The 123735-nt window shown below is 42.8% G+C and overlaps 3 protein-coding genes, 1 long non-coding RNA gene and 1 pseudogene across 8 annotated transcripts in view; all 5 read right to left on the reverse strand.

The window, feature by feature from the left end:
• LOC148003367 (uncharacterized) overlaps positions 1 to 25 on the reverse strand; it is a 5414-nt gene extending 5389 nt beyond the window's left edge. Inside the window, exon 1 of the long non-coding RNA XR_015629927.1 lies at positions 1 to 25. This exon is cut by the window's left edge and continues 218 nt beyond it. This is a non-coding gene — a long non-coding RNA (uncharacterized LOC148003367).
• Positions 26 to 7053: 7028 nt separating this feature from the next.
• LOC148003368 (disks large homolog 5-like) lies at positions 7054 to 28355 on the reverse strand. 5 transcript variants are annotated; one of them, XM_087568487.1, is made up of 7 exons: positions 28001 to 28176; positions 18560 to 18828; positions 17035 to 17169; positions 14296 to 14455; positions 12838 to 12969; positions 11986 to 12169; positions 7054 to 7839 (listed from the first exon to the last, which is right to left on the reverse strand). In XM_087568487.1, exons 5-7 carry the CDS (start codon positions 12927 to 12929, stop codon positions 7834 to 7836), a joined length of 282 nt encoding a protein of 93 aa, XP_087424613.1. In that variant the 5' UTR covers positions 12930 to 12969; positions 14296 to 14455; positions 17035 to 17169; positions 18560 to 18828; positions 28001 to 28176; the 3' UTR covers positions 7054 to 7833. The 5 variants fall into 5 exon arrangements, with proteins under 5 accessions (XP_087424613.1, XP_087424611.1, XP_087424612.1 ...); XM_087568485.1 differs by lacking the exon at positions 17035 to 17169 and having other exon boundaries at positions 28001 to 28191; XM_087568486.1 differs by lacking the exons at positions 17035 to 17169; positions 18560 to 18828 and having other exon boundaries at positions 28001 to 28355.
• A 14205-nt stretch (positions 28356 to 42560) lies between these two features.
• On the reverse strand, positions 42561 to 50815 carry LOC148003369 (disks large homolog 5-like). The gene is made up of 5 exons (XM_087569129.1): positions 50686 to 50815; positions 49798 to 49957; positions 48335 to 48466; positions 47495 to 47678; positions 42561 to 43362 (listed from the first exon to the last, which is right to left on the reverse strand). The coding sequence occupies exons 1-5, from the start codon at positions 50813 to 50815 to the stop codon at positions 43357 to 43359; spliced, it is 612 nt and encodes a 203-aa protein (XP_087425255.1). The 3' UTR covers positions 42561 to 43356.
• A 7433-nt stretch (positions 50816 to 58248) lies between these two features.
• LOC148003370 (reticulocalbin-1 pseudogene) lies at positions 58249 to 59219 on the reverse strand (annotated as a pseudogene).
• An 8369-nt stretch (positions 59220 to 67588) lies between these two features.
• Positions 67589 to 104838, reverse strand: LOC134480481 (uncharacterized). The gene is made up of 8 exons (XM_087568482.1): positions 104387 to 104838; positions 94570 to 94838; positions 90323 to 90482; positions 88858 to 88989; positions 88007 to 88190; positions 75754 to 76124; positions 71024 to 71161; positions 67589 to 69096 (listed from the first exon to the last, which is right to left on the reverse strand). Exons 2-6 carry the CDS (start codon positions 94658 to 94660, stop codon positions 75864 to 75866), a joined length of 828 nt encoding a protein of 275 aa, XP_087424608.1. The 5' UTR covers positions 94661 to 94838; positions 104387 to 104838; the 3' UTR covers positions 67589 to 69096; positions 71024 to 71161; positions 75754 to 75863.
• Positions 104839 to 123735: the final 18897 nt, after the last annotated feature.

The following is a 123735-nucleotide window of genomic DNA, read 5'->3' on the forward strand; positions in this document are numbered from 1 at the left end:
ACCCTAGCGCGGCGCATCCACACCTGATTGGTTGCTTACCCATGATCTCATTAGGCACGCCCCGGAGTGGGCAAAGACCTGGCACGAAGGCACTCTTGCACATGCGCACACAGTTAACTTCCTGAAAGGAAGTCGATTGGCGGGGAGGAGGCCAGTGCCATCTTGTAATGGTGAAACTATCTCGGCCTTCCACGTGGGGCACAGTGGAAGCCAGTGCCATCTTGTGGTGGCGAATGTTATTGCGGCCCTCTACACTGACTCTGTGAAACGATGCCAACTAACCTCACATATGTTAGGGTGAAAATCATGTATGACTTTTCTGGGAAAGAAATCTGCCTTTTCCTACCATCTGGAGTTATACAACATCACTATGTCAAGCTCAGAATAGAGGGGTGGAGATTGTGGAGGCCATAGAAGTTGAGGATCTTTTCTGATTAAGGCACATATTTTTTCCTATGTAATTATTACTTTGCTCTTTCACTAATGATGGTTGACTTCATTCCTGGCTTGAAGTAAACTGGATTCCAAGGTTTTGGATTAGGGAAGCCCCTATTTTTGAGATGACAGGCCCAGCAAGGGATCCCACTGCATACAGGTTCCTATTCCCAAGGAAGTTGTTGCTGCAGAATCACAGCATGGGGGCAGCAGCACAGGACATCTCCCAGCTTTCTCTCCTGCAACTGCTGCAACTGTAATAAGGCTGTTTGTTTGTTTGTTTGTTTGCTTTTTATTGGAAATACCTACAAAGCTGAGCAGAGTCAATACATGCCTTTAATTTCAGGACCCACAAGGTATTTTTTTTTTTGCTTTTGTTTTTGTTTTATTTCGTTTGATTATCTGTAATTGTTTTTAGGATTCTTATTGTTTTCTTTGGTAATTCCCTCTAGCTCTTCACTCTGTACCTAGAATGTGAAGCCCATGCCCTGCATGGGCCTATTATTCATGTTAAGCATTTTATTCTTACCACCAACACCACAGATGATCACATTATTTACTTTCAAATCAGGAAAACAGGTAGAAAGAAGAGAGCTATGTTGTTTGGTCTCAGGTAACCAGCCAATCAGGAGTGTAGGATGGCTTCCCAATGTTTTGGATTAGGTAAGCTTCTGTTATTGAGATGAAAGGCCTCTGCTGAAGCCTCCAGTTGAGTAACAGAGAGCCTGGAAAGACTGAAAGAGTGGTTGTGCCCTGAAGGTGAAGGCTGGCCCTTCAGTGCGTCTGCAGCCTGAGGCAGAGTTCTATTGGGAACAGAAGAGCACTTGGCCAGAGATCATAGGGGACTGCATTTTGGTTGAGCCCTGACACCTGGATGAGCAGAGGCCTCCACAGTCCTGATAAAGGGAAACAGATCCACATAGATGTGAGGGAACAGTGGATCTTTGAACTGCATGTTATCTACTTCATATATCTTGCTGTGAACATAGTATATGTAAATGACAAGGGCATCCTACTTTATCACATCTAGTCTCTCTAGATTTTCAAATGTGTGCAAGTTTAAACACAGTAGAGTTAGTTCAGCAATACATTGTGTCCCATTTTGTTAAAGACTTTATTTTATTTCTATTTATATATTTTTTTCTTTTTCACTTTACATCTTGCTCACTGACTACTGATACCTAATTACTCTCTCCCACAATCCTTCTCCAATTCTCCTGGCACAGTCTTCTCTGACTGTATGTGGGCCAACTGTTTCAGTACCTCCCTTCTTTTAACAAAGCCTTTCCTGGGGGCATTGGTGAGGATGCTGGTTTTGAATGCCTTGGACTTGGCTTCTTCATGCTCCAATTTGCTGGCTTTGGGAAATTTGTGAAGAACTGTCTGTGAACTTGGTACTTCCTCCAGATGGTACACAAGAAGCAATGGTTGTTAATATTTCTGAGAGTATATTTCAATCAAACCTATCCTACTAATATCCTAACAATGACAAAGGTAATGGGAGGCTACACATCTATTCCCTTAGTTTTCAGTTCTTCTCAGAGCAGCAGTGTAGAAGCCCACAAAGCTGGCAAAGTGAAGTGAGGTCACGCAGGGGTCCTAAGAGCACAGTCCTACTATCTTAGAGTAACTCCTAGGGATTTACCATATCCATACACCCATAGCTCCATATGCACTGGACCCCAGGGAAGTGCTCAACATTCATATCTTTTGTCACTCAGTTTGCCACAAATGTTAGAAATCTGAAAAGTTCAGGAAACTTGAAGGTGTGAATAAGTCCCAGTGACTGGAGTAGGCTCAAACAGTCTGTGACAACAAAGAACTGATTGAGCATCCAAGAAACAAGACGCTCACCAGGATCATAGTTTTATCCCAGTAAGAAAATTTTAATATTAAGGCTTCAGGTGAAAAGATAAATTAGGAGGTCTAGGCCAAATAGTTTATCCTCTGGCCCCAAGGTTGCAGCCATTCTTTCAGACTTTCCTGGCCCTTTGTCACAGGATCAGAGTTCTCAACAGGAAGCAGGGTTATCTGGAAGGCGCATAATACATATCCACAGATTACTCTTTAGGTACAATCTGATAGGCAATTTCAAGGCTTAACGTGATTCTCTCTGTCACTCTCTCTCTCTGTCTCTCTCTCTCTCACTCTGAATCTCTCTCTGTCTCTCTCACTCTGTCTCTCTGTCTCTGTCTCTGTCTCTCTCTCTCTCTCTCACACACACACATACACACATACACACAGTTTGTGGCTACAGTCACTTTGCATTCTTTTGTGCACTCTGCCTTTTTTATTGCAGTTTTCTTTTCTCAAACTCCCACTCTCATGCACACGTCTGTTCATTACCCTTTCATTCTCACACACACTCTTCAAACACACCTCACATTCTCTCTCCACTCATTCTTCACATGCTCTTCTCATGCTCTCTCATTCGCTCTCACATTTGTTCTTACATTAGCTCTGTCATGTACTCTCTCATTCACTCCCTGATGCTCTCTCTCATTTACTCTTCACATGTTCTGTAGACTTTCTCTTGCCCCACTCCTTTATTCATGATGCAAAAGCGTGTAGAAAAATGACATTTTATAATCATTGCCAAATCAAATGCAAAGAATGACTACATCCCACCAAGAACTAAGAATTACAACTGTTCCCCAAAGTTTCAGGCTTGCCCTATACCGAGGCCTGTGGCCAATATAATAATAATAATTGTAAACGTATCATTATTTGAACTTTAACTCTTTACTTTTATACTTCAGAGTCCAAACCTCCCAGATCAGCTAATTGCATTTTCCTGTGACACTCTAATGATAAATGACATAGGCAAAACTGCCAGGCAGTGGCCAGAAAGAATCAAGGTAACCCTTAGCACACTAATTTCACTAGCGTTCTGCTCCTTGCACACAATGACTCTCGTAAGGGTTCCAGTAGTTAGACTTAGTTTACTAGTATATTATTTTATATATTCTATACTTCCTTAACCAGTCTATAATATTATGTAAAACTTACTTCCTAACTTCAATAACTTTTTCCTTTCTTAGGGTCCCAATGTTGGCTCTAATTCATTTTCAATTATTTTCTTCAAGCTGTCTTTGCAAGTCAAACCCTAATCTTGAACTACAATTCTGCAGTTATTACATTTTTTCCAAGATGAGAATACACAGTATCCACCTGGGCCACTAGGGCTGTGCTGTGCTGTGCCCCTATGCATCAATTTCCAATTGTCTAAGAATCATAACATCAAGGAACATCTAGTTTCACAGAATTCACCAGAGCAGAAGGAGAAAGAAGTAGAAAAGTCAGATATAATACAATAATTGTGCACACCAAGGCCAACTGATAGGCAGTCCCACACAAATGAAATCTATACAGCCGTTGTCCAGGGCTAAGGTTTGGAGAAATGGAAACAACCAGTTTTTACAAAGAGCTACTGCGGGCTACTGAGATGTCTCCATTGTATGTTGTCCCCAGCATTAGCCAGAACTCAGACAACAAAGGGAGGTGAAAAGGATACAGATTGGAGAGGAAGAAGTCAAAATATCACTGTTGCGTTGCAGAGGATAGGGTAGTATACATGGGACACCCCAAAAGTTACAACAGAGAACTCCTAAGCATGATAAACAACTTCAGCAGAGTGGCTGGGTATAAAATTAACTCAAACAAATCAGTAGCCTTCCTCTACACAAAAGATAAACAAGCTGAGAAAGAAATTAGGGAAATGACACCTTTCATAATAGTCCCAAATCATATAAAAATACCTCAGTGTGACTTTTATCAAACAAGTGAAAGATCTGTGTGACAAGAACTTTATGATATGAAGAAAGAAATTGAAGAAGATCTCAGAAAATGGAAAGATCTCCCATGTTCATGGCTTGGCAGTATGAAGATAGTAAAAATGGCCATTTTCCCAAAGTGACCTACAGTTGCAATGCAATCTCCATCAAAATTCGATTCCAATTCTTCATAGGGTTAGACAGAACAATTTGCAAATTCATTTGGAATAACAAGTAACGAAGGATAGTTAAAACTATCCTTAACAATAAAAGGACTTCCCTGGGAATCACCATCCCTGAACTCAAGCAGTTTACAGAGCATTAGTGATAAAACTGTATGGTATTGGTATAGAGACAGGAAGATAGACCAGTGGAATAGAACTGCAGACCCAGAAATGAACCAGCACACCTATGGTCCCTTGATTTTTGACAAAGGAGACAAAAGCATCCAGTGGAAAAAGGATAGCATTTTAAGCAAAGGGTGCTGGTTCAAATGGAGGTCAGCATATGGAGGAGTACAAATCATCCCCTTCTTATTGCCCTGTATAAAGCTTAAGTCCGGGTGGATCAAGGACCTCTACATCAAACCAGATCACTCAAACTAATAGAAGCAAAAGCAGGGAAGAATCTTGAACACATGGATACTGGAAAAAATTTCCTGAACAAAACACGAATGGCTTATGCTCTAAGATCAAGAATAGACAAATGGGACCTCATAAAGCTACAAAGCTTCTGTAAGACAAAGGACACTGTGGTTAGGACAAAACAGCAACCAACAGATTGGGAAAAGACCTTTACTAATCCTACAACTGATAGAGGGCTAATATCCAAAATATACAAGAACTCATGAAGTTGGACTGCAGGGAGACTAATAACCCTATTAAAAATTGCAGTTCAGAGCTAAACAAAGAATTCATAGCTGAGGAATATGGAGTGGCTGAGAAGCACAAAAAGAAATGTTCAACATCTTTAGTTATGTGGGAAATGCAAATCAAAACAACCCTGAGATTCCACCTCACACCAGTCTGAATGGCTAAGACCAAACACTCAGGCTATAGAAGATGCTTGCACGGATGTGAGAAAGAGGAACACTCCTCCATTGTTGGTGAGATTGCAGACTGGTACAACCATTCTGTATATCAGTCTGGAGGTTCCTCAGAAAATTAGACATTTCACTAGCTGAGGACCCAGCTGTTCCTCTCTTGCACATATACCCAAAAGATGCTCCAACATACAACAGGGCACATGCTCCACCATGTTCATAGCAGCCTTATTTATAATAGTCATAAAATGAAAAGATCCCAGATGCCCTTCAACAGAGGAATGGAAATAGAAAGTGTGGTACATCTGCACAATGGAGTACTACAGAGATATCAAAAACAATGACTTCATGAAATTCATAGGCAAAGAGAACGAACTAAAACATATCATCCTGAGTGAGTTAACCCAATGACAGAAACACACACATGGTATGCACTCATTGATAAGTGGATATTAGCCCAAATGCTCAAATTCTCCAAGATTCACAGACCAAACGAAATTCAGGAAGGATGACCAAAATGCTGATTCTTCAATCCTTCCTTTAAAGGAGAAGAAGAATCCCTATTGAAGGGATAGGGATGCAAAGTTTAAAACAGAGCCTACAGGAATGGCCATTCAGAGTCTACCCCACTTGTGGCCTGTACATATACAGCCTTCAAACTAGATAAGGTGGATGAAGCTAAGACGTGCAGGCTGATAGGAACTGGATATAGATGTCTCCTGAGAGGCACAGCCAGATCATGTCAAATACAGCGGTGAATGCTAGCAGCAAACCATTGAACTGAGAACCGGACCTCAGTTGGAGGAATTACAGAAAGATTGAAAGAGCTGAAGGGACTTGCAACCCCATAAGGACAACCATGCCTGCCAAGCAGAGATCCCAGAGACTAAACCACTACCCAATCACTATACAGGGACTGTGCCATGGCCTCATCTGCATGTGTATCAGAGGATGGTCTTCTTGGGCACAAATGGAATGAACAGCCCTTGGTCCTCCCTAGGCTGGGAAAGTGGATGGCTGGTGAAGGGAATACTTTTATAGCAGAGGTGGAGGGCGATGGTATTCAGACTTATTTCTGGAAAACAAGGAAGGAATAACATTTGAATTCGAATTGAAAAATATCCAACTAAAAATCAACAACAACAAAATGGTATTTTGAGCTTTGAATCAAAATAAGCCACAGTCAGGAAACAGAGAATTGTATGCCTATGGTTTTCTTCAAATATGCTCAGGGCCCAGGTAGGTTCTGGGTCCAGGCTGGACCAAGCAGGTTCCTGCCACTGACTGCTCTTTTATTCCTGTTTCCAGAGGCACCATGCAGATTAATATTGGGCCAGAGATGTGGGCAGTGCTGGTCAGAAGTGGCTTTGTTTCCTGTGGTCTCAGGATTGTCTGCATTCCTGGGTGTTCATCATTTTCTGCCCCGGGATTTGGGTGCAGGATTCCCGATGGCTTTAAACTCCCTTATACCATGTTTATATGTCCTGGGAGGTGTTACAGAAAAATTAATGTTTATCCTATTAATTTGGTCAAAACTGTCATCGACAGAGTATAATTTAGAGGTAACTATATATTTGACAGCAAGCATACACAGTGGGTAATATATGCATGATGAAGTTGAAATTCAGAGTTGGAAACACAGTGAACAGTGACTGTATGACTGCCTTTGAAACTCAGTCTGACTGGGAAGTGATTTGATGCCCAGTCCCCATGAGAATGCAGAGATCCATCCCTCCCTGATACCTGTGGGACTTCAGATGTTGACACTAATAATCAATAAAGAAGGTTCTTAAGAGTGAAGAGTTTGAGATTACTCCTTTATTGACCAGAATACATCCAATTTACTTGATAGTAACCAGATGCATGTAGTCAATATATACAGTCTATATCCTTATCAAAATAGAAAAGGAAATGAAAAAAACAACAACAGATAAATAACAAATCTTCAAATGAATAGAAGGAAAACCAAATAACCAAAACAATTAAAAATTAACCAAACTTTAAATAGAGGAATTGCACTAAGCATTTTTGCTGCTCCTTTTGCAGAATAGACTTATAGCCTGTGGCTTGCCTTGGAGAAATAGTAGACAAGCAGTTAGTGATGGTAATAATCCTTTCAAGAGAGTGGAAGTAGGACTGTTTTGTTGGAGTGGGGGTATTAAGGAAAAAGCCTACCAATACTGAGCATAAATGATATTACAGACTTTGTCACAAAGACTTTCCAATATTGTGAACTGATCTCCATGAAACTCTTCTGGATGACCCATCAGGACAAGTACAAATTTACACGTGCACAGTCTTTCTGGATGACCAGCAGCTCTTGATTGATGTGCATCAGCACTTCTCTGAGTCCCTCAAAAAGTGCACCCTTGCTGGAGAGAGGCAAGGTGAAAATACAGCGTATTCAATCCAAAGAAATCAAACTAAAGGAGGAAAATGCAGTCCACAATTGCTATGGACACTACAGATGAGACGCAATAGTGGTGTATTTGCTGTGCACACTTAGTTCTCCTCCTGTAGCTCTTCTCTCCAAGGGAGTTCTTGTCCTGGACTGTGTCATGTTCGAGTTTCTGCTGGAGAATTTCAGACCTAGTAGAGCAAGGGAAAAAAGGTTTAGTGAGTGGTTGTCAATTCAGCTCTCCCTCTTACATCAGCTCTATTCAGTTGGACAATCCAGCATGACCTGTCAGCTGAGGTCAGTCCCTGCATCCCCAAGTGTCATAGAGTACCTGGGCTTGGATTTATATCTCAACTTTCAAACTGCTAGAATTTGAACTGTGGACTATGCACTGTACTGGGATTAAGAGAAAAATGAGCATTTTTTCCCACTGGTCCAGGTATATGACATTGAATAATAACATTTTAGCTATGTCTGAATCTGAGTTCAAGAGAGGTATGAGCAACCTAGAATACCATGTGGATTCTTTCTGGAGAACATGCCCAGAATTGAGGTGAAACTTCTGATTATGTTAGCACTGAAGGAACCCGTCTAGTTTCCATTTGTAACCACTGTATCTGCAAATACACAGAGAAGCCATCTCACTTCAAATTCATGCTCACCGCACAGATCCTGTAATCACTGAGAATGTGCTCCATGCAAATCTTCCCAGCGTACACACGGACATTAAAGGTGATTGTGATGTAGAAACAGAACAGCACCCCTGTAAGTCTATGGCTAGTGTAAGGCAATTTGTGAGAGGACAGAAGAGAAAATGTCCTCAGATCTTTCCGGAGAGATCACAGGAAGAAAGGAGTAGAACATAGCAAGAAATCCAGAGGATCATATATATATTGTTTCATGGGCAAAATTCACATGAACTGTACCAGAACAATACTCTGAGTAGCTCTTTAACTGCCTGAAGCTGAAATCCAGGTGGGGTGGTCATCCACCCAAAAAGGGTATTTATATAGGGAAGGATATTCAAATGGCTTCTTCCAGCCTGTGTTCCTACCTGAACATTAATGCTTAATGTAAAGATTCCCCAGGATTCGCTGGAGGCATAAAAACAAATGTTGAGTGGGATATGTACATAGTGGCCAGAGCCTATAGACAGCTCAGTCAGTGATGTGCTGTCCTCCCGTAAACCGTCATAGACTCAGGGTTCTTCCCCATTAACAATCTGGCTTAGCAAGTCCCAAAGGCTGTGTAGAGCTGTCTTGTTGCTCAGTAAAGGATCATATGTTGGTGGTGGACTAGACTCATGTTCTTGTTCACTCTTTCAGACTTTCCCCAAAGTGTGCAACTTCTTCTAAACGGAGCTGTCTTTACCATAGCCTGAGTGACTTCATGCCCAAAGCTAGAATCATAGGAAATCTCCATAACCAGGATCCAAATCAACAAATTTTCTCCCCGTAATGTGATTGTTCCACAGATAATTTGATAAGTAAGTAAAAGCTTGCATGGATTATCTCACACTGAATCAGAATCTATGGAAGGGCTCCATCGTATGGTACACTTTTACTCCTTGGCTGATGGACGTCTGGATAGATTCTCCTTCAAGGTTACTCTGGGACCACTAGAACATTGATGCTTCCTAATTGCAATGGCAATACCTACTCCTTGTTGTGGAATCACTGGGTTAACTAAAACTTCTGTTCCACTTTCTGAACATGGCTTCTCATAGGGCTACCTGTTCTTACACTGTCAGACCCATTTGAAGCTCATCATTTCTCCTAACCCACTGAGGCTGAAATTAACTGAGAGAAAATGATGTTGATTGACAGCACTTGCAGAATGCTACACAGAGAACATAGAGGAGCGCTTTGGATTAACTGTGCACCTAAAGGGATTTCCTGAAACTGCCCTATTCTTGCACCACAGCATAGCTATGGGACTTTTTCTGGATGACGATACAATTCCAAGCAACTCAAATTCTCAATGAATAAAATCCAAGCCAAACATCTAGGGGAAGTTGTAGTGTGCCAAGGTAGCTCGGAAGAAATGGTAGCAAGCAATGTGGAAAGCAACCTTGGAGAAGACACAGTGAGTGACATAACCTTCCAGTGGGCTTTCACAATTCACAAAGAACAGAGAAGCAGAATAAACTCATGGATTTTTCTAGAGAAGCCTTGCCCTTGCCTCCCAGTACTCCATTCCTTTGATGTGCTCCAAAGGATTTCAATGCAGATCAGTAGTTTTGCCCCTAATCACTTGAAAATCTAACTTTACAGGTGTTTTTGTGTCCTCTTTTTGGGGGTTGCATTTCTAAAGGATTGTATTGTCCTGCTTCTACACCATAACAAAAAGGGACCTGCAAGCTCTAGGCCTGTACCATTTGTTACCCCTGTGAAACACGACTCACTTGAACATATTTCCACTCCTCCCCCAGACTTCACAAGATAATTTTGTTCTGAAATTTTTGGAAACAGAATAAATTAGTAATTTAAGTGTCCTTTTGCTGTACAGAGCTAGATGGAGATGCTAAATGACTGGGCAGCTCTATTTCATGTTTCATGGATGTAAAGTGAACACTTAGAGTACTTTTCTCATGAAACTTGGAAATAGAGGGAAACACACGTTCACTAATGCAAACACACACACACACACACACACATATACCCACACACCACACACACACACACACACACAAACACACACACACACACACACAGACATACACAGATACTCACTTGCACGCACAAATGAAAACTTTGATCTTGTGCAGCACATTTCCTGTTGAGTGAGGAATTACTGGGAACAATGCTGTGTACAAGTCTCTTAGACTCAAGCAGGCTGTGCTGCCCTGGCCTGTACTCATTTCCACTTCAGGAAACCTTTCTATGCAGATACTTACTGGTCCGACAAGTAAGTTACATGTTCTGCACAGATAGCCTAAACAACACAACATCAAATCCCCAAGAGAGATTTCTAGGAAAAGACTCCATCAAGCGCTATGCTGACTCATCATAGGCCCCTCACTAAAACTACCCTGTTTCCTTCATAGAAGACTTTGGAAGCATCAGAGAAGACAGTAACTAATGGTCAGTTCCCAGGAACTTTTCATCACATTAGAGTTCATGTGATATTAAAACAACCTCAATGTCAGTCAGAAAAAGGCTAAATAAATAACATACAGTGAATTTTCTGGAATGCAGCACTGTGTACAATATTGAGAGGGAATCTATCCTGTGAGAATGCAGTGCCCATGATATAGTCAGCAAAGAAATGTCAGCAGAGGGATGCACTCTAGGATTCCATGCAAGATCATGGTGAAGCCAATAAGACAATCCAGAAACTTCCCGGGCGATAACTCTGTTCAGGTAAAGTGAAGAAATCTAATCCTTATTTTTAAAATAGCTGAATGGTTTAAGAATGTGTGGAGACAAATAAGAGAGGGGGCTCCACTTGGAACTGGACGAATGATGCAAAGACTGCTGGCCAGCACAAAACAGGAAGCTTCATGTTTGTTGAGAGACCTAGGCTTAAAGGACTAAGTTAGATAATGACTGGACAAAACTGCATGTCATGAACTGGCCTCCCCGCATGCTCCCTAAGATGCAGGTCAGCACAGCAATGCACCTTTCTTGATAATTGGGGGTATATACTGATAACTTTGTTCTTGAAGTCTCAAATCTCTCATGGCAACCCTCAGCCTTTGAGAAACCTTTTCCACATCCTTGCTCTTCTAACCAGCTTCAGGTTGTAAGGCCCAGTTATGAACTCTGCAGGAGCACTCAAATAAGACAGGACTGACATGCTGATACACAGGCTCTGTAGTTACCCAAGATCTATGAAGCATGAAGTCACCATCTTCATATACAGGGACATGAGGGGAGGAAGAACAAAAGCCACCACAAATGACAATGAGACCCATTTCTTTGGCATTTCCACCAGGCTCTCCTCCTTGAAAACTACTTACTTCCTGAGTCTCACACGAACCCTGTAAAAAAAATGAGCTCCAGGCTTTTGCTTCATCCCTCAAAGCCCTGTTCTAGTCTAAAGAGGGGTTCCCACATACCACCCTCCATACATAATGGCATGTAGTGCTGTGCTGTGTGATCAACCTATCTCCCTTAATGAAGTGCAGATTCTCAAAGAGCAGGAGCATTTGCTTTCCAAACATGCAGTTTCTTGAAAAGGGGCTATCTCAACAGAGGGCCTTGTAAACCATCACATGAATGAACACTTGGATGAGACCTAGGTCAGGACATGGATCAGTCAATAGACAGTTACATTGGTTTGTCTATGTTTATGGTAAGACCTGAGGACAACCTGACCCTGAGGCCTAACCCTACCTGCTGTTGCGTGGCACTGGGGTCACAGATGTTCATTCCGGCCTCTTCCCAGAGCCTCTTTGTCTCCACAGAGGATGCTGGCAGTTCAGTCTGCTCCACCAGCAGTTCTCTCTTCTCATTCAGCAAAATCTGTATATTGTTCTTCAATTGAGCTTGTTCACGAAGGAGCTGGGAGTGCCTGATGCTGAACCACAAACAAAATATGGTAAATCCCAGCCAGCTTCTATTTGCCTGTCACTCCTGCAAGTCCAATCATCCCTTCAAGGGTCCTCATCCTCAGAAATCCCCAGAATAGAGCCACACTATAAAAGTTAGCACCAATTAGAGGAGGTCAAATCCAGAGGGCACATTCCACAAGAATCAAAGTACTTCTGAAAATCCTGACACTAAGACGGTTTATATAAATCAAGGAAGAAGAGATGGTCCATAAGGGAGCTCGTATGTCCATGGTATGGTGAAACCATCTTCACGTTGTGGGAAAAGCCCCTCTGAGGGCTAGTTGAAGACCCAATAGCTATACAATCTTGCCATGTGTTTCTCATGGATCACAGATCTTTAAATCTCCTGTCAGAGTCCTAGAGATTCAGAGTTGATTGATATTCCCATCATGGTGCAAACCTTTTCTATCTAGAGGATCTTTAACGGGGAAAATAACAATTGGAGGGTCTTCTACACCCTTCACATGTACAACAACTGAGTCCAAGAGCTACAAATCTAAGACCCTTGCCAGGAGGCAGCCTTCTTGTTAAGAGTCAGACACTACAGAACCAGAGCCCTGACCTTTGTTAAAGTCATACAGGACAGAAGCATTCCCTGCCTAGTGCTGGGTTCTCTTCTCTGTCAGCGACTCACCGGTAGGAACTGTTCACTTGTATGAGCTCCTTGTACCTCTCCATGGCATCACTTATTGAGTTGGTCATCATTTGCATAGCCATCATTCTCATCTCATGTTCAGATTGAAGGACTGGCAATTCGACATGCAGCCTGGGTTAGGCCAAAGGAACAAATAATGTTTTGAACTCACGATTTCAGAATTAGGTGAAATGTAAATAAAAATATATAATAAAAAATTTCAAATTCAAGGAATGGTGGAAGGGAAGAAAATGGCAAAGTCAAAAACCAGACCAAAACCCAACAGTGAGACTCAATCCACAGAAAATATTTCTATGTAAATAAGCAAACATTTGTTTTGAAATAAGGACTCCTTGGAATCCTGAGAGATATGGTTCTGCAAAGACTCACTATATAGGAGGGGGCAGAGCCTGAGAGCTGCCTGTTTGGGAATAACAACTGTCAAGACCACAGTGACCATTTCTAGGTCACAATAAACAATCCCTGGATAGTTAAAAAAATGAAAAACTAAAGATCAAAGCAGGTGAAACAAATTAGGTAAAATCAGACTGTTCTCTCTATTACTTAAACTCAGTATGTACCACATACTTGCTCCTTCAAAGTATTTGTACTGGTTAAGTTTATTATCCTGGGCACAGGACAACAGAGTCACGGTACCAATTGGAGGGACCTGCCCTTCCAGAGCTGGCAAGGTTAGCATGATGGAATTGACTAGTTAAGGAAGAAGATTCCTCCAGTCTGTGCCACAGCTTTGGGCCCAAGAGAAAGCTGTGATGACATTTCTCTTGTTTTGATAGCAGGTATACTCAATCCTTGGTTTCTATCATTACATGAATTCCCAGAGGGCATAACTAAGTTTGACAGGGAAGAGGATTTATAGCACCTCCTCCCCTCGGGAGAGTCCTGTGTGCCACCAAGGTATACAGAAGGAGCAAAGTGCTGTGTTGATCAGTGTGGGCCTCCACGTACTCATCACTATCATGACCTGCAAACTGTTGATCAAACAAATCCTCAGACCCCATCAAAGGTCCCAGACCTCCTGACCCTGAGTAAAACACCACATATACTTCCACATACATACATACCAACCCATATCCAAACACATTTAGAATGCCAACTACATGCATAGAGGTGCCATAGAATCAGTGTATAATGAACAAAATCAGAGGAAAGAGTGATGACGTGCAGGCATTTCATTCACACACACAGTTGCAGCAAGTGTGACAAGGTCCTTCTAGCTGTTGACAGAACCAATGCTAATCCAAGAGGCTCAGGGTCAAGTACAAAAGTGGTTGACCCTAAACACACAGCACCTAGCTCATCTCACAAGCAAATGCCTGCCAAATCTCCTTAAAATCCAGGATGAGAGGTGAAACTTTCTCGTGCTATGAGTAAATCTTGAGGTAGTAGAGAGAGAGAGAGCAAGACAGTGAACAGGTTACTGGGCATAATGACTACCTGTGGTCCCACTCATCATAGATATAAAGATCCAGGATTTGATAAAGTTCATCCCTCTCGAATTGACACTTCTGGATTTCAAATTTGAGTTCCTCCAGTTCCTTTAGACACTCCTCTTGCTGACTGATGACATTTTGGGATGATGCCTTCCTACCAAATCCTGTGGACAGATAAACCCAAGTGAATTTGCATATTTGAACCAATGGGCAGAATAGATCATTCTGAATCCGAAAAGGAGGTTGAGGAAGGGGAAATTGTAGAGACTGGGTGAATCCCTGAAAGAGCAGAAAAGCTTTCTTAAATGTTGATTCTTAAGCTATGTCCCTCTTCCCAACCTCTAATGCCATACACGTGCCACACTCACTATTACACAATCACCGGAACTGAAAGTTATAATCTGACTGAGACATAAACATCTGCGACATTGTTATCTCATATCAGATGTGGTGCAGATAATCCTGGAGTTCATAATGAGTTCATAATGCTTAGCACCATCAAGCTCTAAGCAAGTGTGGTCCAGCCCAAAGTGTCTGAGAACTCAATTCATGACTAGGGGTGCATCCTTCTTTGTTCTCGCCATCAGAGACTTATGTAACCTACAGTAATCTAGAGGATGAAGTGCTTCAACTCCCAACCATGGATGGTCACATTGTTAATCTCACAGTGCCTCCTCCTGCCATTCATTGACACTCACAGTTAAAAAGCTTCAAGAAAAGACACTGAAGTCTTACCACTTTATGGCTTTCTCTCAAATTAAAGATCAGGAACTCCTGACTCTTGGTTTGCCTTTGAAAAATCCCAAGGCTCCTGCTTGTAAGGCCTAGTCTTAGAAGGCACATCTCAAACCTACCTCCTTGAGGATGTTCCCCAACTCTGCCCACGACTCACCAAGCCTTCCCAAGAATGATTTCCTCCTTCCTGTTTCACTAGAGAGGGGTTGAGCTTCCCTCTGACCTGGTGCGGTCTCTCCTTGATCAACACTTTCCTTATGAAATAGCCTGAGCAGCTGGCGAAACATGCCTGCTTGTGAACCCAAAGGGAACTGAAGTAATATCCCAAAGGCAGTTGGTGTCACCACAACACTGGTGACATCACAGAAGATTCTAAGGATCTCTTAGATACAATAGAGTGTCCAGTGAACGGCTTACTGGTGATGTCACTGGAAAATTCTATGGCCTACCTATTAACCAGCTCTCCCCACACTGATGAATTTATGTGGGGACCCTTTCTTCCAGTCTCCCATGTGTCACTGGGAATACCATTTGGCAACCTCTATTTCAAAGCTAGATATGTCTCTCTGCTTCATTAGAAGTCAACAATGCTTTTGCTGGGAAGGGTTGCTTACAACCCTGAATTGGAGAACAGATTTTCTTTAGCACCCAAAACTCTAGGGACCAAGGAGGAGGGAGATTTTTCTTAAAAGTAAATCTACTTCTCGAGACAATGCCTGTGACACACATTTCGATTCCTAAGCTTTTCCCTTTTTCTGGAGGCCAATATATTTCTTCTATACCTCTGAGTGTATAAAACCTGGAAATATTTGCTTACTGTGCAGTCCTTGAAAGCCGACATTGTTTCCATTTACATATCCATGTATTTCACAAAATCAATGGTCTATAATCCTATTTTTTTGCAATAAAAACTCCTTTTAATTGGGAACATAGTGATCAACTACAGTGCATATATAAAATAATAAATTTCTGTCCGTTTTATATATTATGTAGGACATCCTCCCTTTCTCAAATATAACAAGACAATTAAATTGGACATCAGTGAGCAAATGTCAACTTGGACCTTGTGTTACTACATTGTAACTATATAGCCTTCACTTCTCCAATATCATTCTTCGTGAATAGACAAGTCTAGGTATGAGAATATTGGGGACTGCACCATGATCTTTTACTTGTAGCAAACATAAGAATCAGGAGGATGGGAAGGGAGTGGAATGGCCTGAGTTCAGGTTGAACCTCAATTTTAATAGGTCCATACGTTCAGGAGGGAGTCTATTTGGCATTGTGATATATGGATTCTGTCTTCTTATCATAGGTGTTATAATAATTCAACATGAATGTGTGCTATAATGCCAGCCCACCTCAGAGATGTAAGAGTGAAAATCATGTCTGACCTTTCTGGGAAGAACTCTGCCTTTTACTACCATCTGGAGTTATACAACATCACTATACAAAGCTCAGAAGAGAGGGGTGCAGATATGTGGGCCTTAGAAGTTGAGGATCTTTTCTTCTGATTAAGCCACTTGTTTTTCCTATGTAATTTTTCCCTTGCTCTTTTACTAATGGTGGCTGACTTCTTTCCTGGCCTGAGGTAAACTGGAGTCCAATCTTTTGGATTACCGAATATTCTATTTTTGAGATGACAGTCCCACCAAGGGTCCTACTGCATACAGAAGGTATGAATAATTCTCAGGGGCTGGAGTAAGTTAAAAACGTCTGTGACAACAAAGAACTGATTAAGAAAACAAGAGCCCAGCTGCTCATCAAGATCACAGTTGTATGATAGTAAGAAAATGTGAATAGGGCATCGGGTGAAAAGATAAATTAATTAGGAGGTCATAGGCCTAGAAGGGGTAGCCTTTGCTCTCAGTGGAGCTGCCATTCTTTCTGCCATTCCTCGCCCTCTGCCACAGGACCAGAGACTTCCCCATACAACTGGCTGGCCTTGCCAAAGACCTGGCAGGGCTTCTCCCTGTAGAATAGGACAGTAGAGTCCTTGAGGACTCACCAAGAGGTCTCCTCCACACAGGTTCCTTGTTGTCAAAGGGAAATGTTCCTGCAGAATCCTGCCATGGCAGCAGGAATTTCAACCTGGCTGCTCTTGGTCCAGCTCACTGGGTGCAGGCCTGAGGCCCAGGGGTATCTGGGGAAAGAAGCAGCACACACTACCTCACAGCTCTCTCTTTGTTGGATGCAACTGCTAGGACTGTGATAGGATTTTTGTTTCTTGTGTGTTTATTAGAAATACCTACAAAGCTGATTAAAGTTGTAACATGCCTTCATACCCAGAGTGCAGAATGTTTTTAAATCGTTGTTGTTCCTGTTTTATGTTTGGATTTTGTTCTTTAATCACCTCAGGAAATTTCCCTGTGCTTAGAATGTTAAGCACATGCTCAGGAGGGATCGATTATTCAAGTTAGGCAAAGCTTTTGTTCTCACCATCACTCCACAGATGATGCCATTACTTACTTTCAAATAAGAAAACAGTTATAGAGAAGTAAATTAACCTGTAAGCTATCACCGAAGAAACACATCATGATTGTGGAATGGCACCCCAGTATTTTGTATTTCCTAAGTTATTTTTATTTTAAACATTTTTATTGGATTTTTTTGGGGTACATTTCATTTTTTTTAAATCCTTAAAGGTATCTTTTATTCCGCTCCTCCCATTTACAAGGTGGAATTTCACCTGTGATTGTTAGTCCAGATAGTTTAGTCAATGGCTTAGATATCACCCTGGCCTAATTTCCTTGGCATAAGCTGAGTTAGAAGCAGACTCAAAGGTTCAGGACCAACAAATAATGAATTCCACTACATCTGGATCCCTAGCCTCACAGCCAGGAAGGGACTGGATTTCCATTCACTATTTAAAAAAAAGATGCAGTTCATTAACATGTAAAAAATTTCTCAAGTATATTAAAGTGTTTACATGGTCATACAGTTTTTCAAATACCTGGCATTCATCTTTTTCCAAATCCTAAAATTTCTTTCTTATTCACATTTTCTTTTTTTGATTATTTCTTAGTATTATTATCATTTTTTAAAATTTTATTTTTTTTAATAGATATATACTTTTTATTCAAACCTTATTCCCTTTCCCAGCTTTTGGTCCATAAGCCCCCCTGCCGTGCCCTCTCCCATATGTATGGTCCCCCAATCCACGCCACTTAGAAACCCCTTCCTGGATATTCCACTGCACTGAGGGTCCAACCTTGTTAAGAACAAGGGCTTCCCCTTCCACAGGTGCCCCAACAAGGCTAGTCTCTCCTACATATGCAGTTGGACCCCTGGGTCAGTCCATGTATAGTCTTTTGCTAGTGGTTTATTTGGTTGGCATTGCTGTTCATATGGGGTTGCAAGCCCTTCAGCTCTTGGAATCCTTCCTCTAATTCCCATAAAGGGCGTCCTGTTCTCAGTTCAGTAGTTTACTGCTAGCTCTGACCTCTTTATTTGACATGCCCTGGATGTGTCTCTTAGGGGAGATGTATATCCAGTCCCTTTCAGTAAGCACTTTTTAGCTTCATCAATCTTACCTAGTTTTGGTGGTTGTATATATATGGGCCACATGTGTGGCAGACTCTGAATGGCTGTTCCTTCAGTCTCTGCTTTAGATTTGGCCTCCATATCCCCTCCTATGGATATTTTTGTTCCCCATTTTAAGAACGAATGTGAGCATCTGCACTTTGGTCATCCTTCTTCTTGAGTTTCCTGAGATCTGTAGATTGCATCTTGGGTAATTCGAGGTTTTGGTCAATATCCACTTATCAATGAGTGCATATCGTCAATGAGGGGTGCTGAGTATCTGGAAGAGAATGAGGGAGAAGAGATGTGAAGAAGGACGCCAAGACAAGAGTCTGATCAAGGCGACAATTTTATTTTTCCCCAAGGCTGAATTTGTACCATAAAAAGGGTAACAGAGAGAGGAGAGAAGTAAGAAACATTTACCCACGCCAAGGACACAATATTCATGTGGTCAGGGAATTGGCTGATGTTGACAGGTTGTCAGAAAGGTCACAGGTTTGTCATATCTATTAGTCAGCAGGATGTTGGTTTTTCAGAAAGGTTACAGGTCATGACATTGGGTATCTTAACGTCACACGTTATCATATGATTATTCATCTTGACCACCACATTTGTATTAGTCTTCTGCAGCTGGCTGGGGATTTTCCATGAACCCCATCATACTTACTTCTAACCATAATAATAACATCAATAATGGAGGGCTTCAAGGCCATCGCTCCCAACAGCATACCAAGTGTGTTTTTCTGTGATTGGATTACCTCACTGTGGATGATATTTTCTAGTTCTTTCCATTTGCCTATGAATTGAACGTAGCATTGTTTTTGATAGCTGAGTGGTACTCCATTGTGTAGATGTACCACATTTTTCGAATCCATTCCTCTGTTGAAGGGCATCTGGGTTCATTCCAGCTTCTGGCTATTATGAATAAGGCTGCTATGAACTTAGTGCAGCATGTGTGTTGTTGTATGAGGGAGTATCTTTTGGGTATATGCCCAGGACAGGTATAGCTGTGTGCTCAGGTAGTGCAATGTCCAATTTTCTGAGGAACCTTCAGACTGATTTCCAGAGTGCTTGTACCAGTTTGCCATCCCAGCAACAATGGACGAGTGTTCCTCTTTCTCCACATCCTCACCAGCATTTGTTGTCACCTGAGTTTTTGATCTTAGACATCCTGACTGGTGTGAGGTGGATTCTTAGGGTTGTTTTGATTTGCATTTCCCTGATGACTAAGGATGTTGAGCATTTCTTTAGGTGCTTTTCAGCTGTTCGATATTCCTCAGCTGAGAATGTTTTCTTTACCTCTGAACCCCATTTATTAACAGGGGTGTTTGGCTCTCTGTACTCTAACTTCTTGTGTTTTGTGTACACTTTGGATATTACCAACCATCAGATGCAGAATTGGTAAGGATTCTTTCCCAATCTGTTGGTTGCCTTTTTGTCCTAATGACACTGTCCTTTGCCTTACAGAAGCTTTTCAGTTTTATGCGGTCCCCCCATTTGTCGATTTTTGATCTTAAAGCATAAGCCATTGGTATTTTGTTCAGGAAATTTTCCTTAGTGCTCTTGTCTTCGAGACTCTTTCCTACTTTTTTTTCTATTAATTTTAGTGTATCTGGTTTGATGTGGAGGCCCTTGATCCCCTTGGACTTAAGCTTTGTCCAGGGCAATAAGAATGGGTCAACTTGCATTCTTCTACATGCTGACCTCCAGTTGATCCAGCACCATTTGTTAAAAATGCTATGTTTCTACCATTGGATGTTTTAACTCCTTTGTCAAAGATCAAATGACCATAGGTGTGTGGGTTCATTTCTGTGTCTTCAATTATGTTCCACTGATCTGCCTCTCTGTATGCCAATACCATACAAACTATTGCTCTGTAATACTGCTTGAGGTAAGAGATGGTGATTCCCCCAGAAGTTCTTTTATTGTTGAGTATAGTTTTTGCTATCCTGGGTTTCATGGTATACCGAATGATGGCAAATTGCACTTTCTACCTTTATAAAGAATTGAGTAGGAATATTGATGGTGATGTCATTGAATCTGTAGATTGCTTTTGGCAAAAAGGCCATTTTTTTGTACCATATTCATCCTGCCAATCTATGAGCATGAGAGATCTTTCCATCTTCTGAGATCTTCTTCAGTTTCTTCAGAGATTTGAAGTTCTTGTCGTACAGATTTTTTTACTGGCTTGGTTCAAGTAACAGCAAGTTATATTATAGTATTTGGGAGTATTGTGAAGGGTGTCATTTCCTTAATTTCTTTCTCAGCCTTTTTACCCTTTGAGTAGAGGAAGGCTACTGAATTGTTTGAGTTAGTTTTATGCTTGGACAGTTTGCTGAAGTTGTTGATCAGGTTAAGTAGTTCTCTGGTGGAATTTTGGTGTTGCTTAAGCATACTATCATATCATCTTCAAATATTAGTGTTTTGACTTCATCCCTTCTAATTTTTATCCCTTTGACCTACTTTCATTGTTTGATTGCTATGGCTAGGACTTTAAGTACCATATTGAAAAAGTAGGGAAAGAGTGGGCAGCCTTGTCTAGTCTCTGATTTTAGTGGGATTCCTTCAATTTTCTCAGTTTAGTTTGATATTAGCTCCTGGTTGGATATATTTTGCATTTTCCTATATTTAGATATGGGCCTTGAATTCCTGATCTTAACAGGACTTTATTAGTGAAAGGGTATTGAATTTTGTCAAATGATTTCTCAGCATCTAAGGAAATGATCATGTGTGTCTTTTTTCCTTTGAGTTTGTTTATATGGTTATTTCGTTGATGGATTTCTGTATATTAAACCATCCCTGCATCCTTGCCATGAGGCCTACTTGATCATGATGGATGACTGTTTGGATGTGTTCTTGGACTCAGTTTGCAAGAATTTTATTGAGCATTTTTGCATCAATATTCATAAAGCAAATAGGTCTGAATTACTCTATCTTTGTTGTATCTTTGTGTGGTTTAGGTATAAGAGTAATTGTGGATTCGTAGAAGGAATTTGGTAGTGCTCTGTCTGTTTCTATTTTGCGGAATAGTTTGGGCAGTATTGGTATGAAGTCTTCTATGAAGGTCTGATAGAATTCTGCAATAAATCCATCTGGTTCTGGGCTCTTTTTGGATGGGAGATGTTTAATAACAGTTTCTATTTCTTTATGAGTTATGGGGTTGTTTAGATGGTTTATTTGTTCCTGATTTAACTGTGGTACCTGGTATCTGTATAGAAAATTGTCCATTTCCTTCACATTTTACAGTTTTGTTGAATATGTTTTTGTAGTAGGATCTGATGATCTTCTTAATTTCTTCAGATTTTATTGTTATGTCTCACTTTTATTTCTGATTTTATTAATTTGGATACACTCTCTGTGACCGCTGGTTAGTATGGCAAAGTGTTTATTTATCTTGTTGATTTTCTCAAAGAACCAACTCCAGGGTTACTGATTCTTTTGATACTTGGTTTTGTATCTTCTTGTTTGATTTCAGCCCTGAGTTTGATTATTTCCTGCCTTCTACTCCTCTAGGGTTTATTTAATTTTTTTCTAGAGCTTTTAGGTGTGCTGTCAAGCTGCTGACATATGCTCTCTCTTGTTTCTTTTTGCAGGCACTCAGAGCTATGAGTTTTCCTCTTAGCGCTGCTTTTATTGTGTCCTATAAGTTTGGGTATGTTGTATCTTCATTTTCATTAAATTCGAAGAAATCTTTAATTTCTTTCTTATGTCTCCAAAGACCAAGTTTTCATTGACTTCAACTTCCATGTATATGTGGGCTTTCTGTCTTATTTGTTGTTATTGATCAGCAGCCTTAGTCCGTGGTTTTTTTAAAGGATGCATGGGATTATTTCTATCTTCCTATACCTGTTGAGGCTTGTTTTGTGACCGATTATATGGTCAATTTTGGAGAAGGTACCATGAGATGCTGAGAAGAAGGTATATCCTTTTGTTTTAGGGTGTAATGATCTATAAATATATGTTAAATCCATTTGGTTCATAACTTCTGTTAGTCTTTCTATGTCTATGCTTAATTTCTATTTCCCTGATCTGTCCATTGATGAAAGTGGGGTGTTTAAATCTCCTACTATTATTGTTTGGTGCAATGTATGATTTTTTTGAGCTTTAGAAAGGTTTCTCATTGTTTAGGGACACAACTGCTATATACTTGACAAATATAGCAATAACCCAGAACATCTGCAGGAAGCCTGTGACCGTTGGCCACATGAATATGAGTGTCTTTCAAAATTCATCACGATTTTGGTAAGATCTTTCGCGTAATTGGTGGCTTGGCTTCCCACAAACATGGTCCAGTTGTCTAGAATCTCCTCCTTGGTTAGCACTCATCCTTGTTTTTGTCTTACTCATACACAAGATGCCAGGCCTCAGCCTTCACATGGTCATAGTCCTGAGGGAGGATCCAGTGGAGAATCACATGCTAGTCCAACTTCCCATCCTTGTTCAGATCTGGGAAATCACTGAACTGCTCCCCAGACAAAATCCAGTCTGTCTCAGGGCAATTGTCCTCGTGAGGAAAAGATGTCCACAATGTACTCATCCTGGTCCACAAACCCATCCCCGTTCTTGTCGATATCCTTCAGGGTTTCCAGAACTACAATCTCCTTCATATGTTCTAAATGCTCTTAGTGTAGAAAAGCAATGAACCCGTCCTGAGTAGCTGTCAGGTCACCGTCAAGGCCTTAAACCTCCTCTCATCTCATGGAGGCAACTTTTTAAAGTTGTGATGATCAGAGCCATCTTGGAAATCAGCAAGGTTAACCAGGTAGTAGCCATAGGTGGCCTGCTTGTATTCTTCCCAGGAGATCTTTTCGTTTATGTCCTGTCATAATCCTTCCAGAGTTTAGCCACATTATGGTAGATGTATCTTTTCTGTACATGTTTGATCCAAACTTTCAGGTCCTCAGTAGTAACAGGGCCGCCTCCATCACTGTCAATTGGATCAACAATTTTCCCCAGCCTCTCCTGCTCTCGTCCAGGCTTAGCTATCAAAGGTCTTGGAGTCCTCCTTGCCCAGGAAGACCTCATGATCGTACAGGAAGCTGTGCTTGTCTTTTGGTGGCCATTCGCCCAGCTCTGAATCGGGACAAACCATGTGCTCCTTGCTCATCATGCTTTTGGCCCTGAACGCCAGGACCAGTGCCAGCAGCAGCCCATGGAGAGTCCCAGGCTGACACCATGCACCACAGTCATGATCAAAGGGAGGCAGCAGGGAAGTAGGGGCTCAGAGCACCTTAGCAGCTGTCCATCCCCAGAGAGGGCTTTTGTTACATTTCAAATGTTAACCGTTTTCCTGTTTTCCCATCTACAAAACCCCTTATAAAACCACCTCGTCCTTCTACTATGAGGGTGTTACCACACCCACCCCACTACCCAGGCCTACCTGCCTCCCTGTTCTGGTTTCCCCTACACTGGGGCATCAAGCCTTGACAAGACCAAGGGCTTCTCCTCCCATTTGTGCCCAAGAAGGCCATCCTCTTCTACATATGCAGCTGTAGCCATGGGTTTGTCCATGTGTACTCTTTGGATGGTGGTTTCAGCCCTGGGAGCTATGGGTGTTTCTTACTGTTTTTCTTATGGGGCTGTAAACCCCTTCAGCTCCCTCAATCCTTTCTCTTACTCCCCCATTGGGGACCCTGATCTCAGCTAAATGGTTGGCTGCAAGTATCTGCCTCTGTATTTGTCATGCTCTTTACCCTACTCTTTTGAGCAGATCACCACAGAACAATGAAGATGTATTGTCTTGGCATGATGATGTACAGACAAATAGATGATGTCTTAATTCCTATAATTCTTATAATTCTATAAGAATTCCTAAAATGAGATTAGTAATTTTAAGCTCCTTTATAATGAGAATGCTATTAAGTTTTCTCTGGTAATCAAAATTGCATTGAGAACTCTTCCTTCTTAAAGTGTCATGAGTGAATTGCTTCTGCAATACCAAGCAGGCATCTACAAATTAGAGCCCATCCTAAGAGGGTATAAACCAATTAACCAAAGTTCATAAAAAGAGAACTAATGATTTACTATAGGTGCAAGGACTGAACATAAATAATTGACTGGATTTGCCTATAGGTAATTTCACTTATTCTTTTCTCATAAAAATTACAGCTTTTAACTCTCCATGAATGTGCAGAGCTAGTGACAGATGGTGACTGTTTATCCTGATGATTACTCTTCATGGATATGCATGTAAACATTCTCTGTCTTAAACTGATTATCCAACTTATGATTTGAATTCCTGTGCAAACTTGTGGTGAACTTTTCACCATGTGATGCTGTGTTCAGAAAGATATACAAATGCTGAGGACAAAGAGAGAGAAAGCTTTTTAGACAGAACTGAACTGAAGAGAACAGAACTCAAGAAGAACTTAGAAGTAAAGCATAGCGTTGAGAGTAAGGCATTGAGAGTAAGGAAATTATTGTGACATAAGAGCAAGAGGAAAGGAGATAAGAAGAAGAGAGCAAGGAGAACCTTTAAAGCCAAACTTTATGGAGGCAAACTTTTGTAGAAATTTTAGGAAAACGGAAGAACTTAGAAATAAAGGTTAAAATCACTGCTCTTCAGCCTTCAGCGAGGCTCACTGAGTAGCCTGTGCTCTTCAGTCAGGCTCACTGGCTAGCCTCTGCTCTTCAGCCTGGCTCACTGGGTAGCCTCTGCTCTACAGTCAGGCTCACTGTCTAGCCTGTGCTCTTCAGTCAGGCTCACTGGCTAGCCTCTGCTCTTCAGTCAGGCTCACTGGCTAGCCTCTGCTCTTCGGCTGGGCTCACTGGCCTATGGGGCCCTAGCACATACATCACTTAACCATCTGCTCATGACTGCCTGACCACACTGACCACCTGACCGCCCTGACTTCTTAAAGTCGTCTTCTAAAAGAGCACAAGAAACCAAAGAGAAACACCACAGTAAACTATTCCAATGGGCTTTGCTTAACCTTAAGTACTTTCATTATTTCTTTAAAAGAATGAAATATAATTTCGGCTATTCATATAGCCAAGAGAGCTGTGCAGTAGTCATCGCTTTATGGAATTTGGTGCTAAATCAAAAGATTCCTTAATTCTATTACGATGTTATCTGTATGCTGTACGATGTACGTTTAGAAAACACAACACTAAATTCCTAAAATATAGATGTTTTAAGACATCAGCTCATGGAGAAACATAACTGCTTACCTATCTAGACTGGCCTTTTTTGCTATACTGCAGGTACAATCAATTTTCCACACTACTTCCATGATTTTCAAGAATGATTAAGACAAAAATAAGTTGAACATAATGGCCAGAAAGGGGATTCTGTCAAGTTGTCTTATGTGGGACAAGATACCAAGCTGTAACTGGTCAACCTAAAACCACCTGTTCCCAAAACTAGCAGAACTTACAGAAAATACATACTTTCTTATCATTCCTCCTCCCCGATGGTCAGAGATTTATTGAGCACCTACTACAATCCTAGCCCTGTGTATCTAAGGGTGTAATGGTGAATAAAAAACTTAATAAAAAGCCTCATTAAGGAATAAAGAAAAGTGAAACATAACTTTGAAACTCAGAATTCAATATAAACAAAACCACCATTTCTTTAACTGGTGATTTCTGAAAACTTTATCATTTTTTCCATGGCCTTCTACAGTAATGATACTCAGTCTTGATTTGGTAAATCACAAAAAGCAAGTCACACTTCTTTCTTGGCTCCCACTACTGTCAAAGGGAACAACACTGTCACTGTCCATTGTGCTTCCCTATCAATCCTGCTATGGATGGTAATGAATTCCAGTCTTTTCAATGTGAAAACAGGCCACCACTTGAGGGTAAAGGTTATTAAAATTACCCAAACCGGTATATTCTCTAAAATTTTCACATAGCATTTTACTGATATCACAATGTAAATTCACCACAAATATTTAACCAATGAAAATATTGAATAGCTCTGCAAATAGGAGCGATAATCATATATACTTGAAAACAACTATCATGGAAACAAACGATGTAATAGGAGAAAAGTTACATCACTTAAAGGTACAGAAGCAGCAAAAAAGACACTACATTTCTTGGTTTGAATGTTAGGTGATACACTTGATCTCTAAAGACAGGCAATGTACTTGATTTTTAAGCCCTTCAACTGTGCCCTGTCCACACAGAAACTGCAGTAGATGACAATCTTTGTAAGATTTATTTATTTATATGTGAGACCATGCACCTGTCTTCAGACACACCAGAAGAGGGCATCAGTACTCCTTACAGATGGTTGTGAGCCACCATGTGGTTGCTGGCATTTGAACTCAGGACCTCTGGAAGAACACTTGGTGCTCTTACCCACTGAGCCATCTCTCCAGCCCTCACAATGGCCTCTTACACAGCATCACAGTGGTCTATTTCACTAGATGGCTCCAGGGTGATAACAGAGAAACTTTCACAGTTCCTGAGCACTTCTGAGTTCAAACACCACCAGTGCCCACTCTGTGCTGTTGGCACATTCTGACCTTCTCCTAAGGGTTGTCAGCCACAAAAGGGACGGGTTAGCCCCAGACAGCATTCACTGCCCAATCCTAAAAACCCCCTCGATTCTGAAAAAGCCACATTCCATGCTTGCTCCATATTTGAGGAAGCCAAATGGTTGATCTGGCTCAAGGCTCTACTTTTCTTAGCTCATCAACTTTCTTTTTCCACTTCTTGTCACAAGAAGTATGTTTTTATGCTACAACTACACTGCAGTGTGTGAAGGAAACCACCATAAACTCTGGGTGTCACCTCTTGAAATTTAAAATTCATGGCTTTCTAATCAGCACCATGGAAAATAAACAAAAACAAGCAAAACCATTCCAAAGGAACTTGCTGATCTGGAGGCCTGCTCATAGCAGGTAGGAAAGAATTAAATTATGCAGAACTGTAATCTCTCAGAGCTTTGGAGGCTAAAAAAGAGGAAATTTCTGTTTATGTTCCCTTTTCCCGAGTAATTGAAGGAGGGTATTTCAAATCTTCCAAATACAATCTCTTGCAAGGGGCAACCAATTACAAAGTAGATCAGAAGAAATCTATTAAATAATCATTCATTGCCTGAGGTTTTAAGGAAATATTTTCCTATGATCCCTGTCCTTTAACATACAATGGAAACATTACAGGGAGTGTGCCACAGGGCTAAGCTGCCTCTGAAAAGCCTATCCTGCCCTGGCAGGTACAGGTCATTTAATTCTAATTCAATCTGGAGAGAGGTGACAGCCCCAAGTTGCTCTGGGGATGTCAGAGCACAGCTCTCATGCACACTCCAGAGCACCTCTCCATTCTTTCCCAATGCCATAGGCTTTCCAATCCCTGCTTCAGCTCTCCATACATCCCTGAACCCTCCCTTCCCCTACCCAATGGGCTCACTTTGCATTGCCTCCTTCTGCCACTGCTTTCCCAGGGCGGGGGAGGGGGGGGCCCAGAAGGAGCCTAAGGAGGGACGCGGGTCTCCTACCTACCTTGATGATGCTGCTCTTAAGGTGCAGCCCGCCCTGCTTGCTCCTTGCTGTCCCTGGGGAGCAGACCGGAGGTCGGACTAAGGGTCCACGCACAGGTCCCCTGGCAGGGCTGGCCTGGGCTTCATCCCTGGACACTGCAAGGCTGCAGTCTCCGTTGGAAACCCCGCCGCTGTCTTAGCGCGCCCTCCCGTGGCCGAGGTGACCCCCAACGCCGTTACCGCCCCCTTCTCTGTCAGCTTCTTCTGATTTTTCTTTTCATTTTTTTCTTTTCTCTTTTTGTTCGCGACGTGGCGCCTGCGAAGAGCTCGTCTCCAGGAAGGAGGACATCGTGCAGGCAGAATCACCTCTGGGCCCTGCCGGGGTCGGAGAGGGAGAGAGAGGAGTCAGCTTGGGCGGCGGCGCCCTGGCTGCCGGCACCCGCGGAAGGAAAACTCGCCCAGGCACACGCGCTGCTGCGGGCGCGAAATATAACGCGCGCCCGGTCCCCTCAGGCCCCGCGCTCACCCACGAGCTCCGCGTGCCCTGAGGCCCGGCTCGGGCGCGGTCGAGCTGCGGGGTGGGAAGGACACGTGTGCCCACTCCGAGGCGCAGACAACACCGGGAGGCAGGACACGGGGAGGCGTGTGGTTTGGAGCTCCGGGCTCCGCTCAGGCCCGTCAGTCCCCTCTCAGGGCCCGCGGAGGCCCGGGCGGCTTCTTCGGGCCTCCAGGCCCACCGTGACCAACCTGAGGCCATCACAGCCAGAGCTTCCTGGTGCCCCAGGCTGGAGGCTTGGGCATGGTGATTGTGGTTGCCACTCTCCTAGGCCGGCTCAGCAGGGCACAAGCCACCACCTGCTGTCCTCACCTGAAGGCATCCTGATGGGGCTGAGAGCCCACATCCAGCAGGCAAGCCTCAGGGCACAGGGCCATGGTCTTGGGTCTGCACCTTGTTGCCAGCCCCTCACACATATGGCAGCATCACACATATGGCTCCTTCTACCAACCGCCACTAATCACCATTTGGACATTCCATTACAGTGTTGTCAAGAAGAAAGATGCAAACAAACACGAAAAGAATGAAATTTAAAATCTTTTTTATCAGGTTGGAGAGATGGCTTGGTGGTTAAGAGCGCTGCTTCTCCATTGCTCCCAAGTTCAATTCCCAGCAACCACATGGTGACCCACAACTATCTGTAGTGGGATCCAATGCCCTCTTCTGTCTGAAGCTCTCTTCTGACATTCAGGCACACTCGCAGAGTGCTCATGTACATAAATAAATAAATCTTTAAAAATAAAACCTTCTAATCAGTTAATGTATCTACATCTAGAAGCTAGAAAAGGGTCACAGCAATATTAAAAATAACTCAGAAATAGTAAAGGGATGTATGAGAGTCACAAAATTCACTGGGCAAGATGGTGTATACCTGCAATCCCAACACTCACAAGGCTGAGGTAGGTGGATTGCCTTGAGTTCAAGGCTAGACTAAAGTGTGAGTCCTTGTACTAGAAAACAGAACAATTGGGGAGGGGATGGAGAGAGAGACAGAGAGACAGAAGAGACAGAGAGACAGAGAGACAGAGAGGGAGACAGAGACAGAGATAGAGAGAGAGAGAGAGAGAGAGAGAGAGAGAGCTTGATGTCACTTCCTGCACTGATGACAAGCTACTGAAGAATGTGAATGTCTCCTATCAAGCACAGAGAGTGCTAATGACAGAATGGGTTTCTTATTAAGATATCATAAACTATAGATGGAAAAGTAAAGGAATGTATAATAAATAAAAGAGAAATCAGACATCGGAAACCTAAATTTAGAAGACTGTATATGTTTAAGTCACAGGGGAGGGAATGGGACGATGTGGGGGAGAGAATAATCAGAATAAATTATATATGTGTATGAATATGGAAACTAAGAGCAACCAATGAAAAGAGAAAAGCAGGTTTATTTTACGATGAAATTGAGTTCCCATATGACACTATGTAACATTTTGTAAATTGATTATATGAATTATCAGCAATAAAAATCAATTGTTATTAAAGATGTGGTTGTGTTCATATTATTTAGAAATGTTTTAAATTCTTTTTATTTATTTGCTTATTTATTGATTGATTTTTTTTAAGATAGGGTTTTCCTATATAGACCAGGTCGATCTCACAAAACAGATCCACCTGCTTATGCCTTCAAAGTGTTAGGATCAAAAGTGTATACTCACACATGAAAGTTACATTCTTAAAGTGATAAAAAAGAAAGTACAGTTATCAACATGGTACAATTATTGAACAGTGATCAAGTGAATGGAAATATCAGAAACACATTTAAGGCATTAGGTCACTGTTGTTAAAAGGATCTTAAGCAGCATATATAATTCAAATCATCCAGGAGACACATTTCGAAAAAAAAAAACAAGAAACTGGGTAAACATGATTTAAATTTTTTAATCTATTAAAAATTTTAAAGTGCATTCGATATGAAAGTGTAAGTGATATACTTCACATTTTTGCTTATATACCATCTTCAATTTTATGTGCATTCTGCAAATATTGTCCATGTTTATTCAGGCTCTTAATATTTCCCCATGACTGATAACATTCACAGATATCATATTGAGCAAAATGTATATGTTGAGGTATAATAGAATTTTATTCTACACAGTATAGCATAGAAATATGTATATATAACTTCCCATGTATGTGTGTATATACATATGTAAATGGCTCAAGAAAATGAGTATCACTTTATCATTGTAGTATTATTTTCATCAAAATCCTGAGAACATTGAAATGGCATCAAATACTGACCAGATTGGCAAAAAACAAAAAAAACCAAAAAACAAAAAGAAAAAAAAACTCCAAAAAATAAAACTCTTATAAAGAATCTAACGATACTAGGAAAAGATGCAAAAATATTAAAGTCTCAATGAAAAAAAAAAGCCCAGATGAAATACTGTATATTTTCTCAACTCTAGGATAATGTATTTTTGTACAACTATCAATAAAATGCCTGAATTTTGAAGAATTCAAAAGTAGTGCAGTATAATTATGCAGTGGTCAATACTGTTGCATACCATTTTACATAACTGCATACACTCTCGTTCTTTTGTTCCGTGGTCTAGCAACGAACTCCGGTAGATTTATGGGGAACTCGGGTAGATTTATGGGGAACCATTGCACTGTAGACTTAAACTGGATTAATTTGGGGATGAGTAAGTCACATTTTGTTAAAGTTGCTTTAAAAATAAACCGTTGGATATTAGTATGGCAAGTAATTCTCCCTGAAGGAAAAACCAGACACCAAGAACCTAGACCACTTCTGTCCAGGAGAAATTTCTAGATGATAGAAATATTCTATATCTGCTGTGTTTCTGGCTATGGATTCTGGCTGGCTGTTTGCCTCCTGGTTTGCCTGCTGTGACTAAAGAGGCAGATTTTAGTTCTAAGTTTAGTTCATCTAAAATAGCCATGTGTGACCAGTGGGTGCCATTTGGACAGTGTAGCCACAGAAAACTGAAGCAGTGTAACCAAAGACTCACCTAGGAGTCAGTTGACCTCCTAGAAGGTGACTTGGGAAAACGTTGGCAATGATAGCCTCTTGGGGAGCTCACCTTCACCAAAAACAAACTGTGAATCCTTACTCTTCTGAAATAGTCATAATGCAACTGGTCTCACACCCACCCCAACCCTCACCAAAGACACTTGAGAGGGAGCTGAACCCACTGTGTGCTTTAGATTTCAGTGTAGAAAGCACTTCCTTCGAAGTGGAGCAGACTGAGATTGCCAAGTCCTTTGCCTGGCTCCAGGGACTTGGGCCTGACCAGGGGTGAGGAGGAAATGAAGAATGACATTGGACACACTTACATGGGGAAGGCTGTGTCCATGAGCTGGAGAAAATGCAGCATCCCAGAAGCTCAGCATGTTTATTATATAGAGTTGGCCAGGAAGCAGGGCTGTTGCTCCAGGCAGCAAGGAGGTGGGCATTACATGCAGATAAACAAGGAGGGGAGGACTATGCATATGTAACTGACAAGGGGCAGATTTAGCTAATCTCAGTAGGAGCAGTCTCTGCAGCTGGCAGTCTTCAGGCTGTAAATATCCAGATGGGGCCAGGGGGAAAGGTAGAGTAGACTTTATCTGCACACACTATCAACACCATCCTGAGAAGGCTTTGTCATGTCTCTGAGCCTCAAGGGGTATGGGGGCCTTTGCCTTTTCCCCATGGATAAATGGCTTTGGGTCCATGGCATGGTCATATCATTTTTACAACACACATCCTCTTAGGGCTGCAGTTCCTCAGGACTTCCTCTGCTCCCACAGTGAGATCTCAAAAGAAAAACAGAAACCAAACAAAGAAAAAATGTGCTCAGTGAACTGGTTAATTCCCTAAACTATACAGATCCAGTGTCCTAAGTCTAGGAATTCCTCAAAAGCTACAGAAAATCCTGTGGACCTAAAATAAGCAAGAAAAAAAAAGAAAAAAGGAAAAAAAAACAAAACAAAGACCCTTGTCCCCTCCACAAAAAATGAATGGGAGAAAAAATTATTAAAGGTTTTCATAGAAAATTGTTTAAGAAAAACACACGGGAATTGTACTTAATAGAATTAGTATGCTGAGACGTGAGGCCCACTCAAAGCATGCAGCATTTGGAAGTCTCAGACAACTTAACAGAAGAGGACTCCTAATTATTCTTTGTGAACACTCTCCACATACTACTCACAGCTTAATACTAAACTTCATAATTGAGTTGGGGATAGTATTCACCATAGCAGATAAGTGAAGCATTTGTGCACACAGACACACACACACACACACACACACACACACACACACAACCATGCACACAAAACACACACACTCACACACACACTCACACATACACTCACACAGATACACACAGACACACACACATGCACACAAAACACACACACACATTCACACACATACACACAGACATACACACATGCACACAAAATACACACTCACACACACACTCACACATACACACACACTCACACATACACACCCACAAAACACACACAAAACACAAACAAAACACACACACTCAGGAGCACACACAAGAGAAATGCATATTCTATGAAGTTTCTTGGCACATTTTTATTTATAAGCCTCAATGCTTTAGTTTTCTTGGTTTTGCAAAAAGTGGGGGGAAAAGTCAGGCTTCACTATCCCCCCTTTGAAATGACAGATATCTGTGTGTTAAACATACTGTGATGGCTGTCCAGGCTGCCTCGGCCTATTTGACACCATCCAGGTCACCTTGGTCAGAACAGTGGTTGCTCTTCTTATTGGTAACTGGTTTGCATCACAAGAGTTTTCCACATCCTTACCAATATTAGAAGTTTGGTGACACAAGCAGCTTGACAAACAGTAAAATTATTGTTGTTTTGCCTTTCTGGAGGACATTAAAATTTACATGGTTTGCATATGGCTTTTTTTCTTAGCATTTAGTCCTGCTTTAGCACTGTTCAAATGTGGCCATGCAGCCAGCATCCCTTTGCTTCAGGCTCTCAGCACCCCATTCCCGTCACTGATCTGATGCATACTTGGTCCCAGAGATGGACAGCAGAGGGACTTGACACACAGCGTCCACTCTGCTCCACTGCTTTGCTGTTTATAAATTCTTTACAATGGCTATTTCTTGATTTATTATTACTACGACCATGACTTGTCTTGATATTTTGAGATAGGATCTTATTACGCAGCCCAGGCTGGCCTTGATTTCCCAATTCTCTGGCCTTAGTCTTCCACCATTCCCTGATTCTCAATTTGTTATTAGATGTAGTTGTATGGCCCCATTTCCAAATTAAATGTTCTTCTGGCTTTATTACTTTGCCCTTTCCACAGACTTTTATTAATTATGCAAAGTAGATGGTGCTTAATGTTTAAATACTAGATATATTAACTCGTCAGTCCCCAAGACAACTCTGTGAATTAACACTCCTTATCGTCCTCACTGTGCAGATAAGGGAATTGAGTCACACAAAGATAAAATAACTTCTCCACAGTTGAACATCCAATGGGTGTGAGAGCCAAGCTTTGAGTCCAACTACAAAGTAGATCGGCCTATAATGTGTCTGCTGCTGCTGTATATTCAAATGCTAAATTCTGTATCCTAAGGTCTGGTTGCTCCAAAACAAGGAGATCCTCATGTATACCAGATTTTCTTTCTTTCTTTCTTTCTTTCTTTCTTTCTTTCTTTCTTTCTTTCTTTCTTTTTTTGCCTCCTAAGTTATCCCTGATTGGTTAATAAAATCCCTACAACATGCGCTGGGCAGAAGAGAAGGGACAGAGTAAAGTTTCCCTGGGCCTGGGGGCTCAGGCAGGGTCCACGAGGAGAGGGAAAGGACATGGAGGAGAAGGAAGGAGACACCACCCCATAGGGTAGGTGGATCATGAGTGTATTGCCATGAGGGCCAGCCTGTCAGAACAGGCGTGGCCCAGGCAGAGCATGGCAAGCTATACCTCAGGGTTATTGACAGGGAAGCAGAAAAAATAGCACGGAGCGTTGATGTCTGCCCAGTTCTAGTACTTTAAAGCTTATTATAAATCTAAAAGTTTTGTGTCTTTTATTTGGGAACTAAATGATCTATGGTTGGGTAGGAACCCCCTTATAATATTTACTGTAGCAATGGCCACTCAATTATTGTGGTATTTTAAATATAACACACATTGAATTTTACAATTCAGATGCAAGGCTTTTTATGTTTCCAATGTGACTGTACACCTGAGGTCATGTGTAGGTATAGAGACATAACATGGCAGAAATACCTAGTACATTTTAAGGTCACCACACCGACCAAATGAAAGCCACAGGCTATACAGACTATGATGGATGAGGAGAAGGCTTAGTGCTCTCTGGAGTCCCCTTCCCTAGTCTTGGGACAAGACTACCAGTAAGCCAAGACCATATTCCTCTTTCATTTCTCAAGGAGCCAGGGGTAGACCCAGATATATGATTTATTGCCTGCAGGGTTTTTTTTTTCTGCAAGCGCTGCCCTGTTTGAGGACTTGTCAAGGGTAAGCACTGTCAGAGGAAGGCCAGCATATGAATTCTGTATAACTCTGCTCTGACACCATGTAGCACAATCCTATCAAGTACTGGAAGCCTTGCTGGAAAGATTAATCACCCTCTAGGATCAAAAGCAAGCAACCCGAGGGCCACATGGCTGTAAATCAAGTCTGAAACCATAGCCCATTATGGAAGTTCATCCTTGGATCTTATGTCAAACAGCGTTAGCATTCAAAAGAAACACAAAATTGAAATGGCAAGGTGACGGGTAATGACCCCATAGCAAGGATATCTAAGTCATGTGGAAAGATCCCAGTGCAAAGACATCTAGCAAAGCTACTGAAAGAGTGTACCCCAAAACGGGGAGCCCCGTCTCTCGCTCCGATCGCGGGCTGGGGTGCCCCCAGGAATCACGAGTAGCCATTCTTGATGTAACAGCAAGAGGTAGCTTTTATTAAGGAGATTCCGGGTCTTAGCGGCATCCAGGGTCGACACATATCTCACACAGGAGACAGAGGAATCGACCCCGAGCCTCCAAACTCGGGGGTTTATATAGGGGAGGTTAGGGGCATTCGCGCAGTTACACATGATTGGTCAATTCAAATGGTGCACAGTTACTTTCGGCGCGAAATTACATCAGCAAGGAGTACGTGCTCTCTAGCAGCTCGGCAGGCAGGTAGGGTGGCTCATCTCACTCAGGGGGGTGAAGGAAGGGGAGGGGGTGGCTACTGATGGTCAATGTCCTTGGGGCTGACAGCTGGTTTGGCAAGTCCTATCTCTGGCTCTCCCTCAGGCACATCCGACCCTGAACATCCGGACTCTGACAATGAGTAACCTTTTTAAAACTCTAGTTCTACATTCCCTTCTCCTTTTTTGTTAATAGTTCTAATCTTAGAACTTCATGGAGAACTCAGCTTCATCTAGCATAACAGCTTGGTAATGTTGTCTTAACATGAGGATTCTAATCTGGACACTATCTAAGCCTATACACCAATGTCATGACTAGCTTTTAGAACTTCTAAGCTTATACAGACTGTGATCCCTGAGGCACGGTCCCAAGAAGTATTAAGAGTACTAACATATGCAATGTTACATCATTTGTAATGGAAATCAAGCCTATCCCACACCTATCTTGATAGAACCCAGGACAAACATGACTGAATTTCCCTCTAGGTCCCAGCTCTCAGCCCCAACAGCTAGTACACGACTGGTGAGGGCTGAGAATTGACAGCTGTCAGGGTGGTCAGCAGCACCAGGTATGGTCCTTTTCAGCGAAGCTCGAGTGTCTGGGCTCAGTGTAGCTGCAGTCTCTGACCTGGAACTGATGGGATGTCTCAGGGGTCTCCAGGGCATAGGGTGCTGTCAGCTGTGAGCAGATTTCTTTCTGTATCACCTGTAGGTCTTTTAGCCTTGCACACAAATCATTATTACTATGGCACTATGACGTGTTGGTTCAGTAACATCATCTAATACAGTCAGGGGGGCTGAGGCCCCATATAAGATCTCAAAGGGGGTAAGGCTGAATCTGGAAGGGGTATTTCTTGCTCTGAAGAGAGCAAGAGGGACGGAGTGTCACCCAGTCTGCGCCAGTCTCCATGGTTAATTTAATTTGGTCAGGGTCTCTTTTAGAGTTTTATTTATTTACTCTACCTGTCCTGAACTTTGAGGTCTGTAGATACAATGTAATTTCCAATCGACCTCTAAATACTTGGCCACACCCTGGCATACCTTGGCAATGAAAATAGGGCTGTTGTCTGACCAGATTACCTTGGGTACTCCAGACTGGGGGAAGATTTCTTCCAGTATCTTCTTGATGACTATCGAGGCCGTCTCTTGCAGTTGTTGGCTTCACCAGGGCATCCAAGAGATGGTAAAGGCATCTGAAGTGCTGATGTGCTGGGGGGTAGAAGTTCAGCCATCCCAGATGACATCGTGTTGTCCACCATTGCAGCACCCACTTGTCTCTGACCTTCATTCATGAAGAGAACTGTTCTCGTTTGTGGACAAGGTCCTCGGCTTTCAGCAGGGGTCAATCAGCCAGTTGCAGAGGTCTTTCCTCCACCCATGGGCTTCTGTCAGTGCTTGACACTCGTGCTGTGGTGGCTCTAGGTCTGGATTGGGCAGCAAGGTGACCAGATTGTCCCCAACCGGTTAAGAACCTAGTCCAAGGCAGCTGACCAGTGGTCCCATCTTTTGGGACACTCTATTTAAAGGCAAAACATCAGCCACTCTATCACAGTTTAAGTCCTGGATTGGGTGATAATTGCCAGTGCCCGGCTGGCAGGAACGGTGTGTTCCAAGCAGAACAGCGCTAAGCCACACACCTCCCAGCATCAGGTACTGGTGCACTGAGACAGGTCTTAAGCTCCACATTCACAGTCTGTAGATATGCATACACATGGCCTCACCCAGCGATTTCAGCCCACGCAAGCCAATATGGAGAGCAATTTTCTCATGAGCAAGGGATAGGGGCAGTCAGGGATGACCATGAATTAGTGGGTGGGTTACCCGGCCCACGCCAAGGTCCACTGTTCTTCGGGCAGTCCATAAGTATTGTTTGTTGCCAGTAGCCCCTTGCACTCAAGGTCTTTGGATATTGGCCCACTGGGGGGCATAGGAGCACAGAGCACTGGGTCCCTGTCCAGCACTCTAGGACCAAGAAGCTCTCCAGTGGCCCCTCTTGTTCTTTCTTGGGCAGTCCCTGCCCCAGTGTCCTTTTTGTTTGCATTAGGCACACTGATCTTTAGCCAGGAATTCTCTTCTGTTGCCAGGTACTATCTTCCTAGGTTCCCTAACTACTGTGGCCAGTATATGTTCCTCTCTCATCTTTTATCTCTCTTTAGCTCTCTAACTTCTTCTTCTTTTTGTCTCTTTTCTTCCCTAGCTGCCTGCTCTTTTTATCCTCTTTCTTTCTTTCTTTTTTTCAATCTCTCTGTCTGCACCTTCTTCTACAGCTATTTTTCTCTGCAACTTACAATAACTCTCTCAGTGACTTAGCTTAACCCTTCAAGTTTCTGTAACTTTCTCTACATATCCTTTCCTTATCTTAGCCAGATTGGTGGGGCATTTTCCAGCCCCTCAGAGACCCACCCTTGGAGCCTGGCGGCAGACCTGGAGCACTCCCTACCTTCAGGCGTCTGAAGAGAGCAGGCAGAAGTGAGGGCCTTCTATCCGTGTCTGGAACATTTTTTCTGGCCTCTAGTAGGATCCTGTCTTTCCTCAGTGGTAAAGAAAACCTGTAACAGTTACTAACAAGCATGAAGAGGGCAAACAGCATTTAGTCACACAGCTAAACCAGGAGGCCTTCTTGGACAAAAAGCCATTGTACAAATAAGCACAAGCTTTGTCTATGAAACGGAAAGGTGAGCAGAGAGGCAGCAGATCTGTTATCGACTATCTCTTTAGACTTAGATTTTTCCCTCAAGGAGTATAACCAAAGGATGGAGAGATGGTTAGAACCTGGGTGCTAGATGCCAGGTGGCTGACAAAAGAATCGTAACCAATTCACCTGGGGCTATCAGGACCTCAGTAGCAGCCCTTTACCAAACTGTCTCACTGGGTTTAAAGGCCCATGGAAAAGAAAACATTAATCTTGACCTTGGCCACCGCCTGATAAGGCAGGCTCCCTTAAAGAACTTCTCTAAATGAGCGCTCTCCTACTGTGAGCAAATGTCAGAAATTCCTTTCTTGTTCTTGTTTTCCTTATAGTCCTCTCCCACCTCGCTCTCAGCCTTTTCAGATAGTTCCTCCTGTAGCATTTCTAACACAGCCTGTCTCTCTCTCTCTCTCTCTCTCTCTCTCTCTCTCTCTCTCTCTCTCTCTCTCTTTTTTGATAGCCTGTTGACAGCATTTCTTTTAGGCAGCTACGCACTAAATGTCAAAACGGCTGAAACTCTGCCTTTAAGATTCCTTACTCCCAAGCAAAATTTAAATCTTTCTGTAGCTTATCTAGGCTGGCTGTGAACACAAGCACAGATAAAACACTGTTTTAAAAATTAACTTTGGCTATCAACCAACACACCGCCACTAGAGCAGGGTCCATAAGATTAAGTTTCTTACTCACTAAGCATTAAGGGGACCAAGTAAAACTCTTCGACGAACAAAGCAAAACATGATTTCAAACACAGTCGTCGGTCCAAGATTTTAAACACAGTCAGATCTTTTTGACTGTCAGTTGCCGGGTCCTCCCTGCAAAATTCAGCTCGTGGAACGTTCTCATGCGTCCCAGAACCTGCGCGATTGGGGCGTCCCCCTGTGCGCTTTCTAAAAAGGAAAAAGAAAGAAAAAGACTATTCGGAGTAGGAATCCTTCATCTACTCACAGGCGCCTATTCGGTGTTGGGAACCTTCTTCCACCCGTGCACAGGGCAGGAATCCTCCTTCTGCCCAGACAGTGCACACTCAAGGTAGCTTTCTACTGGGTGGGAATCCTTCTTCCACCCGTGCACAGGGCAGGAATCCTCCTTCTGCCCAGACAGTGCACTCTCAAGGTAGCTTTCTACGGGGTGGGAATCCTTCTTCCACCCGTGCACAGGGCAGGAATCCTTCTTCTGCCCAGACAGTGCACCAAGACCTTAAACCGGTACTGAAAAACAGACTACAAGACTTAATTCACACACACTCACACACAGCGGCCGCTCTCTAGCACTCACACTAACGTACCTCCAAGTGGCATTCGGGTTTCGGGGGGGGGGGTCACGCTCAGATCCCGGACGAGCCCCAAATGAAAGAGCGTACCCCAAATCGGGGAGCCCCGTCTCTCGGTCCGATCGCGGGCTGGGGTGCCCCCAGGAATCACGAGTAGCCATTCTTGATGTAACAGCAAGAGGTAGCTTTATTAAACGAGATCCCGAGTCTTAGCGGGATCCAGGTCGACACGTATCTCACACAGGAGACAGAGGAATCGACCCCGAGCCTCCAAACTCGGGGGTTTGTATAGGGGAGGTTAGGGGCATTCGTGCGGTTACACATGATTGGTCAATTCAAATGGTGCACAGTTACTTTCGGCGTGGAATTACATCAGCAAGGAGTACGTGCTCTCTAGCAGCTCGGCAGGCAGGTAGGGTGGCTCATCTCACTCAGGGGGGTGAAGGAAGGGGAGGGGGTGGCTATAGATGGTCAATGTCCTTGGGGCTGATAGCTGGTTTGGCAAGTCCTATCTCTGGCTCTCCCTCAGGCACATCCGGCCCTGAATATCCAAACTCTGACAATGAGTAACCTTTTTAAAACTCTAGTTCTACAATACATGTCCATGAAGCTTTCACCAAGAATCCCCATTCTGTGTTCTAAAATACTATATATATATATACACACACACACACAGTGAATCCTCATTTATGGTCAGCTATGGGGATTGATTCTCTGGGAACCTGACTTTGAGATAGAGATAGATGTATAAATGTGTTTGACAAGTGCTCTTGGGGACCATGGCTGTGACAAAGAGGAGAGAAGAAGATAGGGTGGAGAGCACTCTGGCTCTAATGCAGTCACAAGGGTATGCAGGCAGCCCTGTGTGGGGCTCAGGAGCTGGCCTGACCCTGAAGTCTTAGCCTGCACTGGAACAAGCAGGAAGCCCGGCATTAAAGTCCCCATTGGCTAAGGACGAGGTTCCTGGTCAGAAACTAGTTACCACATTGTAACCACATAGCCATCCCTTCTCCAATATCATTCTTCCGGAATTTCCAAGTCCAATCATGAGGATATTTGGGGCTACACTCTGATCTTTTTCTCAGAGCAAACATAAAAATCAGGTGGATGGGCAGGGAGTGGAATGGCCTAAGGTTAAGCTAAACCTCAATTTTAATGGGTCCATAAGTTCAGGAGGGAGTCCATTTTATCATTGTCATCTGTGGCTTCTGTGTCCTTATCCCGGGTGTGCTGACTCTGTGATACGATGCCACCTCAACTCACATATGTCAGGGTGAAAATCATGTATGACTTTTCTGGGAAGAACTCTGCCTTTTCCTACCATGCTCCACCATGTTCATAGCAGCCTTATTTATAATAGTCAGAAAATGAAAAGATCCCAGATGCCCTTCAACAGAGGAATGGAAACAGAAAGTGTGGTACATCTACACAATGGAGTACTACAGAGATATCAAAAACAATGACTTCATGAAATTCATAGGCAAAGAGAATGAACTAAAACATATCATCCTGAATGAGTTAACCCAATCACAGAAACAAACACATGGTATGCACTCATTGATAAGTGGATATTAGCCCAAATGCTCAAATTCTCCAAGATTCAAAGACCAAATGAAATTCAGGAAGGATGACCAAAATGCTGATTCTTCACTCCTTCCTTTAAAGGAGAAGAAGAATCCCTATTGAAGGGATAGGGATGCAAACTTTAAAACAGAGCCTAGAGGAATGTCCATTCAGAGTCTACCCCACATGTGGCCTATACATATACAGCCTTCAAACTAGATAAGGTGGATGAAGCTAAGAATTGCAGGCTGATAGGAACTGGATATAGATGTCTCCTGAGAGGCACAGCCAGGTCATGTCAAATACAGTGGCAAATGCTAGCAGCAAACCACTGAACTGAGAACTGGACCTCATTTGGAGGAATTACAGAAAGATTGAAAGAGCTGAAGGGACTTGCAACCCCATAAGAACAACCATGGCTGCCAAGCAGAGTTCCCAGAGACTAAACCAGTACCCAACCACTATACAGGGACTGTGCCATGGCTCGATCTGCATGTGTATCAGAGGATGGTCTTCTTGGGCACAAATGGAATGAGCAGCCCTTGGTCCTGCCTAGGCTGGGAAAGTGGATGGCTGGTGAAGGGAATACTTTTATAGCAGAGGTGGAGGGCGATGGTATTCAGACTTGTTTCTGGAAAACAAGGAAGGAATAACATTTGAATTCGAAATGAAAAATAACCAACTAAAAATCAACAACAACAAAATGGTATTTTGAGCTTCGAATCAAAAAAAGCCACAGTCAGGAAATAGAAAATTGTATGCCTCTGGTTTTCTTCAAATATGCTCGGGGCCCAGGTAGGTTCTGGGCCTAGGCTGAACCAAGCAGGTTCCTGCCACTGACTGCTCCTCTATTCCTGTTTCCAGAGGCACCATGCAGATTAATATTGGGCCAGAGATGTGGGAAGAGCTGGTCAGAAGTGGCTTTCTTTCTGTGGTCTCAGGATTATCTGCATTCCAGGGTGTTCAGGATTTTCTGCCCCAGGATTTGGGTGCAGGATTCCCGATGGCTTTAAACTCCCTTATGCCATCTTTATATGTCCTGGGAGGTGTTACAGAAAAATTAATGTTTATCCTATTAATTTGGTCAAAACTGTCATCGACAGAGTATAATTTAGAGGTAACTATATATTTGACAGCAAGCATACACAGTGGGTAATGTATGCATGATGAAGTTGAAATTCAGAGTTGGAAACACAGTGCACAGTGACTGTATAAATGCCTGTGAATCTCAGTCTGACTGGGAAGTGATTTGATGCCCAGTCCCCATGCGAATGCACAGATCCATCCCTCCCTGATAGCTGTGGGACTTCAGATGTTGACACTAATGATCAATAAAGAAGGTTCTTAAGAGTGAAGAGTTTGAGATTACTCCTTTATTGACCAGAATACATCCAATTTACTTGATAGTAACCAAATGCAGGTAGTCAATATATACAGTCTATATCCTTATCAAAATAGAAAAGCAAATGAACAAAACAACAACAACAGATAAATAACAAATCTTCAAATGAATAGAAGGAAAACCAAATAACCAAAACAATTAAAAATTAACCAAACTTTAAATAGAGGAATTGCACTAAGCATTTTTTGCTGCTCCTTTTGCAGAATAGACTTATAGCCTGTGGCTTGCCTTGGAGACATAGTAGACAAGCAGTTAGTGATGGTAATAATCTTTTCAAGAGGAGTGGAAGTAGGTCTGTATTGTTGGAGTGGGGGTATTAAGGAAAAAGCCTACCAATATTGAGTATAAATGGTATTACAGACTTTGTCACAAAGTCTTTCCAATATTGTGAACTGATCTCCATGAAACTCTTCTGGATGACCCATCAGGACAAGTACAAATTTACACGTGCACAGTCTTTCTGGATGACCAGCAGCTCTTAATTGATGTGCATCAGCACTTCTCTGAGTCCCTCAAAATGTGTACACTTGCTGGACAGAGGCAAGGTGAAAATACAGCGTATTCAATCCAAAGAAATCAAACTAAAGGAGGAAAATGCAGTCCACAATTGCTATGGACAGTACAGATGAGATGCAATAGTGTTGCATTTGCTGTGCACACTTAGTTTTCCTCCTGTAGCACCTCTCTCCAAGGGAGATCTTGTCCTGGACTGCGTCATGTTCGAGTTTCTGCTGGAGAATTTCATACCTAGCAGAGCAAGGGAAAAAAGGTTTAGTGAGTGGTTGTCAATTCAGCTCTCCCCCTTACATCAGCTCTATTCAGTTGGATAATCCAGCATGACCTGTCAGCTGAGGTCAGTCCCTGCATCCCCAAGTGTCCTAGAGTACCTGCGCTTGGATTTATATCTCACCTTTCAAACTGCTAGAATTTGAACTGTGGACTATGCACTGTACTGGGATTAAGAGAAAAATGAGCATTTTTTCCCACTGGTCCAGGTATATGACATTGATAATAACATTGTAGCTATGTCTGAAACTGAGTCCAAGAGAGGTATGAGCAACCTAGAATACCATGTGGATGCCTTCTGGAGAACAGGTCCAGAATTGAGGTGAAATTTCTGATTATGTGAGCACTGAAGGAAGCCGTCTAGTTTCCATTTGTAACCACTGTATCTGCAAATACACAGAGAAGCCATCTCACTTCAAATTCATGCTCACCGCACAGATCCTGTAATCACTGAGAATGTGCTCCAGGCAAATCTTCCCAGCGTACACATGGACATTAAAGGTGATTGTGATGTAGAAACAGAACAGCACCCTGTAAGTCTATGGCTAGTGTAAGGCAATTTGTGAGAGGACAGAAGAGTAAATGTCCTCAGATCTTTCCGGAGAGATCACAGGAAGAAAGGAGTAGAAAATAGCAAGAAATCCAGAGGATCATGTATATCGTTTCATGGGCAAAATTCACATGAACTGTACCAGAACTATACTCTGAGTAGCTCTTTAGCTGCCTGAGGCTGAAGTCCATGTAGGTGGTCATTCACCAAAAACAGGTACTTATATAGGGAAAGGATATTCAAATGGATTCTAGCCTGTGTTCCTACCTGAACATTAATGCTTAATGTAAAGATTCCCCAGGATTCGCTGGAGGCATAAAAACAAATGTTGAGTGGGATATGTACATAGTGAATAGAGCCTATAGATAGCTCAGTCAGTGATGTGCTGTCCTCTCATAAACCGTCATAGACTCAGGGTTCTTTCCCCATTAACAATCCGGCTTAGCAAGTCCCAAAGGCTGTGTAGAGCTGTCTTGTTGCTCAGCAAAGGATCATATGTTGGTGGTGGACTAGACTCTTGTTCTTGTTCACTCTTTCAGACTTTCCCCAAAGTGTGCAGCTTCTTCTAATCGGAGCTGTCTTTACCATAGCCTGAGTGACTTCATGCCCAAAGCTAGAATCATAGGAAATCTCCATAACCAGGATCCAAATCAACAAATTTTCTCCCCGTAATGTGATTGTTCCACAGATAATTTGAATAAGTAAGTAAAAGCTTGCATGGATTATCTCACACTGAATCAGAATCCATGGAAGGGCTCCATCGTATGGTACACTTTTACTCCTTGGCTGATGGACGTCTGGATAGATTCTCCTTCAAGGTTACTCTGGGACCACTACAACACTGATGCTCCCTAGTTGCAATGGCAATACCTACTCCTTGTTGTGGAATCACTGGGTTAACTAAAACTTCTGTTCCACTTTCTGAACATGGCTTCTCATAGGGCTACCTGTTCTTACACTGTCAGACCCATTTGAAGCTCATCATTTCTCCTAACCCATTGAGGCTGAAATTAACTGAGAGAAAATGATGTTGATCGACAGCACTTGCAGAATGCTACACAGATAACATAGAGGAGCACTTTGGATTATCTGTGCACCTAAAGGGGCTCCTGAAACTGCCCTGTTCTTGCACCACAGCATAGCTATGCGACTTTTTCTGGATGACGATACAATTCCAAGCAACTCAAATTCTCAATGAATAAAATCCAAGCCAAACTCCCAGGGGAAGCTGTAGTGTGCCAAGGTAGCTGGAAAGAAATGGTAGCAGGCAATGTGGAAAGCAACCTTGGAGAAGACACAGTGAGTGACATAACCTTCCAGTGGGCTTTCACAATTCACAAAGAACAGAGAAGCCGCATAAACTCATGGATTTTATACAGAAGCCTTGCACTTACCGCCCTGTACTCCATTCCTTTGATGTGCTCCAAAGGATTTCAATGCAGATCAGTAGTTTTGCCCCTAATCACTTGAAAATCTAACTTTACAGGTATTTTTGTGTCCTCTTTTTGGGGGTTGCATTTCTAAAGGATTCTATTGTCCTGCTTCTACACCATAACAAAAAGGGACCTGCAAGCTCTAGGCCTGTACCATTTGTTACCCCTGTGAAAACGACTCACTTGAACATATTTCCACTCCTCCCCCAGACTTCACAAGATAATTCTGTTCTGAAATTTTTGGAAACAGAATAAATTAGTAATTTAAGTGTCCTTTTGCTGTACAGAGCTAGATGGAGATGCCAAATGACTGGGCAGCTCTATTTCATGTTTCATGGATGTAAAGTGAACGCTTAGAGTACTTTTCTCATGAAACTTGGAAATAGAGGGAAACACACGTTCACTACTGCAAACACACACACACACACACACATATACCCACACACACACCACACACACACACACAAACACACACACACACACAGACATACACAGATACTCACTTGCACGCACAAATGAAAACTTTGATCTTGTGCAGCACATTTCCTGTTGAGTGAGGAATTAGTGGGAACAATGCTGTGTACAAGTCTCTTAGACTAAAGCAGGCTGTGCTGCCCTGGCCAGTACTCATTTCCACTTCAGGAAACCTTTCTATGCAGATACTTGCTGGTCCGACAAGTAAGTTACATGTTCTGCACAGATAGCCTAAACAACACAACATCAAATCCCCAAGAGAGAGATTTCTAGGAAAAGACTCCATCAAGCGCTATGCTGACTCATCATAGGCCCCTCACTAAAACTACCCTGTTTTCTTCATAGAAGACTTTGGAAGCATCAGAGAAGACAGTAACTAATGGTCAGTCCCAGGAACTTTTCATCACATTAGAGTTCATGTGATATTAAAACAACCTCAATGTCAGTCAGAATAAGGCTAAATAAATAACATACAGTGAATTTTCTGGAATGCAGCACTGTGTACAATATTGAGAGGGAATCTATCCTGTGAGAATGCAGTGCCCATGATATAGTCAGCAAAGAAATGTCAGCAGAGGGATGCACTCTAGGATTCCATGCAAGATCATGGTGAAGCCAATAAGACAATCCAGAATCTTCCCGGGCGATAACTCTGTTCAGGTAAAGTGAAGAAATCTAATCCTTATTTTTAAAATAGCTGAATGGTTTAAGAATGTGTTGAGACAAATAAGAGAGGGGGCTCCACTTGGAACTGGACGAATGATGCAAAGACTGCTGGCCAGCACAAAAAAAGGAAGCTTCATGTTTGTTGAGAGACCTAGGCTTAAAGGACTAAGTTAGATAATGACTGGACAAAACTGCATGTCATGAACTGGCCTCCCCGCATGCTCCCTAAGATGCAGGTCAGCACAGCAATGTACCTTTCTTGAGAATTGGGGGTATATACTGATAACTTTGTTCTTGAAGTCTCAAATCTCTCATGGCAACCCTCAGCCTTTGAGAAACCTTTTCCACATCCTTGCTCTTCTAACCAGCTTCAGACTGTAAGGCCCAGTTATGAACTCTGCAGGAGCACTCAAATAAGACAGGACTGACATGCTGATACACAGGCTCTGTAGTTACCCAAGATCTATGAAGCATGAAGTCACCATCTTCATATACAGGGACATGAGGGGAGGAAGAACAAAAGCCACCACAAATGACAATGAGAACCATTTCTTTGGCATTTCCAGCAGGCTCTCCTCCTTGAAAACTACTTACTTCCTGAGTCTCACACCATCCCTGAAAAGAAAATGAGCTCCAGGCTTTTGCTTCATCCCTCAAAGCCCTGTTCTAGTCTAAAGAGGGGCTCCCACATAGCACCCTCCATACATAATGGCATGTAGTGCCGTGCTGTGTGATCAACCTATCTCCCTTAATGAAGTGCAGATTCTCAAAGAGCAGGAGCATTTGCTTTCCAAACAGGCAGTTTCTTGAAAAGGGGCTATCTCAACAGAGGGCCTTGTAAACCATCACATGAATGAACACTTGGATGAGACCTAGGTCAGGACATGGATCAGTCAATAGACAGTTACATTGGTTTGTCTATGTTTATGGTAAGACATGAGGACACCCTGACCCTGAGGCCTAACCCTACCTGCTGTTGCTTGGCTCTGGGGTCACAGATGTTCATTCCGGCCTCTTCGCAGAACCTCTTTATCTCCTCAGAGGATGCTGGCAGTTCAGTCTGCTCCACCAGCTGTTCTCTCTTCTCATTCAGCAAAATCTGTATATTGTTCTCCAATTGAGTTTGTTCACGCAGGAGCTGTGAGTGCCTGATGCTGAACCACAAACATAAATGGTAAATCCCAGGCAGCTTCTATTTGCCTGTCACTCTTGCAAGTACAATTATCCCTTCAAGGGTCCTCATCCCCAGAAATCCCCAGACTAGAAGAACATTATACATGTTAGCACCAATTAGAGGAGGTCAAATCCAGAGGACACATTCCACATGAATCAAAGTATTTCTGAAAATCCTGACACTAAGACAGTTTATATAAATCAAGGTAGAAGAAATGGTCCATAAGGGAGCTCATATGTCCATAGTATGCTGAAATCATCTACAAGTAGAAGTCAAATGCCCTCTGAGGGAGGATAGAAGACCCAATAGCTCTACAATCTATCCATGTGTTTCTCATGGATCATAGACATCCTGTCAGAGTCCTAGAGATTCAGAGTTGATTGATATTCCCATCATGGTGCAAACCATTTCTATCTAGAGGATCTTTAACGGGGAAAATAACAATTGGAGGGTCTTCTACACCCTTCACATGTACAACTGAGTCCAAGAGCTACAAATCTAAGACCCTTGCCAGGAGGCAGCCTTCTTGTTAAGAGTCAGACACTACAGAACCAGAGCCCTGACTTTTGTTAAAGTCATACAGGACAGAAGCATTCCCTGCCTAGTGCTGGATTCTCATCTCTGTCAGCGACTCACCGGTAGGAACTGTTCACTTGTATGAGCTCCTTGTACCTCTCCATGGCATCACTTATGTAGTTGGTCATCATTTGCATAGCCATAATTCTCATCTCATATTCGGATTGAAGTACTGGCAATTCGACATCCAGCCTGGGTTAGGTCATGGCCCAAGAAACAAATAACCATCTGAACTCATGGTTTCAGAATTAGTTGAAATGTAAATAAAAAATATATAATAAAAAAGTTCAAATTCAAGGAATGGTGGAAGGGAAGAAAGTGGCAAACTCAAAAACCAGACCAAAACCCAACAGTGAGACTCAATCCACAGAAAATATTTCTATGTAAATAAGCAAACATTTGTTTTGAAATAAGGACTCCTTGGAATCCTGAGAGATATGGTTCTGCAAAGACTCACTATATAGGAGGGGGCAGAGCCTGAGAGCTGCCTGTTTGGGAATAACAACGGTCAAGACAACAGTGACCATTTCTAGGTCACAATAAACAATCCCTGGATAGTTAAAAAAATAAAAAACTAAAGATTAAAGCAGGTGAAACAAATTAGGTAAAATCAGACTGTTCTCTCGATTACTTAAACTCAGTATGTACCACATACTTGCTCCTTCAAAGTATTTGTACTGGTTAAGTTTATTATCCTGGGCACAGGACAACAGAGCCACGGTACCAGTTGGAGGGACCTGACCTTCAAGAGCTGGCCAGGTGAGCATGATGGAATTGACTAGTTCAGGAAGAAGATTCCTCCAGTCTGTGCCACAGCTTTGGGCCCAAGAGAAAGCTGTGATGACATTTCTCTTGTTTTGAAAGCAGGTATAAACAATCCTTGGTTTCTATCATTACATGAATTCCCAGAGGGCATAACTAAGTTTGACAGGGAAGAGGATTTATAGCACCTCCTCCCCTCGGGAGAGTCCTGGGTGCCACCAAGGTATACAGAAGGAGCAAAGTGCTCTTTTGATCAATGTGGACCTCCACGTACTCATCACTATCATGACCTGCAAAGTGTTGATCAAACAAATCCTCAGACCCCATCAAAGGTCCCAGACGTCCTGATCCTGAGTAAAACACCACATATACTTCCACATACATACATAGCAACCCATATCCAAACACATTTAGAATGCCAACTACATCCATGGAGGTGCCATAGAATCAGAGTATAATGAACAAATCCAGAGGAAAGAGTGATGACGTGCAGGCATTTCATTCACACACACAGTTGCAGCAAGTGTGACCAGGTCCTTCCAGCTACTGACAGAACCAATGCTAATCCAAGAGGCTCAGGGTCAAGTACAAAAGAGGTTGACCCTAAACACACAGCACCTAGCTTATCTCACAAGCAAATGCCTGCCAAAGCTCCTTAAAATCCAGGATGAGAGGTGAAACTCTCTCGTGCTATGAGTAAATCTTGAGGTAGCAGAGAGAGAGCGCAAGACAGTGAACAGGTTACTGGGCATAATGACTACCTGTGGTCCCACTCATCATAGATATAAAGATCCAGGATTTGATAAAGTTCATCCCTCTCGAATTGACACTTCTGGATTTCAAATTTGAGTTCCTCCAGTTCCTTTAGACACTCCTCTTGCTGACTGATGACATTTTGGGATGATGCCTTCCTACCAAAACCTGTAGATAGATAAACCCAAGTGAATTTGCATATTTGAACCAATGGGCAGAATAGATCATTCTGAATCGGAAAAGGAGGTTGAGGAAGGGGAAATGGTAGAGACTGGGTGAATCCCTGAAAGAGCAGAAAAGCTTTCTTAAAGGTTGATTCTTAAGCTATGTCCCTCTTCCCAACCTCTAATGCCATACACGTGCCACACTCACTATTACACAACCCCCGGCACTGAAAGTTATAATCTGACTGAGACATAAACATCTGCAACATTGTTATCTCATATCAGGTGTGGTGCAGATAATCCTGGAGTTCATAATGACTTCATAATGCTTAGCACCATCAAGCTCTAACCAAGTGTGGTCCAGCCCAAAGTGTCTGAGAACTCAATTCATGACTAGGGGTGCATCCTTCCTTGTTCTCGCCATCAGACACTTATGTAACCTACAGTAATCTAGAGGATGAAGTGCTTCAACTCCCAAATGTGGATGGTCACATTGTTAATCCCACAGTGCCTCCTCCTGCCAATCATTGACACTCACAGTTAAAAAGCTTCAAGAAAAGACACTGAAGTCTTACCACTTTATGGCTTTCTCTCAAATTAAAGATCAGGAACTCCTGACTCTTGGTTTGCCTTTGAAAAATCCCAAGGCTCCTGCTTGTAAGGCCTAGTCTTAGAAGGCACATCTCAAACCTACCTCCTTGAGGATGTTCCCCAACTCTGCCCACGACTCACCAAGCCTTCCCCAGAATGATTTCCTCCTTCCTGTGTCACTATAGAGGGGGTCAGCTTCTCTCTGACCTGGTGCGGTCTCTCCTTGATCAACACTTTCCTTCCGAAATAGCCTGAGCAGCTGGCGAAACATGCCTGCTTGTGAACCCAAAGGGAACTGAAGGAATATCCCAAAGGCAGTTGGTGTCACCACAACACTGGTGACATCAGAGAAGATTCTAGGGATCTCTTAGATACAATAGATTGTCCAGTGAAGGGCTTACTGGTGATGTCACTGGAAAATTCTATGGCCTACCTACTAACCAGCTCTCCCCACACTGATGAATTTCTGTGGAGACCCTTTCCTCCAGTCTCTCATGTGTCGCTGGGAATACCATTTGGCAACCTCTATTTCAAAGCTAGATATTTCTCTCTGCTTCATTAGAAGTCAACAATGCTTTTGCTGGGGAGGGTTGCTTACAACCCTGAATTGGAGAACAGATTTTTCTTAGCACCCAAATCTCTAGGGACCAAGGAGGAGGGAGATTTTTCTTAAAAGTAAATCAACTACTTGAGACAATGCATGTGACACACATTTCCATTCCTAAGCTTTTCCCTTTTTCTGGAGGCCAATATATTTCTTCTATACCTCTGAGTGTATAAAACCTGGAAATATTTGCCTACTGTGCAGTCCTTGAAATCCGACATTGTTTCCATTTACATATCCATGTATTTCACAAAATCAATGGTGTATAATCCTATTTTTTTGCAATAAAAACTCCTTTTACTTGGGAACATAGGGATCAACTACAGGGCATATATAAAATAATAAATTTCTGTCTGTTTTATATATTTTGTAGGACATCCTCCCTTTCTCAAATATAACAAGACAATTAAATTGGACATCAGTGAGCAAATATCAACCTGGACCTTGTGTTACTACATTGTAACTATATAGCCATCACTTCTCCAATATCATTCTTCGTGAATAGACAAGTCTAGGCATGAGAATATTGGGGACTACACCATGATCTTTTACATGTAGCAAACATAAGAATCAGGAGGATGGAAAGGGAGTGGAATGGCCTGAGTTCAGGTTGAACCTCAATTTTAAAGGGTCCGTACGTTCAGGAGGGAGTCTATTTGGCATTGTGGTATATGGATTCTGTCTTCTTATCATAGGTGTTATAATAATTCAACATGAATGTGTGCTATAATGCCACCCCACCTCAGAGATGTAAGAGTAAAAATCATGACTCACCTTTCTGGGAAGAACTCTGCCTTTTACTACCATCTGGAGTTACACAACATCACTATACAAAGCTCAGAAGAGAGGGGTGCAGATGTGCGGGCCTTAGAAGTTGAGGATCTTTTCTTCTAATTAAGGCACTTGTTTTTCCTATGTAATTTTTCCATTGCTCTTTTACTAATGGTGGTTGACTTCTTTCCTGGCCTGCGGTAAACTGGAGTCCAATCTTGTGGATTACCGAACCTTCTATTTTTGAGATGACAGGCCCACCAAGGGTCCTACTGCATACAGAAGGTATGAATAAGTCTCATGGGCTGAAGTAAGTTAAAAACGACTGTGACAACAAAGAACTGATTAAGAAAACAAGAGCCCAGCTGCTCATCAAGATCACAGTGGTATGATAGTAAGAAAATGTGAACAGGGCATGGGGTGAAAAGATAAATTAATTAGGAGGTCATAGGCCTAGAAGGGGTAGCCTTTGCTCTCAGTGGAGCTGCCATTCTTTCTGCCATTCCTCGCCCTCTGCCACAGGACCAGAGACTTCCTCATACAACTGGCTGGCCTTGCAAAAGACCTGGCAGGGCTTCTCCCTGTAGAATAGGACATGTAGAGTCCTTGAGGACTCACCAAGAGGTCTCCTCCACACAGGTTCCTTGTTGTCAAAGGGAAATGTTCCTGCAGAATCCTGCCATGGCAGCAGGAATTTCAACCTGGCTGCTGTTGGTCCAGCTCACTGGATGCAGGCCTGAGGCCCAGGGGTATCTGGGGAAAGAAGCAGCACACACTACCTCACAGCTCTCTCTTTGTTGGATGCAACTGCTAGGACTGTGATAGGATTTTTGTTTCTTTGTGTGTTTATTAGAAATACCTATAAAGCTGATTAAAGTTGCAACATGCCTTCATACCCAGAGTGCAGAATGTTTTTACATTGTTGTTGTTCCTGTTTTATGTTTGGATTTTGTTTTTTAATCCCCTCAGGAAATTCCCTTGTGCTTAGAATGTTAAGCACATGCTCCGGAGGGATCGATTATTCAAGTTCGGCAAAGCTTTTGTTCTCACCATAACTCCACAGATGATGCCATTTCTTACTTTGAAATAAGAAAACAGTTATAGAGAAGTAAATTAACCTGTAAGCTATCAAAGAAGAAACACATCATGATTGTGGAATCGTACCCAGTATTTTGTATTTCCTAAGTTATTTTTATTTTAAACTTTTTTATTGGATTTTTTTGGGTACATTTCATCTTTTTTAAATCCTTAAAGGTATCTTTTATTCCTCTCCTCCCATTTACAAGGTGTAATTTCACCTGTGATTGTTAGTCCAGATAGTTTGGTCAATGGCTTAGATATCACCCTGGCCTAGTTTCCTTGGCATAAGCTGTGTTAGAAGCAGACTCAAAGGTTCAGGACTCAACAAATAATAAATTCCACTACATGTGGATACCTAGACTCACAGCCAGGAAAAGACTGGATTTCCATTCACTATTTAAAAAAAAAGATGCAGTTCATTAACATGTAAAAAATTTCTCAAGTATATTAAAGTGTTTACCATGGTCATACAGTTTTTCAAATACCTGGCATTCATCTTTTTCCAAAACCTAAAATATCTTTCTTATTCACAATTTTTTGATTATTTTTTGGTATTAGTATCATTTTTTCAAATTTCAGTTTTTTAAATAGATATATATGTTTTATTCAAACGTTATTCCCTTTCCCAGCTTTTGGTCCATAAGCCCCCTGCCGTGCCCTCTCCCATATCTATGGTCCCCCAATCCATGCCCCTTAGAAACCCCTTCCCGGACATTTCCCTGCACTCAGGGTCCAACCTTGTTAAGAACAAGGGCTTCCCCTTCCACAGGTGCCCCAACAAGGCTAGTCTCTCCTACATATGCAGTTGGACCCCTGGGTCAGTCCACGTATAGTCTTTTGCTAGTGGTTTATTTGGTTGGCATTGCTGTTCTTATGGGGTTGCAAGCCCTTCAGCTCTTTGAATCCTTCTTCTAATTCCCATAAAGGGCGTCCTGTTCTCAGTTCAGTAGTTTAATGCCAGCACTGACCTCTTTATTTGACATGCCCTGGATGTGTCTCTCAGGGGAGATGCATATTCTGTCCCTTGCAGTAAGCACTTTTTAGCATAATCAATCTTACCTAGTTTTGGTGGCTGTATATATATGGGCCACATGTGGGGCAGAGTCTGAATGGCTGTTCCTTCAGTCTCTGCTTTAGATTTGGCCTCCATATCCCCTGCTATGGTAATTTTTGTTCCCCTTTTTAAGAAGGAGTGGGAGCATCTGCACTTTGGTCATCCTTCTTGAGTTTCCTGAGATCTGTAGATTGCATCTTGGGTAATTCGAGGTTTTGGTCAATATCCACTTATCAATGAGTGCATACTGTCAACGAGGGGTGCTGAGAATCTGGAAGAGAATGGGGGACAAGAGACGCGAAGAAGGACTCCAAGACAAGAGTCTGGTCAAGGCGACAATTTTATTTTTTCCCAAGGCTGAATTTGTCCCATAAAAAGGGTAACAGAGAGAGGAGAGAAGTAAGAAACATTTACCCACGCCAAGGACACAATATTCATGTAGTCAGGGAATCGGCTGATGTTGACAGGTTGTCAGAAAGGTCACAGGTTTGTCATATCTATTAGTAAGCAGGATTTTGGTTTTTCAGAAAGGTTACAGGTCATGACATTGGGTATCTTAACGTCACACGTTATCATATGATTATTCATCTTGACCACCACATTTGTATTAGTCTTCTGCAGCTGGCTGGGGATTTTCCATGAACCCAGTCATACTTAATGCTCACCATAATAATAACATCAATAATGGAGGGCTTCAAGGCCATCGCTCCCAAGTGCATACCACGTGTGTTTTTCTGTGATTGGATTACCTCACTGTGGATGATATTTTCTAGTTCTTTCCATTTGCCTATGAATTGAACGTAGTCATTGTTTTTGATAGCTGAGTGGTACTCCATTGTGTAGATGTACCACATTTTTCGAATAAATTCCTCTGTTGAAGGGCATCTGGGTTCATTCCAGCTTCTGGCTATTATGAATAAGGCTGCTATGAACATAGTGGATAATATGTGTTGTTGTATGTTGGAGCATCTTTTGAGTATATGCCCAGGACAGATATAGCTGTGTGCTCAGGTAGTTCAATGTCCAATTTTCCAGGAACGTTCAGACTGATTTCCAGAGTTCTTGTACCAGTTTGCAATCCCAGCAACAATGGGTGAGTGTTCCTCTTTCTCCACATCCTCGCCAGCATCTGTTGTCACCTGATTTTTTGATCTTAGACATCCTGACTGGTGTGAGGTGGATTCTTAGGGTTGTTTTGATTTGCATTTCCCTGATGACTAAGGATATTGAGCATTTCTTTAGGTGCTTTTCAGCTATTCTATATTCCTCAGCTGAGAATGTTTTCTTTAGCTCCGAACCCCATTTATTAACAGGGGTGTTTGCCTCTCTGTACTCTAACTTATTGTGTGTTGTGTATACTTTGGATATAAGCCCTCCATCAGATGCAGGATTGGTAAAGATATTTTCCCAATCTGTGGGTTGCCTTTTTGTCCTAATGACACTGTCCTTTGCCTTACAGAAGCTTTTCAGTTTTATGAGGTCCCATTTGTCGATTCTTGATCTTAAAGCATAAGCCATTGGTATTTTGTTCAGGAAATTTTCCTTAGTGCTCATGTCTTCAAGACTCTTCCCTACTTTTTATCCATTACTTTTAGTGTATCTGGATTGATGTGGAGGTCCTTGATCCACTTGGACTTAAGCTTTGTACAGGGTAATAAGAATGGGTCAACTTGCATTCTTCTACATGTTGACCTCCAGTTGAATCAGCACCATTTGTTAAAAATACTATCTTTCTTCCATTGGATGTTTTAACTCCTTTGTCAAAGATCAAATGACCATAGGTGTGTGGGTTCTTTTCTGTGTCTTCAATTATGTTCCCCTGATCTGCCTGTCTGTATGCCAATACCATACAAACTATTGCTCTGTAATACTGCTTGAGGTCAGAGATGGTGATTCCCCCAGAAGGTCTTTTATTGTTGAGTATAGTTTTGCTATCCTGGGTTTTATGTTATACCAAATGACGGCAAATTGCACTTTCTACCTTTATAAAGAATTGAGTAGGAATATTGTTGGTGATGGCATTGAATCTGTAGATTGCCTTTGACAAAATGGTCATTTTTTACCATATTCATCCTGCCAATCTATGAGCATGGGATATCTTTCAATCTTCTGAGACCTTCTTCAATTTCTTCAGAGATTTGAAGTTCTTGTCATATACATTTTTTACTTGCTTGGTTCAAGTAACAGCAAGTTATTTTATATTATTTGGGACTATTGTGAAGGGTGTCATTTCCTTAATTTCTTTCTCAGCCTGTTTACCCTTTGAGTAGAGGAAGACTACTGAATTGTTTGGGTTAATTTTATACTCGGACAGTTTGCTGAAGTTGTTGATCAGGTTAAGTAGTTCTCTGGTAGAATTTTGGTGTTGCTTAAGTAGACTATCATATCATCTTCAAATATTAGTGTTTTGACTTCATCCCTTCTAAATTTTTCCCTTTGACCTACTTTCATTGTTTGATTGCTATGGCTAGGACGTTAAGTACCATATTGTACTTAAGTAGGGAAAGAGTGGGCAGCCTTGTCTAGTCCCTGATTTTAGTGGGATTCCTTCAATATTCTAAGTTTAGTTTGATGTTAGGTACAGGTTTGATGTATTTTGCATTTTCCCATATTTAGATTCAGGCCTTCAATTCCTGATCTTTCCAGGACTTTATTAATGAAAGGGTAATGAATTTTGTCAAATGATTTCTCAACATCTAATGAAATGATCATGTGGTTTTGACTTTGTTTATATGATGAATTTCGTTGATGGACTTCCGTATATTAAACCATCCCTGCATCCTTGCCATGAGGCCTAGTTGACCATGATGGATGATTGTTTGGATGTGTTCTTGGATTCAGTTTGCAAGAATTTTATTGAGCATTTTTGATCAATATTCATAAATAAAATAGGTCTGAATTTCTCTATCTTTGTTGTATCTTTGTGTGGTTTAGGTATAAGAGTAATTGTGGCTTCATAGAAGGAGTTTGGTAGTGCTCTGTCTGTTTCTATTTTGCGGAATAGTTTGGACAGTATTGGTATGAAGTCTTCTATGAAGGTCTGATAGAATTCTGCACTAAATCCATCTGGTCCTGGGCTCTTTTTGGATGGGAGATGTTTAATAGCAGTTTCTATGTCTTTATGAGTATGGGGTTGTTTCGATGGTTTATTTGTTCCTGATTTAACTGTGGTACCTGGTATATGTATAGAAAATTGTCCATTTCCTCCACATTTTCCAGTTTTCTTGAATATATGTTTTTGTAGTAGGATCTGATGATCTTTTTAATTTCTTCAGATTTTGTTGTTATGTCTCCCTTTTATTTCTGATTTTATTAATTTGGATACACTCTCTGTGACCTCTGGTTAATATGGCTAAGCGTTTATGTATCTGGTTGATTTTCTCAAAGAACCAGCTCCTGGGTTTGCTGATTCTTTTGATGCTCGGTTTTGTTTCTTCTTGTTTGATTTCAGCCCTGAATTTGATTATTTCTTGCCTTCTACTCATCTAGGGTTTATTTAATTTTTTCTAGAGCTTTTAGGTGTGCTGTCAAGCTGCTGACATATGCTCTCTTTTGTTTCTTTTTGCAGGCATACAGAGCTAGGCGTTTTCCTCTTAGCGCTGCTTTTAGTGTGTCCCATAAGTTTGGGTATGTTGTATCTTCATTTTCATTAAATTCTAAGAAGTCTTTAATTTCTTTCTTATGTCTCCAATGACCAAGTTGTCATTGACTTCAACTTCCATGTATATGTGGGCTTTCTGTCCTATTTGTTGTTATTGATCAGCAGCCTTAGTCCGTGGTTTTTTGATACGAGGCATGGGATTATTTCTATCTTCCTGTACCTGTTGAGGCTTGTTTTGTGACCGATTATATGGTCAATTTTGGAGAAGGTACCATGAGATGCTGATAAGAAGGTATATCCTTTGGTTTTAGGGTGGTGTGTTCTATAAATATATGTTAAATCCATTTGTTTCATAACCTGTTAGTCTTTCTGTGTCTCTGTTTAATTTCTGTTTCCCTGATCTGTCCATTGATGAAAGTGGCGTGTTTAAATCTCCTACTATTATTGTTTGTGGTGCAATGTATGATTTTTTGAGCTTTAGAAAGGTTTCTTATTGTTTAGGGACACAACTGCTATATACTTGACAAATATAGAAATCAACCAGAATATCCGTAGAAAGCATGTGACTGTTGGCCACATGAGGATGAGTTTCTTTCAAAGATCATCATGATTTTTGGTAAGATCTTCCCTGTAATTGGTGGCATGGCTTCCCACAAACATGGTCCAGTTGTCTAGAATCTCCTCCTTGGTCAGCATCTCATCCTTGTTCTTATCTGACTCATACACCAGATGCTGGGCCTCAGCCTGTGCATGGTCATAGTCCTGAGGGAGGATCCAGTGGTGAATCTCATCCTAATCCAGTTTCCCATCCTTGTTCAGATCTGGGAAATCATTGAACTGCTCCCCAGACAAAACCCAGTCGGTCTCAGGGCAATTGTCCTCGTGAGAAAAAGATGTCCACAATGTACTCATCCTGGTCCACAAAACCATCCCTGTTCTTGTCGATATTCTCCAGCGTTTCCAGAACTACAATCTCCTTCATATGTTCTAAATCCTCTTAGTGCAGAAAAGCAATGAACCAGTCCTGAGTAGCTGTCAGGTCACCCTCAAGGCCTTAAACCTCCTCTCATCTCGTGGAGGCAACTTTTTAAACTTGTGATGATCAGAGCTATCTTGGAATTCAGCAAGGTTTCCCAGGTAGTAGCCATAGGTAGCCTGCTTGTATTCTTCCCAGGAGATTTTTCATCTATGTCCCTATCATAATCCTTCCAGAGTTTAGCCACATTTTGGTTGATGTATCTTTTCTGTACCTGTTTGATCCAAACTTTCAGGTCCTCAGTAGTAACAAGGCCGCCTTCATCACTGTCGATTGGATCAACAATTTTCCCCAGCCTCTCCTGCTCTCGTTCAGGATTAGCTATCAAAGGTCTTGGAGTCCTCCTTGCCCAGGAAGACCTCATGATGGTACAGGAAGCTGTACTTATTCTCTGGTGGCCATTCGCTCTGCTCTGAATCAGGACAAACCATGTGCTCCTTGCTCATCATGCTCTTGGCCATGAACGCCAGGACCAGAGCCAGCAGCAGCCCATGGAGAGTCCCAGGCTGACACCATGCACCACAGTCATGATCAAAGGGAGGCAGCAGGGAAGTAGGGGCTCAGAGCAGCTTATCCGCTGTCCCTTCCCCAGAGAGGGCTTTTGTTACATTTCAAACGTTATCCATTTTCCTGGTTTCCACAAAACCCCTTATAAAACCCCCTCCCCCTTCTACTGTGAGGGTGTTACCACACCCACCCAAACACCCAGGCCTATCTGCCTCCCTGTTCTGGTTTCCCCTACACTGGGGCATCAAGCCTTGACAAGACCAAGGGCTTCTCCTCCCATTTGTGCCCAAGAAGGCCATCCTCTTCTACATATGCAGCTGTAGCCATGGGTCCGTCCATGTGTACTCTTTGGATGGTGGTTTCTGTCCTGGGAGCTCTGGGTGTTTCTTAGTGTTGTTCTTATGGGGCTGTAAACCCCTTCAGCTCCCTCAATTCTTTCTCTTTCTCCTCCATTGGGGACCCTGCTCTCAGCTGAATGGTTGGCTGCAAGTATCTGCCTCTGTATTTGTCATGCTCTTTACCCCAGTCTTTTGAGCAGATCACCACAGAGCAACGAAGATGTATTGTCTTGGCGTGATTATGTACAGACAAATAGATGATTTCTTAATTCTTATGATGGTTCTATAAGAATTCCTAAAATTAGATTAGTAATTTTAAGCTCCTTTATAATGGGACAGCTATTATGTTTTCTCTGGTAATCAAAATTGCATTGAGAACTCTTCCTTCTTAAAGTTTCATGAGTGAATTGCTTCTGCAATACGAAGCAGGCATCTACAAATTAGAACCCATGCTAAGAGGGTATAAACCAATTAACCAAAGCTCATAAAAAGAGAACTAATGATTTACTATAGGTGCAAGGACTGAACGTAAATAATTGACTAGATTTGCCTATAGGCAATTTCACTTATTCTTTTCTCATAAAAATTACAGCTTTTAACTCTCCATGAACATGCAGAGCCAGTGACAGATGGTGACGGTTTATCCTGATGATTACTCTTCATGGATATGCATGTAAACATTCTCTGTCGTAAACTGATTATCCAACTTATGATTTGAATTCCTGTGCAAACTTGTGGTGAACTTTTCACCATGTGATGCTGTGTTCAGAAAGATATACAAATGCTGAGGACAAAGAGAGAGAAAGCTTTTTAGACAGAACTGAACTGAATAGAACAGAACTCAAGAAGAACTTAGAAGTAAAGGCATAGCGTTGAGAGTAAGGCATTGAGAGTAAGGAAATTATTGTGTCATAAGAGCAAGAGGAAAGGAGATAAGAAGAAGAGAGCAAGGAGAACCTTATAAGTCAAAGTTTATGGAGGCAAACTTTTGTCTTTTAGGAAAACTGAAGAACTTATAAATAAAGGTTAAAATCACTGCTCTTCAGCCTTCAGCCTCGCTCACTGGCTAGCCTGTGCTCTTCAGTCAGGCTCATTGGCTAGCCTGTGCTCTTCAGTCAGGCTCACTGGCTAGCCTCTGCTCTTCAGTCAGACTCACTGGCTAGCCTCTGCTCTTCAGTCAGGCTCACTGGCTAGCCTCTGCTCTTCAGCCTGGCTCACTGGCTAGCCTGTGCTCTTCAGTCAGGCTCACTGGCTAGCCTCTGCTGTTCAGCCTGGCTCACTGGCTAGCCTCTGCTCTTCAGCCTGGCTCACTGACTAGCCTCTGCTCTCTCAGGCTCACTAGCTAGCCTCTGTTCTTCAGTCAGCATCACTGGGCAGCCTCTGCTCTTCAGTCAGTCTCACTGGCTAGCCTCTGCTCTTCAGTCAGGCTCACTGTCTACCCTGTGCTCTTCAGCCTGGCTCACTGGCTAGCCTCTGCTCTTCAGTCAGACTCACTGGCTAGCCTCTGCTCTTCAGCCTGGCTCACTGGCTAGCCTGTGCTCTTCAGTCAGGCTCACTGGATAGCCTCTGCTGTTCAGCCTGGCTCACTGGCTAGCCTGTGCTCTTCAGCCTGGCTCACTGACTAGCCTCTGCTCTCTCAGGCTCACTGGCTAGCCTCTGTTCTTCAGTCAGCCTCACTGGGTAGCCTCTGCTCTTCAGTCAGTCTCACTGGCTAGCCTCTGCTCTTCAGTCAGGCTCACTGTCTACTCTGTGCTCTTCAGTCAGGTTCCCTGGCTAGCCTCTGCTCTTCAGTCAGGCTCAATGGCTAGCCTCTGCTCTTCAGTTAGGCTCACTGACTAGCCTGTGCTCTTCAGTCAGGCTCACTGGCTAGCCTCTGCTCTTCAGCCTGGCTCACTGGCTATCCTCTGCTCTTCAGTCAGACTCACTGGCTAGCCTGTGCTCTTCAGCCTGGCTCACTGCCTAGACTCTGCTTTTCAGCTGGGCTCACTGGCTAGCCTCTGTTCTTCAGTCAGGCTCACTGGCTAGCCTCTGCTCTTCAGCTAGGCTCACTGGCTAGCCTCTGCTCTTCAGTCAGGTTCACTGTCTAGCCTCTGCTATTCAGTTAGGCTCACTGGCTAGACTCTGCTTCTCAGCTGGGCTCACTGGCCTATGGGGCCCTAGCATATCGCTTAACCATCTGCTCATGACTGCCTGACCACACTGACCACCTGACCAGTCGCCCTGACTTCTTAAAGTCATTCTCTAGAAAGAGCACAAGAAACCAAAGAGAAACACCACAGCAAACTTTTCCCATGGGCTCCTCTTTAACCTTAAGTGCTTTCATTATTTCTTTAAAAGAGTGAAATATAATTTCGGCTATTCATATGGCCAAGAGAGCTGTGCAGTAGTCATTGCTTTAGGGAATTTGGTGCTAAATCAAAAGATTCCTTTATTCTCTCACGATGTTATCTGTATGCTGTAAGATGTATGTTTAGAAAGCACAACACCAAATTCCTAAAATCTAGATGTTTTAAGACATCAGCTCATGGAGAAACATAACTGCTTCCTATCTAGACTGGGCTTTTTTGCTATACTGCAGGTACAATCAATTTTCCACACTACTTCCATGATTTTCAAGAATGATTAAGAGAAAAATAAGTTGAACATAATGACCTGAAAGGGGGTTCTGTCAAGTTGTGTTATGTGGGACAAGATACCAAACTATGATGGTAAACCTAAAACCACCTGTTCCCAAAACTAACAGAACTTACAGAAAATACATACTTTCTTATCATTCCTCCTCCCCGATGGTCAGTGATTTAATGAGCACCTACTACGATCCTAGCACTGTGCATCTAAGTGTGTTATGGTGAATAAAATACTTAATAAAAAGCCTCATTAAGGAATAAAGAAAAATGAAACATAACTTTGAAACTCAGAATTCAATATAAGCAAAACCACCATTTCTTCAACTGGTGATTTCTGAGAACTTCATAATTTTTTCCATGGGCTTCTATAGTAATGCTACTGAGTCTTGATTTGGTAAATCACAAAAAGCAAGTCACACTTCTTTCTTGGCTCCCACAACTGTCAAAGGGAACAACACTGTTGCTGTCCATTAGGCTTCCCTATCAATCCTGCTATGGATGGTAATGAATTCCAGTCTTTTCAATGTGAAAACAGGCCACCACTTGAGGGCAAAGGTTATTAAAATTACCCAAACCGGTATATTCTCTAAAATTTTCACATAGCATTTTACTGATATCACAATGTAAATTCACCACAAATATTTAACCAATGAAAATATTGAATAGCGCTGCAAATAGGAGCGATAATCATATATACTTGAAAACAACTATTATGGACACAAAGGACGTACTAGGAGAAAAGATACATCACTAAAAGCTACACAAGCAGCAAAAAAGACACTATGTTTCTTGGTTTAAAAGTTAGGTGATACACTTGATCTTTAAAGACAGGCAATGTACTTGATCTTTAATCCCTTTAACTGTGCCCTGTCCACATAGAAACTGCAGTAGATGACAATCTTTTGTAAGATTTATTTATTTATATGTGAGACAATGCAGCTGTCTTCAGACACACCAGAAGAGGGCAACAGTACTCCTTACAGATGGTTGTGAGCCACCATGTGGTTGCTGGGATTTGACCTCTGGAAGAACACTTGGTGCTCTTACCCACTGAGCCATCTCTCCAGCCCTCACAATGGCCTCTTACACAGCATCACAGTGGTCTATTTCACTAGATGGATCCAGGGTGATAACAGAGAAAGTTTCACAGTTCCTGAGCACTTCTGAGTTCAAATACCACCAGTGCCAACTCTGTGCTGTTGGCACATTCTGACCTGTCTCCTAAGGGTTGTCAGCCACAAAAGGGACGGGTTAGCACCAGACAGCATTCACTGCCCTATCCTAAAAACCCCATCGATTCTGAAAAAGCCACATTCCATGCTTGCTCCATATTTGAGGAAGCCAAATGGTTGATCTGGCTCAAGGCTCTACTTTTCTTAGCTCATCAACTTTCTTTTTCCTGTTCTTGTCACAAGAAGTAGTTTTTTATGCTGCAAATACACTGCAATGTTTGAAGGAAACCACAATAAACTCTGGTTGTCACCTCTTGAAATTTAAAATTCACAAAGCAATTCATGGCTTTTTAATCAGCACCATGGAAAATAAACAAAGACAAGCAAAACCATTCCAAAGGAACTTGCAGATCTGGAGGCCTGCTCATAGCAGGTAGGAAAGAATTAAATTATGCAGAACTGTAATCTCTCAGAGCTTTGGAGGCTAAAAAAGAGGAAATCTCTGTTTATGTTCCCTTTCTCCAAGTAATTGAAGGAGGGTATTTTACATCCTCCAAATACAATTTCTTGCAAGGGGCAACCAATTACAAAGTAGATCAGAAGAAATCTATTAAATAATACATTCATTGCCTGAGGTTTTAAGAAAATATTTTCCCATGATCCCTGCCCTTTAACATACATTAGAAACATTACAAGGAGTGTGCACCAGGCTAAGCTGCCTCTGAAAATTCTGTCCTGCCCTGGCAGGTACAGGCCATTTAATTCCAAGTCAATCTGGAGAGGTGTGACAGCCCCAAGTTGCTCTGGGGATGTCAGAGCACAGCTCTCATGTACACTCCAGATCACCTCTCCATTCTTTCCCAATGCTATAGGCTTTCCAATCCCTGCTTCAGCTCTCCATACATCCCTGAACCCTCCCTTCCCCTACCCAATGGGCTCACTTTGCATTCCCTCCTTCTGCCACTGCTTTCCCAGGGCAGAGGTGGGGTGGGCAGAACAATCTGTCCAAGGAGGGGCGTGGGTCTCCTACCTACCCTGATGCTGCTGCTCTGGCGGTGCAGCCCGCCCTGCTTGTTGCTTACTATCCCTGAGGACCAGACAGGCGGCCAGGTCCGCGTGAGCGCCAAGCCTGGATGTACCCTGGCAGGACTGGCCAGGGGTTCTTCCCTGGACACTGCGAGGCTGTAGTCTCCATTGGTAACCCCGTCGCTGTCATAGCGCGCCCTCCGGCGGCCGAGGTTACCCCCAACGCCGCTAAGGCCCCCCTTCCCTGGCCTCATCTTCTGCTCTTTTTTTCTTTTTTTCTTTCTCTTTTTGTTCAAGATGTGGCGCCTGCGAAGAGCTCGCCTCCAGGAAGGAGGACAGCGTGCAGGCAGAATCACCTCTGGGCCCTGCCGGGGTCGGAGAGGGAGAGAGGGGAGTCAGCTTGGGCGGAGGCGCCCTGGCTGCCGGCACCCGCAGAAGGAAAACTCGCCCAGGCACACGCGCTGCTGCCAGCGCCAAATATAACGCGCGCCCGGTCCCCTCAGGCCCCGAGCTCACCCACCAGCTCCGCGTGCCCTGAGGCCCGGCTCGGGCGTGGTGGAAGGGCGGGGTGGGAAGGACACCTGTGCCCACTCCGTGGCGCAGACAACACCAGGAGGTGCGAAACGGGGAGTTGCATGGTGCTGGCCCAGGCCCGTCAGTCCTCCCTCAGGGCTCTGCGAAGGCCCAGGGAGGCTTCTGCGGGCCCCCAGGCATACAGTGACTTACCCAAGGCCATCACCTCTGGAGCTTCGAGCTGCCCCAGGCTTGCAGCTTGGACATTGTCATTGTGGTTGCCACTATCCTAGGCTGGCTCAGCAGGGCGCAAGCCACCACCACCTTTCCTCACCTGAAGGCATCCTGATGGTGCTTCAGAGCACAGGTCCAACAGGCAAGCCTCAGGGCACGGGGCTGGGGTCTTGGGTCTGCACCTTGTTGCCAGCCCCTCACACATGTGGCAGCATCACACGTATGGCTCCTTCTACCAACCGCCAATAATTACCATTTGGACATTCCTTCACAGTGTTCTCAAGAAGAAAGATTGCAAACAAACACAAAAAGAATGAAATTTAAAAACTTTTTTATCAGGCTGGAGAGATGGCTTGGTGGTTAAGAGTGCTGCTTCTCCAGTGCTCCCAAGTTCAATTTCCAGCAACCACATTGTGACCTACAACTATCTGTAGTGGGATCCAATGCCCTCTTCTGTCTGAAGCTCTCTTCTGACATGGCAGGCACACTCTCAAACAGAGTGCTCATGTACATTAATAAATAAATCTTTAAAAATAAAACCTTCTAATCAGTTAATGTATCTACATCTAGAAGCTAGAAAAGGGTCACAGCAATATTAAAAATAACTCAGAAATAGTAAAGGGATGTATGAGAGTCACAAAATTCACTGGGCAACATGGTGTATGCCTGGAATCCCAACACTCACAAGGCTGAGGTAGGTGGATTGCCTTGACTTCAAGGCTAGACTAAAGTGTGAGACCTTATATTAGAAAACAAAACAATTAGGGAGGAGATGGAGAGAGAGACAGAGAGACAGAGAGACAGAGAGAGACAGAGAGACAGAGAGATAGAGAGACAGAAGAGACAGAGAGGGAGACAGAGACAGAGACAGAGAGAGACAGAAACAGAGAGAGACAGAAACAGAGAGAGACCTCGATGTCATTTCTTGCACTGATGACAAGCTACTGAAGAATGTCAATGTCTCCTACCAAGCACTGAGATAATGCTAATGACAGAATGGGTTTCTTATTAAGATATCATAAACTGTAGATGGAAAAGTAAAGGAATGTATAATAAATAAAAGAGAAATCAGACATCGAAAACCTAAATTTAGAAGACTGTATATTTTTAAGTCATAGGGGAGGGAATGGGACGATGTGGGGGAGAGAATAATCAGAATAAATTATATATGTATATGAAAATGTTAACTAAGAGCAACCAATGAAAAGAGAAAAGCAGGTTTATTTTACGATGAAATTGAGTTCCCATATGACACTATGTAACATTTTGTAAATTGATTATATGAATTATCAGCAATAAAAAATCAATTGTTATTAAAGATGTGGTTGTGTTCATATTAATTTCAAATATTTAAAATTCTTTCTATTTATTTGCTTATTTATTGATTGATTTTTAAGATAGGGTTTTCCTATGTTGACTTCAAAAAAGAGATCTACCTGCCTATGCCTCCAAAGAGTTAGGATCAAAAGTGTATACTCACACATGAAAGTTACATTCTTAAAGTGAGAAAAAATTACAGCTATCAACTTGGTACAATTATTGAACAGTGATCAAGTGAATAGAAATATCAGAAACACTTTTAAGGCATTAGGTTACTGTTTTCAAAAGGATCTTGAGCAGCATATATAATTAAAATTATCCAGGAGACACATGTTGAAAAAAGACAAGAACGTGGGTAAAGATGATTTAAATATTTTTAATCTATTAAACATTTTAAATTGCATTCGATATGAAAGCTGTAAGTGATGTAATTCACATTTTTGCTTATATACCATCTCCTATTTTATGTGCATTCTGCAAATATTGTGCATGTTTCTTCAGGCTCTTAATATTTCCCCATGACTGATAACATTCACAGAAATCATATTGAGCAAACTGTATATGTTGACATATAATAGAATTGTATTCTACACAGTATAGCATAGAAATATGTATGTCCCGCGCTTCGTCTCGCCAGCAGGAACGATGCGGCACACACAGGATCCTACTACAGAAAAGCTTTAATGCGTCTTGAGAGGGAGAGCATAAGCTTACAACGCGGAGACGGAGAGTGAGGAATAACCGTCCCTTATATAGGAAACTATCCTCGCCTAGGACGTGTCACTCTCTGACTGGTCGCTGCCAATTATGCCAGATGACGTACCAAAACGTATGTGTCCCTTTGAGTAGGGAAGTTACCAGGCGCCTGCGTATTGCCCTTTTTACTAGGTGCGTTCTGCCAGATGCCGGTGCCATCTTGTAATGGAGTTTGTGAGGACAGCTCCTCGGACAGCTCCTCACATCTGTGAGGACAGCTCCTCGGACAGCTCCTCACATCTCCCCCTTTTCTGTTTTTTTTTTAAGCAAACAGGACACCCAGATATAGGAGGGTGAAGACAGAGGTCATATCCTCGTACAAAGTTGGCGAACCTGTACAAGAGAGATACCCTTAGGCTGTTGTTGGGACCCAGGGCACTCCCGACCCGTCACATTGCCATTTTTCGAGGGAGGGAAAACTGGGGCAGAAACCCTCATGTAATATGACATGCCTTCCAGGGAGCATATTTGGTAGAACTTCCCTGTGCGATGCTAAGTCACCCCTCATGGGCTGCTCAAGCCGGACACTCTAATCCTGTGCAATGAACCGAGGTTCTAGGAGTGCAAGAGCTGTCCAGCCGGCGACCTGTTGCTTGAGCATGGTCAACCAGATATCGGCTGACGCTCCTTGTTCAAGGGCTACAAGCGCCTGGGCGATCACTACTTTGTCCTTTCTTGTTTGAGATCTCAATTTGCAAAGCAACCAGAGGAGTAACACTAATCCACAGCAGAGGATCACTCCAAAAAGTCCTACTCCCACCCATTCCTTGAAATAAGAGACTGCTGAGGTGATCCAGGACGACAATCCCTCCGTCAAAGACAGGTCCAGTCGGGTAGAATTTACTTGAATGATGGTCGCTCTCAGCTCCCGAAGTGTCTGTTCAAACTCCGAGGTCCAATTCTGTAACAGATGCTGTGAAAGACTCTTAGACAGATTAGCAGCTCAGGTAAATTTGTCATATTATATGGAGGTGACACAAAGGCCTGGGAGTTTTTGCTCACAGCCAAGCTGGGCCAGTTGCCATAGAATGTCTAATTGCTCTCGGACCAGATCTATACGTTGGTTGACAAGCATAAGGCCTCCCTATATCTGAGTATTGGCTGAGGCCTGTCTGTCCCGAGCCACAGAGATGGTGGCCAATAAATCATTGATAGTTTGGGTTGTCTGTACTGAATTTGACAAGGCCAATGCCGAGGCAGTAACCGAGGCAGCGACTGCTGTCGTAGCAATAATGCCAGCAATAATAGCAGAAGTACCAAAATCTCTTTTTCCTCTAAATAAGGTCATGGTCCCCGGGGCATCAACAGGTATCGGGATAAAGCGAGGCATGCGGGTAACTACTGCGATATGAGTAGCTGTCCAGACAGAGGCAGCAGGTTTGATGTTCCCCGTCCAGGAAAATGACAACCGTCCCTTTTCGCCCTTTCCTCCAAGTAGCATCGCCATGGGCGTAAGATCAGTGCAGCTACCATTAACGCAATGTAAGGCCACCACCATAGAGAACTGTGGCGTTAGCCACAATGTCCTCCTCACCAGTTCCCCATGTGGCCTCCCTTAACCAAGCAGAAGATTGATTATATAACATAATGCAAGGGAGATCAAAAGATGTTTTGTTGAATATGCCAAAACAAAGGCTGCCCTTAAGGGAATAGTCCTATTTTCTTTTTTTTTTTTTGTCGTTCAACCTGTGGATCCTTAGGTAAATAGGCCAACCCTAAATCCCTGTTAGTGGTACATCACCGGCATCGGGAGTGGAAAGGTTGACATTATTCCCCATCGTAGCTCGCCCTGCACCGTTGCTGGCATCCATGGAAGAAGAGTGAGGAGGGGCAGGAGTCCCAGTCCCTTCTTGATCACTTGCTGTGATGCTCCGAGTAAGTCGTCCTGGGATCCATATGGGATTTTCATTGTCCTGTGGAAAAACACAGACAGCTCCTCTGGATCTTATTAAAACAGGATCCGGGCCTTTCCATTCATTTGTTAATACATCCTTCCATTTGACTAATTCTTTTGTCCTCTTGGGCTCTGAGCAATGTCGCTCAGCCGCTGTTTGTCCAGCTTCATCAAGATTTAAAAAATTTAAGGTAAAAAGGGCCAGAGCAGTGGCCACTCGGGGTGTTGGGGGGAGTTCTATCATAATTCCCCTTCTTTGTTTTATTAAATATGATTTGAGCGTCCGATGAGCACGCTCTATGATTCCCTGTCCTTGAGGGTTGTAGGGCAGGCCCGTCAGGTGGGTAACTTGCATCTGAGCACAAAACTGACGGAATTTTTGAGATGTATAGGCAGGGCCATTGTCAGTTTTTACACATCTTGGCTTTCCCCAAGCACTCCATGCTTCAAGGCAGTGCTGAATGACATGTGTTGTTTTTTCTCCTGTAAGTGGGGTGGCATGTAGAATGCCAGAACATGTGTCTATAGATACATGCACATACTGTAATTTTCCAAAAGTAGAATTATGAGTAACATCCATTTGCCAGATTTGCAATGGCTGTATTCCTCTCGGGTTGACCCCGATGTGAGGAACTGGGAGGAACTGGCAGCACTGCTGGCATTGGGTGACTATATCCCGTGCCTCTTTTCTAGTTATAGAGAAGCGGCGGTGTAAAGTTTCTGAGGTGACATGGAAATTGCCATGAAAGGCTTTAGCGGCCTCTAAAGGAGAGGCCAGGGCCACAGCTATCATTTTTGTGGCTTTGTCAGCCAAATCATTCTCTGAACTCATTGGGCCAGAGAGTCCAGAATGGGCCCGTATATGAATAATGTATACAGGGAATCTTCTATTTAATAGGATAATTTGGATTTTTCGGAAAATATCTGCCACCTTACTAGTGGTTTTAATTATACCGGCGGTTTCAAGAATACTAACAGCACTAGCTCGGCCTCCTCCTCTGAGTCTAAGGTTTTATTTTCAGAGCTTTCAGAACTGTCGAGGTTCAGCGCTTCTAGCTCTTTCACAGGGTATAGGCTGGCTCCCCCTCCTGGTTTATGTGTAGAGGAGGAAGTGCTGGAATCTGAAAATTTCAACGCTCCCTTGTCTGCGGACTTACCGGGAGGGCCCTTTTTCTTTCTTAGGACGTCTTTTTTCTTGCACGCGCCCAACCTCTCACTACGTTCGGTTTCTGACAGACTTTCCCAGACTACCTCGAGAGTGGCCTGTCCTTCTATTACTGCTGCCTTACACGTTTCATCCTTTAAACAATTCTTAACCAGCTTCCATATAGCTTTGGTCCCTAGGCGCAGATCCTCTTCCGCCAATTTTCTGTCAAGGTCTTTTCCAAGTTTGTTCCATGAGGCAATCGTAAACGAGCCTGAACAGGCAAACCAAGGCGCCACCCTCTCCACCTCCTTCACAAAGTTTTTAAGTGTTCCTCCTCCAATTTTGATGTTGCTCTGCTTTAACACTGTTTCCAAGGCCGTGACCACAGCCTGTGAGGATCCCATGATGGGCCAGGAACGCTGGCGGCTTATCTACGTCCGTCTGACAAGGCGTGAGGTGAAAGGGTAGAGACGGACACGCTGCTCTCTTATGTACGGGAGTCTTACATGCACCTCCCCGGACGGTGCCGCTTATCTACGTCGGCCTTATCGCGTCTTTGCTCCTCAACAGTCAAAATCGAAGGTAAAAGGGAGCTGCGCGAAGCTCACTTATATACGAGAGACTGAGACGCGCCTTCAGCTGCTGTGATCGTCCTTTTAACAGCGAAAACGGTGAAAACAGAACATAAAGAGTAGGGTGGCTCCCAGGACAAATACTATAGCCTCAACAAATCCTTCCCAAGGCGGTGACAACCCCAGACCAAAGTCCAAGAGAGGGCTGCCTCTCCGAACGTATCTACCTGCAGTTCTGAATCCTCCTTGTCGCCAAGGGATCTCCGAAGGTGCTGACGATGGCAAGGTCTTTCCCGGGTTTTTGGCACCAGATGTCCCGCGCTACGTCTCGCCAGCAGGAACGACGCGGCACACACAGGATCCTACTGCAGAAAAGCTTTAATACGTCTTGAGAGGGAGAGCATAAGCTTACAATGCGGAGACGCCAAGTGAGGAATAACCGTCCCTTATATAGGAAACTATCCTCGCCTAGGACGTGTCACTCTCTGACTGGTCGCTGCCAATTATGCCAGATGACCTACCAAAATGTACGTGTCCCTTTGAGTAGGGAAGTTACCAGGCGCCTGCGTATTGCCCTTTTTACTAGGTGCGTTCTGCCAGATGCCGGTGCCATCTTGTAATGGAGTTTGTGAGGACAGCTCCTCACATCTGTGAGGACAGCTCCGCGGACAGCTCCTCACATCTGTCCATGTGTACTCTTTGGATGGTGGTTTAGGCCCTGGGAGCTCTGGGTGTTTCTTACTGTTGGTCTTATGTGGCTGTAACCCCCTTCAGCTCCCTCAATCCTTTCTCTTACTTCCCCATTTGGGGCCCTGTTTTCAGCTAAATGATTGGCTGCAAGTATCTGCTTCTGTATTTGTCATGCTCTTTACCCCACTCTTTTGAGCAGATCACCACAGAGCAACGAACATGTATTGTCTTGGCATGATGATGTGTAGACAAATAGTTGATTTCTTAATTCCTAATGATGGTTCTATAAGAATTCCTAAAATTAGATTAGTAATTTTAAGCTTTTATAATAGGACTGCTATTATGTTTTCTCTGGTAATCAAAATTGCATTGAAATCTCTTCTTTTCTTAAAGTGTCATGAGTGAATTGCTTCTGCAATACCAAGGAGGCACCTACAAATTAGAGCCCATCCTAAGAAGGTATAAACCAATTAACCAAGGTTCATAAAAAGAGAGCTAATCATTACTATAGGTGCAAGGACTGAACATAAATAACTGACTGGATTTGCCTATAGGCAATTTCACTTATTCTTTTCTCATAAAAATTACAGCTTTTAACTCTCCATGAACATGCAGAGCCAGTGACAGATGGTGACAGTTTATCCTGATGATTACTCTTCATGGATATGCATGTAAACATTCTCTGTCGTAAACTGATTATCCAACTTATGATTTGAATTCCTGTGCAAACTTGGGGTGAACTTTTCACCATGTGATGCTGTGTTCAGAAAGATATACAAATGCTGAGGACAAAGAGAGAGAAAGCTTTTTAGACAGAACTGAACTGAAGAGAACAGAACTCAAGAAGAACTTAGAAGTAAAGGCATAGCGTTGAGAGTAAGGCATTGAGAGTAAGGAAATTATCCTGTGATAAGAGCAAGAGGAAAGGAGATAAGAAGAAGAGAGCAAGGAGAACCTTTAAAGTCAAACTTTATGGAGGCAAACTTTTGTAGAAACTTTTAGGAAAACTGAAGAACTTAGAAATAAAATTTAAACTCACTGCTCTTCAGCCTTCAGCCTGGCTCACTGGCTAGCCTGTGCTCTTCAGTCAGGCTCACTGGCTAGACTCTGCTCTTCAGTTAGGCTCACTGGCTAGTCTCTGCTCTTCAGTCAGGCTCACTGGCTAGCCTCTGCTCTTCAGTCAGGCTCACTGGCTAGCCTCTGCTCTTCAGTCAGGCTCACTGGCTAGCCTCTGCTCTTCAGCCTGGCTCACTGGCTAGCCTCTGCTCTTCAGCCTGGCTCACTGGCTAGCCTCTGCTCTTCAGTCAGGCTCACTGGCTAGCCTCTGCTCTTCAGCCTGGCTCACTGGCTAGCCTCTGCTCTTCAGCCTGGCTCACTGGCTAGCCTTTGCTCTTCAGTCAGGCTCACTGGCTAGCGTCTGCTCTTCAGACAGGCTCACTGGCTAGCCTCTGCTCTTCAGTCAGGCTCACTGGCTAGCCTCTGCTCTTCAGCCTGGCACACTGGCTAGCCTCTGCTCTTCAGTCAGGCTCACTGCCTAGCCTCTGCTCTTCAGTCAGGCTCAATGCCTAGCCTCTGCTCTTCAGTCAGGCTCACTGCCTAGCCTCTGCTCTTCAGACAGTCTCACTGGCTAGCCTCTGCTCTTCAGTCAGGCTCACTGCCTAGCCGCTGATCTTCAGTCAGGCTCACTGGCTAGCCTCTGCTCTTCGGTTGGGCTCACTGGCCTATGGGGCCCTAGCACATCGCTTAACCATCTGCTCATGACTGCCTGACCACCATGACCACCTGACTGCACTGACTTCTTAAAGTCGTCCTCTAGAAAGAGCACAAGAAACCAAAGAGAAACACCACAGCAAACTGTTCCCATGGGCTTTGCTTAAGATTAAGTACTTTCATTATTTCTTTAAAAAAGTGAATTATAATTTCTGCTATTCATATGGCCAAGAGAGCTGTGCAGTAGTCATTACTTTATGGAATTTGGTGCTAAATCAAAAGATTCCTTTATTCTATTACGATGTTATCTGTATGCTGTACGATGTATCTTTAGAAAACACAACACTAAATTCCTAAAGTCTAGATGTTTTAAGAAATCACCTCATGGAGAAACTTAACTGCTTACCTATCTAGACTGGCCTCTTTTGCTATACTGCAGGTACAATCAATTTTCCACACTACTTCCATGATTTTCAAGAATGATTAAGAGAAAAATAAGTTGAACATAATGGCCAGAAAGGGGGTTCTGTCAAGTTGTCTTATGTGGGACAAGATACCAAGCTATGACTGATAAACCTAAAACCACCTGTTCCCAAGACTAACAGAACTTACAGAAAATACATATTTCTTATCATTCCTCCTCCCCAATGGTCAGTGATTTATTGAGCACCTACTACAATCCTAGCACTGTGCATCTAAGGATTTAATTGTGAATAAAACTTAATAAAAAGCCTCATTAAGGAATAAAGAAAAATGAAACATAACTTTGAAACTCAGAATTCAATATAAACAAAACCACCATTTCTTTAACTGGTGATTTCTGAAAACTTCATCATTTTTTCCATGGGCTTCTACAGTAATGATACTCAGTCGTGATTTTGTAAGTCACAAAAAGCAAGTCACACTTCTTTCTTGGATCCCACAACTGTCAAAGAGAACAACACTGTCGCTGTCCATTTTGCTTCCCTATCAATCCTGCTATGGATGGTAATGAATTCCAGTCTTTTCAATGTGAAAACAGGCCACCACTTGAGGGGAAAGGTTATTAAAATTACCCAAAACGGAGTATTCTCTAAAATTTTCACATAGCATTTTACTGATATCACAATGTAAATTCACCACAAATATTTAACCAATGAAAATATTGAATAGCGCTGCAAATAGGAGCGAAAATCATATATACTTGAAAACAACTATTATGGAAACAAAGGACGTACTAGGAGAAAAGATACATCACTAAAAGCTACACAAGCAGCAAAAAAGACACTACATTTCTTGGTTTAAAAGTTAGGTGATACACTTGATCTTTAAAGACAGGCAATGTACTTGATCTTTAAACCCTTCAACTGTGCCCTGTCCACATAGAAACTGCAGTAGATGACAATCTTTTGTAAGATTTATTTATTTATATGTGAGACAATGCATCTGTTTTCAGACACACCAGAAGAGGGCATCAGTGCTCATTACAGATGGTTGTGAGCCACCATGTGGTCGCTGGCATTTGAACTCAGGACCTCTGGAAGAACACTTGGTGCTCTTACCCACTGAGCCATCTCTCCAGCCCTCACAATGGCCTCTTAAACAGCATCACAGTGGTCTATTTCACTAGATGGCTCCAGGGTGATAACAGAGAAACTTTCACAGTTCCTGAGCACTTCTGAGTTCAAATACCACCAGTGCCAACTCTGTGCTGTTGGCACATTCTGACCTTCTCCTAAGGGTTGTCAGCCACAAAAGGGACGGGTTAGCACCACACAGCACTCACTGCCCAATCCTAAAAACCCCCTCGATTCTGAAAAAGCCACATAACATGCTTGCTCCATATTTGAGGAAGCCAAATGGTTGATCTGGCTCAAGGCTCCTCTTTTCTTAGCTCATCAACTTTCTTTTTCCACTTCTTGTCACAAGAAGTATGTTTTTATGCTGCAACTACACTGCAGTGTTTGAAGGAAATGACCATCAACTCTGGGTGTCACCTCTTGAAATTTAAAATTCACAGAACAATTCATGGCTTTCTAATCAGCACCATGGAAAATAAACAAAAACAAGCAAAACCGTTCCAAAGGAACTTGCTGATCTGAAGGTCTGCTCATAGCAGGCAGGAAAGAATTAAATTATGCAGAACTGTAATCTGCATAAATTGCCTGAGGTTTTAAGAAAATATATTCCCAAGATCCCCATCCTTTAACATACAATAGAAACATTACAGGGAGTGTGCCACCAGGCTAAGCTGCCTCTGAAAAGCCTGTCCTGCCCTGGCAGGTACAGGTCATTTAATTCTAAGTCAATCTGGAGAGAGGTGACAGCCCCAAGTTGCTCTGGGGATGTCAGAGCACAGCTCTCATGCACACTCCAGAGCACCTCTACACTCTTTCCCAATGCCATAGGCTTTCCAATCCCTGCTTCAGTTCTCCATACATCCCTGAACCCTCCCACCCCCTACCCAATGGGCTCACTTTGCATTGCCTCCTTTTGCCACTGCTTTCCCAGGACAGGGGGACCAGGTGGGGGGGGGGGGCAGAAGCAGTCCAGGGAGGGACGCGGGTCTCCTACCTACCTTGATTCTGCTGCTCTGGGGCTGCAGCCCGCCCTGCTTGCTGCTTGCTGCTTGCTGTTCCTGGGGACCAGACCGGAGGTCGGGCTAGGGGTCCCCGCGAGCTCCATGCCTCAAGGTCCCCTGGCAGGGCTGGCATGGGCTTCTTCCTTGGACACTGCGAGGCTGTAGTCTCTGTTGGAAACCCCGCCGCTGTCATAGGGCGCCCTCCCGTGGCCGAGATGATGCCCAACGCCGCTAAGGCCCCCTTCCCTGGCAGCTTCTTCTGCTTTTTCTTTTCTTTTTTTCTTTCTCTTTTTGCTCCCGATGTGGCGCCTGGTAAGAGCTCGCCTCCAGGAAGGAGGACATCGTGCAGGCAGAATCACCTCTGGGGCCTGCGGGGGTCGGAGAGGGAGAGAGAGGAGTCAGCTTGGGCGGAGGCGCCCCGGCTGCCGGCACCGGCGGAAGGAAAACTCGCCCAGGCACACGCCCTGCTGCCGGCGCCAAATATAACGCGGGCGCCCGGTCCCCTCAGGCCCCGCGCTCACCCACGAGCTCCGCGTGCCCTGAAGCCCGGCTCGGGCGTGGGCGAACGGCGGGGTGGGAAGGACGCGTGTGCCCACTCCGCTGTGCAGGCAACACCCGGAGGCGCGACACCGGGAAGCGCATGGTCCGGAACTCAGGGCTCCAACCAGGCGCGTCAGTCCACTCTCAAGGCTCTGTGGATGTGAGGGCGGCTTCTTCAGGCCTCCAGGTCCACCACGAAAAACCCGCGGCCATCACAGCTGGAGCTTCCAGGTGCCCCAGGCTGGAGAATTGGTCAGGGCGATTGTGGTTGCCACTCTCCTAGGCTGGCTCAGCAGGGCACAAGCCACCACCTGCTGTCCTCACCTGAAGGCATCCTGATGGGGCTGAGAGCCCACATCCTGCAGGCAGCCTCAGTGCTCAGGACCATGGTCTTGGGTCTGCACCTTGTTGCCAGCCCCTCACACATATGGCAGCATCACACATATGGCTCCTTCTACCAACCGCCACTAATTACCATTTGGACATTCCATTACAGTGTTCTCAAGAAGAAAGATGCAAACAAACACGAAAAGAATGAAATTTAAAATCTTTTTTTTTTTTTTTGGTTCTTTTTTTTCCGGAGCTGGGGACCGAACCCAGGGCCTTGCACTTCCTAGGTAAGCGCTCTACCACTGAGCTAAATCCCCAGCCCCTTAAAATCTTTTTTATCAGGCTGGAGAGATGGCTTGGTGGTTAAGAGCGCTGCTTCTCCAGTGCTCCCAAGTACAATTCCCAGCAACCACATTGTGACCCACAACTATCTGAAGTGGGATCCAATGCCCTCTTCTGTCTGAAGCTCTCTTCTGACATTCAGGCACACTGGCAAACAGAGTGCTCATGTACATAAATAAATATTTAAAAATAAAACCTTCTAATCAGTTAATGTATCTATATCTAGAAGCTAGAAAAGGGTCACAGCAATATTAAAAATAATTCAGAAATGGTAAAGGGATGTACGAGAGTCACAAAATTCACTGGGCAAGATGGTATATGCCTGGAATCCCAACACCCACAAGGCTGAGGTAGGTGGATTGCCTTGAGTTCAAGGCTAGACTAAAGTGTGAGACCTTTTATTAGAAAACAAAACAATTGGGGAGGGGATGGAGAGAGAGACAGAGAGATAGAGAGACAGAAGAGACAGAAGAGACAGAGAGCCAGAAAGACAGAGAAAGATGGAGAGGGTGACAGAGACAGAGAGCCAGCGCCAGAGAGAGACAGAGAGACAGAAGAGACGGAGAGACAGAAGAGACAGAGAAAGACAGAGAGGGAGACAGAGACAGAGAGCCAGTGCCAGTAGAGACAGAGACAGAGACAGAGACAGAGAGACAGAGAGAGAGAGAGAGAGAGAGAGAGAGAGAGACCTCGATGTCATTTCCTGCACTGATGACAAGCTACTGAAGAATGTGAATGTCTCCTACCAAACACTGAGATAATGCTAATGACAGAATGGGCTTCTTATTAAGATATCATAAAATGTAGATGGAAAAGTAAAGGAATGTATAATAAATAAAAGAGAAATCCTAAATTTGGAAAGCCTAAATTTAGAAGACTGTATAAGTTTAAGTCATAGGGGAGGGGATAAGACGATGTGGGGGGAGAGAATAATCACAATAAATTATATATGTGTATGAAAATGTTAACTAAGAGCAACCAATGAAAAGAGAAAAGCAGGTTTGTTTACGATGAAATTGAGTTCCCATATGACACTATATAACATTTTGTGAATGGATTATATGAATTATCTGCAATAAAAAATCAATTGTTACTAAAGATGTGGTTGTGTTCATATTAATTTCAAGTGTTTTAAATTCTTTTTATTTATTTGCTTATTTATTGACAACAGTCTGTGACAACAAAGAACTGATTGAGCATCCAAGAGACAAGACGATCACCAGGACCATACTTGTATCCCAGTAAGAAAATTTGAATAATAAGTCTACAGGTGAAAAGATAAATTAGGAGGTCATAGACCTAAAAGTTTTATCCTTTTTCCCTCAGGGGAGCAGCCATTCTGTCAGCCTTTCCTGGCCCTCTCACAGGATCAGAGTTCTCACCTGGAAGCAGGGTTATCTGGAAGGCACATAATACATATCCACAGACTCCTCTTTGGGTACAAACTGATAGGCAACTTCAAGGCTTAAAGTCATTCTCTCTCTCTCTCTCTCTCTCTCTCTCTCTCTCTCTCTCTCTCTCTCTCTCTCAGCTTGAGGCTGCACACACGCTGCATTCTTTTGTGCACTCTGCTTTTTTTATTGCAGTTTTCTTTTCTCAAACTCCCACAATCATGCACACGTCTGTTCATTACCCTTTCATTCTCACACACACTCTTCATACACACCTCGTACATATTTCACACACACCACATGCACTCTCCTGTCACGCACACACACAGTCTTCATACACACCTCACACATATCTCACACACACCACATGCACTCTCCTGTCACTCACACACAATTTTCATACACACCTCATACATATCTCACACACACCACATGCACTCTCCTGTCACGCACACACAATCTTCATACATACCTCATACATATCTCACACACACCACATGCACTCTCCTGTCACTCCACTCACACACGCTCTTCATACACACCTCACATTCTCTCCTCACTCATTCTCACATGCTCTCCTCATGCTCTCTCCCTGGCTCTCAAGTTTGTTCTCAGACTCGCTCTCTCATTAGCTCCCTCATTCACTATCACATTCTCTCTCCACTCACTCTTCACATGCTCTTCTCATGCTCTCTCATTCACTCTCACATTTGTTCTTACATTAGCTCTGTCATGTACTCTCTCATTCACTCCCTCATGCTCTCTCTCATTTACTCTTCACATGTTCTGTAGCCTTTCTCTTGCCCCAGTCCTTTATTAATAATCCAAAAGCAGGTAGAAAAAAGACATTTTATAATCATTGCCAAATCAAATGCAAAGAATGACTACATCTCACCAAGAAGTAAGAATTACAACTGTTCCCCAAAGTTTCAGGCTTGCCCTATACCCAGGCCTGTGGCCAATATAATAATAATAATTGTAAACTTATCATTATTTAAACTTTAACTCTTTAGTTTTATACTTCAGAGTCCAAAGCTCCGAGACCAGGTAATTGCATTTTCCTGTGACACTCTACTGATAAATGACATAGGCAAAACTGCCAGGCAGTGGCCAGAAAGAATCAGGTAACCCTTAGCACACTAATTCCACTAGCGTTCTGTTCCTTGCACACAATGACTCTCATAAGGGTTCCAGTAGTTAGACTAGTTTACTAGTATATTATTTTATATATTCTATACTTCCTTAACCAGTCTATAATATTATGTAAAACTTATTTCCTAACTTCAATAACTTTTTCCTTTCCTAGGGTCCCAATGTTGGCTCTAATTCATTTTCTCTTATTTTCTTCAAGCTGTCTTTGGAAGTCAAACCCTAATCTGGAACTACAATTCTGCAGTTATTACATTTTTTCCAAGATGAGAACACAGAGTATGCGCCTGGGCCTCTAGGGCTCTGCTGTGCTGTGCCCCTATGCATCAATTTCCAATTGTCTAAGAATCATAACATCAAGGAACATCTAGTTTCACAGAATTCACCAGAGCAGAAGGAGAAAGAAGTAGGAAAGTCAGATATAATACAACAATTGTGCACACCAAGGCCAACTGATAGGCAGTCACACACAAATGAAATCTATACAGCCCTTGTCCAGGGCTAAGGTTTGGAGAAATGGAAACAACCAGTTGTTACAAAAAGCTACTGAGGGCTACTGAGATGTCTCCATTGTATGTTGTCCCCAGCATTAGCCAGAACTCAGACAACAAAGGGAGGTCAAAGGGATACAGATTGGAAAGGAAGAAGTCAAAATATCACTGTTGCAGAGGATAGGGTAGTATACATGGGACACCCCAAAAGTTACAACAGAGAACTCCTAAGCCTGATAAACAACTTCAGCAAAGTGGCTGGGTATAAAATTAACTCAAACAAATCAGTAGCCTTCCTCTACACAAAAGATAAACAAGCTGAGAATGAAATTAGGGAAATGACACCTTTCATAATAGTCCCAAATCATATAAAAATACCTCAGTGTGACTTTTATCAAACAAGTGAAAGATCTCTGTGACAAGAACTTCATGATATGAAGAAAGAAATTGAAGAAGATCTCAGAAAATGGAAAGATCTCCCATGTTCATGGCTTGGCAGTATGAAGATAGTAAAAATGGCCATTTTCCCAAAGTGACCTACAGTTGCAATGCAATCTCCATCAAAATCGATTCCAATTCTTCATAGGGTTAGACAGAACAATTTGCAAATTCATTTGGAATAACAAGTAACGCAGGATAGCTAAAACTTACCTCAACAATAAAAGGACTTCCCTGGGAATCACCATCCCTGAACTCAAGCAGTTTACAGAGCATTACTGATAAAACTGTATGGTATTGATACAGAGACAGGAAGATAGACCAGTGGAATAGAAATGCAGACCCAGAAATGAACCAGCACACCTATTGTTACTTGATTTTTGACAAAGGAGACAAAAGCATCCAGTGGAAAAAGGATAGCATTTTTTACCAAAGGGTGCTGGTTCAAATGGAGGTCAGCATATGGAGGAGTACAAATCATCCTCTTCTTATTGCCCTGTGTAAAGCTTAATTCCAGGTGGATCAAGGACCTCTACATCAAACCAGATACACTCAAATTAATAGAAGCAAAAGCGGGGAAGAATCTTGAACTCATGGACACTGGAAAAAAATTCCTGAACAAAACACGAATGGCTTATGCTCTAAGATCAAGAATAGACAAATGGGACCTCATAAAGCTACAAAGCTTCTGTAAGACAAAGGACACTGTGGTTAGGACAAAACGGCAACCAACAGATTGGGAAAAGACCTTTACCAATCCTACAACTGATAGAGGGCTAATATCCAAAATATACAAGAACTCATGAAGTTGGACTGCAGGGAGACTAATAACCCTATTAAAAATTGCAGTTCAGAGCTAAACAAAGAATTCATAGCTGAGGAATATGGAGAGGCTGAGAAGCACCAAAAGAAATGTTCAACATCTTTAGTTATGTGGAAAATGCAAATCAAAACAACCCTGAGATTCCACCTCACACCACTCTGAATGGCTAAGATCAAACACTCAGGCTATAGAAGATGGTTGCAGGGATGTGAGAAAGAGGAACACTCCTCCATTGTTGGTGAGATTGCAGACTGGTACAACCATTCTGGATATCAGTCTGGAGGTTCCTCAGAAAATTAGACATTGCACTAGCTGAGGCCCAGCTATACCTCTCTTGCACATATACCCAAAAGATGCTCCAACATACAACAATGCACACCCTCCACTATGTTCATAGCAGCCTTATTTATAATAGTCAGAAAATGAAAAGATCCCAGATGCCCTTCAACAGAGGAATGGAAACAGAAAGTGTGGTACATCTACACAATGAAGTACTACAGAGATATCAAAAACAATGACTTCATGAATTTCATAGGCAAAGAGAATGAACTAAGACATATCATCCTGAGTGAGTTAACCCAATCACAGAAACACACACATGGTATGCACTCATTGATAAGTGGATATTAGCCCAAATGCTCAAATTCTCCAAGATTCACAGACCAAATGAAAATCAGGAAGTATGACCAAAATGCTGATTCTTCACTCCTTCCTTTAAAGGAGAAGAAGAATCCCTATTGAAGGGATAGGGAGGCAAAATTTAGAACAGAGCCTGGAGTAATGGCCATTCAGAGTCTACCCCACGAGTGGCCTATACACATACAGCCTCCAAACTAGATAAGGTGGATGAAGCTAAGAAGTGCAGGCTGACAGGAACTGGATAGAGATGTCTCCTGAGAGGCACAGCCAGATCATGTCAAATACAGTGGTGAACGCTAGCAGCAAACCATTGAACTGAGAACTCAGTTGGAGGAATTACAGAAAGATTGAAAGAGCTGAAGGGACTTGCAACCCCATAAGAACAACCATGCCTGCCAAGCAGAGTTCCAAGAGACTAAACCAGTACCAATCACTATACAGGGACTGTGCCATGGCCCCATCTGCATGTGTATCAGAGGATGGTCTCCTTGGGCACAAATGGAATGAGCAGCCCTTGGTCCTGCCTAGGCTGGGAAAGTGGATGGCTGGTGAAGGGAATACCTTATAGAAGAGGGGGAGGGCGATGGTATTCGGACTTATTTCTGGAGAACAAGGAAGGAATAACATTTGAATTCGAAATGAAAAATAGCCAACTAAAAATCAATAACAACAAAATGGTATTTTGAGCTTCGAATCAAAAAAAGCCACAGTCAGGAAACAGAGAATTGTATGCCTCTGGTTTTCTTCAAATATGCTTGGGGCCCAGGTAGATTCTGGGCCCAGGCTGAACCAAGCAGGTTCCTGCCACTGACTGCTCCTCTATTCCTGTGTCCAGAGGCAGCATGCAGATTAATATTGGGCCAGAGATGTGGGCAGAGCTGGTCAGAAGTGGCTTTCTGTCCTGTGGTCTCAGGATTATCTGCATTCCTGGGTGTTCAGCATTTTCTGCCCCGGGATTTGGGTGCAGGCTTCCCAATGGCTTTAAACACCCTTATACCATGTTTATATGTCCTGGGAGGTATTACAGAAAAATTAATGTTTATCCTATTAATTTGGTCAAAACTCTCATCGACAGAGTATAATTTAGAGGTAACTATATATTTGACAGCAAGCATACACAGTGAGTAATGTATGCATGATGAAGTTGAAATTCAGAGTTGGAAACACAGTGCACAGTGACTGTATAAATGCCTGTGAATCTCAGACTGACTGGGAAGTGATTTGATGCCCAGTCCCCATGAGAATGCAGAGATCCATCCCTCCCTGATAGCTGTGGGACTTCAGATGTTGACACTAATGATCAATAAAGAAGGTTCTTAAGAGTGAAGAGTTTGAGATTACTCCTTTATTGACCAGAATACATCCAATTTACTTGATAGTAACCAGATGCAGGTAGTCAATATATACAGTCTATATCCTTATCAAAATAGAAAAGCAAATGAACAAAACAACAACAACAGATAAATAACAAATCTTCAAATGAATAGAAGGAAAACCAAATAACCAAAACAATTAAAAATTAACCAAACTTTAAATAGAGGAATTGCACTAAGCATTTTTTGCTGCTCCTTTTGCAGAATAGACTTATAGCCTGTGGCTTGCCTTGGAGACATAGTAGACCAGCAGTTACTGATGGTAATAATCTTTTCAAGAGGAATGGAAGTAGGTCTATTTTGTTGGAGTGGGGGCATTAAGGAAAAAGCATACCAATACTGAGTATAAATGATAGTACAGACTTTGTCACAAAGTCTTTCCAATGTTGTGAACTGATCTCCATGAAACTCTTCTGGATGACCCATCAGGACAAGTACAAATTTACACGTGCACAGTCTTTCTGGATGATCAGCAGCTCTTGATTGATGTGCATCAGCACTTCTCTGAGTCCCTCAAAAAGTGCACACTTGCTGGAGAGAGCTGAGGTGAAAATATAGCGTATTCAATCCAAAGAAATCAAACTAAAGGAGGAAAATGCAGTCCACAATTGCTATGGACATTACAGATGAGATGCAATAGTGGTGTATTTGCTGTGCACACTTAGTTCTCCTCCTGTAGCTCTTCTCTCCAAGGGAGATCTTGTCCTGGTCTGTGTCATGTTCGAGTTTCTGCTGGAGATTTATATCTCAGCTTTTCAAACTGCTAGAATTTGAACTGTGGACTATGCACTGTACTGGGATTAAGAGAAAAATGAGCATTTTTTCCCCACTGGTCCAGGTATATGACATTGAATAATAACATTGTAGCTATGTATGAATCTGAGTTCAAGAGAGGTTTGAGCAACCTAGAATACCATGTGGATTCCTTCTGGAGAACATGCCCAGAATTGAGGTGAAATTTCTGATTATGTTAGCACTGAAGGAACCCGTCTAGTTTCCATTTGTAACCACTGTATCTGCAAATACACAGAGAAGCCATCTCACTTCAAATTCATGCTCACCGCACAGAATTTGTAATCACTGAGAATGTGCTCCATTAAATCTTCCCAGCGTACACATGGACATTAAAGGTGATTGTGATGTAGAAACAGAACAGCACCCATGTAAGTCTATGGCTAGTGTAAGGCAATTTGTGAGAGGACAGAAGAGAAAATGTCCTCAGATCTTTCCGGAGAGATCACAGGAAGAAAGGAGTAGAACATAGCAAGAAATCCAGAGGATCATATATATTGTTTCATGGGCAAAATTCACATGAACTGTACCAGAACTATACTCTGAGTAGCTCCTTAGCTGCCTGAGGCTGAAATCCACCCAAAAAGGTCATTCACCCAAAAAGGGTATTTATATAGGGAAGGATATTCAAATGGCTTCTTCCAGCCTGTGTTCCTACCTGAACATTAATGCTTAATGTAAAGATTCCCCAGGATTCGCTGGAGGCATAAAAACAAATGTTGAGTGGGATATGTACATAGTGGCCAGAGCCTATAGACAGCTCAGTCAGTGATGTGCTGTCCTCCCATAAACCGTCATAGACTCAGGGTTCTTTCCCCATTAACAATCTGGCTTAGCAAGTCCCAAAGGCTGTCTTGTTGCTCAGCAAAGGATCATATGTTGGTGGTGAACTAGACTCTTGTTCTTGTTCACTCTTTCAGACTTTCCCCAAAGTGTGCAGCTTCTTCTAATCGGAGCTGTCTTTACCATAGCCTGAGTGACTTCATGCCCAAAGCTAGAATCATAGGAAATCTCCATAACCAGGATCCAAATCAACAAATTTTCTCCCCGTAATGTGATTGTTCCACAGATAATTGAATAAGTAAGTAACAGCTTGCATGGATTATATCACACTGAATCAGAATCTATGGAAGGGCTCCACCGTATGGTACACTTTTACTCCTTGGCTGATGGACGTCTGGATAGATTCTCCTTCAAGGTTACTCTGGGACCACTACAACACTGATGCTTCCTAATTGCAATGGCAATACCTACTCCTTGTTGTGGAATCACTGGGTTAACTAAAACTTCTGTTCCACTTTCTGAACATGGCTTCTCATAGGGCTACCTGTTCTTACACTGTCAGACCCATTTGAAGCTCATCATTTCTCCTGACTCCATTGGCTGAAATTAACTGAGAGAAAATGATGTTGATTGACAGCACTTGCAGAATGCTACACAGATAACATAGGGGAGTGCTTTGGATTATCTGTGCACCTAAAGGGGCTCCTGAAACTGCCCTGTTCTTGCACCACAGCATAGCTATGGGACTTTTTCTGGATGACGATACAATTCCAAGCAACTCAAATTCTCAATGAATAAAATCCAAGCCAAACTCCCAGGGGAAGTTGTAGTGTGCCAAGGTAGCTCGGAAGAAATGGTAGCAAGCAATGTGGAAAGCAACCTTGGAGAAGACACAGTGAGTGACACAACCTTCCAGTGGGCTTTCACAATTCACAAAGAACAGAGAAGCAGAATAAACTCATGGATTTTTCTAGAGAAGCCTTGCCCTTACCTCCCAGTACTCCTTTCCTTTGATGTGCTCCAAAGGATTTCAATGCAGATCAGTAGTTTTGCCCCTAATCACTTGAAAATCTAACTTTACAGGTGTTTTTGTGTCCTCTTTTTGGGGGTTGCATTTCTAAAGGATTTTATTGTCCTGCTTCTACACCATAACAAAAAGGGACCTGCAAGCTCTAGGCCTGTACCATTTGTTACCCCTGTGAAACACGACACACTTGAACATATTTCCACTCCTCCCCCAGACTTCACAAGATAATTCTGTTTTGAAATTTTTGGAAACAGAATAAATTAGTAATTTAAGCGTCCTTTAGCCGCACAGAGCTAGATGGAGATGCCAAATGACTGGGCAGCTCTATTTCATGTTTCATGGATGTAAAGTGAACGCTTAGAGTACTTTTCTCATGAAACTTGGAAATAGAGGGAAACACACGTTCACTACTGCAAACACACACACACACACACACACACACACACACACATATACCCACACACACACCAAACACACACACACAAACACACACACAGACACACAGACATACACAGATACTCACTCGCATGCACAAATGAAAACTTTACTCTTATGCAGCACATTTCCTGTTGAGTGAGGAATTAGTGGGAACAATGCTGTGTACAAGTCTCTTAGACTCAAGCAGGCTGTGCTGCCCTGGCCTGTACTCATTTCCACTTCAGGAAACCTTTCTATGCAGATACTTGCTGGTCTGACAAGTAAGTGACATGTTCTGCACAGATAGCCTAAACAACACAACATCAAATCCCCAAGAGAGAGATTTCTAGGAAAAGACTCCATCGAGCTCTATGCTGACTCATCATAGGCCCCTCACTAAAACTACCCTGTTTTCTTCATAGAAGACTTTGGAAGCCTCAGAGAAGACAGTAACTCACGGTCAGTTCCCAGGAACATTTCATCACATTAGAGTTCCTGTGATATTAACACAACCTCAATGTCAGTCAGAAAAAGGCTAAATAAATAACATACAGTGAATTTTCTGAAATGCAGCACTGTGTACAATATTGAGAGGGAATCTATCCTGAAAGAATGGAGTGCCCATGATATAGTCAGCAAAGCAATGTCAGCAGAGGGTTGCACTCTAGGATTCCATGCAAGATCATGGTGAAGCCAATAAGACAATCCAGAATCTTCCCGGGGGATAACTCTGTTCAGGTAAAGTGAAGAAATCTAATCCTTATTTTTAAAATAGCTGAATGGTTTAAGAACGTGTTGAGACAAATAAGAGAGGGGGCTCCACTTGGAACTGGACGAATGATGCAAAGACTGCTGGCCAGCACAAAACAGGAAGCTTCATGTTTGTTGAGAGACCTAGGCTTAAAGGACTAAGTTAGATAATGACTGGACAAAACTGCATGTCATGAACTGGCCTCCCCGCATGCTCCCTAAGATGCAGGTCAGCACAGCAATGCACCTTTCTTGGTGAGAATTGGGGGTACATATGGATAACTTTGTTCTTGAAGTCTCAAGTCTCTCATGCCAACCCTCAGCCTTTGAGAAACCTTTTCCACATCCTTGCTCTTCTAACCAGCTTCAGGTTGTAAGGCCCAGTTATGAACTTCCAGGAGCACTCAAATAAGACAGGACTGACATGCTGATACACAGGCTCTGTAGTTACCCAAGATCTATGAAGCATGAAGTCACCATCTTCATACACAGGGACATGAGGGGAGGAAGAACAAAAGCCACCACAAATGACAATGAGAACCATTTCTTTGGCATTTCCACCAGGCTCTCCTCCTTGAAAACTACTTACTTCCTGAGTCTCACACGATCCCTGTAAAGAAAATGGGCTCTGGGCTTTTGCTTCATCCCTCAAAGCCCTGTTCTAGTCTAAACAGGGGCTCCCACATAGCACCCTCCATACATAATGGCATGTAGTGCTGTGCTGTGTGATCAACCTATCTCCCTTAATAAACTACAGATTCTCGAAGAGCAGGAGCATTTGCTTTCCAAACATGCAGTTTCTTGTAAAGGGGCTATCTCCACAGAAAGCCTTGTAAACCATCACATGAATGAACACTTGGATGAGACCTAGGTCAGGACATGGATCAGTATATAGACAGTTACATTGGTTTGTCTATATTTATGGTAAGACCTGAGGACAACCTGACCCTGAGCCCTAACCCTACCTGCTGTTGCGTGGCTCTGGGGTCACAGATGTTCATTCCGGCCTCTTCACAGAACCTCTTTGTCTCCACAGAAGATGCTGGCAGTTCAGTCTGCTCCACCAGCAGTTCTCTCTTCTCATTCAGCAAAATCTGTATATTGTTCTTCAATTGAGCTTGTTCACGTAGGAGCTGGGATTGCCTGATGCTGAACCCCAAACAAAAAATGGTAAACCCAGGCAGCTTCTATTTGCCTGTCACTCGTGCAAGTCCAATAATCCCTTCAAGGGTCCTCATCCTTAGAAATCCCCAGAATAGAGCCACACTATACAAGTTAGCACCAATTAGAGGAGATCAAATCCAGAATCCACATTCCACATGAATCAAAGTACTTCTGAAAATCCTGACACTGAGACAGTTTATATAAATCAAGGAAGAAGAGATGGACCATAAGGGAGCTCGTATGACCATGGTATGGTGAAACAATATTCACGTTTGGGGAAAGCCCCTCTGAAGGGTAGTTGAAGACCCAATAGCTGTACAATCTTTCCATGTGTTTCTCATGGATCACAGATCTTTAAATCTCCTGTCAGAGTCCTAGAGATTCAGAGTTGATTGATATTCCCATCATGGTGCAAACCTTTTCTATCTAGAGGATCTTTAATGGGGAAAATAACAATTGGAGGGTCTTCTACACCCCTCACATGTAGGACAACTGAGTCCAAGAGCTACAAATCCAAGACTCCTGCCAGGAGGCAGGCTTCTTGTTAAGAGTCAGACACTACAGAACCAGAGCCCTGACTTTGGTTCAATGTCATACAGGACAGGAGCATTCCCTGTCTAGTGCTGGGTTCTCATCTCTGTCAACGACTCACCGGTAGGAACTGTTCACTTGTATGAGCTCCTTGTACCTCTCCATGTCATCACTTATTGTGTTGGTCATCATTTGCATAGCCATCATTCTCATCTCATGTTCGGATTGAAGGACTGGCAATTCGACGTGCAGCCTGGGTTAGGTCATGGCCAAAGGAACAAATAACCATCTGAACTCATGATTTCAGAATTAGGTGAAATGTAAATAAAAAATATATAATAAAAAAGTTCAAATTCAAGGAATAGTGGAAGGGAAGAAAGTGGCAAACTGAAAAACCAGACCAAAGCCCAACAGTGAGACTCAATCCACAGAAAATATTTCTATGTAAATAAGCAAACATTGGTTTTGAAATAAGGACTCCTTGGAATCCTGAGAGATATGGTTCTGCAAAGACTCACTATATAGGAGGGGACAGCGCCTGAGAGCTGCCTGTTTGGGAATAACAACGGTCAAGACCACAGTGACCATTTCTAGGTCACAATAAATCATCCCTGGACAGTTAAAAAAATAAAAAACTAAAGATCAAAGCAGGTGAAACAAATTAGGTAAAATAAGACTGTTCTCTCTATTACTTAAACTCAGTATGTACCACATACTTGCTCCTTCAAAGTATTTGTACTGCTTAAGTTTATTATCCTGGGCACAGGACAACAGAGCCACAGTACCAGTTGGAGGGACATGACCTTCAAGAGCTGGCCAGCTGAGCATGATGGAATTCACTAGTTTAGGAAGAAGATTCCTCCAGTCTGTGCCACAGCTTTGGGCCCAAAGGAAAGCTGTGATGATATTTCTCTTGTTTTGAAAGCAGGTGTACTCAATCCTTGGTTTCTATTGTTACATGAATTCCCAGAGGGCATAACTAAGTTTGACAGGGAAGAGGATTTATAGCACCTCCTCCCCTCGGGAGAGTCCTGGGTGCCACCAAGGTATACAGAAGGAGCAAAGTGCTCTTTTGATCAGTGTGGGCCTCCACATACTCATCACTATCATGACCTGCAAAGTGTTGATCAAACAAATCCTCAGACCCCATCAAAGGTCCCAGTCCTCCTGATCCTGAGTAAAACACCACATATACGTCCACATACATACATAGCAACCCATATCCAAACACATTTAGAATGCCAACTACATTCATGGAGGTGCCATAAAATCAGTGTATAATGAATAAATTCAGAGGAAAGAGTGATGACGTGCAGGCATTTCATTCACACACACAGTTGCAGCAAGTGTGACAAGGTCCTTCTAGCTGTTGACAGGACCAAGGCTAATCCAGGAGGCTCAGGGTCAAGTACAAAAGAGGTTGACCCTAAACACACAGCACCTAGCTCATCTCACAAGCAAATGCCTGCCAAATCTCCTTAAAATCCAGGATGAGAGGTGAAACTTTCTCGTGCTATGAGTAAATCTTGAGGTAGCAGAGAGAGAGAGCGCAAGACAGTGAACAGGTTACTGGGCATAATGACTACCTGTGGTCCCACTCATCATAGATATAAAGATCCAGGATTTGATAAAGTTCATCCCTCTCGAATTGACACTTCTGGATTTCAAATTTGAGTTCCTCCAGTTCCTTTAGACACTCCTCTTGCTCACTGATGACATTTTGGGATGATGCCTTCCTACCAAAACCTGTAGACAGATAAACCCAAGTGAATTTGCATATTTGAACCAATGAGCAGAATAGATCATTCTGAATCCGAAAAGGAAGGGTGGAGGAAGGGGAAATGGTAGAGACTGGGTGAATCCCTGAAAGAGCAGAAAAGCTTTCTTAAAGGTTGATTCTTAAGCTATGTCCCTCATCCCAACCTCTAATGCCATACACGTGCCACATTCACTATTACACAACCACCGGCACTGAAACTTATAATCTGACTGAGACATAAACATCTGCGACATTGTTATCTCATATCAGATGTGTAGCAGATAATCCTGGATTTCATAATGACTTCATAATGCTTAGCACCATCAAGCTCTAACCAAGTGTGGTCCAGCCCAAAGTGTCTGAGAACTCAATTCATGACTAGGGGTGCATCCTTCTTTGTTCTCGCCATCAGAGACTTATGTAACCTACAGTAATCTAGAGGATGAAGTGCTTCAACTCCCAACCATGGATGGTCACATTGTTAATCTCACAGTGCCTCCTCCTGCCAATCATTGACACTCACAGTTAAAAAGCTTCAAGAAAAGACACTGAAGTCTTACAACTTTATGGCTTTCTCTCAAATTAAAGATCAGGACCTCCTGAATCTTGGTTTGCCTTTGAGAAATCCCAAGGCTCCTGCTTGTAAGGCCTAGTCTTAGAAGGCACATCTCAAACCTACCTCCTTGAGGATGTTCCCCAACTCTGCCCACGACTCACCAAGCCTTCCCCAGAATGATTTCCTCCTTCCTGTTTCACTAGAGAGGGGGTCAGCTTCTCTCTGACCTGGTGCGGTCTCTCCTTGATCAACACTTTCCTTCCGAAATAGCCTGAGCAGCTGGCGAAACATGCCTGCTTGTGAACCCAAAGGGAACTGAAGTAATATCCCAAAGGCAGTTGGTGTCACCACAACACTGGTGACATCACAGAAGATTCTAGGGATCTCTTAGATACAATAGATTGTCCAGTGAGGGGCTTACTGATGATGTGACTGGAAAGTTCTATGGTCTACCTACTAACCAGCTCTCCCCAAACTGATGAATTTCTGTGGGGACCCTTTCCTCCAGTCTCCCATGTGTCACTGGGAATACCATTTGGCAACCTCTATTTCAAAGCTAGATATGTCTCTCTGCTTCATTAGAAGTCAACAATGCTTTTGCTGGGGAGGGTTGCTTACAACCCTGAATTGGAGAACAGATTTTTCTTAGCACCCAAATCTCTAGGGACCAAGGAGGAGGGAGATTTTTCTTAAAAGTAAATCTACTCCTCGAGACCATGCATGTGACATGTATTTCGATTCCTAAGCTTTTCCCTTTTTCTGGAGGGCAACATATTTCTTCTATACCTCTGAGTGTTTAAAACCTGGAAATATTTGCTTACTGTGCAGTCCTAGAAAGCCGACATTGTTTCCATTTACATATCCATGTATTTCACAAAATCAATGGTCTATAATCCTATTTTTTTCAATAAAAACTCCTTTTACTTGGGAACATAGGGATCAACTACAGGGCATATAAAAAATAATAAATTTCTGTCCATTTTATATATTATGTAGGACCTCCGCCCTTTCTCAAATATAACAAGATAATTAAATTGGACATCAGTGAGCAAATGTCAACCAGGACCTTGTGTTACTACATTGTAACTATATAGCCATCACTTCTCCAATATCATTCTTCGTGAATAGACAAGTCTTGGCATGAGAATATTGGGGACTACACCATGATCTTTTACTTGTAGCAAACATAAGAATCAGGAGGATGGGACGGGAGTGGAATGGCCTGAGTTCAGGTTGAACCTCAATTTTAATGGGTCCATACGTTCAGGGGGAGTCTATTTGGCATTGTTATATATGGATTCTGTCTTCTCATCATAGGTGTTATAATAATTCAACATGAATGTGTACTATAATGCCACACCATCTCAGAGATGTAAGAGTGAAAATCATGTCTGACCTTTCTGGGAAGAACTCTGCCTTTTACTACCATCTGGAGTTATACAACATCACTATACAAAGCTCAGAAGAGAGGGGTGCAGATGTGCGGGCCTTAGAATTTGAAGATCTCTTCTTCTGATTAGGGCACTTGTTTTTCCTATGTAATTTTTCCCTTGCTCTTTTACTAATGGTGGCTGACTTCTTTCCTGGCCTGAGGTAAACTGGAGTCCAATCTTTTGGATTACCGAACCTTCTAATTTTTGAGATGACAGTCCCACCAAGGGTCCTACTGCATACAGAAGGTATGAATAAGTCTCAGGGGCTGGAGTAAGTTAAAAAGGTCTGTGACAACAAAGAACTGATTAAGAAAACAAGAGCCCAGCTGCTCATCAAGATCACAGTTGTATGATAGTAAGAAAATGTGAATAGGGCATCTGGTGAAAAGATAAATTAATTAGGAGGTCATAGGCCTAGAAGGGGTAGCCTTTGCTCTCAGTGGAGCTGCCATTCTTTCTGCCATTCCTCGCCCTCTGCCACAGGACCAGAGACTTCCCCATACAACTGGCTGGCCTTGCCAAAGACCTGGCAGGGCTTCTCCCTGTAGAATAGGACAGTAGAGTCCTTGAGGACTCACCAAGAGGTCTCCTCCACACAGGTTCCTTGTTGTCAAAGGGAAATATTCCTGCAGAATCCTGCCATGGCAGCAGGAATTTCAACCTGGCTGCTCTTGGTCCAGCTCACTGAGGCCCAGGGGTATCTGGGGAAAGAAGCAGCACGCACTACCTCACGGCTCTCCTTTGTTGGATGCAACTGCTAGGACTGTGATGGGATTTTTGTTTCTTGTGTGTTTATTAGAAATACCTACAAAGCTGATTAAAGTTGCAACATGCCTTCATACCCAGCATGCAGAATGTTTTTACATCATTTTTGTTCCTGTTTTATGTTTGGATTTTGCTTTTTAATCCCCTCAGGAAATTTCCCTGTGCTTAGAATGTTAAGCACATGCTCAGGAGGGATCGATTATTCAAGTTCGGCAAAGCTTTTGTTCTCACCATCACTCCACAGATGATGCCATTACGTACTTTGAAATAAGAAAACAGTTATAGAGAAGTAAATTAACCTGTAAGCTATCACAGAAGAAACACATCATGATTGTGGAATGGCACCCCAGTATTTTGTATTTCCTAAGTTATTTTTATTTTAAACTTTTTTATTGGATTTTTTTGGGTACATTTCATCTTTTTTAAATCCTTAAAGGTATCTTTTATTCCTCTCGTCCCATTTACAAGGTGGAATTTCACCTGTAATTGTTAGTCTAGATAGTTTAGTCAATGGTTAGATATCATCTTGGCCTAGTTTCCTTGGCATAAGCTGAGTTAGAAGCAGACTCAAAGGTTCAGGACCAACAAATAATGAATTCCACTACATCTGGATCCCTAGCCTCACAGCCAGGAAGGGACTGGATTTCCATTCACTATTTAAAAAAAAGATGCAGTTCATTAACATGTAAAAAATTTCTCAAGTATATTAAAGTGTTTACATGGTCATACAGTTTTTCAAATACCTGGCATTCATCTTTTTCCAAAACCTAAAATATCTTTCTTATTCACATTTTTTTGATTATTTTTTGGTACTAGTATCATTTTTTTAAATTTCAGTTTTTTTAATAGATATATATATGTTTTATTCAAACGTTATTCCCTTTCCCAGCTTTTGGTCCATAAGCCCCCCTGCCGTGCCCTCTCCCATATGTATGGTCCCCCAATCCATGCCCCTTAGAAACCCCTTCCCGGACATTTCCCTGCACTCAGGGTCCAACCTTGTTAAGAACAAGGGCTTCCCCTTCCACAGGTGCCCCAACAAGGATATTTTCTCCTACATATGCAGTTGGACCCCTGGGTCAGTCCATGTATATTCTTTTGTTAGTGGTTTATTTGGTTGGCATTGCTGTTCTTATGGGGTTGCAAGCCCTTCAGCTCTTTGAATCCTTCCTCTCATTCCCATAAAGGGCGTCTTGTTCTCAGTTCAGTAGTTTACTGCCAGCAATGACCTCTTTATTTGACATGCTCTGGATGTGTCTCTCAGGGGAGATGCATATTCTGTCCCTTTCAGTCAGCACTTTTTAGCTTCATCAATCTTACCTAGTTTTGGTGGCTGTATATATATGGGCCACATGTGGGGCAGACTCTGAATGGCTGTTCCTTCGGTCTCTGCTTTAGATTTGGCCTCCATATCCCCTCCTATGGATATTTTTGTTCCCCATTTTAAGAAGGAGTGGGAACATCTGCACTTTGGTCATCCTTCTTCTTGAGTTTCCTGAGATCTGTAGATTGCATCTTGGGTAATTTGAGGTTTTGGTCAATATCCACTTATCAATGAGTGCATACTGTCAATGAGGGGTGCTGAGTACCTGGAAGAGAATGGGGGACAAGAGACGCGAAGAAGGACGCCAAGACAAGATTCATATCAAGGTGATAATTTTATTTTTCCCCAAGGCTGAATTTGTACCATAAAAAGGGTAACAGAGAGAGGAGAGAAGTAAGAAAATTTACCCACGCCAAGGACACAATATTCGTGTGGTCTGGGAATCGGCTGATGTTGACAGGTTGTCAGAAAACTCACAGGTTTGTAATATCTATTAGTCAGCAGGATGTTTGTTTTTCAGAAAGGTTACAGGTCATCACATTGGGTATCTTAAGGTCACACGTTATCATATGATTATTCATCTTGACCACCACATTTGTATTAGTCTTCTGCAGCTGGCTGGGGATTTTCCATGAACCCAGTCATACTTAATGCTAACCATAATAATAACATCAATAATGGAGGGCTTCAAGGCCATCGCTCCCAAGTGCATACCACGTGTGTTTTTCTGTGATTGGATTACCTCACTGTGGATGATATTTTTTAGTTCTTTCCATTTGCCTATGAATTGAACGTAGTCATTGTTTTTGATAGCTGAGTGGTACTCCATTGTGTAGATGTACCACATTTTTCGAATAAATTCCTCTGTTGAAGGGCATCTGGGTTCATTCCAGCTTCTGGCTATTATGAATAAGGCTGCTATGAACATAGTGGATCATATGTGTTGTTGTATGTTGGAGCATCTTTTGAGTATATGCCCAGGACAGGTATAGCTGTGTGCTCAGGTAGTGCAATGTCCAATTTTCCAGGAACGTTCAGACTGATTTCCAGAGTTCTTGTACCAGTTTGCAATCCCAGCGACAATGGACGAGTGTTCCTCTTTCTCCACATCCTCGCCACCGTCTGTTGTCACCTGATTTTTTGATCTTAGACATCCTGACTGGTGTGAGGTGGATTCTTAGGGTTGTTTTGATTTGCATTTCCCTGATGACTAAGGATATTGAGCATTTCTTTAGGTGCTTTTCAGCTATTCTATATTCATCAGCTGAGAATGTTTTCTTTAGCTCCGAACCCCATTTATTAACAGGGGTGTTTGGCTCTCTGTACTCTAACTTCTTCTGTTTTGTGTATACTTTGGATATTAGCCCTCCATCCGATGCAGGATTGGTAAAGATTTTTTCCCAATCTGTGGGTTGCCTTTTTGTCCTAATGACACTGTCCTTTGCCTTACAGAAGCTTTTCAGTTTTATGAGGTCCCATTTGTCGATTCTTGATCCTAAAGCATAAGCCATTGGTATTTTGTTCAGGAAATTTTCCTTAGTGCTCATGTCTTCTAGACTCTTCCCTACTTCTTATCCATTACTTTTAGTGTATCTGGTTTGATGTGGAGGTCCTTGATCCACTTGGACTTAAGCTTTGTACAGGGTAATAAGAATGGGTCAACTTGCATTCTTCTACATGTTGACCTCCAGTTGAATCAGCACCATTTGTTAAAAATACTACCTTTCTTCCATTGGATGTTTTACCTCCTTTGTCAAAGATCAAATGACCATAGGTGTGTGGGTTCTTTTCTGTGTCTTCAATTATGTTCCACTGAGCTGCCTGTCTGTATGCCAATACCATACAAACTATTGCTCTGTAATACTGCTTGAGGTCAGAGATGGTGATTCCCCCAGAAGGTCTTTTATTGTTGAGTATAGTTTTGCTATCCTGGGTTTTATGTTAACCAAATGACGGCAAATTGCACTTTCTACCTTTATAAAGAATTATGTAGGAATATTGTTGGTGATGGCATTGAATCTGTAGATTGCCTTTGACAAAATGGTCATTTTTTACCATATTCATCCTGCCAATCTATGAGCATGGGAGATCTTTCCATCTTCTGAGACCTTCTTCAATTTCTTCAGAGATTTGAAGTTCTTGTTATACAGATTTTTTACTTGCTTGGTTCAAGTAACAGCAAGTTATTTTATATTATTTGGGACTATTGTGAAGGGTGTCATTTCCCTAATTTCTTTCTCAGCCTGTTTACCCTTTGAGTAGAGGAAGACTACTGAATTGTTTGGGTTAAATTTAAACTCGGACAGTTTGCTGAAGTTGTTGATCAGGTTAAGTAGTTCTCTGGTAGAATTTTGGTGTTGCTTAAGTAGACTATCATATCATCTTCAAATATTAGTGTTTTGACTTCATCCCTTCTAATTTTTTCCCTTTGACCTACTTTCATTGTTTGATTGCTATGGCTAGGACGTTAAGTACCATATTGTACTTAAGTAGGGAAAGAGTGGGCAGCCTTGTCTAGTCCCTGATTTTAGTGGGATTCCTTCAATATTCTAAGTTTAGTTTGATGTTAGGTACAGGTTTGATGTATTTTGCATTTTCCTATATTTAGATTCAGGCCTTCAATTCCTGATCTTTCCAGGACTTTATTAATGAAAGGGTAATGAATTTTGTCAAATGATTTCTCAGCATCTAATGAAATGATCATGTGGTTTTGACTTTGTTTATATGATGAATTTCGTTGATGGACGTCCGTATATTAAACCATCCCTGCATCCTTGCCATGAGGCCTACTTGACCATGATGGATGATTGTTTGGATGTGTTCTTGGATTCAGTTTGCAAGAATTTTATTGAGCATTTTTGATCAATATTCATAAATCAAATAGGTCTGAATTTCTCTATCTTTGTTGTATCCTTGTGTGGTTTAGATATAAGAGTAATTGTGGCTTCATAGAGGGAGTTTGGCAGTGCTCTGTCTGTTTCTATTTTGTGGAATAGTTTGGACAGTATTGGTATGAAGTCTTCTATGAAGGTCTGATAGAATTCTGCACTAAATCCATCTGGTCCTGGGCTCTTTTTGGATGAGAGATGTTTAATAGCAGTTTCTATGTCTTTATGAGTTATGGGGTTGTTTCGATGGTTTATTTGTTCCTGATTTAACTGTGGTACCTGGTATCTGTATAGAAAATTGTCCATTTCCTCCACATTTTCCAGTTTTGTTGAATATATGTTTTTGTAGTAGGATTTGATGATCTTTTTAATTTCTTCAGATTTTGTTGTTATGTCTCCCTTTTATTTCTGATTTTATTAATTTGGATACAATCTCTGTGACCTCTGGTTAATATGGCTAAGCTTTTATGTATCTTGTTGATTTTCTCAAAGAACCAGCTCCTGGGTTTGCTGATTCTTTTGATACTCGGTTTTGTTTCTTCTTATTTGATTTCAGCCCTGTGTTTCATTATTTCCTGCCTTCTACTCCTCTAGGGTTTATTTAATTTTTTCTAGAGCTTTTAGGTGTGCTGTCAAGCTGCTGACATATGCTCTCTCCTGTTTCTTTTTGCAGGCATACAGAGCTATGAGTTTTCCTCTTAGCGCTGCTATTATTGTGTCCCATAAGTTTGGGTATGTTGTATCTTCATTTTCATTAAATTCTAAGAAGTCTTTAATTTCTTTCTTATGTCTCCAATGACCAAGTTGTCATTGACTTCAACTTCCATGTATATGTGGGCTTTCTGTCTTATTTGTTGTTATTGATCAACAGCCTTAGTCCGTGGTTTTTTGATAGGATGCATGCGATTATTTCTATCTTCCTGTATCTGTTGAGGCCTGTTTTGTGACCGATTATATGGTCAATTTTGGAGAAGGTACAATGGGATGCTGAGAAGAAGGTATATCCTTTGGTTTTAGGGTGGAGTGTTCTATAAATATATGTTAAATCCATTTGTTTCATAACCTGTTAGTCTTCCTGTGTCTCTGTTTAATTTCTGTTTCCCTGATCTGTCCATTGATGAAAGTGGCGTGTTTAAGTCTCCTACTATTATTGTTTGTGGTGTAATGCAAGATTTTTTTGAGCTTTAGAAAGGTTTCTTATTGTTTAGGGACACAACTGCTATATACTTGACAAATATAGCAATCAGCCAGAATAGAAAGCATGTGACTGTTGGCCACATGAGGATGAGTTTCTTTCAAAGATCATCATGATTTTTGGTAAGATCTTCCCTGTAATTGGTGGCATGGCTTCTCACAAACATGGTCCAGTTGTCTAGAATCTCCTCCTTGGTCAGCATCTCATCCTTGTTTTTATCTTACTCATACACCAGATGCTGGGCCTCAGCCTGTGCATGGTCATAGTCCTGAGGGAGGATCCAATGGTGAATCTCATCCTAATCCAGTTTCCCATCCTTGTTTAGATCTGGGAAATCATTGAACTGCTCCCCAGACAAAACCCAGTCGGTCTCAGGGCAATTGTCCTCGTGAGAAAAAGATGTCCACAATGTACTCATACTCGTCCACAAAACCATCCCCGTTCTTGTCGATATTCTCCAGCCTTTCCAGAACTACAATCTCCTTCATATGTTCTAAATCCCCTTAGTGCAGAAAAGCAATGAACCCGTCCTGAGTAGCTGTCAGGTCACCGTCAAGGCCTTAAACCTCCTCTCATCTCCTGGAGGCAACTTTTTAAAATTGTGATGATCAGAGCTATCTTGGAATTCAGCAAGGTTTCCCAGGTAGTAGCCATAGGTAGCCTGCTTGTATTCTTCCCAGGAGATTTTTCATCTATGTCCCTATCATAATCCTTCCAGAGTTTAGCCACATTTTGGTTGATGTATCTTTTCTGTACCTGTTTGATCCAAACTTTCAGGTCCTCAGTAGTAACAAGGCCGCCTTCATCACTGTCGATTGGATCAACAATTTTCCCCAGCCTCTCCTGCTCTCGTTCAGGATTAGCTATCAAAGGTCTTGGAGTCCTCCTTGCCCAGGAAGACCTCATGATCTTACAGGAAGCTGTGCTTATTCTCTGGTTGCCACTCGCCCTGCTCTGAATCGGGACAAACCATGTGCTCCTTGCTCATCATGCTCTTGGCATGAGCGCCAGGACCAGTGCCAGCAGCAGCCCATGGAGAGTCCCAGGCTGACACCATGCACCACAGTCGCGATCAATGGGAGGCAGCAGGGAAGTAGGGGCTCAGAGCAGCTTATCCGCTGTCCCTTCCCCAGAGAGGGCTTTTGTTACATTTCAAATGTTATTCATTTTCCTGGTTTCCACAAAACCCCTTATAAAACCCCTCCCCCTTCTACTGTGAGGGTGTTACCACACCCACCCAAACACCCAGGCCTATCTGCCTCCCTGTTCTGGTTTCCTCTACACTGGGGCATCAAGCCTTGACAAGACCAAGGGCTTCTCCTCCCATTTGTGCCCAAGAAGGCCATCCTCTTCTACATATGCAGCTGTAGCCATGGGTCTGTCCATGTGTACTCTTTGGATGGTGGTTTCAGTCCTGGGAACTCTGGGTGTTTCTTAGTGTTGTTCTTATGGGACTGTAAACCCCTTCAGCTCCCTCAATCCTTTCTCTTACTCCTCCATTGGGGACCCTGCTCTCAGCTGAATGGTTGGCTGCAAGTATCTGCCTCTGTATTTGTCATCCTCTTTACCCCACTCTTTTGAGCAGATCACCACAGAGCAACGAAGATGTATTGTCTTGGCCTGATGATGTACAGACAAATAGATGATTTCTTAATTCTTATGATGGTTCCATAAGAATTCCTAAAATTAGATTAGTAATTTTAAGCTCCTTTATAATGGGACAGCTATTATGTGTTCTCTGGTAATCAAAATTGCATTGAGAACTCTTCCTTCTTAAACTTTCACAAGTGAATTGCTTCTGCAATACCAAGCAGGCATCTACAAATTAGAACCCATTCTAAGAAGGTATAAACCAATTAACAAAAGTTCATTAAAAGAGAACTAATGATTTACTATAGGTGCAAGGACTGAACGTAAATAATTGACTGGATTTGCCTATAGGCAATTTCACTTATTCTTTTCTCATAAAAATTACAGCTTTTAACTCTCCATGAACATGCAGAGCCAGTGACAGATGGTGACAGTTTATCCTGATGATTACTCTTCATGGATATGCATGTAAACATTCTCTGTCGTAAACTGATTATCCAACTTATGATTCAAATTCCTGTGCAAACTTGTGGTGAACTTTTCACCCTGTGATGCTGTGTTCAGAAAGATATACAAATGCTGAGGACAAAGAGAGAGAAAGCTTTTTAGACAGAACTGAACTGAATAGAACAGAACTCAAGAAGAACTTAGAAGTAAAGGCATAGCGTTGAGAGTAAGGCATTGAGAGTAAGGAAATTATTTTCATAAGAGCAAGAGGAAAGGAGATAAGAAGAAGAGAGCAAGGAGAACCTTACAAGTCAAACTTTATGGCAGCAAACCTTTGTAGAAATTCTAGGAAAACGATAGAACTTATAAATAAAGGTTAAAATCACTACTCTTCAGTCTTCAGCCTGGCTCACTGGCTAGCCTGTGCTCTTCAGTCAGGCTCACTGGCTAGCCTCTGCTCTTCAGTCAGGCTCACTGTCTAGCCTCTGCTCTTCAGCCTGGCTCACTGGCTAGCCTCTGCTCTTCAGTCAGGGTCACGGGCTAGCCTCTGCTCTTCAGCCTGGCTCACTGGCTAACCTGTGCTCTTCAGTCAGGCTCACTGGCTAGCCTCTGTTCTTCAGTCAGCCTCACTGGCTACCCTCTGCTCTTCAGTCAGGCTCACTGGCTAGCCTGTGCTCTTCAGTCAGGCTCACTGTCTACCCTGTGCTCTTCAGTCAGGTTCCCTGGCTAGCCTCTGCTCTTCAGTCAGGCTCACTGGCTAGCCTCTGCTCTTCAGTTAGGCTCACTGACTAGCCTCTGCTCTTCAGTCAGGCTCACTGGCTAGCCTCTGCTCTTCAGTCTGGCTCACTGGCTAGCCTCTGCTCTTCAGTCAGACTCACAGGCTAGCCTGTGCTCTTCAGCCTGGCTCACTGCCTAGACTCTGCTTTTCAGCTGGGCTCACTGGCTAGCCTCTGCTCTTCAGTCAGGCTCAATGGCTAGCCTCTGCTCTTCAGCTAGGCTCACTGGCTAGCCTCTGCTCTTCAGCTTGGCTCACTGGCTAGCCTCTGCTCTTCAGTCAGGTTCACTGTCTAGCCTCTGCTATTCAGTTAGGCTCACTGGCTAGACTCTGCTTCTCAGCTGGGCTCACTGGCCTATGGGGCCCTAGCACATCGCTTAACCATCTGCTCATGACTGCCTGACCACACTGACCACCTGACCGGTCGCCCTGACTTCTTAAAGTCATTCTCTAGAAAGAGCACAAGAAACCAAAGAGAAACACCACAGCAAACTTTTCCCATGGGCTCCTCTTTAACCTTAAGTGCTTTCATTATTTCTTTAAAAGAGTGAAATATAATTTCGGCTATTCATATGGCCAAGAGAGCTGTGCAGTAGTCATTGCTTTAGGGAATTTGGTGCTAAATCAAAAGATTCCTTTATTCTATTACGATGTTATCTGTATGTTGTAAGATGTATGTTTAGAAAACACAACACCAAATTCCTAAAATCTAGATGTTTTAAGACATCAGCTCATGGAGAAACATAACTGCTTCCTATCTAGACTGGCCTTTTTTGCTATACTGCAGGTACAATCAATTTTCCACACTACTTCCATGATTTTCAAGAATGATTAAGACAAAAATAAGTTGAACATAATGGCCAGAAAGGGGGTTCTGTCAAGTTGTCTTATGTGGGACAAGATACCAAGCTATGACTGATAAACCTAAAACCACCTGTTCCCAAAACTAACAGAACTTACAGAAAATACATACTTTCTTATCATTCCTCCTCCTCAATGATCAGTGATTTAATGAGCACCTACTACGATCTTAGCACTGTGCATCTAAGTGTGTAATGGTGATTAAAAAACTTAATAAAAAGCCTCATTAAGGAATAAAGAAAAATGAAACATAACTTTGAAACTCAGAATTCAATATAAGCAAAACCACCACCATTTCTTCAACTGGTGATTTCTGAAAACTTCATCATTTTTTCCATGGGCTTCTATAGTAATGATACTGAGTCTTGATTTGGTAAATCACGAAAAGCAAGTCACACTTCTTTCTTGGCTCCCACAACTGTCAAAGGGAACAACACTGTTGCTGTCCATTGTGCTTCCCTATCAATCCTTTTATGGATGGTAATGAATTCCAGTCTTTTCAATGTGAAAACAGGCCACCACTTGAGGGCAAAGGTTATTAAAATTACCCAAACCGGTATATTCTCTAAAATTTTCACATAGCATTTTACTGATATCACAATGTAAATTCACCACAAATATTTAACCAATGAAAATATTGAATAGCTCTGCAAATAGGAGCGATAATCATATATACTTGAAAACAACTATTATGGAAACAAAGGACGTACTAGGAGAAAAGATACATCACTAAAAGCTACACAAGCAGCAAAAAAGACACTACATTTCTTGGTTTAAAAGTTAGATGATACACTTGATCTTTAAAGACAGGCAATGTACTTGATCTTTAATCCCTTCAACTGTGCCCTGTCCACATAGAAACTGCAGTAGATGACAATCTTTTGTAAGATTTATTTATTTATATGTGAGACAATGCAGCTGTCTTCAGACACACCAGAAGAGGGCATCAGTACTCCTTACAGATGGTTGTGAGCCACCATGTGGTTGCTGGCATTTGAACTTAGGACCTCTGGAAGAACACTTGGTGTTCTTACCCACTGAGCCATCTCTCCAGCCCTCACAATGGCCTCTTACACAGCATCACAGTGGTCTATTTCACTAGATGGCTCCATGGTGATAACAGAGAAACTTTCACAGTTCCTGAGCACTTCTGAGTTCAAACACCACCAGTGCCCACTCTGTGCTGTTGGCACATTCTGACCTTCTCCTAAGGGTTGTCAGCCACAAAAGGGACGGGTTAGCACCAGACAGCATTCACTGCCCTATCCTAAAAACCCCCTCGATTCTGAAAAAGCCACATTCCATGCTTGCTCCATATTTGAGGAAGCCAAATGTTGATCCGGCTCAAGGCTCTTCTTTTCTTAGCTCATCAACTTTCTTTTTCCACTTCTTGTCACAAGAAGTATTTTTTTTTTTATGCTGCAACTACACTGCAATGTGTGAAGAAAACCAACATCAACTCTGGGTGTCACCTCTTGAAATTTAAAATTCACAAAACAATTCATGGCTTTCTAATCAGCACCATGGAAAATAAACAAAAACAAGCAAAACCATTCCAAAGGAACTTGCTGATCTGGAGGCCTGCTCATAGCAGGTAGGAAAGAATTAAATTATGCAGAACTGTAATCTCTCAGAGCTTTGGAGGCTAAAAAAGAGGAAATCTCTGTTTATGTTCCCTTTCTCCGAGTAATTGAAGGAGGGTATTTTACATCCTCCAAATACAATCTCTTGCAAGGGGCAACCAATTTCAAAGTAGATCAGAAGAAATCTATTAAATAATACATTCATTGCCTGAGGTTTTAAGAAAATATTTTCCCACGATCCCAGTCCTTTAACAGCACACTCCAGATTACCTCTCTGCAATTACTCTTTCCCAATGCCATGGGCTTTCCAATCCCTACTTCAGCTCTCCATACATCCCTGAACCCTCCCTTCCCCTACCCAATGGGCTCACTTTGCATTGCCTCCTTCTGCCACTGCTTTCCCAGGACAGGGGGAAGGGGGGCGGGGGGGCAGGGCCAGAACCAGCCAAGGAGGGACAAGGGTCTCCTACCTACCTTGATTCTGCTGCTCTGGCGGTGCAGCCCGCCCTGCTTGCTGCTTGCTGTCCCTGGGGACCAGACCGAGGTCCAGCTAGGGGTCCGGGCAAGCGCCAGGCCTCGAGGTCCCCTGGCAGGGCTGGCCTGGGCTTCTTCCCTGGACACTGCGAGGCTGCAGTCTCTGTTGGAAACCCCGCCACTGTCATAGCGCGCCTGCCCCAGGCGGAGCTGACCCCCAAAGCCGCTAAGGTCCCCGTCCCTGGTCTCTTATTCTGCTTTTTCTTTTTTTCTTTCTCTTTTTGTTCGCGACCTGGCGCCTGCGAAGAGCTCGTCTCCAGGAAGGAGGACATCATCGTGCAGGCAGAATCACCTCTGGGCCCTGCCGGGGTCTGAGAGGGAGAGAGAGGAGTCAGCTTGGGCCGCGGCGCCCCGGCTGCCAGCGCCTGCGGAAGGAAAACTCGCCCAGGCACACGCGCTGCTGCGGGCGCCAAATATAACGCGCGCGCCCCGCCCCCTCAGGCCCCGCGCTCACCCACGAGCTCCGCGTGCCCTGAGGCCCGGCTCGGGCGCGGTCGAACGGCGGGGTGGGAAGGACACGTGTGCCCACTCCGTGGGGCAGACAACAGGGCGAGGCGCGACACCGGGAGGCTTGTGGTGCGGAGCTCCGGGCTCTGTACAGGCGGGTCAGTCCCCTCTCAGGGCTCTGAGGAGGCACAGGGCGGCTTCTGCGGCCCCCAGGCCCAGCGTGACCTAACTGTGGCCATAGCCTCCGGAGCTTCCAGCTGCCCCAGGCTCGAGGCTTGGGCAGGGCGATTGTGGTTGCCACTCTCCTAGGCCGGCTCAGCAGGGCGCAAGCCACCACCTGCTGTCCTCACCTGAAGGCATCCTGAGAGCCCACATCCAGCAGGCGAGGCTCAGGGCACAGGGCCATGGTCTTGGGTCTGCACCTTGTTGCCAGCCCCTCACACATATGGCAGCATCACACATATGGCTTCTTCTACCAACCGCCACTAATTACCATTTGGACATTCCATCACAGTGTTCTCAAGAAGAAAGATGCAAACAAACACGAAAAGAATGAAATTTAGAATCTTTTTTATCAGGCTGGAGAGATGGCTTGGTGGTTAAGAGCGCTGCTTCTCCAGTGCTCTCAAGTTCAATTCCCAGCAACTACATGGTGACCAACAACTATCTGTAGTGGGATCCAATGCCCTCTTCTGTCTGAAGTTCTCTTCTGACATGCAGGCACACTCCCAAACAGAGTGCTCATGTACATAAATAAATAAATCTTTAAAAATAAAACCTTCTAATCAGTTAATGTATCTACATCTAGAAGCTAGAAAAGGGTCACAGCAATGTTAAAAATAATTCAGAAATGGTAAAGGGATGTACGAGAGTCACAAAATTCACTGGGCAAGATGGTGTATGCCTGGAATCCCAAAACTCACAAGGCTGAGGTAGGTGGATTGCCTTGAGTTCAAGGCTAGACTAAAGTGTGAGACCTTGTATTAGAAAACAAAACAATTGGGGAGGGGATGGAGAGAGAGACAGAGAGACAGAGAAAGACGGAGAGGGAGACAGAGACAGAGAGCCAGCGCCAGAGAGAGACAGAGACAGAGACAGAGACAGAGACAGAGAGAGAGAGAGAGAGAGAGAGAGAGAGAGACCTCGACATCATTTCTTGCACTGATGACAAGCTACTGAAGAATGTGAATGTCTCCTACCAAACACTGAGATAATGCCAATGATAGAATGGGTTTCTTATTAAGATATCATAAAATGTAGATGGAAAAGTAAAGGAATGTATAATAAATAAAAGAGAAATCCTAAATTTGGAAAGCCTAAATTTAGAAGACTGTATAAGTTTAAGTCATAGGGGAGGGGATGAGACGATGTGGGGGAGAGAATAATCAGAATAAATTATATATGTGTATGAAAATGTTAACTAAGAGCAACCAATGAAAAGAGAAGAGCAGGTTTATTTTACGATGAAATTGAGTTCCCATATGACACTATATAACATTTTGGATTATATGAATTATCTGCAATAAAAAAATCAATTGTTATTAAAGATGTGGTTGTGTTCATATTAATTTCAAGTGTTTTAAATTCTTTTTTTATTTGCTTATTTATTGATTGATTTTTTTTAAGATAGGGTTTTTCTATGTAGACCAGGTTGATTCAAAAAAGAGATCCACCTGCCTATGCCTCCAAAGAGTTAGGATCAAAAGTGTATACACACACATGAAATTTACATTCTTAAAGTGATAAAAAATTACAGCTATCAACTTGGTACAATTATTGAACAGTGATCAAGTGAATAGAAATATCAGAAACACATGTAAGGCATTAGGTTACTGTTGTTAAAAGGATCTTGAGCAGCATATATAATTCAAATCATCCAGGAGATACATTGTGAAAAAAAATGAAACTGGATAAAGATGATTTAAATTTTTTAATCTATTAAAAATTTTAAAGTGCATTCGATATGAAAGCTCTAAGTGATATACTTCACAGTTTTGCTTATATACCATCTTCAATTTTATGTGCATTCTGCAAATATTGTCCATGTTTATTCAGGCTCTTATTATTTCCCCATGAGTGATAACATTCACAGAAATCATATTGAGCAAACTGTATATGTTGACGTATAATAGAATTGTATTCTACACAGTATAGCATAGAAATATGTATACATAACTTCCCATATGTATGTATATACATATGTAGATGGCTCAAGAAAATGAGTATCACTTTATCATTGTGGTATTATTGTCATCAAAATCCTGAGAACATTGAAATGGCATCAAATAGTGACCAGATCGGCAAAAAAATCCACAAAATAAAACTCTTATAAAGAATCTAACGATACTAGCAAAAGATGCAAAAATATTAAAGTCTCAATGAAATAAAAAGCCCAGATGAAATATTGTATAATATTTTCTCAAATCTAGGATAATGTATTTTTGTAAAACTATCAATAAAAGGCCTGAATTTTGAAGAAATCAAAAGTAGTACAGTATAATTATGCAGTGGTCAATATTGATGCATACCATTTTACATAACTGCATAAACTGTCTTTCTTTTGTTCCGTGGTCTACCGTCGAACTCAGATAGATTCATGGGGAACCATTACATTGTAGACTTAAACTGGATTAATTTGGGGGTGAGTAAGTCATATTTTGGTAAAGTTGCTTTAAAAATAAACTGTTGGATATTAGTACAGCAAATAATTCTCCCTGAAGGAAAAACCAGACACCAAGAACCTAGACCACTGCTATCCAGGAGAAATTTCTAGATGATAGAAATATTCTATATCTGCTGTGTTTCTGGCTATGGATTCTGGCTGGCTGTTTGCCTCCTGGTTTGCCTGCTGTGACTAAAGAGACAGATTTTAGTTCTAAGTTCAGTTCATCTCAAATAGCCATGTGTGACCAGTGGGTGCCATTTGAACAGTGTAGCCACAGAAAACTGAAGCAGTGTAACCAAAGATTCACCTAGGAGTCAGTTGACCTCCTAGAAGGTGACTTGGGAAAATGTTGGCAATGATAGCCTCTTGGGGAGCTCACCTTCACCAAAAGCAAACTGTGAATCCTTACTCTTCTGCAATAGTCAGAACGCAACTGGTCTCACACCCACCCCAACCCTCACCAAAGACACTTGAGAGGGAGCTGAACCCACTGTGTGCTTTAGATTTCAGTGTAGAAAGCACTTCCTTCAAAGTGGAGCAGACTGAGATTGCCAAGTCCTTTGCGTGGCTCCAGGGACTTGGGCCTGACATGGGTGAGGAGGAAATGAAGAATGACATTGGACACACATACATGGGGAAGGCTGGGTCCGTGGGCTGGAGAAAATGCAGCATCCCAGAAGCTCAGCATGTTCATTATATAGAGCTGGCCAGAAAGCAGGGCTGTTGCACAGGAAAGCAAGGAGGTGGGCATTACATGCAGATAAAAAAGGATGGGAGGACTATGCATATGTAACTGACAAGGGGCAGATTTAGCTAATCTCAGTAGGAGCTGTCTCTGCAGGGAGCAGTCTTCAGGATGTAAATATCAAAATGGGGCCAGGGAGAAAGGTAGAGTAGACTTTTTCTGCACACACTATCAATGCCATCCTGAGAAGGCGTTGTCATGTCTCTGAGCCTCAAGGGGCATGGGGGCCTTTGCCTTTTCCCCATGGATAAATGGCTTTGGGTCCAAGGCATGGTCATATCATGTTTACAGCACACATGCACTTAGGGCTGTATTTCCTCAGGTCTTCCTCTGCTCCCACAGTGAGATCTCAAAAGAAAAACAGAAACCAAACAAACAAAAAATGTGCTTAGTAAACTGGTTAATTCCCTAAACTGTACTGATCCAGTGTCCTAAGTCTAGGGCTTCCTCCAAGGCTACAGAAAATCCTGTGGACCTAAAATAAGCAAAAAACAAACAAACAAACAAAAAGAAAACCAAAAAAAAAAAACAAAAACAAAAAACAAACAAAGACCCTTGCCCCCCCCCCCAAAATGAATGGGAGAAAAAATTATTAAGGTTTTCATAAAAATTGTTTAAGAAAAACACACGGATATTTACTTAATAGAATTAGTGTGCTGAGACGTGAGGCCCACTGACATCATGCAGCATTTGGAAGTCTCAGACAACTTAACAGAAGAGGACTCCTAAATATTCTTTGTGACCACTCTCCACATACTACTCACAGCTTAATACTAACCTTCATAATTGAGTTGGGGACAGTATTCCCCATAGCAGATAATTGAAGCATTAGTGCACACAGACACAGACACAGACACACACACACTCATACACACACTCACACACACACAAAACACACACACTCACACGCATACACACACACTCACACATGCATACACACTCACAAGCATACACACACAGACACACAGACACTCACACACACAAGTACACACACATACACACACACTCACACATACACATAAAACACACACAAAACACATACAAAACACATACACTCAGGAGCACACACAAGAGAAATGTATATTCTATGAAGTTTCTTGGCATATTTTTATTTGTAAGTCTCAATGCTGGAGTATTCTTGGTTTTGCTTAAAGGGGGGAAAAGTGTGGCTTCATTTTCCCCATTTTGAAATGACAGATATCTCTGTGTTAAACATACTCTGATGGCTGTCCAGGCTGCCTCGGCCTATTTGACAGCATCCAGGTCACCTTGGTCAGGACAGTGGTTGCTCTTCTTCTTGGTAACTGGTTTGCATCACAAGAGTTTTTCACATCCTTACCAATATTAGAAGTTTGGTGACACAAGCAGCTTGACAAACAGTAAAATTATTGTGGTTTTGCCTTTCTGGAGGACATTAAAATTTACATGTTTTGCATATGGCTTTTTTTTCTTAGCATTTAGTCCTGCTTTAGCACTGTTCAAATGTGGCCATGCAGCCAGCATCCCTTTGCTCCCGGCTCTCAGCACCCCATTCCTGTCACTGATCTGATGCATACTTGGTCCCAGCGATGGAGAGCAGAGGGATTTGACACACAGCATCCACTCTGCTCCACTGCTTTGCTTTTTGTACATTCTTTACAATGGCTATTTCTTGATTTATTATTACTATGAACCTGACTTTTCTTGATATTTTGAGATACGATCTTATTATGCAGCCCAGGCTGGCCTTGATTTCCAAATTCTCTGGCCTTAGTCTTCCACCATTCCCTGATTCTCAGTTTGTTACTAGAGGTAGTTGTATGGCCCCATTTCCAAATCAAATGTTCTTCTGGCTTTATTACTTTGCCCTTTCCACAGACTTTTATTAATTATGCAAAGTAGATGGTGTTTAATGTTTAAATACTAGATATATTAACTCGTCAGTCCCCAAGACAATCCTGTGAATTAAACACACGTTATCATCCTCACTGTGCAGATAGGGGAATTGAGTCACACAAAGGTAAAATAACTTCTCCATGGTTGAAGATCCAGTGGGTGTGAGAGCCAAGCTTTGAGTCCAACTACAAAGTAGATCTACCTATAATGGGTTGGCCTGTGCTGGCATTTGTGTATATTCAAATGCTAAATTCTGTACCCTAAGGTCTGGTTGCTCCAAGACAAGGAGATCCTCATGTATACCAGATTTTTTTTTGCCTCCTAAGTTATCCCTGATTGGTTAATAAAATCCGTACAACATGGGCTGGGCAGAAGAGAGGGGACAGAGCAAAGTTGCCCTGGGCTTGGGGACTCAGGCAGGGTCCACAAGGAGAGGGAAAAGACATGGAGGAGAAGGAAGGAGACACCACCCTATAGGGTAGATGGATCGTGTGTGTATTACCATGAGGGCCAGTCTGTTAGAACAGGAGTGGCCCAGGCAGAGCATGGCAAGCAATACCTCAGGGTTATGGACAGGGAAGCAGAAAAAATAGCACAGAGGGTTGATGTCTGCCCAGTTCTAGTACTTTAAAGCTTATTACAAATCTAAAAGTTTTGTGTCTTTTATTTGGGAACTAAATGATCTACGGTCAGGTAGAAACCCCCTTATAATATTTACTGTAGCAATGGCCACTCAATTATTGTGGTATTTTAAATATAACACACATTGAATTTTACAATTCATATGCAAGGCTTTGTATATTTCCAATGTGACTGTACACCTGAGGTCATGTGTAGGTATAGAGACATAACATGGCAGAAATACCTAGAACATTTTAAGGTCACCCCACCGACCAAATGAAAGCCACAGGCTATACAGACTATGATGGATGAGGAGAAGGCGTAGTGCTCTCTGGAGTCCCCTTCCCTAGTCTTGGGATAAGACTACCAGTAAGTCAAGACCATATTCCTCTTTCATTTCTCAAGGAGCCAGGGGTAGACCCAGATATATGATTTATTGCCTGCAGGGTTTTTTTTTCTGCAAGCCCTGCCCTGTTTGAGGACTTGTCAAGGGTAAGCACTGTCAGAGGAAGGCCAGCATATGACTTCGGTATAACTCTGCTCTGACAGCATGTAGCACAATCCTATCAAGTACTGGAAGCCTTGCTGGAAAGATTAATCAACCTCTAGGATCAAAAGGAAGCAACCTGAGGGGCACATGGCTGTAAATCAAGTCTGAAACCATAGCCCATTATGGAAGTTCATCCTTGGATCTTATGTCACACAGCGTTAGCATCCAAAAGAAACACAAAATTGAAATGGCAAGGTGACGGGTAGTGACCCCATGGCAAGGATATCTAAGTCATGTGGAAAGATCCCAGTGCAAAGACATGTAGCAAAGATACTGAAAGAGTGTACCCCAAAACGGGGAGCCCCGTCTCTTGCTCTAATCGCGGGCTGGGGTGCCCCCAGGAATCACGAGTAGCCATTCTTGATGTAACAGCAAGAGGTAGCTTTTATTAAGGAGATCCCGGGTCTAAGCGGGATCCCGGGTCGATACGTATCTCACACAGGAGATAGAGGAATCGACCCCGAGCCTCCAACCTGGGGGGTTTATATAGGGAGGTTAGGGGCATTTGCACGGTTACACGTGATTGGTCAATTCAAATGGTGCACTGTTACTTTCGGCGCGAAATTACATCAGCAAGGAGTACGTGCTCTCTAGCAGCTCGGCAGGCAGGTAGGGTGGCTCATCCCACTCAGGGGGGTGTAGGAAGGGGAGCTAGTGGCTACTGATGGACAATGTCCTTGGGGCTTGTAGCTGGTCAGGCAAGTCCTATCTCTGGCTCTCCCTCAGGCACATCCGGCCCTGCACATCTGGACTCTGACAATGAGTAACCTTTTAAAAACTCTAGTTCTACATTCCCTTCTCCTTTTTTGTTAATAGTTCTAATCTTAGAACTTCATGGAGAACTCAGCTTCATCTAGCATAACAGCTTGGTATTGTTGTCTTAACATGAGGATTCTAATCTGGACACTATCTAAGCCTATACACCAAGGTCATGACTAGCTTTTAGAACTTCTAAGCTTATACAGACTGTGATCCCTGAGGCACGGTCCCAAGAAGTATTAAGAGTACTAACATATGCAATGTTACATCATTTGTAATGGAAATCAAGCCTATCCCACACCTATCCTGATAGAACCCAGGACAAACATGACTGAATTTCCCTCTAGGTCCCAGCTCTCAGCCCCAACAGCTAGTACATGACTGGTGAGGGCTGAGAATTGACAGCTGTCTGGGTGGTCAGCAGCACCAGGTATGGTCCTTTCCAGCGAGGCTCGAGTGTCTGGGCTCAGTGTAGCTGCAGTCTCCGACCTGGAACTGATGGGATGTCTCAGGGGTCTCCGGGGCATAGGCTGCTGTCAGCTGTGAGCAGATTTCTTTCTGTATCACCTGTAGGTCTTTTAGCCTGGCACACAAATCATTATTACTATGGCACTATGACGTGTTGGTTCAGTAACATCATCTAATACAGTCAGGGGGGCTGAGGCACCATATAAGATCTCAAAGGGGGTAAGGCTGAATCTGGAAGGGGTATTTCTTGCTCTGAAGAGAGCAAGAGGGAAGGAGTGTCACCCAGTCTGCGCCAGTCTCCATGGTTAATTTAATTTGGTCAGGGTCTCTTTTAGAGTTTTATTTATTTACTCTACCTGTCCTGAACTTTGAGGTCTGTAGATACAATGTAATTTCCAATCGACCTCTAAATACTTGGCCACACCCTGGCTTACCTTGGCAACGAAAATAGGGCTGTTGTCTGACCAGATTACCTTGGGTACTCCAGACTGGGGGAAGATTTCTTCCAGTATCTTCTTGATGACTATCGAGGCCATCTCTTGCAGTTTTTGGCTTCACCAGGGCATCCAAGAGATGGTAAAGGCATCTGAAGTGCTGATGTGCTGGGGGGTAGAAGTTCAGCCATCCCAGATGACATCGTGTTGTCCACCATGGCAGCACCCACTTGTCTCTGACCTTCATTCATGAAGAGAACTGTTCCCGTCTGTGGACAAGGTCCTCGGCTTTCAGCAGGGGTCAATCAGCCAGTTGCAGAGGTATTTCCTCCACCCATGGGCTTCTGTCAGTGCTTGACACTCGTGCTGTGGTGGCTCCAGGTCTGGATTGGGCAGCAAGGTGACCAGATTGTCCCCAACCGGTGGAGAATCTAGTCCATGGCATCTGACCAGTGGTCCCATCTTTTGGGACACTCTATTTAAAGGCAAAACATCAGCCACTCTATCACAGTTTAAGTCCTGGATTGGGTGATAATTGCCAGTGCCCGGCTGGCAGGAACGGTGTGTTCCAAGCAGAACAGGACTAAGTCACACATCTCCCAGCATCAGGTACTGGTACTGCACTCAAGGTCTTTGGATATTGGCCCACCGGGGGGCATAGGAGCACAGAGCATTGGGTCCCTGTCCAGCACTCTAGGACCAAGAAGCTCTCCAGTGGCCCCTCTTGTTCTTTCTTGGGCAGTCCCTGCCCCAGTGTCCTTTTTCATTGCATTAGGCACACTGATCTTTAGCCAGGAATTCTCTTCTGTTGCCAGGTACTATCTTCCTAGGTTCCCTAACTACTGTGGCCAGTATATGTTCCTCTCTCATCTTTTATCTCTCTTTAGCTCTCTAACTTCTTCTTCTTTTTGTCTCTTTTCTTCCCTAGCTTCCTGCTCTTTTTATCCTCTTTCTTTCTTTCTTTCTTTTTTTCAATCTCTCTGTCTGCACCTTCTTCTACAGCTATTTTTCTCTGCAACTTACAATAACTCTCTCAGTGACTTAGCTTAACCCTTCAAGTTTCTGTAACTTTCTCTTCATATCCTTTCCTTATCTTAGCCAGATTGGTGGGGCATTTTCCAGCCCCTCAGAGACCACCCTTGGAGCCTGGCGGCAGACCTGGAGCACTCCCTACCTTCAGGCGTCTGAAGAGAGCAGGCAGAAGTGAGGGCCTTCTATCCGTGTCTGGAACATTTTTTCTGGCCTCTAGTAGGATCCCGTCTTTCCTCAGTGGTAAAGAAAACCTGTAACAGTTACTAACAAGCATGAAGAGGGCAAACAGCATTTAGTCACACAGCTAAACCAGGAGGCCTTCTTGGACAAAAAGCCATTGTACAAATAAGCACAAGCTTTGTCTATGAAACCAAAAGGTGAGCAGAGAGGCAGCAGATCTGTTATCAACTATCTCTCTAGACTTAGATTTTTCCCTCAAGGAGTATAACCAAAGGATGGAGAGATGGTTAGAACCTGGGTGCTAGATGCCAGTTGGCTGACAAAAGAATCATAACCAATTCACCTGGGGCTATCAGGACCTCAGTAGCAGCCCTTTACCAAACTGTCTCACTGGGTTTAAAGGCCCATGGAAAAGAAAACATTAATCCTGACCTTGGCCACCGCCTGATAAGGCAGGCTCCCTTAAAGAACTTCTCTAAATGAGCGCTCTCCTACTGTGAGCAAATGTCAGAAATTCCTTTCTTGTTCTTGTTTTCCTTATAGTCCTCTCCCACCTCGCTCTCAGCCTTTTCACATAGTTCCTCCTATAGCATTTCTAACACAGCCTGTCTCTCTCTCTCTCTTTTTTTTTGATAGCCTGTTGAAAGCATTTCTGATCTTTTAGGCAGCTACTCACTAAGTGTCAAAACGGCTGAAACTCTGCCTTTAAGATTCCTTACTCCCAAGCAAAATTTAATTCTTTCTCTAGCTTATCTCAGCTGGCTGCGAGCACAAGCACAGATAAAACACTGTTTTAAAAATTAGCTTTGGCTATCAACCAACACACCGCCACTAGAGCAGGGTCCATAAGATTAAGTTTCTTACTCACTAAGCATTAAGGGGACCAAGTAAAACTCTTCGACCAACAAAGCAAAACATGATTTCAAACACAGTCGTCGGTCCAAGATTTTAAACACAGTCAGATCTTTTTGACTGTTAGTTGCCGGTTCCTCCCTGCAAAATTCAGCTCGTGGAACGTTCTCATGCGTCCCAGATCCTGCGCGATTGAGGCGTCCCCCTGTGCGCTTTCTAAAAAGTAAAAAGAAAAAAAAAGACTATTCGGAGTAGGAATCCTTCCTCTATTCACAGGCGCCTATTCGGGGTGGGGAACCTTCTTCCACCCGTGCACAGGGCAGGAATCCTCCTTCTGCCCAGACAGTGCACTCTCAAGCTAGCTTTCTACGGGGTGGGAATCCTTCTTCCACCCGTGTACAGGGCAGGAATCCTTCTTCTGCCCAGACAGTGCACTCTCAAGCTAGCTTTCTACTGGGTGGGAATCCTTCTTCCACCCGTGCACAGGGCAGGAATCCTTCATCTGCCCAGACAGTGCACCAAGACCTTAAACCGGTACTGAAAAACACAGACTACAAGACTTAATTCACACACACTCACACACAGCAGCCGCTTTCCAGCACTCACACTAACGTACCTCCAAGTGGCATTCGTGGTTCCGGGGGGGTCAGCTCAGATCCCGGACGAGCCCCCAAATGAAAGAGCATACCCCAAAACGGGGAGCCCCGTCTCTCGCTCTGATCGCGGGCTAGGGTGCCCCCAGGAATCACGAGTAGCCATTCTTGATGTAACAGCAAGAGGTAGCTTTAATTAACAAGATCCCGGGTCTTAGCGGGATCCTGCGTCGACACGTATCTCACACAGGAGATAGAGGAATCGACCCTGAGCCTCCAAACTCGAGGGTTTATATAGGGGAGGTTAGGGGCATTCTCTCGGTTACACATGATTGGTCAATTCAAATGGTGCACAGGTACGTTCGGCGCGAAATTACATCAGCAAGGAGTACGTGCTCTCTAGCAGCTCGGCAGGCAGGTAGGGTGGCTCATCTCACTCAGGGGGGTGAAGGAAGGGGAGAGGGTGGCTATAGATGGTCAATGTCCTTGGGGCTGATAGCTGGTTTGGCAAGTCCTATCTTTGGCTCTCCCTCAGGCACGTCCGGCCCTGCACATCTGGACTCTGAAAATGAGTAACCTTTTTAAAACTCTAGTTCTGCAATACATGTCCATGAAGCTTTCACCAAGAATCCCTATTCTGTGTTCTAAAATACTATATATATACACACACACACAGAGTGAATCCTCATTTATGGTCAGCTATGGGGATTGATTCTGGGAACCTGACTTTGAGATAGAGATAGATATATAAATGTGCTTGACAAGTGCTCTTGGGGACCATGGCTGTGACAAAGAGGAGAGAAGAGAATAGGGTGGAGAGCACTCTGGCTCTAATGCAGTCACAAGAGTATGCAGGCAGCCCTGTGTGGGGCTCAGGAGCTGGCCTGACCCTGAAGTCTTAGCGTAGACTGGAACAAGCAGGAGGCCCGGCCTTAAATTCCCCATTGGCTAAGGACGAGGTTCCTGGTCAGAAACTAGTTACCACATTGTAACCACATAGCCATCCCTTCTCCAATATCATTCTTCCTGAATTTCCAAGTCCAATCATGAGGATATTTGGGGGTCCACTCTGATCTTTTACTCAGAGCAAACATAAAAATCAGGTGGATGGGCAGGGAGTGGAATGGCCTAAGGTTAAGCTAAACCTCAATTTCAATGGGTCCATAAGTTCAGGAGGGAGTCCATTTGGCATTGTCATCTGTGCCTTCTGTGTCCTTATCCCGGGTGTGCTGACTCTGTGATACGATGCCACCTCAACTCACATATGTCAGGGTGAAAATGATGTATGACTTTTCTGGGAAGAACTCTGCCTTTTCCTACCATCTGGAGTTATACAACATCACTATGCAAAGCTCAGAAGAGAGGGGTGGAGATTGTGGAGGCCTTAAAAGTTGAGGATCTTTTCTGATTAAGGCACATATTTTTTCCTGTATAATTTTTCCCTTGCTCTTTCACTAATGATGGTTGACTTCATTCCTGGCCTGAAGTAAACTGGAGTCTAAGGTTTGGATTAGGGAAGCCCCTCTTTTTGAGATGATAGGCCCAGCAAGGGATCCCACTGCATACAGGTTGCTATTCCCAAGGAAGTTGTTGCTGCAGAATCACAGCATGGGGGCAGCAGCACAGGATGTCTCCCAGCTTTCTCTCCTGCACTTGCTGCAAGTGTAATAAGGCTGTTTCTTTGTTTGTTTGTTTGTTTTTTATTGGAAATTCCTACAAAGCTGGTCAGAATTAATACATGCCTTTAATACCAGCACCCACAAGGTATTTTTGTTTTTGCTTTTATTTTTGTTTTATTTCATTTCATTATTTCTGTAATTGTTGTTAGGATTCTTATTGTTTTCTTTGGTAATTCCCTCTACCTCTTCACTCTCTACCTAGAATGTGAAGCCTATGCTCTGCATTGTCCTATTATTCATGTTAAGAATTTTATTCTTACCACCAACACCACAGATGATCACATTATTTACTTTCAAATCAGGAAAACAGGCATAAAGAAGAAAGCTATGTTGTTTGGTCTCAGGTAACCAGCCAATCAGGAGTGTAGGATGGCTTCCCATTGTTTTGGGTTAGGTAAGCTTCTGTTATTGAGATGAAAGGCCTCTGTTGAAACCTCCAGTTGAGTAACAGAGAGCCTGGAAAAACTGAAAGAAAGGTTGCACCTTGAAGGTGAAGGCTGGCCCTTCAGTGCCTCTGCAGCCTGAGGCAGAGTTCTGTTGTGAACACAAGAGCACTTGGCCAGAGATCATAGGGGACTGCATTTTGGTTGAGCCCTGAGACCTGTATGAGCAGAGGCCTCCACAGTCCTGATAAAGGGAAGCAGAGCCACATAGATGTGAGGGAACAATGGATCTTTGAACTGCATGTTCTCCACCTCATTTATCTTGTATACATAATATATGTAAATGACAAGGGCATCCTACTTTATCACATCTAGTCTCTCTATCTGTTAAAGCATGTGCAAATGTAAATACAGTAGAGTTAGTTCAGCAATACATTGTATCCCATTTTGTTAAAGAACTTTGTTTTATTTCTATTTATATATTTTTTCTTTTTCACTTTACATTCTGCTCACTGACTACTGATACTTAATTACTCTCCCACAATCCTTCCCCAATTCTCCTGGCACAGTCTTCTCTGAGTGTATGAGGGCCAACTGTCTCAGTACCTCCCTTCTTTAACCAAAGCCTTTCCTGGGGGCATTGGTGAGGATGCTGGTTTTGAATGCCTTGGACTTGGCTTTCTTCATGCTCCAATTTGCTGGCTTTCGGGAGTTTGTGAAGAAATGTCTGTGAACTTGGTCCTTCATCCAGATGGTACACAAGAGGCAATGGTTTTGTTAATATTTTTGAGAGTATATTTCAATCAAGCCTATCCTACTAATATCCTAACAATAACAAAGGTAATGGGAGGCTACACATCTATTCCCTTAGTTTTCAGTTCTTCTCAGACCAGCAGTGTAGAAGCCCACAAAGCTGGCAAAGTGAAGTGAGGTCAGGCAGGGGTCTTAAGAGCACAGTCCTACATTCTTAGAGTAACTCCTAGGGATTTACCATATCCATACACCCGTAGCTCCATATGCACTGGACCCCAGGGAAGTGCTCAACATTCATTGCTTTTGCCACGCAGTTTGCCACAAATGTTAGAAATCTGAAAAGTTCAGGAAAATTGAAGATGTGAATAATCCCAGTGACTGGAGTAAGCTCAAACAGTCTGTGACAACAAAGAACTGACTGAGCATCCAAGAGACAAGACGCTCACCAGGATCATAGTTTTATCCCAGTAAGAAAATTTGAATAATAAGTCTTTAGGTGAAAAGATAAATTAGGAGGTCATAGACCTAAAAGTTTTATCCTTTGCGCTCAGGGGAGCAGCCATTCTGTCAGCCTTTCCTGGCCCTCGGTCACAGGATCAGAGTTCTCACCTGGAAGCAGGGTTATCTGGAAGGCACATAATACATATCCACAGACTCCTCTTTGGGTACAAACTGATAGGCAACTTCAAGGCTTAAAGTCATTGTCTCTCTCTCTCTCTCTCTCTCTCTCTCTCTCTCTCTCTCTCTCTCTCTCTCTCTCAGCTTGAGGCTGCACACACGCTGCATTCTTTTGTGCACTCCGCTTTTTTTATTGCAGTTTTCTTTTCTCAAACTCCCACAATCATGCACACGTCTGTTCATTACCCTTTCATTCTCACACACACTCTTCATACACACCTCGTACATATCTCACACACACCACATGCACTCTCCTGTCATGTACACACACATAATCTTCATACACACCTCACAAATATCTCACACACACCACATGCACTCTCCTGTCACTCACACACACAGTCTTCATACACACCTCATACATATCTCACACACAGCACATGCACTCTCCTGTCACGCACACACACAATCTTCATACACACCTCATACATATTTCACACACACCACATGCACTCTCCTGTCATGCACACACACAATCTTCACACACACCTCACACATATCTCACACACAACACATGCACTCTCCTGTCACGCACACACACAGTCTTCACACACACCTCACACATATCTCACACACAGCACATGCACTCTCCTGTCATGCACACACACAGTCTTCACACACACCTCACATTCTCTCCTCACTCATTCTCAAATGCTCTCCTCATGCTCTCTCCCTGGCTCTCACATTTGTTCTCAGACTCGCTCCCTCATTAGCTCCCTCATTCACTCTTCACATTCTCTCTCCACTCACTCTTCACATGCTCTTGTCATGCTCTCTCATTCGCTCTCACATTTGTTCTTACATTAGCTCTGTCATTTACTCTCTCATTCACTCCCTCATGCTCTCTCATTTAGTCTTCACATGTTCTGTAGCCTTTCTCTTGCCCCAGTCCTTTATTAATAATCCAAAAGCGGGTAGAAAAAAGAGATTTATAATCATTGCCAAATCAAATGCAAAGAATGACTACATCTCCCCAAGAACTAAGAATTACAACTGTTCTCCAAAGTTTCAGGCTTGCCCTATACCCAGGCCTGTGGCCAATATAATAATAATAATTGTAAACTTATCATTATTTAAACTTTAACTCTTTACTTTTATACTTCAGAGTCCAAAGCTCCGAGATCAGCTAATTGCATTTTCCTGCGACACTCTAATGATAAATGACATAGGCAAAACTGCCAGGCAGTGGCCAGAAAGAATCAAGGTAACCCTTAGCACACTAATTCCACTAGCGTTCTGCTCCTTGCACACAAAGACACTCATAAGGGTTACAGTAGTTAGACTTAGTTTACTAGTATATTATTTTATATATTCTATACTTCCTTAACTAGTCTATAATATTATGTAAAACTTACTTCCTAACTTCAATAACTTTTTCCTTTCTTAGGGTCCCAATGTTGGCTCTAATTCATTTTCTCTTATTTTCTTCAAGCTGTCTTTGCAAGTCAAACCCTAATCTAGAACTACAATTCTGCAGTTATTAAATTTTTTCCAAGATGAGAACACACAGTATCCACCTGGGCCACTAGGGCTCTGCTGTGCTGTGCCCCTATGCATCAATTTCCAATTGTCTAAGAATCATAACATCAAGGAACATCTAGTTTCACAGAATTCACCAGAGCAGAAGGAGAAAGAAGTAGAAAAGTCAGATATAATACAATAATTGTGCACACCAAGGCCAACTGATAGGCAGTCACACACAAATGAAATCTATACAGCCGTTGTCTAGGGCTAAGGTTTGGAGAAATGGAAACAACCAGTTTTTACAAAAAGCTACTGCGGGCTACTGAGATGTCTCCATTGTATGTTGTCCCCAGCATTAGCCAAAACTCAGACAACAAAGGGAGGTCAAAAGGATTCAGATTGGAAAGGAAGAAGTCAAAATCACTGTTGCAGAGGATAGGGTAGTATACATAGAACACCCCAAAAGTTACAACAGAGAACTCCTAAGCCTGATAAACAACTTCAGCAAAGTGGCTGGGTATAAAATTAACTCAAAAAAATCAGTAGCCTTCCTCTACACAAAAGATAAACAAGCTGAGAAAGAAATTAGGGAAATGACACCTTTCATAATAGTCCCAAATCATATAAAAATACCTCAGTGTGACTTTTATCAAACAAGTGAAAGATCTGTGTGACAAGAACTTCATGATCTGAAGAAAGAAATTGAAGAAGATCTCAGAAAATGCAAAGATCTCCCATGTTCATGGCTTGGCAGTATGAAGATAGTAAAAATGGCCATTTTCCCAAAGTGACCTACAGTTGCAATGCACTCTCCATCAAAATTCGATTGCAATTCTTCATAGGGTTAGACAGAACAATTTGCAAATTCATTTGGAATAACAAGTAACACAGGATAGCTAAAACTATCCTCAACAATAAAAGGACTTCCCTGGGAATCACCATCCCTGAACTCAAGCAGTTTACAGAGCATTAGTGATAAAACTGTACGGTATTGGTACAGAGACAGGAAGATAGACCAGTGGAATAGAAATGCAGACCCAGAAATGAACCAGCACACCTATGGTCCCTTGATTTTTGACAAAGGAGACAAAAGCATCCAGTGGAAAAAGGATATCATTTTTAGCAAAGGGTGCTGGTTCAAATGGAGGTCAGCATATGGAGGAGTACAAATCATCCCCTTCTTATTGCCCTGTGTAAAGCTTAAGTCGAGGTGGATCAAGGACCTCTACATCAAACCAGACCACTCAAACTAATAGAAGCAAAAGCGGGGAAGAATCTTGAACACATGGACATTGGAAAAAAATTTCCTGAACAAAACACGAATGGCTTATGCTCTATGATCAAGAATAGACAAATGGGACCTCATAAAGGTACAAAGCTTCTGTAAGACAAAGGACACTGTGGTTAGGACAAAACGGCAACCTACAGATTGGGAAAAGACCTTTACTAATCCTACAACTGATAGAGGGCTAATATCCAAAATGTACAAGAACTCATGAAGTTGGACTGCAGGGAGACTAATAACCCTATTAAAAATTGCAGTTCAGAGCTAAACAAAGAATTCATAGCTGATGAATATGGAGTGGCTGAGAAGCACCAAAAGAAATGTTCAACATCTTTAGTTATGTGGGAAATGCAAATCAAAACAACCCTGAGATTCCACCTCACACCACTCTGAATGGCTAAGATCAAACACTCAGGCTATAGAAGAGGCTTACACGGATGTGAGAAAGAGGAATACTCCTCCATTGTTGGTGAGATTGCAGACTGGTACAACCATTCTGGATATCAGTCTAGAGGTTCCTCAGAAAATTAGACATTGCACTAGCTGAGGACCCAGCTATACCTCTCTTGCACATATACCCAAAAGATGCTCCAACATACAACAGGGCACATGCTCCACCATGTTCATAGCAGCCTTATTTATAATAGTCAGAAAATGAAAAGATCCCAGATGCCCTTCAACAGAGGAATGGAAACAGAAAGTGTGGTACATCTGCACAATGGAGTACTACAGAGATATCAAAAACAATGACTTCATGAAATTCATAGGCAAAGAGAACAAACTAAAACATATCATCCTGAGTGAGTTAACCCAATCACAGAAACACACACATGGTATGCACTCATTGATAAGTGGATATTAGCCCAAATGCTCAAACTCTCCAAGATTCACAGACCAAATGAAACTCAGAAAGGATGACCAAAATGCTGATTCTTCACACCTTCCTTTAAAGGAGAAGAAGAATCCCTATTGAAGGGATAGGGATGCAAAGTTTAAAACAGAGCTTAGAGGAATGTCCATTCAGAGTCTACCCCACATGTGGCTTATACATACACAGCCTTCAAACTAGATAAGGAGGATGAAGCTAAGAAGTGCAGGCTGATAGGAACTGGATATAGATGTCTCCTGAAAGGCACAGCCAGATCATGTCAAATACAGCGGTGAATGCTAGCAGCAAACCATTGAACTGAGAACTGGACCTCAGTTGGAGGAAGTACAGAAATATTGAAAGAGCTGAAGGGACTTGCAACCCCATAAGAACAACCATGGCTGCCAAGCAGAGTTCCAAGAGACTAAACCAGTACCAACCACTATACAGGGACTGTGCCATGGCCCCATCTGCATGTGTATCAGAGGATGGTCTCCTTGGGCACAAATGGAATGAACAGCCCTTGGTCCTGCCTAGGCTGGGAAAGTGGATGGCTGGTGAAGGGAATACCTTATAGAAGATGGGGAGGGCGATGGAATTCGGACTTATTTCTGGAGAACAAGGAAGGAATAACATTTGAATTCGAAATGAAAAATAGCCAACTAAAAATCAATAACAACAAAATGGTATTTTGAGCTTCGAATCAAAAAAAGCCACAGTCAGGAAACAGAGAATTGTATGCCTCTGGTTTTCTTCAAATATGCTTGGGGCCCAGGTAGTTTCTGGGCCCAGGCTGGACCAAGCAGGTTCCTGCCACTGACTGCTCTTCTATTCCTGTTTCGAGAGGCACCATGCAGATTAATATTGGGCCAGAGATGTGGGAAAAGCTGGTCAGAAGTGGCTTTCTTTCCTGTGGTCTCAGGATTATCTGCATTCCAGGGTGTTCAGCATTTTCTGC

Source organism: Rattus norvegicus, chromosome 9 (assembly GCF_021556685.1).
Source record: "Rattus norvegicus strain SHRSP/BbbUtx chromosome 9, alternate assembly SHRSP_T2T, whole genome shotgun sequence".
In the NCBI taxonomy this organism is placed as follows: domain Eukaryota; kingdom Metazoa; phylum Chordata; class Mammalia; order Rodentia; family Muridae; genus Rattus; species Rattus norvegicus.

What these genes read in the sequence shown, in the direction of transcription:
- LOC148003369 (XM_087569129.1), bottom strand. Translation starts at nt 50,815, where the DNA reads ATGTTTCGCCAGCTGCTCAGGCTATTTCGGAAGGAAAGTGTTGATCAA. An exon ending in ATCATTCTGGGGAAGGCTTG is followed by an intron (nt 49,958 to 50,685) that starts GTGAGTCGTGGG and finishes ATCTATCTACAG; the next exon opens with GTTTTGGTAGGAAGGCATCA. An exon ending in TATGATGAGTGGGACCACAG is followed by an intron (nt 48,467 to 49,797) that starts GTAGTCATTATG and finishes GACCTAACCCAG; the next exon opens with GCTGGATGTCGAATTGCCAG.
- LOC134480481 (XM_087568482.1), bottom strand. Translation starts at nt 94,660, where the DNA reads ATGGAGGCCAAATCTAAAGCAGAGACCGAAGGAACAGCCATTCAGAGT. An exon ending in TATACAGCCACCAAAACTAG is followed by an intron (nt 90,483 to 94,569) that starts GTAAGATTGATG and finishes ATCTGTCTACAG; the next exon opens with GTTTTGGTAGGAAGGCATCA. An exon ending in TATGATGAGTGGGACCACAG is followed by an intron (nt 88,990 to 90,322) that starts GTAGTCATTATG and finishes GACCTAACCCAG; the next exon opens with GCTGCACGTCGAATTGCCAG.
- LOC148003368 (XM_087568483.1), bottom strand. Translation starts at nt 15,313, where the DNA reads ATGTTTCGCCAGCTGCTCAGGCTATTTCATAAGGAAAGTGTTGATCAA. An exon ending in ATCATTCTTGGGAAGGCTTG is followed by an intron (nt 14,456 to 15,183) that starts GTGAGTCGTGGG and finishes ATCTGTCCACAG; the next exon opens with GATTTGGTAGGAAGGCATCA. An exon ending in CAAGTGAACAGTTCCTACCG is followed by an intron (nt 12,170 to 12,837) that starts GTGAGTCGCTGA and finishes TTTGTGGTTCAG; the next exon opens with CATCAGGCACTCCCAGCTCC.